The sequence below is a fragment of the Octopus sinensis genome, linkage group LG22 (assembly GCF_006345805.1).
Source record: "Octopus sinensis linkage group LG22, ASM634580v1, whole genome shotgun sequence".
NCBI lineage: Eukaryota > Metazoa > Mollusca > Cephalopoda > Octopoda > Octopodidae > Octopus > Octopus sinensis.
The window spans coordinates 11,647,993-11,766,157 of NC_043018.1; the positions used below are offsets into that span (position 1 = coordinate 11,647,993).

At 38.2% G+C, this 118,165-nt stretch overlaps 5 protein-coding genes across 11 annotated transcripts in view; 3 read left to right on the top strand and 2 right to left on the bottom strand.

The window, feature by feature from the left end:
• The window catches only part of LOC115223201 (transmembrane protein 39A-A), a 53,833-nt gene extending 29,575 nt beyond the window's left edge, over window positions 1–24,258 (top strand). Inside the window, exons 6-9 of one of the 2 annotated variants that reach the window (XM_029793659.2) lie at window positions 5,603–5,632; window positions 21,405–21,589; window positions 22,446–22,566; window positions 23,648–24,258. In XM_029793659.2, the coding sequence (XP_029649519.1) occupies window positions 5,603–5,632; window positions 21,405–21,589; window positions 22,446–22,566; window positions 23,648–23,878 (567 nt within the window). In that variant the 3' untranslated portion in view covers window positions 23,879–24,258. The remainder of the gene's footprint in view (window positions 1–5,602; window positions 5,633–21,404; window positions 21,590–22,445; window positions 22,567–23,647) is intronic. The other variant, XM_029793660.2, reaches the window with a different exon arrangement.
• Window positions 24,259–33,178: 8,920 nt separating this feature from the next.
• On the top strand, window positions 33,179–74,266 carry LOC115223099 (aquaporin-7-like). Of its 4 annotated transcripts, XM_036512319.1 has the most exons (8): window positions 39,391–39,672; window positions 40,964–41,090; window positions 44,667–44,804; window positions 46,673–46,791; window positions 48,061–48,278; window positions 51,441–51,619; window positions 52,720–52,797; window positions 73,536–74,266. In XM_036512319.1, the coding sequence occupies exons 1-7, from the start codon at window positions 39,595–39,597 to the stop codon at window positions 52,776–52,778; spliced, it is 918 nt and encodes a 305-aa protein (XP_036368212.1). In that variant the 5' UTR covers window positions 39,391–39,594; the 3' UTR covers window positions 52,779–52,797; window positions 73,536–74,266. The 4 variants fall into 4 exon arrangements, with proteins under 4 accessions (XP_036368211.1, XP_036368213.1, XP_036368212.1 ...); XM_036512318.1 differs by lacking the exons at window positions 39,391–39,672; window positions 73,536–74,266 and adding an exon at window positions 33,179–33,750 and having other exon boundaries at window positions 52,720–53,222; XM_036512320.1 differs by lacking the exons at window positions 39,391–39,672; window positions 73,536–74,266 and adding an exon at window positions 34,086–34,146 and having other exon boundaries at window positions 52,720–53,222.
• Window positions 74,267–76,546: 2,280 nt separating this feature from the next.
• LOC115223100 lies at window positions 76,547–88,913 on the bottom strand. 3 transcript variants are annotated; one of them, XM_036512291.1, is made up of 5 exons: window positions 88,789–88,913; window positions 83,872–83,911; window positions 79,235–79,744; window positions 78,608–78,752; window positions 76,547–76,734 (listed from the first exon to the last, which is right to left on the bottom strand). In XM_036512291.1, exons 3-5 carry the CDS (start codon window positions 79,704–79,706, stop codon window positions 76,578–76,580), a joined length of 774 nt encoding a protein of 257 aa, XP_036368184.1. In that variant the 5' UTR covers window positions 79,707–79,744; window positions 83,872–83,911; window positions 88,789–88,913; the 3' UTR covers window positions 76,547–76,577. The 3 variants fall into 3 exon arrangements, with proteins under 3 accessions (XP_036368184.1, XP_029649374.1, XP_036368185.1); XM_029793514.2 differs by having other exon boundaries at window positions 88,707–88,790; XM_036512292.1 differs by lacking the exon at window positions 88,789–88,913 and adding an exon at window positions 84,029–84,083.
• A 4,607-nt stretch (window positions 88,914–93,520) lies between these two features.
• Window positions 93,521–116,193, top strand: LOC115223187 (nuclear migration protein nudC). Its single transcript, XM_029793631.2, has 10 exons — window positions 93,521–93,677; window positions 96,205–96,276; window positions 98,924–99,139; window positions 103,118–103,165; window positions 104,295–104,411; window positions 106,315–106,383; window positions 107,261–107,386; window positions 108,060–108,143; window positions 112,891–113,009; window positions 115,432–116,193. The coding sequence occupies exons 1-10, from the start codon at window positions 93,522–93,524 to the stop codon at window positions 115,481–115,483; spliced, it is 1,059 nt and encodes a 352-aa protein (XP_029649491.2). The 5' UTR covers window position 93,521; the 3' UTR covers window positions 115,484–116,193.
• Window positions 116,194–116,832: 639 nt separating this feature from the next.
• LOC115223186 (sorting nexin-8) overlaps window positions 116,833–118,165 on the bottom strand; it is a 59,252-nt gene continuing 57,919 nt past the window's right edge. The window contains exon 14 of the mRNA XM_029793630.2: window positions 116,833–117,366. Coding sequence (XP_029649490.1) covers window positions 117,241–117,366 — 126 coding nt within the window. The 3' untranslated portion in view covers window positions 116,833–117,240. The remainder of the gene's footprint in view (window positions 117,367–118,165) is intronic.

The following is a 118,165-nucleotide window of genomic DNA, read 5'->3' on the forward strand; positions in this document are numbered from 1 at the left end:
TGCGTGATCTCTTGGCATAGTTGGAAAACTAGGAGAATGGCTCCATGACTTTCTGAAGAATAGAAGTCAGGTGGTAGCAGCCAATGGGGCCACTTCCATTAGCACGCAAATAGTGAGCGGTGTTCCGCAGGGCACTGTTTTGGGACCACTACTGTTCATAATGGCCCTCTCAGACATGCCCTCAGCCACGCAGAGAGCCACGATCACAAGTTATGCAGATGATACAAAAGTTCACAGGCAATACAGAACCCTGAGGACACTAAGCACTGCAATGTGAGCTGGACGAAATATACAAGTGAGCTGAAAAGAATAGCATGCAGTTCAATGCTGAAAGTTTCAAGCTTATACTATCAGCATGCAAAACTGAATGCAATACCCAATGAATAGACTGGACCGGGAGGATTGCAATCCCAGAGGCACAATCAGTGCGTGACCTGGGTATTCACATGAGTGAGGACGCGACCTTTCATGTACATGTTGCTAAACTGACAATGAAATGTAGACGGCTGGCTGGCTGGATTCTTAGAACCTTTAGAACAAGAGAACAAGAAACCATGATGGTCCTCTGGAAGACACTTGTCCTAAGCCACTTTGACTATTGCTCTCAGCTATGGTCACCATCCAGTGTCAAGTTGATCACTGAACTTGAGGTGATCCAACGAAGCTACACGAAGAAGATAGCCTCTATGCAGAATGTAAGCTACTGGGAAAGACTCAAGAGATTAAAGCTCTATTCCCTGGAGCGTAGACGAGAAAGATATGCCATAATATATATCTGGAAGATCCTGGAAGGTCTTGTCCCAGACTTTGGCATCGAGAGTCACACAAATGCCAGAACCGGACGCCACTGCGTAGTACCAAGGACTCCAAATTTGCCATCAAGATGTAAGACAAGATATCCTGATAGTCTGGGCTTCAGAGGCCCACGGCTCTTCAATATCCTCCCGAAGAACCTGAGGGACCTGCATGGTGTAGATGCGGATGTCTTTAAAGTAGGACTGGATCTCTTCCTGTCAGGTGTCCCGGATGAACCAACTTCACGGAGGAGGTGCAGATGAGGGCAGCTGCATCGAACTCTCTCATGCATCGATGGCGTTTGCTAAAAAGCATCCGTGAGGTAAAACCGTGTAGCAAACAAATGGCGGTGCCCCAGCATGGCCACAGCTCATTAGCTGAAACTGGAAAAATCAAAATCAAATCAAATCATATATGTATATATATATGTATATGTATATATATATATTATATATATATATATATATATGTATATATATATATGTATATATATATTATATATGTATATATATATATATGTATATGTATATATATATATATATATATGTATATATGTATATGATATATATATATATATATATGTATATATATATATATATATATATATGTATATATTATATATATATATATATATGTATTATATATTATATAATGTGTATTATATATATGTATATATATATATGTGTATATATATATGTATATAATTATATGTATATATATATGTATATATATATATATATATATTATATGTGTATATTGCTATATATATATATATATATGTGTATATATGATTATATATATATATATATATATATGTATATATATATATGTATATGTATATATATATATTGTATATATATATATGTATATATATGTAATATATATATGTATATATATATCTGTGTATATATATGTATATATATATATGTGTATATATATATATGTGTATATATATATCTGTATATATATGTGTATATATATGTGTTATATATATCTATGTGTATATATATATATGTGTAATATATATATGTATATATATATGTATATATATATATGTGTATATATATATATGGGTATATATATATGTGTATATATATATGTGTGTATATATAATATGTGTGTATAAATATATAATTGTGTATACATATATATGTGTATTATATATATAGTGTATATATATATGTGTATATATATATGTGTGTTATCTATATATATGTATGTGTAATATATTGTGTACACATATATGTGTATACATATATATGTGTATATATATATATGTTGTATATATATATATGTATATGTTATATATATATATGTGTATATATATATATTGTGTATACATATAATGGTATATATGTATGTATATGTATATATTATATATAGGTGTAATATATATATATATATATATATTATGTATATATATATGTATGTATATATATATGTATATATATATATATATATGTATATGTATTATATAGGTAATATATCTATTATATATATATATGTATATGTATATATATGTATATGTATATATATGTATATGTAATATATGTATATGTATATATATGTATATGATATATATGTATATGTATATGTATGTTATATATGTATATATATGTATATGTATATAATGTATATGTATATGTATATATATGTATATATATGTATATGTATATATATGTATATGTATATATATATATATGTATATATATATATGTATATATATATACAGTGGTTGGCGTTAGGAAGGGCATCCAGCTGTAGAAACACTGCCAGATCTGACTGGCCTGGTGCAGCCTTCGGGCTCCCCAGACCCCTGTTGAACCGTCCAACTCATGCTAGCATGGAAAGCGGACGTTAAATGATGATGATGATGATGATATATGATATATATATGTATATGTATATATATATATATATGTATATGTATATATGTATATATATATGTGTGTGTGTGTATATATATATAATGTGTATATATATATATGAATGTATGTATGTGTTTATATGTTTATATATGTGCTCCAGCATGACCACAATCCAGTGACTAAAACTATTATAGTGATACACACACATTCACACACAGAATGGGCTTATTTCACTTTCTGTCTACCAAATTCACCTGCAGGGATCTGTCAAACCAAGGATATAGTAGAATGCACTCACCCAAGTTGCCATGCAGTGGATCTGAACTTGAAGCCATATGTGTTATCAACTAAATTCTTAATGACACTAATAGTCAAATAGGACCTGAACAGTATAGGTCCCGATGCCAACCCTTATTTACCTTACAACTTAGAAAGTAAATTTTACCACCACATTTATGTATGTGTTGACCTGTTAGGGCTCTTGTGATTGAATTTCTTTTTAATAGTTGTAGGATCAAATTCTCTAATTATTAAGCAGATGGTGTGCAAGGCAATTTTAACCTGTCAAAAGCAACTTATGTCTTCCCTTCCACCTTTTCCCGTAGAAAGAATGAAATGGTAATTGTGCATGGCATGTACTATTTTGATTTGTTGGCATTATGACTTTCCCAAGACACAACAAAATGTTTCACCACACAAATACATATCAAGAATTTTGCAAACCAAATACAAAAACTAAGTACTATTTTGTTATTCTATATTTTTGTCAATAACAAATATGACAAGTTGAAAATAGCTATCAATTTTGGATGGAAACTGTATGTTTTCTTGAGAACTTAGAAAATACACATTTTCCATGTGTGTTTGAATATGCTATCTGTGGACTTCCTTTTCACTGTTAGTTTTACCGGCTGAAGAATGGGACCAGACTAATTATACAAATAGTATTCAAGACAGATTGAACATAGCAGTTATTTCACTAAAACAACTCTTCCCTTCTCCTTTTCACACTGCCTCTTTTCCACAGCCTGACATTAAGTGAAATGAATGAGAAAACCAAAGATACCTCAATGTAGTTACTCAGTTTGCTAGAATTAACAGCCAAATCTTCCTCAGATCACACTTGATCTTTTTTAAAAATATAAGGACTCGCTGAACAATTTTGTCCTTGATATACAAAAACATGGAATGGTCAGAATATCTTTGATTATGGATCTGCTTGAGTAAGGCTTAGTTAGGGCTAAGCAGCCACGACAAATTGATGTTGGGCTTTGTTAATAGTATCCATGAAGAGGATAAGAGCCGAAATTGTAACTATTGGGAATCAAAACTGTGCGTTGTTACCTTTGAATTTAGAAAAAAACAAATTCTACTTACAAGTGTGCATGTGTGTGCACGTTTGCACAGTCATGCATGCGCATTTCTTGTGAGTTTTTGTAATCTTTGTTCTTTTGATGGATTGTATGACCAAATTAACTATTAAGTTTTTAGTTACCATATTCCCATTGAAATATGCTGCTATTACTTCAATTAATTTTTTAAATAATGAAGAATATAGCAAAATAAGTCAGTCGTTATTAAGTTGGTGTTTCCAATATAAATTACGATGAAATTTTGATGGAAAGTTTTAATTTAGACCTCTTTAAAGCAGGAAGTTTGCAACATAGAAATAGCAGTTGCAGGTGGGTTGGTATCAGAAGGGTTAAGCAGATGGTACCCAAGACAAACTTGATCTGTCAATATTATGCTTAAATCAACTACATCCTTCTCTTTAACACTACCCTTTTCCCCCAATATTTGAAGGAAGTGTGAAGTGGTTTATGCCATAGCTTGTTATCATCATCATGGTTCCCTCAATGGTTTTTAATAAGTTGATGTAGCTACAAAAAGGAGTTTCAAGACTTAACAATACATACACTAGGTTTCTCACAGGGGCTCAAAACATCTCAGTATGAGCACAACACCAATGATGAGATTTATCTACACATTTCACCTCTCGTTCTATTATTATTGCTCAGTGCGGGACAGATTTTACAGGCCACTGCTTTCATGTTGAATAGACAGGCCATATTGGAGATTTCCACACCCTAAAAGAGATGTTTATTTGCAGATGAACGAAAGTGAGGATCTACCAAAGCTAATGGAGGACAGTGATTCCTGGTGCAGCATTGGGACACATAATCTTGCTTGTGGTCACTTGAAGAAGAAAATAGCTACAGTTGGGGAATGAGACTATAGAATACAGTGAGCTTCGAAAATGAATTTTACTTTCACTTCCACAAGTGTTTGTGAGTCATGTGTGAAGTGGGGCTTTGTTGACTTTTGTTCTTTCCACAGTGCTTGCTGTCTGTAAAGTCCAAACTATCTCCCACTCATCCCTGCCATAAACACACACACATACACACTATAATGGAAGGTAGAAATTATTGATTCCAGCCCATTAGTCTTCTATGCTTAGGCACATACTTAAGTTTTCAAAAACATAACCTTCAGCTGCTATTATCGGCAGTTTGGGAGAAGGGCAGTTAATTGAATCCTGATGAATTGTTAAATGACACTGAAAGGGGTCAATGCAGTTTTCATCCAAATGACCAAGATGGCTGTCTTGGGCCTAATTTCACAGCAAGACAAGTTACGTAACAGATATTTATTGAATTATTAGAGGATGTGCCAAAGACAAATTTAACCCATCAGTGCCATACCTAAAGGAGTGCCCTGCTCTTCTCTTTGGCACTGCTTTTCTTTCCATCATTTCAAGGAACCCCTTCCCCAAGGGAGCGACCCAGCTACTAAAGACAATAGTAATGAGAGAGTTAAGCCTATCGTCTTCGTCGTCGTCTGTTCGTCAGTGAGTTCCTATGCAGTCACTAACTTTGATTGTTTTCTTTTTTTCTTTTTTTTTTTCTTTTTCTTTTCTATTCTTTCTTGCTCCCCCCTAGCATGTGCAGAACAATTGTGACTCCTGTTGGGTAAGTCCACATACCTCTTTAACTGTTTTGCTGCCTCAACTTGCTGTAGACATTGTCTCAATTATGGTCATACTTTTTTTGGTTGGATTTGTTTTTGTTAATTTTTTTTCTTTTTTTTCTTTTTTATGTTATATTCATCAATATTTTTTTTTAATTAATTGTTTCTTTTTGTTACTGGCTCACACACATTTTAACGACTGTTGTCATATTGTCATTTGTTATTACAAAACAATATAGTGCATTTGTTTTTATTTAATAAAAAAAAGAAAGAAAGTCATGTTCAAAGAATATTAAATGTTGGAGGTCTTTCAAAATACCAGTTGTAGTTTTGAAATGATGAAAATAATTAAAATATTACTCATTTCACTTCTACCCACAAATAAAAGCATTTGTTTTAAAGATTATGAAAATTTTTATAGAATCATTCTATTCTTTTGTTTCATTTTTTTTTTTTTTTTTACTGTTTTGAATATAATATTTTGGTCACTTATTGTATAACCTACTAATAAAAATTCTGAGAAATTGGTTACACAGATTCCTTTTTTCCTTTGAAGAAATCCTGCAGCTAATTTCAACATATCTTCAGTTATGAAACTCTAATAATAAACGTTTTTTTTCTATGGTAGTTTGATATTCGTTGTAGCTGTGAAGCAAACTTGTTAACCACAAAGCCATACTTCTGTCCACTGACATCAAAATTGGTGTCAATGGTTGCAATAGATAACACCAAAGCTAATTATTATGCAGTGCATGGAAGATGGGAAAGAGGCAGCAGGAATGTAGAGGAACTGGAGTTGAGGGTTTTGCTTGATCATATCAACCCCACCACCAGTAATTATTTCAGCCTGATATTTATTTTATCAATCTCTTTGTTGAACTGCTAATTTACAGGACATTATTAAAAGATCAGATATAAGCAACAGTGATTCCTTAGACAGATGCAAGCATACAAACATGAATGCATACATTGTACACACACACACACACATATCCATTTGTGTTGGCAATTATGGCCTGCCATGCCAATGTCTGGAGATTCATGATTTTTCTTGGGAAATATCAAGCACTAGTTTTCCTGTTATCTGCTGGTTTATTCGCTGTCTATTCTCCTGCTTTCCCAAGCTTACCTTTGAACCTCAAGAATTGTTTAACCTTTAGGCAGGGGGACTGGTTCATGTGACATCAGGGCATGTCCATATTCTGGTGGACCTGTACGACATGTCTAGGGGCCATCTCTCTTCTGCTATTTGACCCATAACTGAGGTTGTTGACAAGTACTGTCATCACCTCAGAGTGGAACAGGCAGTAGTAATGATTAAGGACTAACTCCACACTCCCCAATACTCCTGAACTCCCAAGCTGGAGTCTCGCCTTGGATGCAGTTAAATATCTTGCTCAGAACTATATATGATAGACTTCTATGCAGTTCCATCTACGGAATTTCACTCACATTGTATGAGTCAACCGAAGACAATGAAAGACGTTTATTCAAGTTGCCCTGATGCTATATGGTAGTAACACAAACTTTTGAAATATGCAGCCATATCATCTGTGCCAAAGTGAATATGTAACTCAAATGAAATGTGGTGAAGGGTTAATGATATATATTTCATTTAGACTGTTTGATGATTATTAAGTAATTAACATTATCAAAACCTTAAGTTTCTAGGTTCATTGATAACCTTGGGATACGTCTATATGTATGAAAAGTAGGGCTCCTGTAGAGAATTACAAAATATACTGTTAGTGGTAGTGTATATGGACACACTATAATGAGGTTTCTCAGATATGTAACAGTTACAGTTTTATATAATACAATATAATTTATGAATGCCTAAAAAAGAAAAAGATTCGTTAATCATTTCTTCTAAATCTACCAAACTTTAGTTCCTGGGTTAGAATAGCATTCTTTATGCTTAACGATTTTCGTTGACTTCCCATCCAGCTTCCCTTTGTGCTTTGGGACGATTTAGATTTAATTACACTCGTTGTTCCATATCTGCACACTTTGTCCTCCTATGTGAGCTATGTAAATATATAATACATATTATGCACATACCTTGTATATCTGTTTAAATATTTATATATATGTGTGTGTGTGTTATATATGTACATTACATACCTGTCTCAATATGTTATATATATACCTTATAGATATGTCTAAAGATATATATCTTATATATATAACTTATATACGTCTAAATATATATACATTATATATGTGTCTAAAAATGTATGTTATACCTTATGTGTGCGTGTGTATTTATATATATATAATTTATATTCTTTTTTACTTGTTTCACTCATTTGATTGTGGCCATGCTGGAGCACTGCATTAGTTGAGCAAATCGACCCCAAGACTTATTCTTTGTAAGCCTAGTAATTATTCTATTGGTCTTTTTTGCCGAACCGGGGACATAAACGCAGACACATAAATACACACACACACATATATACAACTGGCTTCTTTCAGTTTCCGTCTACCAAATCCATTCACAAGTCTTTGGTCAGCCCGAGGCTAGAGTGGGACTGAACTCAGAACCATGTGGTTGGGAAGTAAGCTTCTTACCACACAGCCACGCGGGCACCTATATATATATATATATATATATATATATATATATATATATTATATATATATATATATATATATAATATTTATAATTCTTTACAATGCTTCAGCTTCAAAGCTGCGGTCATGCTGGAGCACCACTACTGACTGAGCTACACAATTATTTAAAACTTCCTCAGATATGTGGCATTTCATCAATGTGAGAGTTGGATGCTGCTGCCCTCATCTGTGTTTCCTGCTGTGAGGTAGACTCGTCTGGAACTCTTGACAGGAAGAGATCCAGTTTTGTTTTAGAGACACATCCACACCGTGCAGGTCTCTCAGGCATTTGGGAAGGATATTGAAGAACTGTGGGCCCTTAAAGCCCAAGCTGTTACAGTATCTGGTCCTGTATTTTGATGGCTATGCTGGAATCTTTAGCACTATGCAGTGGTGCCCTGTTCTGCAGTTTGAGTAACTTTCAATGCCAAAGTTTGGTACAAGGCCTTCTCAGATAGCTGAGGGCATGTCTAAGAGTGCTGCTATGAACAGCAGTGGCTCTGAGACAGTACCCTGTGGAACACGACTTACTATTTGTGTTTCCTTGGAGGTGGTTCCCTTGGCTACCACTGTCTGACATGCAGTTTTCTTGTTATTTATACACCCTGGTACTCTTAAAGAATGATTAACCCACTTATAATATAATATAATATTATTATAATATATATTATATATTAATATATAATATAATCTATATGTAATACAATATATATATATATAATATATATATATATTATGTTATATTAATATATATATAAACGGCAAAATGTCTGTGTGTGTGTCCTTTATACAAATCCACAATCTTTCAGTTAGAGGGGTCGCACTTTCTATGGTCATTTAAAACTGTCCAAGGGTGGTTGTGCATGTCTTTACATTTCCCCAGTCTCCCTGCAAAGCCATTAAAAAATCAATAGAAGTGACTTTTTTGTGAATTTTCTATCCAAAACCGAATCAAAATGCCAGAAACTTGATACGCCAATCGAATACCAGCTAGCTGTGTGTGATTGGTTCGAGATTTGGACAGTACTCGCGTGTATGTGCGCACGCACACAGCTGTATATGCATGCACTTGTACTATGACCCGGCAACGCCAGGTCATAGTGCTAGTATATATATATATATATATGTATATATAAATGTGTGTGTGTGAATATCTATATTCTTTTACTTGTTTCAGTCATTTGACTGCTGCAATGCTGGAGCACTGCCTGTAGTCAAAGAAATTAATCCCAGAACTAATTCTTTGTAAGCCTACTACTTATTCTATCGGTCGCTTTTGACGGGGACCAGCGTGATTTGTGAAGCAATGGTGGGGGTCACACACACACATACATATACAACAGGCTTCTTCCAGTAACCATCTACCAAATCCAATCACCTACTCACAAACTTTTGGTCGGCCTGAGGTTATATTAGAAGGCACTTGCTCATGGTGCCACACAGCGGGACTGAAACTAGATTCATGTAGTTGGTAAGGAAGGTAGTTACCACACTGCCACCCCTGTGCCTATAATTTATATATATTTACATGTGAATATATATATATATATATAAATTGTATATATAGAAAAATATATATATAATTTTTATATATATATATATAATTTTTATATATATATATATATATATATGCACACACAAATTTTATACAGGTATATATAATTTTCATATATGCATATAAATGAAAGGTTAGTTGAGTTAGGGGTTAAAATAACCATCTAAGGGATAGAAGTATCCATTACACTACTGGTATATGTTACTGATGTCAGTCAATTGTTGTTCATCAGTACTTCTTCATTTTGAATTTTTTTAAATATATGTATATATAATTTTTACATAGATATATATGCATCTCCTTGTTTCTTTTTCTGTTCCTTTCTGTGGAAAAGTGTAGGCTCGAAACATTAAAGACTTTTTCACTTCCCGACCGTTAAACTAAAACATCTTTTGTGGTCTACACCACCTGTCTTTGTCTTTTGTTTTTTTGAGAATTCTCCCTATAATTTTTATATATACTGTAAAAACCCATGTAATTTGTACAACTGTGTAATTTACACTGGTGATTTTTGAGGATAAAAATTTTTATAAAAGGCTTCTACTCGTGTAAGATTTGCACCCAAGTTTTCAGAATTGCTGATATGGCCGAGGGGAAAAGGTTTTCAGTTTAGTAGTATTTAGCATAATTTCACTTACTGATGATTAGATTTTATTAAATTTTCATCAAATACAAAAATTTAGTTTAACAGGTATCACATTGAAAGCTATTGAATTATAAAGTATTTGTGCCGTTTACAATAAACTTTATATTACATTTCTTACCCACAAGAGATTATGTCCCATCTTTGGCATACTTCTGTATGTCTTCTCAAATCATGATCACAGTAAAAAGTTGTTGATAATTCTTTCAAACAAAGCTGATAAATATGCTCAAGTATTGCAAAATAAGCTTCATTACCAATAAACATCAGCTTGGATGACACTATACTCAACCAGCATAGGAAGGTGACCGATCAAATTGATTGTGTAAACAGAATTCTCATTGGTCGAAAGTGTCTTCTTGTCTCAAGCTCTGATTTTCTGCCTATTCTTGTCGGAACCTTTGATATGGAGCATCGAAATTTTCACACATATTAAATGTCAAGCAAACTTAAAATCTGTCATTACCGTTTTAGCTGGGTGACCAAGCTGAGAGTTTGGTAACCCGCTAAAATAAACATTAAAAACATTAAAAATCGAAAGGAGAAAATAAACGGCTTTGCACATTTAGCTCTGTGTTTATTGTTCAAGAGAGGTGCAAATTTTAAGAAGCAACTTGTCAGAATATACACGTCTGTGTGAAGACATATGCAAGTATAGCGATATATCCATATATATCATCATCACCATATATATATGTATATATATATATATCCATATATATACACCTGTATATATATATATATGTGTGTGTGTGTGTGTGTGTATGTATATATGTGTGTGTGTGTATGTATATATGTGTGTGTGTGTATGTATATATGTGTGTGTGTGTATATGTGTGTGTGTGTGTGTATATATATGTGTATATAAATATGTGTGTGTATATATATGTATATATCCATATCATCATCGTTTAACATCTGCTTTCCATGGTGGCATGGGTTGGATGATTTGACTGAGGACTGGCGAACCGGATGGCTGCACCAAGCTCCAGTCTGATCTAGCAGAGTTTCTACTGCTGGATGCCCTTCCTAATGCCAACCACTTTGAGAGTGTAGTGGGTGCTTTTATGTGCCATTGTTACGAGGGCCAGCTGGTGGTACTGGCAACGGCCACACTCATGGTGTTTTTTTACGTGCAACCTGCACAGGAGCCAGTCCTACGAAACTGGCAACGACCTCGCTCAAATATTTTTCATGTGCCAGTAAGGCAACGCTGATAACAATCACATTCAGTTTCTTTTTATGTGCCACCAGCATGGAAGCCATTCAGCTGCTCTTGCAATGATCACACTCGGATGGTGCTCTTAGCGCTATACTAGCATGGATACCAGTCATCAAATTTGATTTTGATTTCAATTTCACTTCCCTCAACAGGTTTTCGCAAGCAGAATTTAATGACCAATGAAGGAAAAGTACGCATAATTGGGCTGGTTACACCCCTGGTAGAGGCCACGGGTTATGGTCTCACTTGGCTTGCCGGCTCTTCTCAAGCCCAGCGTATTTTCAAAGGTCTCGGTCACTAGTCATTGCCTCAGTGAGGCCTAATGTTCAAAGGTCATACTTCACCAATCATCCCGGGTCTTTCTGGGTCTACCGCTTCCACAGGTTCCCTCAGTCGCTACGGTGTGGCGCTTTTTCACACAGCTATCCACATGACCATACCAGCACAGTCGTCTCTCTTGTACACTACATCTGATGCTTCTTAGGTCCAACTTTTCTCTCCAGGTACTTACACTTTGTCGAGTATGCACACTGACATTACACATCCATCAGAGCATACTGGCTTCATTCCTTGCAAGCTTACGCATGGCTCATGTTTCACTGCCATGTAGCATGGCTGTTCATACACATGCGTCATACAGTCTAACTTTTACTCTGAGCGAGAGGCCCTATTCTTATTCTAGGAGCTACACTTTAAGTACACCCGCCCCCGCTACTGACTTGGTCACCTAGGTAACGGAAGCTATCAGCTACTTTTAGTTTTTCTCCCTGGAATGTGGCAGAAGTTGTTCTCTGCACATTTTCAGTGTTTATTGCTCCTGAGCATCTGCCATATACAAAAACTATCCTCCCAGTTAGCCTTCCTTTGATATTGCTGCACCTCTTATGTGTCCATAGCTTACAATTGGTGCATCTTATAGAGTTTCTACCTACACCTTTTCTACAGATCGAGCAGGGCCATCTACCTGAAGGGATTTGTGATTTGCCTGCCTTCCTACATATTAGGACTTTGGTATTAGCTAGGTTGATTTTAAGGCCCTTCGATTCTAATCCTTGTCTCCACACTTGAAACTTTGCCTCTAGTTCTGATAGTGACTCAGCAATTAGAGCAAGGTCATCAGCATATAGGAGCTCCCAGGGGCATCCTGTTTTGAATTCCTCCATTATTGCCTGGAGGACTATGATAAATAGGAGGGGGCTGAGGACTGAACCTTGGTGGACCCCTACCTCTACTCTGAATTCTTTAGTGTACTCATTGGCAACCCTCACCTTACTGACAGCATCTCTGTACATGGCTTGCACAGCTCTCACTAACCATTCATCTATCCCTTGTTTCCTCATTGACCACCAGATAAGGGATCGGGGGACCTTGTCAAAGGCTTTCTCCATGTCAACGAAAGCCAGGTACATGGGCTTATCTTTGGCTTGGTATTTCTCCTGTAGCTGTCTCACCAGAAATATGGCATCAGTGGTGCTTTTCCTTGGCACAAAACCAAACTGCGTCTCATCCAAGCTGACTCTCTCCCTAATCAGTTGGGCTATGACCCTCTCCGTAACCTTCATTACCTGATCCAACAGCTTGATACCTCTGTAGTTATTTGTATCTAGGGCGTCACCTTTACCTTTGTAGCAGTTGACTATTATGCTGCTACACCAGTCATTGGGTATGACTCCTTCATGTATCACCAGGTTAACTATATGGGTGACTAGGCTATAGCCGACACTTTTGAGCATCTCTGCAGTGATTCCTGATGGGCCTGGGGCTTTCCCTGTCTTCATGCTTCTGATTGCCTTAACTACTAAGGAACTGTCTACTCGGATAGCTCCTTAACTACTAAGGAACTGTCTACTCGGATAGCTCCTTAACTACTAAGGAACTGTCTACTCAGATAGCTCCTTAACTACTAAGGAACTGTCTACTCGGATAGCTCCTTAACTACTAAGGAACTGTCTACTCGGATAGCTCCTTAACTACTAAGGAACTGTCTACTCAGATAGCTCCTTAACTACTAAGGAACTGTCTACTCGGATAGCTCCTTAACTACTAAGGAACTGTCTACTCGGATAGCTCCTTAACTACTAAGGAACTGTCTACTCGGATAGCTCCTTAACTACTAAGGAACTGTCTACTCGGATAGCTCCTTAACTACTAAGGAACTGTCTACTCGGATAGCTCCTTAACTACTAAGGAACTGGCAAAGGAAAGACGGAAGACAGAATATACAAGAATTTATTAGTAATCATGAGAATTGTTCTGACACGTCTAGCATCGATCCCTTATGGTTGGGACACTCAACAACTGGTTCAAGAACATTTGGTGGTGCAGATGTATCTAGTCGGGCGATAAATAACTACAACTCTTTAAAATAACAGTTCCACAGTGTGACTTCTCATTTTTTAGAAAGAAACGCAGCTAGATGTAGGGAATATCTTCATTGATATAGAAGATCAAAACTAAAATCCTAGATGGCAAAAGGAGAAATAACACACAATCCAGCGAGAAAAGTTTAAAAAGGACCGTTCAGAAATCATCATCATCATCATCATCGTTTAGCATCCGTTTTCCATGCTAGCATGGGTTGGACGGTTCTACTGGGGTCTGTGAAGCCAGAAGGCTTCATCAGGCCCAGTCAAATCTGGCAGTGTTTCTACGGCTGGATGCCCTTCCTAACGCCAACCACTCCGTGAGTGTAGTGGGTGCTTTTTACGTGCCACCCGCACTGGTGCCAGACAGAGCTGGCAAACGGCCACGAACGGATGGTGCTTTTTATGTGCCAGGCGAGGCTGGCAACGGACTCGAAACGGGGTGGTGCTGGCAACGGTCGCGAAACGGAAAGTTCTCTTACATGCCAATGGATGTATAAATGCCCTCAGGCAAGCTGCATTGCACATGTACACTTGCTCATGCAACCATCTGCAAAAATGTGAGCATATGCACATGCAAGGTTTGGTGCACTCATGATCACAAAGCCAGTTGGTTATTTACTTGATGTTTAGAAGAACTGGGAGGTTAAAAGTAAACCTAAGTTATCCATACCTTAAAGTAAATTAAATTATGTTAACATTTACTCAAAATTCATTCCCACTGCATTGTGCAAAAGTACATTTATATGTGTGTTGGCATCTCGAGAGTCGTTCAGAAATTCTATTAAGTATCTTCTCATTAGTCTACAGAATAGACGGATTCCTCAGAGTAGGGACAGCATCTCCTGGAAATTGTATTGTATGATTTTGTGTACCTTACAATGGACCAAGTTATGTTGTACTTCATTTGATCCTCCTTCAGTCGCCAAACAAAATCTGCCAAAGGTGTTGATTAAAGTTGGCAACATATTTACAATAACGATTCTTAAATGAATCAGCCGTCTGCCCAATGTAAACATATGGTCCTCCCCTTGTGGGCAAAGTACATTTATATACAAGATTTGTACTCATACAGCTTCATCAAAGGACATTTTGATTTTTCTCTGCACAAGCATTTATTGTAGTTATTTGTATATAAGGTAGTCCAGCCTCCATTTACCAGCATTGTTGACGTGTTAGCTGTATCATAAGTATTTCTACTACAAGAAATTGGTCGTAATTGGTGTTTATCATTGCGGTTTACATATCTTTGGTTGTTATTTAGATGCAAATGTTCACTAGATCCAGTATGTGGGTTATTAAACCTTTGTCGCATTTTGCTATTGTTTATATATATCATATATATATATATATATATATATATATATATATATATATATATATATATATATATATATATGATAAATGAGTAAGAATAGATTCAACTTTTCAATTCTGTTGCATCCGTTTCCATGACAACGGTTATGTATTCGTGTTTAACATGTATTACACAATATAACAAAATAACCAGGTCACTCTCTCAGTCATATTTGAATTATGAAAATAGAATTTGATCTGTGAGAAATTTATCTCAACATTCCAAGAATATATTTATTAAACAGTGTTGTTTACAAACACATTAAGTGAAGTGATGGGATTGATTTAGTACAGCTCCCAAAATTACTGCAGAGCTTAATGACCACCTTGAGAACCCAGTTTCCACAAAAACTGTCCGCCAGCTGCTGCATAAAGCCGGATTTCACGGGAGGGCTGCAATTAGAAAAGCATCACTTTCAAAAAGAAATGTTGCAAAGCGTTTAGAGCAGAGTAAAAACCTACAGAATTGATCCCTAGAGCAGTGGGAGAATGTTATTTTCTTAGATGAGTCATCCTTTACCTTATTTCCACCCACCAGCCCTAGTATGTGTGGAGACAGCCAAAAGAAGCATTTGACTCAGGCTGCCTTCTTCCAACTATAAATATGGAGGAGGATGTGTGATGAGCTTGGAGGGGGGGCTATATCTTGGAAATCAGCTGGCCCAATGGTTTCCCTTCATGGCAGAATTAATAGTCAAGACTATTTAAGCATTTTATCTAATCAAATTCATCCTATTGTTGCGGAACTGTCTCCAGAGGGAAACACAATCTTTCAGGATGATGATGCACTAATTCACACAGTTAAAGTTGTTACTGAATGGCACGAGGAACATTCTAGTGAAGTTGAACATCTTATCTGGCCACCACAGTCCTCAGATTTCAATATTATTGAACATTTATGGTGCATTTTAGAAGAACAAGCAAGGAGTCGATATCCTCCACCATCGCTACAAGAACTGGAGACTGTTTTAGCTGAAGAATGGACAAAAATTCCTTTGGAAACAATTCAAACTTTGTATGAGTCTCTAGCTTGTAGAATTCAAGCTGTAATTACTGCCAAAGGTGGTCCTACCCCATATTAAAATAAATTTTAAGGTGTTTCCATTATTTTGTCCAACCCCTGTATTTTCATATATTGACATGTTTGTGTTTGAACCTACTGAAAAAATATTTATAAGTATGTGTAGCCTTATATTTTTTTGTTTTTGGAAGTATGTCCAAATAATTAATTTCTTAAAAAACATATTGCTTTGTATGTAATTAGATGTGTGTGTGTGTATCTGTATGTTTATGTGTACATATGTTAATGTGTGTGCATGTATGTGTGTTTGTATACATGTATGTATTAAAACAAAAGCTGGAAAATTTAGTATATTTTTTAATTCCACATTACGTATATTTCACTACAGTATTAGAAATGCATTGTGAATATTAGTAATAATAATAATAATAATAATATTATAAATAAATTCATAATAGGTATGGAATCTCCAATCCATAATTCTGCAAATAGGATTTACCAGAACTTTCAGTTAGTATGTATGCGTTATTAAAATAGAACATCAATCCACACACTTTTGATTACTGCAATGTGTAGGTGTGGTTTATAACTACTTGAATATACTATATACATACACATATATATATACACATACATATACATATATATATATATATACACACACACACATACATGAGGTCGTATCAATAAGTATTTGGGCTGTTGCCATAGTAACGAAGCTAACGCTCAGAGTGAAGCTGCTTGGCCAAAATTGACCTTGAATACTACTGTGCTCACTTCTGCTGTTTACAACAGTGCTTCAAAGGAAAGTATGTAGCGTGTGATCATCACATTGACCATGACAGAGAAAGTTGTCATGGCGATACCTGCTCAGAGGCCTATCCAAAGTGGATGGAGAGGAGTGAATGAGCTGCATGCAAGTGTACGAGTGGTTCAGCCGTTTCCAAGGTGGCTGAGAATATGTCAATATTGAGAATGTTTTGGGAGACCTGCAACCAGCAGAACTGAGGAAAACATTGCAGATGTGTGTGCAGCTGTGATGGGAAATCATCGAATCACCATCTGTGAATTATCAGAGGATGTGCAGATTAGTTATGAGACTCGTGTCTGCCAAGTTTGTGCCAAAACTGCTTCCAGCTGACCAAAAAGACACTTGGGTTTCAGTGGCACAAGATCTCCTTGATTGTGTGCCAAGATAGATGAAAACTTTTTGAAAACCTTGCATAGATTAGCTAAATATTAAATTAATCCCATCCCTTCAACTAATGTTTATTAGTGCCATCTTTAATTAACATTTTCTTGGAATGTTGCTCTATGCAGATTGTATTTTGATAATTCAAACATGTCTGACAAAATGGTCTGAATATTTTGTTCTGTTGTGTAATATATTAATAAGCAAATACATAGCCATTCTCATGGAAACACATGTAACATAGTTAAAAAGTCAACACCATCCTTATTCATTTGTTATATTTTTACTCTGCAATAAATGTGCAGCATTTTATTAAATTCACTGGAGGCTTAATAATATGAATTAACTGATTAATATTGCATTATTTGTTCTATTGATTGGTTGATGGATATAGAGTATTGTTGGTATTCCTCTGTGAACCAAATACTCGCACAAAGTGCTACTAAGTTAATTGCCTTAGATTGTACAGATCCCTAAAACTTGAATATATTATATGTATGTATTATGCATATATATGAGGTAACATTAATTTAAAAGCCATGTTGAGGAAGAATCCATTTGAAAATGATTTCATGTGAATCTGTGATTTATTCTACCTATTACAAGACTGTTTATTATTATTTTCTTTGTCACTGTTTTTAATTCTAATTTCATTTTGTAGCCATTTCAGTTTGCAACGATCTTGCCTCCCATCTGTTTCTTGTAGTTCTCTTCATTTCCCCCCCTCCACCAGTCTTGTAGACACTTGTTGCTTAAATCTGTATCCAAGTCTGATCCTGCATTTATTTTTTATTTTATTCTGTTTTAGTATTTCCTGCTTTCCCTTTTATATTTTTACATTATTGTTTGCTATTATTTATTGCCTAGTTATGAATATTTTGTTTGATTTCTTGCATTTAAAAATTCTTTTTTTTTTTTTTTTTTACAAGTTTAAGATCTGATCAAAATATATTTTTTCACAGGGTTAAACTGCATGCTTAATCATTGAAAAAAAAAATTAATTCTGTTTTTTTTTTTTTTATTTCAAATAAATGTTCATAACCATGACAACCGTGGTGCAATTCCTGACAAACTTATATAAGAAAAATTGCAGAACAAATTCGAACTTATACCATCTTTAGAACAACATATGCAAAATTTCAATCAGATTGTCATCATGTCTCTTATTTCTGGATGTATACATAGTCTCAAATTAGATTCAAACTGGAAGTATTTAATTTAAACTATGGTGAATCATGTTCTTACCCACATGGCCATGTATATGGTTCATGCATTACCAGGTTCTTAGTTCAATGCAGAGACTATGCTCACATTCAGGAATGAAACATCTGACAATGTTTGGACATCCAAAAACTCTAAATGTAATGTAGATATGTAATTTAAGGCAAGGTTGATATTCTGTGAATTAATATAATTTTGTTAAAAACTCATTTTAGCAATTTAATTATCCATACATTTCAACTAATAGCAGGAAATACAATTTTTTACTGTATGTCACTATTTCAAATTGTTCTATGCTCTGTCACAACATGGTACAAAATATTGGCTACAAACACATTTTACCAGATCCTACACCATTTAGTTGTTAATGTACAGCTGAAGATTTTGTTTTTGTGTAAAATGTCTTATAAGTCATCCTATTGAGGCCCTTTCTTCCTCGAGCTATTTTCATTTGATAAGCACATCTTGGCAATTGACTGTGTAGTGTCCCTGTCATTAACATCGATCGCCTGTACTTTGTAGGGTACTTGATTATAGTATCCTTCTCAGTAATGTGGTGCAGTACTAATGACTAGATACAAACCTTCAGCTTTGCAGATTTCGGTGTCTGTGTAGTCACACAGGCACACACACCCCTCCACACACACACACACTTGTATACACATCACTGTCAACTTGATTAAATTGTAGAACAATTATCACATTCTTTGTTATTTAAAAAAATATATATTCAGAAGAAATGGTTTAAAATTTGAATGGTGGATCCTGCAGGTCCTTTTGGCTCCTTTATTGCCTGTCTTTTTTTTTTTATATCCAAAAAAATTCAGAAATTGGAATGACCAAATCTATATAGTCATTTGGAGTTTTGTATCTCATCTTGTACTTTGTTGTTGTTGTTATTGTTATAACAAGCTGGCAGAATTGTTAACATGCCAGACATAGGGGTACTTCATCCATTTTTATGTTTTGAGTTCAAATTCTACTGAGGTCAACTTTGCCTTTCAGGGTCGATAAAATAAGTAACGGCTGAGTGCTGGGGTCGATGTAATCAACTTGCCCCCACTCCCAAAATTGCTGGCTTTGTGCCCATAGTAGAAAGGGTTATTATTATTATTATTATTTAAGGCAGTAAGCTGGCAAAATTATTAGCACAGTGAACAAAATGCATAGTGGCATTTCATCTGTCTTTAAGTTATGAGTTCAAATTCCACCAAAACTACTTTTGCCTTTCTTCATTTAGGAGTTGATAAAATAAGTACCAGTTGAACACTGGGGTCAATATAATCAACCAGATCCATCCCCTATAATTTCAGGCCTTGTGCCTATAGGACAAAGGATTGTTATTTTTTATTTAAGGTGATGAATTGGCAGAATTGTAAACATGCCAGAGAGAATGATTAGTGACATTTCTTGCAGGTCGATGCATTCTGAGTCCCAGTGCCACTAAGGCTGACTTTGCCTTCCATCCTTTTGGGATTGATAAAATAAGGATCAGTCAAGTACTGGGATTGATGTAATCGACTAGCTGCCTCCCCCCCCCCCATAGATTTTGGGCCTTGTGCCTAATGTAGAAAGGATTATCATTATTTTTAGTCATTACTCGTTGCTAGGTAATGACCTAGTCAAGATGAAAGAGATTCTTCAGCAGAATCCTACTAAAATGATCTACTAATTGATACGAGCAACAACAACCGGTTTCTTTTTTTCTCTTGAAACAAATTTAAATTCTATCTTTCACACACACACACACTCGCTCTCTCTCTCTCTCTCTCTCTCAACAATGAGTCTGTATTGTCTTTATGTTGAAAGACATACAGAAGCACACGCACTACCCCCAAAATAACTATATATATTATATATATATATAAATAATTATTTTGTTGAAGTCTGTGTTTTGTCGACATCCTAGCACTTGAAGTTCTTGTGTTTTAATCAAACCTTTTCAGTTACTTTGGTGACAACACTACCTATCTGTCACACACACACTCTCTCTCTCTCTCTCTCTCTCTCTCTCTCTCTGTATTAGTCACTCAATAACAACTTTTTCTCCTCCCTTTCTTCTAAATATATGTTGTGACAGGGCCTATCTCCCCTTCTCATTCCTTCCCCTCTTCCTTCTCTCTACATAAATGTTGTTACAGACAGATAGATGGAAATAGCTTCTCTTTTATAACATAAGATTATTATTATTATTTAATATTACTAGTATTATTAAATTCAGTATTATTTTTGAGAGCATTTGCTCATAAAACTTGAAACCAAAAGAAACAACCAAATTGACTGATTAGACAGTATCAAATATTGACAGTTCTGGTGCCATACCACTTTCAAGTAAGAGAAAAACCATAGTCTCAAGAATAACATTAAAAAAAAATATCTTAATTGTAGGTCAGATGTTACAACTCTATATTTATAGATATTTAATATGGCCAAATATCATCTGGTTCTTTGACAAGCTGTGATGTCTCTTAATACTAATTAACTAATCCTTTTTATTTTTTTAACAAGCTTTTATTATTTCATTTGTTGCAACAAAATCAATGAGATATTAATTTTATGACACATACTATATCTTTTTATCATTCCAGAATACTTTGTATTATGATACGTATTGGGTGGGCCAACATGTCTGCTTGGCTTGGTTGTGTGCATTTCTTCTGCTTATTGTCCATTTCCTTCCTCCGCAATACCTTGATCTCCTACACAAATGTGCCCTCCATTTGGGACGTTGGCAAAAAGTTGAAGGACGTCATGCCCATGTACCATACAACCCGTACGTATATTTAAATAAAATCTCGATTGATAAGCACCAAACAGTTTCAGGGAAAATTTAATAGTAAAAGAAATTAAGCTGAAAAAAGGAGGGAAAGAAAAAGCTGCAAAAAGTAATATAATTTGATTCAAGATGCTGATGATGATGTGTGGTTAAGAAGTTTGGTTCCCAACTACATGGCTTTAGGTTTATCCTCATTGTGTGACACTGGAGGCAAATACCTTCTACCGTAGCCAAGGGACTACTAAAGCCTTGTGAGTGGATTTGGTAGATGGAAACTAATATCCATTGCATATATGTTTGTTTACATGTGTGTGTGTATATATAAAGCTATCAATAATAGTATGTAAATGCTCGGTGTAAATGTATGTATGATGAGTTCAGGTGAAAAAGAAACAAAAGAAAACCTCAGAAAATGATTGCAATAAAAATGTTCAGTTTTATCATAAACCAGAAAAGAGGTAAAAAATAAATGCATATAATCATCATCATCATCACCACCATTAACATCTGTTCTCCATGCTTTGGTTGGAGATGGTTCAACAGGATCTGACAAGACAGAGGGTTCTGTTAGGCTCCACTGTCTGTTTTGATAGGGTTTCCTAAAACCAGCCAATTTAAAGAGTATAATGAGTACTTTTTTCATGGCACCAACAGTGGTAGAGATTGCTTCTTCTCAAAACTTGCAAGACTAAAGAGTCTAAAGGGGTTCCAAGAGGCTCCTTTAAAATAGGAAAGAGAGAGAGGGGGGGTGATGATTGAATATATTGAAAAATTAAGTTTAAAGTAATTATATTTTTGTTGTCTTATGAAATGTTAGTTTTATTTTTTGTTTTTTTTATATTTTTTCCCCCAGTTGGTCTGAATTGCAAGTGTGGCCTCCCGGGGTATTAGTTAAACATGTCAGAGGTTTGTTCCGAGCTGAAGGAATTAATATTACTGCTGAACCTGGTAATAGTATGCACAGTCGGTTTTATGTAAGTAGTCATTGTATTCTACACATTTACCCTTTTTATGTATGTATAAACTGTTTTGCTAATGTATAACTACAGAGCATAGAGATGGTATAACTATAGAGCATACAGATGGTTGATTCAGCAAGCACTGGGCTCACTAGCTGATAGGTTAGTGGCTCACGTCTCGTCACCTGCCCTACTTTTAGTTCAGTGTACAGGTAGGAACACTGATTGATTTGAACAGTGGTAGCCAGGTAATATTGGTTTCAAATTTTGGCACAAGGCCAGCAGTTTTGGCACAGGGGGTAAGTTGATTACATCGACCCCAGTGTTCAGCTGGTGCTTATTTTATCAACCCCTGAAAAGATGGAAGGCAGTCGATTCTGGTAAAATTTGAACTGAGAATGTAAAGAGAGGCAAAATACTTCTAAGCATTTTTGTCTAGCATGGTAATGATTCTGCCAGCTTGCTGCCTTGTAACCAGGTAATATTAACTAGTGTTAGGTTTGTATGGATGTGGCTAAAACCCATGTGCCAAGTAGGTCTCTAATTAGCCACTTCATAATCTAAAAATGTAAATCAAAATTTCTGTTGACAAGGTGTCTTAGCATCACTCAGTAAGACTGTTGTCAGCTGCTCACCAACCTAAATATTCTATCTATTTCTGTTCAGATTGACTGGGTTGGCTTCCCACACCTACCCTATTATATCATTCTAAACTTAAATAAACACATCATCAAAATCTTGAAGTTACAAGATAATTCAAAACAATGTGAATGAATAAGCATTACATTTGACAGAGCAATCTGAAGGAGCTAAAGGGTTAAAGCTACACGCACATCCACACTTAGTTTACATCTGACGTCTGGACCCCCATCTTGTTCAGGATATTGATCTAATATTATATGTCCAATCATATAGAGTGGAACACAATCAACGGCTTCAGTTGCTAATGTTAACTCACAAAAAACAGTATATATACATATATATACAAAAACACTTAGCATATTATATTATATTGATCATTTAACTGTATAATTGGTTCACATCAGTCTAGAAAAAATAAACTTATGTCTTTCTTTCCTGTTCTTTCATTTTTCAGTTTCTTTTCCACTGGCCGTTAAGAATTACCAATTATTTGCTGTTTCTGTCTTTCACTTTGGTGATTTACCAATTTGTACGGCTCCTCCTCTGTACAGAATGGAACCACATTGTATCACTAGCATTGATGCTTTTCTGCTGCGATTATACGTTATTCAAACTCTTCCGCGACCGAGTCATATTGACTAGCACATATAAAGATGAGGAAGAGAAGGGCGATAATTCTCACTAATCAACCCACAATTTGAAAGTGATCTAATCTGAAATCTACAAAGTCCACTTGAAACATTGGCCAGTCATAAAGAAAATCCTTCTCTGTCTCAGTTTTCTTTTTCCCACCTGGTCATGAAAAAAGCTGTTTGAGGAAGAAAATAATTCCAGCAGCTGAATTGATTACCAATTTTTTTTCTTTCTTTTCAAACTTTAAAATATCTCTTTCCAAGAGAATTCAATCCAGTTTCAAACAAAAGGTTTTGAAAGAGCTTCTGAGGAAATCAATACTTTTAACCTTTTAACAGATTGTTGTGAAATGTGAAACAGTATCTTTTCCTTTCTTCCTGCTCTGCTAAATAAAAGAAAAACCTAAATAATATGTGATATAGGGACCAAAAATATTTATATTTTTTAATACTTCTTTTATGAAGAAATCAATAAAAGCATTCAGTCAACAAGTTTGTTTTTCTTTTCCTCCTTTTTGATTTTTGCTTTGTCTTCAGTATTCTACCTCATCGTCATCATATCTGCTTTTTCCATGGAGGTATGCATTAAAGGAAATTTCTGGAAGCAAATGTTAACAGGCAGGTGCCTTCCTGTCATCAACCCTTACCTATTTTCACTTGTCTCCACAAAAAAAGAAATTCTTTGAATTACCACACCCCTCCCCCTTGGACAATATAGTCCAGAAGAATACAAAGGTTGAATGCCTTGCTTTAACTTCAGCCTTTACCTCTTTGAGTCCTAGAGGATATTATCATAACATACAGTATATCAAACATTTTTAGATTTGGCACAGCCCGTCCCTCTCCTGGTTTGACCATTGCTGATTTCTTCCAGATGGAGAGAAGGAGATAGAAAGAAAGAATAAGAGAAAGGAAAAGAATCAGCTCTAGTACGCGACTGGTACATTTTGTCAACCCTGATAGAATGAAAGGCAAAATTGACCTCATGGCATTTGAACTCACTGCATAGAAAGCTGTAATAAATCAATTAATTCAACTGATGCTTGAACAACTCTGATTCTCAGCCAAAATTAAGCACATCAAAAAAGGTCCTCAAGAAGACCCGTTACAGTAGCTTGTACAGCAGAGTACCATGTCTTGGTGACACTCACTTGCTTCTAAAGACTGGATAGTCTTAGCCGAAATAACTTTGGTCCTAACTCAACTCAATCAGAAAAGACCAGGAACTTAACAAAATCTACTACCATTGCTACTTACTTACTTACTTACTTACTACTACTACTACTACTACTCCTCTCATAGGCCGAAAGTGATGTTGGTTTGTTTTTTTTCTGAATGTAATTTTACCAAATTACATTCCCTTCACCATTGGTTGTTGGCTCATCCTTTCTCTTTCATGTCTTGCTTTGCACTCATCCCCAAACGTGACGTCTGTTTTTCAGTGCAGCCTCCATCTATTCTATTTCTCATATATTGTCAGACAATTGTATTTTGAAAATTGTTTAGCCCATGGTCAGCCCTGATCTAGAAAATCCATGATCAGACATTATGCTTATGTTTAATTTGTCCACCCCACCATTATAAATAGTGTGCCTAGAACTGGATAATCCAATGCATCATTTTTTTTTTTATTGAAGGAATGTGATTTGAGGGAGATGTAATTGTTATTTTAACAGATTGAGTAACCAAGTAGAAGCGTCTTGGCTCTTGTCAAAAATGTTACAGTGTGCTCAACAAGTATTTTAATACCATTTTGTCCTCTCCTCTACATCTCCCTACACATTGTGCTCATTACCTCCACCATCTTTCATTATGTCTTCCTGTTCCTCTTCTGCTTCATTCCACATTCATTTTCATCACTCCTCTCACCCAGTCATTTCCATCCTTCCTCATTTCTCTTCACAATATCCATTCACTGACTCAATTTCTATCATTCTCAAAAATTCATTAATATATCTTTTTGCGATGCTCTTTTACAATCAGATGCTCTTTCTGCCACTATTTCTCCTCTCCCAATAATATTCCATTCATCAATCAAACCATTCTCATTTCCTTTCTTACTCTCCTCCATGTTCATTCCCCCATGTCTCACTTCTATGAATTTCTTCTGCATGCAACTTCACCTTTTTCAGCTGCAACACTTTCTTTCCCATTAGTACACTTCTCCATTCTAAGAACTTTCATGTATATCTCACTCTAACCATTGCCACCAAATTTATTCCAGTTTCCAATATATGTAAGCATTTACAAACTTCTTGTTCACTACCTATGATGCAAAATCTACCTTGTGGAATAGATATTTTCAGCAATATTATTATAAATTATGCTGTATCCAACTTCTTACAGTGATGAATTGCACCATTCCTTGCTACCCATTTACTGGTAAATAGACATTACCTCATTTCTTTTCAATAAGAATTGGAGGATCAGTTCTCATGGTCTTTGCTGGCTTTACAGATCATTGTGAGTTAAATGCAGCTCAGATATAACGGTACTGTTAAGAACTTTGTTTCAAAGCTGAGGGGCTGCACCAGATTCCAATCTGATTTGGCGTGGTTTCCATGGCTGGATGCCCTTCCTAATGCCAACCAGTATACGAGTGTAATGGATGCTTTTAGGTGCCACTGACACAGGAGTCAGTTGTGTGGCACCAGTATCTGCCACAACTGTGATTTCACTTGGCTTGATGGGTTTTCTTCTCATGCTCAGCATATTGCCAAAGGTCTCAGTCATTTGTCATTGCCTCCATGGGGCCCAATGCTCTAAAGGTGCTTTTACATGCCACTGGTATGGGTACTAGTTATGGGACACTGGCATCGGCCACTCTGCCTCCATGAGGCCCAATGCTCGAAAGGTGCTTTTTATATGCCACCAGCACAGGTGATAGTTACATGACACCAGCATCAGCCACAACTACGATTTCACTGAAAACAGTTGTGCTATCTTTGTGGAAATGGAGTCTCCTGGTCACCCATCTGTGCAACCTGTCTTAGCCATCTTCCTGAGTTTTTATAGGGGATCAGAAGCCAAATTATAGAGTTTTCAAAGAAACCCTGTCCATGCCATCACTTCATGTTGATTGTTCGGTTAATAGACCAATCACATGACTTGTTTGTGATGTCAGACTGAGTATCCAGGGATTTGGTTTCAAATCACAGCTAGAGTTCTTTGAACTTTCTCCTGCCAGTTCTTATTCTAGAAACTAAATTTTCAGCACACCCCACACCATTGCTAATTAGATCACTGAGGTAATTAGAAATTATCTACTACCTCTTTGTGTTTTTTTGCACCTATGCACCTGCCATATTGCCTTTTATGTGAAAAGAAATATTCAGGAGGAGGATGGTGGTGATGATGATGATGATGATGGTGGTGGTGGTGAGGAGAAGAACAAAAAGAAGAGTATAATTGATAATATCGACTGCTGTACATATTTTATAGTCAAAATTAATCCTGTCAGGATTTGCACTCAGAATGTGAAGCAAAGTATTATGTCTGCCACTCCCCATAGCAGTTTAAGGATGAATGGCAAAAACTTGCAAAATAGAGAAACTGCAACTTCTTAATGGTGTAGTATACAAAAAAAAAAAAAATTTAAGAAAAGGTATTAATTGCCAGTTAGTGATTATAGTGACAAGAAAATTAACAGATACATCATTTGAGACAAAAGAATAGAAATTGTATCATGAGATTAAGCAATAACAATTCAAATAAATGCAGTGGACAACTTCTAAAAAAGCTTTTATGTCTGGAGTATTTTGTCATTGTACAATGATTTACATTACTTTGCTATGAAGGTTAAAAGCCGAAAGAATTAAATATGATCTTAGCCTGTTGTGTCCCTTGTGTCTCATTGAAACATAACCCACACCTTGATTCTCATCCAAAGAGAAACCAACACCTTGATCAATAAGCATTGATTGTCAATTAATCTTGATTACTGTCTTTATTAGCAAAATATGTTTGTAGTCAAAGTAAAGCCATTTTTTATTCATCTGATGGAAACATATTTCTTTCAAATGGTGCAATGAACACATTAAAAATATTAATTCAATCCATTGCTCAGCAAAACACCATGACCTCTGGCCTAAGAGCTGTGAGCTGAATCTATGACTCTGAACAAGTCCCACATCTGAGCAGTCTCAGCAGCCTCAGAGTCCCTGAAAGGAGTTACAGGAGATACCCTTCCTCGTCCGAGTTAACAGCCATGAAAAATCATACATTATAAAAGAAAAGTGAATTTCTGTCTGTCTGTCACAACATCTATTAACGGGACAGAAAGAAGGGGAGGGATCAAAATATCCCTAAGTATTTTTAGAAGGGGAGGAGAAAGGTTGTTGTAGAGAACAATATAGGAGAAAGAGAGAGTGTGTGTAGATAGATAGATATACAGATAGTATTGTCACTATCATAATAATTAAAAAGTTTTGATTAAAAACATGGGAATTTTAAGTACAAATCTGTCCACACAGTTTCAAAGAAAAAAATATTTTCATAATATAACAATATAGATAGTTATTTTTTTGGTTGTTTGTGTGTTTCTGTTTGTCTGTCAATGCAACACATACTTTAAAAAAAGACTTTCACTATAACGACAGGTTGTTGTTGTTGTTGAGAGAGAATGTGTGTGTGTGTGTGTGTAAAAGATAGATAAGAAGATTGTTGTCATCATAGTAACTAATTAGACTTTCACTATGTAACTGTCTACTATTACAAGAGGGTATACTCTTTTACTCTTTTACTTGTTTCAGTCATTTGACTGCGGCCATGCTGGAGCACCGCCTTTAGTCGAGCAAATCGACCCCGGGACTTATTCTTTGTAAGCCCAGTACTTATTCTATCGGTCTCTTTTGCCAAACCACTAAGTTACAGGGACGTAAACACACCAGCATCGGTTGTCAAGCAATGCTAGGGGAACAAACACACACACCACACACACACACACACACACACACACACACACAACCTCAACTAAAGATAATTCTTTAGCATTCATATTTCTCTGCCAAATGTAATGCTTATTTATTCACATTGTTTTGAATTAATCATGCATTTACCTGGTAGCTTTGAGATTTTGAAGACATGTTCATTTCTTCTTTAGATGACATTGTAAGGTGTGTGTGTGTGTGTGTGTGTGTGCGAGGCTGGATCTGGCCAGTTTGAACATAAAGCCAGCAGGATATTTGGACCTGATTTGGCTTGGTTTAAATACTAAAGGGTTAAGAAAGTGATTTAAATACAAACCAGTAGAAAGAGTGTCAGAAATAACTCTTCAACATTGCAATCAGTTAAAAAGAAAATTGCAGTAAAGCTGCAGAGTGGTGGGTGTCAGATGTGGAATGCAGACTATCATAAAAATGGTTTTATTTTGACATGCACATTATGTTTTTATTCTTCCTTCCATTTTAGGTCATGAATAGAGAATATTATGTATACTTCTTGTATTCAACTTTGATTACACTGTAAAATTATTGCAGTTTTCTTCTTTCTTTTTTCTCACTATATTTTCAAAACTCTTGTCATTTGTGGCTTTGGCCTAAATACAAAATTGACATTTCTTATCTCAGCTGTAAATACTCTCTCTCTCTCTATATATATATATATATATATATATATATATACATGTGTGTGTGTATGTGTGTGTATATATATATATATATACATATATATACAGAGAGAGAGAAGAGGTGGTGGTGATGGTTGTAGTTGTAGCAGCAGCAGCAGCAGTAGTATAATGCAAGGTGATTCTACAATTAAGACTAAAGATTACCTCGCTTATAATAAGCAAATTCAGTGTTGCATCCTGGAGTCACTGAGTTGTACAGGTCTTTTCTGTTTGGCTGCCACTTTTCAATTTCTTCAATTTCTGTTCCAATCGATTTCATATTTGGTGTAATGGTATAGTTTTGTATGCTACTCATTGACATGAAATTCATTTTTGCCATATATCAATAAAGAGTTAATAGCTTTTAAAGTTTGCATATTTTGGGTAATTTTAGCTATTCGTAAGCCACAAACACATTCATACCTGTTTCCATAGTAACAAGCACATGTGTTGACAAATATATTCTACGTGAAACCATGTATAGACGATGAACTTTACGAATCTTGTAAAGAGATATCCCAGTGATTTGCTGGATGTGACTAAAGCAGTGGTCCAGAAAATGCTAGAGGTTGCACCCCAGAGAGAAAAAGAGGGAGAAACTGCCAAAATTAGTGCAGCCTCTCCCTAAAACGTAAAAATGTAAGTTTATTTTGCTGTTTTAAATTCTTCCATGGAGATTAAAGTAAGGTGTATAAATGCACGTGGCTTGGGGTCGAGATGGAAACAAATCTGTCTCCTGAACGACCTCAGGTCACTAGATTTGGATATATGTTTGGTAACTGAGTCCAAGTTGAATGAGCCACATACATTCTCACCTCTTCTAAGTAGCTACTAGAAATGTATTTCTCCTAGTCACCAGGGAGGCGCTGGCATGGTAGTTTTATTCAGAAAAAGCTTGGACATACAGGGAAGTACAGTCTTTCTGAACCCAGAAGCTAGGCTGGTCATCCTAGATGCGACACATGTCAGTAAGCAGTCTTTCAGGTTGGCCAGCTGTTTACGTGACACGGAGAATTTCTTAGTAACATCTAAGACACTAGTTTTAACAGGAGACTTTAACACTATACTTGATGCACTGGTGGATAGTGTTGGCTCGGCAAATAGAAGGGGGAATCCTGGTCTCAAAAGGCTACTAACAAGCTTAGTAGATCATTATAGGCTGGATGAACTGCTCGTTCCACAGTGGACGTGATCTAATCTCGACAGGTCTTATCTCGATCGAATATTCATTAGAAATAGAGATAAGGGTAGTGTTAGTTGTCCATGTTCCTTTCGCATCCCTTACATGGATCACAAATTTGTGATGTGTAAGGTGTACTTAGTTAAGTGCTATAGACAGGGACTAGGGTACTGGAAGCTAAACAAGTCTATTTTGACTTGTAAAGCCTTCCGTGCCAGGGTTAAGGAATTAGTTCAGAGGGCATTATGTGGCGCCATCATCAATAATAGATGGTGGTGCACCCTCAAATGAGCCATTTGTTCAGAGTCTGTTAGATTTAGTAAACAGCTAAGTTTAGAAAAGACTAGAATAGAAGGGAAACTAGTTAAGGAATTAGAAGAGGCCATAGAATCTGGCTCTGCATCTAGAGTGACAGCAGCGAGGACGATATTGTTCCACCACCTCAAAGCCAAACACAAATGGTGTAGAGTCAGGGCTCAGTTATGTGCAGAGGGGAGAGAGGGCATTAACGTTGCCGGATGGGCTCGTTGTGTGGAGAGTTGTAGGGGCGGCAGGGAAGCCTCTATAAAGTCTTTAATTGATGAGTAGAGTCATACGATTGAAGGACAAGAGGAGATGTGGAAGGCTTTTCATCAGCATTTTGCCCGGTTGCTCAGGGAGAGCGATGCACCGGACAGTGGGGAGCCCCTAAGGGACTTCCTCGCCGGTAGGCCGCAACTCTTGACAAGGGAAGTGAGGTGCTGTGAAGGGCCGATCACAGCTGAGGAGGTCAAAGAGGTGGTAGCTGAATATGCCGGGGCTGGATGGTCTGCCCTACGAATTTTATCAAAGTATGCCGGACTTGTTCGGACACTTGCTAGCTTGTGTCTACACAAACAGGAAGCAGATTGGGAGGATTCCCAGCTCTGTTTATCGGAGAGTGGTGATGTTGATCAGAAAAGACCCGAACAATGGGGTGATATTAGCAATTTCAGGCCCATAACTCTACTTAATGTAGAGTTAAAGATTTTGGCTTATGTTTAAACACTGCTTGGCACTAAAATTTCAATATATATATTCTTTATTTGTGTATTAGGGCTTAGTACACAAATAAAGAATTTATCCACCAATGCAGTGTTGAACACTCATTCTCATTGTTTGATACTTACTTACTTACTTACTTACTTACTTACTTACTTACTTACTTACTTACTTACTTACTTACTTACATACATACATACATACATACATACATACATACATACATAAATGAAAAATGTATAGTAAATAAACAAACAGGCATAACGTATACTGAATATAGAAATGAACGGGAGACAAACAGAAGGTTCATAATTCTTCATCAGTTATCAATGTCACTAAAGTGACGGAGGGTACTAAGTGGTACTAGCATTGCTGGAAATAAGAGTCAAAACAACTCAATAGCCACAAACACAGTATCTTAATTACTGATAAGTAATTAAGATAGTGTATTTGTGGCTATTAAGTTGTTTTTACTCTTATTTCTAGCAATGCTGGTACCACTTAGTATCCTCTGTCACTTTAGTGATGTCTATAAATTTGCCCTTAGGTTGTTAAATTGCTAATAAGCCACCTATAATATTTATAGTATACACACACACACACACACACACACACACACACACACACACACACCTGGGACGTAGTCAGTCCACCTGTGCATACCTTCCTTCTTGTGACACTTGTGAAGACCTGTTGAGGCAAGTGAGAATCGAATCAAATCAAATCAAATCGAACCAAATCAAAATAGATGAACATCAATGGAATTTGTATCCTTGTGGTACCAGTGCCGGTGGCACATAAGAAAACCATCCGAACGTGATCGTAGCCAGTACCGCAACGACTGGCCTCCGTGCTGAGGGCACGTAACAAACACCATCCGAGCGTGGCCGTCCGCCAGCCCCGTCTGGCACCTGTGTCGGTGACACATAAGAAAACACCATCCGAGCGTGGCCGTCAGCCAGCCTCGTCTGGCACCTGTGTCGGTGGCACATAAAAAACACCATCCGAGCGTGGCCGTCTGCCAGCCTCGTCTGGCACCTGTGTCGGTGGCACATAAAATCACCCACTACACTCTCGGAGTGGTTGGCGTTAGGAAGGGCATCCAGCTGTAGAAACACTGCCAGATCTGACTGGCCTGGTGCAGCCTTCGGGCTTGCCAGACCCCAGTTGAACCGTCCAACCCATGCTAGCATGGAAAGCGGACGTTAAACGATGATGATGATGATGATGATGATATATATATATATAAATTCAGTACAGGTATAAATACTGAAGTTTGCTTTACAAAAGCTTGTCTACAGGTATTCACCAAATTCATTCACAAGGCTTTAGTCAGAGTGGGGCTATATAGAAGACACAAGCCAAAGGTACTACACAGTGGGACTGAACCCAGAACCATGTGGTTGGGAAGCAATTATCTTACCATACAGCCACGCCTGCATACATATATGATTATATATTATATTACATACATTATAAACGTGTGTATGTGTGTGTGTGTGTGTGAGAGAGAGAGAGAGAGAGAGAGAGAGAGAGGGCGCATTAGAGTGCGTGTATAGAATAGAAGTGGGAGAAGAAAATCTAGTAAATGAATTTGAAGAGAGAGAAAGAGGAGTGTAAAAGCATTAACATAACCAGAGAATAAAGAACGGCAATATAAGAACTTGATACTCGAAGAATATAGCAACAGTGTACAGAAACACAGAACTTAGTAATTCTAAAAGTGGCGGTAAAAATACTAAAAAAAAAAAAACTGGGAGAAGTTCCAGCACTTCGATGAAATTATTGACTCTTCGATTTCAAGACAATTAAATGAACAAATTGCTTCATTTAATTTTCGGAATTAATTTATTATACAACAAAATAATTTTTTATTTGTTGATATAATCGGGAGGTGGGTTTCAAATCGCCAAACTACAGAGTGTTGTGAGAAGCAGATCAGTTTCAGGAACGACCTCAGAAGTGAGAGACAATCAGAAACCAGAATCGTCTTAGAATATAGAACTTTCTTCTATTCTTTGTGGGGAAGTGAAATCAAAATAATGCCAAAAAGCATTCGTATTACGAACAAACTAGTTCGGTGTTTTCTAGCCGAGTTTCTGGGTACTTTCATACTCTTGGTAAGTAATTATTTTCTTCTTGTTTAGCCCCACCGATTCCTGATAGCGCAAACTTATGATTAAAAGCGTTCCACTCCTGACTATTCAACAGTGAATCTAAGAGTATAATTATGTTATCCATTAAAATATATAAAAAAAAAGTTTGATACTGAGGAGATTTGGCTGCTAATTTTAGCCGTTTCAACGACCACACAGAGGATGGTTTTTGTGAGCTGGTAACTCGTTTGCGCGTATGTGGGTGTATGTATGTGTGTGTGCATGTGTTTGTGAATGTGTGTGTGTGTGCATGTGTGCTTATGCCTGTGTGTGTAAAGGTTTCTTCCAACCAATATCCAATGCCAGGTACAGTTTTATAAAATTCAAGTTTAACTTTCTCAGAGTCGGAGACACTCAACGGTACAACAGAACAAAGTTTATCCGTGATTATTATTTGAATATAAATCTGTGGATCAGATTTTCGGATCAACGATTCCCTCAAAAGTTCTCAGTTTCGACGGAGACTTTTCCAATTTATTTCTCATTACAGCCTCCAAAATAATAGGGACTCGGGGAGCATCTTTTTATGAAAAAAAATTTCGGAAAATTTATGATTTTAACCAATTTTGTTTTGCCCAATTCACTTAAAAACAAAGGAAGATGCCTTTTCGGCAAAAACTATAGATTTTCAGACGAAAACGTAATTTAAGGATGATTTGGCTGTTGTTTCTAACATACCCCATGACCACCTTCTTTCTTTCTTCCTCACTCACATGTTTTGATGGTTTTCAATATTTTTCTACATTTGAACATATTTAAGCTATTAAAAAAAAAAATTGAAAATTTATGATTTTTTTCCCTCTCTACATTTTCTGTTTATAATTTTATAAAATAGTGAAAAGTCTGAGAAAGTAATTGAGATTTATCCAAGGATTTTGGAAAGTGGTGTGAAAAAAGTTAATTTATTTTAATAGCATAACTTTCTGTTAGCAAATATTTTCCTGCACACACACACACAACACACACAGAACACACGCAACACACACACACACAACATACACACAACACACACACACGCAACACACACAACACACACACAACACAACACACACACAACACACACACAACATACACACACACACACACACGCAAGACACACACAACACACACACACACGCAACACACACACAACACACACACACACACCACACACACGCAACACACACGCAACACACACACACACACGCAACACACACAACACACACACAACATACACACACGCAACACACACGCAACACACACACAACACACACACACACGCAACACACACACAACACACACACACACACACACACACACACACACACACACACGCAACACACACGCAACACACACACACACACACGCAACACACAACACACACACACACGCAGAGCCTCGCTTGTTCGGGGGTGGGGGTGGGGGGTGGAGCTATTAATTTAAATTGCAATTTTTTTGTTGTTGCTTGTTTCCCAAGAAAATATTGAAAACCATCAATAGAGGTGAGAGTGACAAAGAAAGGAGTAAGGGCGTCGAGGGATGTGCTTGAAACAACAGCCAAATTCCTTTAAATCCCCTGAAAATAATATTTACAAAAATTTTTTTTTTATCAAAATGGTTTCGGTAATCTTTCGGTATTGGTTTCAGAACTGTTAAATGTTTACAGCTGTTCGTTCGTTAGTTTCCGTAGAAAATTATTATTATTATTTTTTTTTACTTTTGGTTTCATGACGCATCGAAGACAATATTTGCTTTGAAGTTGGAAAGTGAAAGAGGAGGAGGGAGACGGGTGCGTGTATGTACGGGTACACACGTACGTACACCCATTATCTTTCTTAGACACACGTACGTACACCCATCTTTCTTAGACACACGTACGTACACACATTATCTTTCTTAGACACACGTACGTACACCCATCTTTCTTAGACACACGTACGTACACCCATTATCTTTCTTAGACACACGTACGTACACCCATCTTTCTTAGACACACGTACGTACACCCATTATCTTTCATAAACACATGTACGTACACCCATCTTTCATAGACACACGTACGTACACCCATTATCTTTCATAGACACACGTACGTACACCCATCTTTCTTAGACACACGTACGTACACACATTATCTTTCATAGACACACGTACGTACACCCATCTTTCATAGACACACGTACGTACACCCATTATCTTTCATAGACACACGTACGTACACCCATCTTTCTTAGACACACGTACGTACACCCATTATCTTTCTTAGATACACGTACGTACACCCATCTTTCTTAGACACACGTACGTACACCCATCTTTCTTAGACACACGTACGTACACCCATTATCTTTCTTAGATACACGTACGTACACCCATCTTTCTTAGACACACGTACGTACACCCATTATCTTTCTTAGATACACGTACGTACACTCATCTTTCTTAGACACACGTACGTACACCCATCTTTCTTAGACACACGTACGTACACCCATTATCTTTCTTAGATACACGTACGTACACCCATCTTTCTTAGACACACGTACGTACACCCATTATCTTTCTTAGATACACGTACGTACACCCATCTTTCTTAGACACACGTACGTACACCCATTATCTTTCTTAGATACACGTACGTACACCCATCTTTCATAGACACACGTACGTACACCCATTATCTTTCATAGACACACGTACGTACACCCATCTTTCATAGACACACGTACGTACACCCATTATCTTTCATAGACACACGTACGTACACCCATTATCTTTCTTAGACACACGTACGTACACCCATTATCTTTCATAGACACACGTACGTACACCCATCTTTCTTAGACACACGTACGTACACCCATTATCTTTCATAGACATACGTACGTACACCCATCTTTCATAGACACACGTACGTACACCCATTATCTTTCATAGACACACGTACGTACACCCATCTTTCTTAGACACACGTACGTACACCCATTATCTTTCTTAGACACACGTACGTACACCCATCTTTCTTAGACACACGTACGTACACCCATTATCTTTCATAGACACACGTACGTACACCCATCTTTCATAGACACACGTACGTACACCCATTATCTTTCATAGACACACGTACGTACACCCATCTTTCATAGACACACGTACGTACACCCATTATCTTTCATAGACACACGTATGTACACCCATTATCTTTCATAGATACATGTACGTACACCCATTATCTTTCATAGACACACGTACGTACACCCATTATCTTTCATAGACACACGTACGTACACCCATTATCTTTCATAGATACATGTACGTACACCCATTATCTTTCATAGACACACGTACGTACACCCATTATCTTTCATAGACACACGTACGTACACCCATTATCTTTCATAGATACATGTACGTACACCCATTATCTTTCATAGACACACGTACGTACACCCATTATCTTTCATAGACACATGTACGTACACCCATCTTTCATAGACACACGTACGTACACCCATCTTTCATAGACACACGTACGTACACCCATTATCTTTCATAGACACACGTACGTACACCCATTATCTTTCATAGACACACGTACGTACACCCATTATCTTTCATAGACACACGTACGTACACCCATCTTTCATAGACACACGTACGTACACCCATTATCTTTCTTAGACACGAACATGCATGCGTGTGCGAGCGCATGTCTCTTTCCCCTTTAACTTCCAACTTCAAAGCAAATGTTACCAAAAGTAAATAAATAAAAAATTTTCAAGGAATTTAACAAACGAAGCTGACAGTTCTGAGACCAATATCAAGTGATTGTTAAGGTTCCCCACCATGGTTTTTAAGTGCACTGTGCCATTAAAACTGGCTGAAATCGGTCCGGAGTGAGGTAGGGAGAGGTGATGGGGTGAAATAAATCACAAATTTTCCAAAATTTTTTCATAAAAAGATGTCCTCCCCCCCCACTATCATTTTCATGGTGAAAAAAATCACAAGTCCCTTCTAGGAGATGGCCCTGCTTGATATGTAAGAAGGGTGTTGATAGAAATTCCATAGAAATCCTACATTTCGGATTCAATCCTTCATCAGGGGGCAGAGAAAAAAGTCAAACAAAGTTTACATCCTCTCAGCTTGAAAAACAGGCTGCAGCTGAATAATGGATGCAGAATAACATGAACTGCTAACGGGAAACAGAAAGGAGAAGGAAAAAGATGATGGAGAGAGTAAATACCACCTCCCCTGCTCTTCCTCTCTTCTCAAACACATTAAATCTGCAATACCTTTCTCTTAATTTCTTCGCTTTCAACGACTTTGCAGCATTGGTTCGGATTTTGAATCCCATTGCAAAACGATGTGACAGTTTTTTTCTAAATCACTTGTCGACCTGGCACTCCACCGAGCGCAAGCCATCAACCGCACTGCAGCTCTCCTACCATCTTCACGCACTTCCACCGACTGTATTCCACTCTCTCTCATCTACCACCCGTACATTCTCCCTCCAGCATGGCCACAGTCACACAACCAAAACAAATAAAACAATTAAAAAAACTATGCCATTTTAATCCCAAGCAATACCAGGTATCTCTGCTAGTATATATTTATTTGTCTCCCACTACACCACCACTACTTGACAACTGGCATTGGTTTGTTTACATCCCTGTAACTTAGCAGTTTGGGAAAAGATTGATAGAATAAGTACCAGTCTTAAAAATAAGTACTGGGATCAATTTGTTGGACTAAACACTTCAAGTGGTGCTCCAGCATAGCCATAGTCTAATGACTGGAATAAGTAAAAAGTTAACGATATAGCTTCAATATCCTCCTTGAATCTTTCCTGCACCCGTTTTGAGAACCACTGAAGGCCTTAATAAACAACTGATTGTAATTTAGGTGCAAAGCCAGCATTTTAGAGGAAAGGGGTTAGAAGCCTGCATTTTATTTGATTGACCCCAAAAGAACAAGAGGTAAAGTTGACCTTGATGGTACTTGAACACAGAACATAAAGGGTTGTAAGAAATATTGGTTTCAAATTTCAGCACAATGCCAGCAAGTTTGGGTTAGCAGGTAAGTCAATTACAGTTCTCAACTGGTGTTTGTTTTATGACCAAGAAAGAATGTAAGAATGAAAGGTGAACTCAACCATGGCGAAAGTTGAACTCAGAACGTAAAGATGAATGAAACACCGCTGAGCCTTTTGCCTGGTGCAGTATCGATTCTGCCAGCTCGCCACCCTTCGGCTGGAAGAAATATTGCAAGGCCAATCCACTGGCCTTTAAGTTTAATGAACAACACACACACACACACACACACACACACACAGATTCCTATACATTTACATATGTTGTGTGTGCGTACGTTTACTGCCCAGTGTTCAAATTTGAGGTGAAAAATGAGATAAAAGGAGAGTGGGGACACAAACAACTGAAATGCTAATATGAGTAGTGGTGGGAGGTTGAATTTGAAAGGAAACAGAAGACTATGAGAAATGACAACTGGCAAAGAGAGGCCTGAAGAGAAGAATGCACAAAGATAATAGGTTAAGATCAAAGTACAAGTGTTGACGAGGGGAAGGAAGGGAGGGAGAGAGAAAAGGAAGAGTGTGAGAGAAGAGAGAAGGAAGAGGGGAAAGCAAAAGAAGAGAAAAACTACAAGTGGGAGAAGAAAAACAACCGAAAGGCATTCAAAGTGACATAGATCAGCCCTTATTTTAAGCTTGAATGAACAAAATTTAATGGTGACATAAAACAACGACCAGAATCATTTGAAGTTTATTTTACTTAATTTATATTCATCCCGTGTTTGTTTGTTGAAACTATGCTGAAATTTAAGCCTATTAGAAACAAACTAGCTCGATGTTTTCTTGCGGAGTTTCTGGGTACTTTCATACTCTTGGTAAGTAATCAATTAAATTGCTATTAGATTGTTTCAAACCCCAGATCATCCTTTCCCCTTGATAAGTATATGCAAGGCTATATCATATTCAATGTAATATGAAGGAGTTTTAACTGCTATTTCTATTTTTTTTGTCTTGCAAGTTCTTAGAGATGCTGTCAGTGCAGGTGCCACTTAAAAACACCCAGTCCATGCTGTAAAGTGGCTGGCATTTGGAAGGACATCCAGCTGTAAAAAACTTGCCAAAACTGACCTCACCTGTGCTTGTGCCATGTAAAAAGCACTAAGTCCACTCTGTAGGGTGGTTGGTGTTAGGAAGGGCATCCAACTGTAAAAAGTTCTGCCAAAACAGTTACAGAAGTCTGGCACATATTTCTACCTGGCTGGCTCCTGTGAAACTGTCCCACCCATGCCAGCATGGAAGGCATACGTTAAATGATGATGATGAAGATGATGAAAGAACTGTCGGGAATCGACAGTGTTGATTGTGCACATTAGATTACTGTGTCAGTTTCATATCGTACCTACGTTTGGCATAGTATAGAGCATGTTCTACATGAACATATTAATTCTGCGAAAGGTTATTCTAGATAACCATATCCAAATATTTGGGTGATACTATTCTACATCCTTGTGCACACCCCGATGTCGTTATAACATTGTTGGCAACAAGATATTCGAACCCCCATAGAATTCCTCTCAACACATGGCTTATGATGCTCCCCCACTACATCTGCTCGTGATCAGAGATGTATATATCACCAACCACTAAGGGACATGCTCAACTAGTTAAGGTCAAACAACCGACAAGCAAATCCGTGGTATTGAGCAGAATATTTACGGTAACCCATCCTTTTATAACAAGACAAAACATGTACATGATAACATTTCCAATCGGTTAAGATCAGAAACCATGAGAACCACTGCCTGGTATTACATCGGGGCGGTGGCGTCGTCATCATCATCATCATTATCATCAACACCACCACCACCATCATCATCATCATCATTACTATCACTACTATTATTATTATTATAATTATTATTATTATTATTATTATTATTGTGGTAAGCTGACAGAATTGTTAGTGGAATGGACAAAATGTTGAACAGCTTTTCTTTTGGTTTTACGTCCTGTGTTCAAATGCCGCTTAGTTTTTCATCCTTTTGGGGTTGATTAAATAAGTACAAGGTGAACACTGGGGTCAATGTAATTGGTTTTCCCCTCCCCTCAAAAACTGCCGGCCCTGTGCCAAAATTTGAAATGACTATTATTACTATTAATTTTCAGTTGGTTGGAATTGCTGGTGTAGCACAGGTTGTCCTCAGTGAGAAGGCTGATGGAGATTTTTTCAGTATTAATGCATGCTGGGGTATGGCAGTGACACTTGGAGTCTATGCATCTGCAGAGGTATCAGGTAAGTGCAATGAATGTTTTCATTTCCTTCTGGTCTTTTTTTTCTTTTTTTTCCACAGATTTCACAGATTTCCTTGACTCTCTGTTGCCAACCAATTCTGCTATTATGAATTTGAATTGGGAGCCTGAGTCTTTCATTAGCTGGTTATACAACAATGGACAGCACCCCTATGGATGCATTGCTGTTACTCTCTTGAGAGAGCTTGGTGATCCTAACCATGGATTTTCTATGATTCCTCTGCTCAGCATCAATGTAAGAAGCACATTTGGCTCAGCTGAGCTCTTACGCTGCCTCTTCACAATCCCCCACCCCCTGCTGCAGTCCCATGACTTTGCTGGATCCCTGGCAGGGTAGCTGAATGGGTGCCATACCTTGCCAAAGGGCAACTCATAACTATGCAAGGAATGGTGGTCACTTTGTGAGGTATTTTCAAAATACTTGCAAACCCTTCTGTGAACACTTTGATAAAATAGACATTTTTCTGGACATTCTAATGAATGAAAATGAGACATTTACAGCCAATCTCTACTGCAAGGACACAGACACACACTAATATTCAGATTTTAGATCTTGCCGCCCTTCCCATACAAAAGGGAACACACCGTTCAAATGGTAAGGTGTATATGGTCAATAGTTACAGACACAAAAGATACCTGGTAGAACTAAATGTGTTCCTTCAAAAACAGAAATACCCCAAAAAGCTAATGAATCATGCCATAACCAAAGCAAAAGAAGTCTCGATCTCTGCCTTATGGAGAAACACTGACACTGAGGGGAAAATAAACATACAAATGTAAATATTCCATTTGTAGTCACTCTTGCACTTCCCTCAGGTTGTATTTCCTTTGCAGCCGTGCACCTGTTTCTGTCTTCATTCCAAAGCTATGACACAAGGAGATATTGATAAATTGGGTTTGGCTGATCCTGTATGGGAAAATGGAGACCACCTCCCCCTGTAGGATGAAGTTAAGATTATAAACAGATGATACCACTGGAAAATACGAAAGTAGCACATATGCTAGGATACAACAACCTCCTAAGCAGACCAAGTGCAGATACGAGTAGCAGATAGGAACCGGTATTAAGGAAGGATAGCAAAATATTATATTTATACGCTCTAAAATTCACTCCGTAATTGCCCACGGGCATATGGCATAGTGGTTAAGAGCGTGAGCTACTACCCCCAAGATTCCAAGTTCGATTCCAAGCAGTCACCTGAATAATAATAATAATAATAACATCAAAAAATACCTTAGGAATGAGAACCCAGGTTCGAAATTTCCCCAAGACACCTGATGAAGGCTGGAGGGTATATCAGCTGAAACATTGTGTTAACAACAAACAATATGAGGACAAATATCCATCAAATGTAAATAATGTAAACAATGTATGTAAAGCCTAATTTAAAGATTATCCCTGTTTTGTTCCTAGAATACAAATTTGACCTGTTCAGTTTTATCTTTATTACATAATAATAATAAATACCTACTTTATTTTTTCCTAGTAACCACAAGAAGACATGGGAATTTAATCAATATCGTTTTAATTCAATAGTTGATCTACTTGAATAATTCGATACTTGGTTTTTTTTATGGCCTTTTAACTCTTTTGATACTCACCTGCCTGAGACTTGGTTTTATGAGATAAATGTCTTGTTTTTAAGTGAGCTAAATTCAAACCTTCCATCAAACTTTCAGATTACTTTATGCTTCAAATACTATCTTAATAATGTGAAAACTATTTTGTTAAATACTTCATTATTTTCAAACTCAACTGAAATAAAGCCAGTTTACGTCAGCAGAAATGTAGTAACAAAAGGGTTAAGTGACACAAGTTGTTAGGGAAAGGAGAGTAATTATGTATGTTATTGTGAAAAAAAGGAGAGTGGTGCGAGTTATTTTAACCCTTTTGTTACCATATTTTTGTTGAAATAAACTGCTTTTGTGTTAATTTTAAAATAGCAAAGAAACTAGTAAAATAACTGTCATTATTAAGCTGTTTGTGAAGGTGCATGGCTTAGTGGTTAGAGCGTCGAGCTTATGATCATGATGTTGTGAGTTCGAATCCCGGACTGGGCTGCGTGTTGTGTTCTTGAGCAAGACACTTTATTTCACGTTGCTCCAATTCACTCAGCTGTAGAAATGAGTTGCGACGTCACAGGTGCCAAGCTGTATCAGCCTTTGCCTTTCCCTTGGATGACACTGGTGGTGTGGAGAGGAGAGGCCGGCATGCATGGGCGACTGCTGGTCTTCCATAAACAAACTTGCCCGGACTTGTACCTGGGAGGATAACTTTCTAGGTGCAATCCTACGGTCAGTCATGACCAAAGGGGGTCTCAGCATTAAGCTGTTTGGAACATAAATTAACAGGAAATTTTGGTGGTAGCTTTTAATTTTGATCAACTTAACCCTTTAACAGTTAAACCAGCCATGTCCAGCCAAAATATTCTACCTGTTTTATGTTCAAACTGGTGAGATCTGGTCTCTCATGGCAACCCCTCAATATCATTCTAAAACTTAACAGTTTCCTCAAAATTGCAAAACTACACGAAAATGCATGATTAATTTAAAATCAATGTGAATAAATAAGCATTACTTTTGACAAAATAATGTGAATACCAAAGAGTTAAACAAGGAAATTTGTATCCTAGTAGCAAAGGCAGTCTCAAGTGATGAACTTTCTGTGTGCTTCTGTTGTGTATTTATTGATTGTGGTGAATGCCAGATATAGTAAAGTTTCAGATAAAATTCTGTAAATGTCAACTCTGTTTTATACTTACATCAAAGACTGGGGTTGACTAAATAGTCCTTCAACTTTATTGTGTTCTATCATCCATGTCAGAAATCAACCATCTTGCAACCCCCAAGCTGTATCAGTCAGTGTGATGATAGGCGGGGGGGAAGAATGTGGCCAAAGATAATGAATGCAATGGAGTGGTAGGGTTTTACTGTATAAGGGGGTGAGAAGACAAAGTAGAGTGATGGGAAGATAAGACACTATGTTTGAATATGAATAGGTCGATCAGATCTGTAGAGAGTACGAAACTAGATTTGAACTAGGGATCTGTTTTTTAAACTAGGGGTAACAATACCTTTATCGTTTAGATCACTAAATGTACATGGTAAAGAAACATGTTGAAGGCGGGGAGCTGGCAGAAACGTTAGCACGCTGGGCGAAATGCTTAACGGTATTTCATCTGCCATTACGTTCTGAGTTCAAATTCCGCCAAGGTCGACTTTGCCTTTCATCCTTTCAGGGTCGATAAATTAAGTACCAGTTACGCACTGGGGGCAATGTAATCGACTTAATCCCTTTGTCTATCCTTGTTTGTCTGCTCTGTGTTTAGCCCCTTGTGGGTAGTAAAGAAATAGGTAAAGAAACATGATTACCTTTGATTGAGAAATAAAGGTTTCTGTTTCAAATTCGGCCAAGGACTATGTACATGACCACAGACAAGATATAAATAACAGAAAAGAAAAAATATATCATCTTGAAAGGTAAGGATAATAGTATGAAAAACTAATAATATTTTTTTTTCTTTATTCTATCTTGATCTGACATTTTCTTTGTTCACAGGAGCTCATCTGAATCCTGCAGTCACTGTAGCACTTGCTATCTTCAGAAAGTTCTCTTGGAATCATGTTCCAGTGTATTTTGTAGCTCAGTACCTTGCGAGTTTTGCTGGGGCTGCTGTTGTGTACTTTGTTTACAAAGGTATGTCAAAGAATCCTTTTCTTCTTGCTTATCACTTCAGAATTCATTTCCAAAGAAGTGAATTCCATTTGAACATTGTTGATACACTACTGGATGAAGACCTCAGCATCATACCATTGCTAATTTATTTCTGCAGGTTATAGGTCCATTGGATGGGGTGCTCTTGTAGTAGGGTGATCAACCTGGGTCATTGGCACCTAGATGGAATTTGAACTCAAAATAAAGAGGGCTGAAACAGATAACACTAATTATTTTGTCCAAGACTTTAACAATCCTGCCAGTTCCTTCCCCTCAACTCAGCCTTGTAGAGTGGACCATGAAATGAAGTGTTTGTCTCAAAAAATATATACTATTCAGTCCAGGAATTGAAGACATGACCTTACGATTGTGAACTTAACATCTTAACCACTAAAGAAGTTTATTTCTTTGATTCTCAACCATGTGGCTTTGAGTTTTGTCCAACCAGCTGCCTCAGGGTCAGCAAAAGTCTTTTAAGAGGATTTGGTAGATAGAAATTGGAAGAAGCTTATCCCATGTGTGTTCAGGCTCACAATCATGAGGTATTGAGTTCAATTCCCAGACCAAGCTGTGTGCTGTGTTCTTGAGCAAGACACTTTATTTCATGTGGCTGTAGAAATGACTCATGATGTCACTGGTGCCAAACTGTATCGGCCCCTTTGCCTTTCCCTTGGATAATATCAGTGGTGCGGAAAGGGGAGGCTGGTGTGCACGGGTGACTGCTGGTCTTCCATAAACAACCTGGCCCAGACTTGTGCTTTAAAGATCTTGCCTGGTGTTTTGGAGGGGAACTTCCCTGTAGTCATTCATGACTGAAGGGGTTCTTTATGGCAGGAGACTCACCTGTCACAACCTGATCAGATGATTTGTTTATAGAGATCAAATGTTTGTGCTGTGCATCATCATCTTACTCCTTCCATCAAATTGGCATTGCCTAGACGAGTGCATCGTGTTCCACACATCAAATGTGAAAGCGATTGCAGAACAACACGAAATGAAGTGATTTACTCTAGGGCCTAGGAATTGAAACTACAGTCTTATGATCATGAGTGCAACAACCTAACCACTGGGTCACAAATATATCATCATTTTAACGTTCACTTTTCCATGCTTACATAGCTCAGACAAAATTCATGAGGCAAATTTTGTATGGCCAGATGCCCTTTACCTATTTCCAAGCATGGTAATATTTCTTCATAGTCAGACATGTTTTCACAGAATACTGGAAATTACTGACATTTATTTACAACTGAGATGAGGAAACTTTTTAATGTGGTGGGCAAAAATTTCCCCCCACCCCTGATTTACCACAATGATACAATATCAAGACAAGGAGACACAAATACATATACACTCATACACACAGTTATGATGGGCTTCTTTCAGTTTCTGTCTTGGAAATCTAATCACAAGGCTTTGTTTTCAGTACAACATTGACCTGTCTGTTTTTACAGTCAATTTGGCAAGTGATTTAAAGCTGCTTTCATAAAAAGTTAGCAGCTCACTATTAATACCATTCTTTAAACTAATAACTCTCAATCTGGTAACAAATTACCTAATGGTAAATTGTTTTGGTCTTTTTGAAACCACCCTCCTGTGACAGCTCCTGGTTTATGACAGAAACTACGTGTTTTAAAGTAATCCCAGTTAAAATTTCCATCAAAATTCCATGATGATTTATGGTAACACCAGATTAATAATGACAAAGTTATTTTACTAAATTCTTTGTTATTTTCAAAATTAATTGAAACCAAAGTAATGTACTTCAGGAGAAATGGTAACGAAAAGGATTTATGTTTGAAAATGTTGTGCATGCAGTCACTCCAAATGTGCACTTCTGCTTCTTCTAGATGGCCTTGACAATTTTGATGGTGGAATAAGGCAGGTGACCGGGCAGAATGCTTCAGCTGGTATCTTTGCTACATATCCTAAAAGCTTTGTCTCTACAGGCAGGTGCTTTGCAGATCAGGTAGGGACCCAAACATTGAATGATTTATTTATGAATTTGTATTAACATGTAGTAGTAGTAGTACAGTTTCTTGGTTTCCATGGCATATAAAGTCACCACCTGGACACGGCGTGGGTCTGTCGCAGAATTACTACTCATTTTTGCCAGTTGAGTGGACTGGAACAGCATGAAACGAAGCGTTTTGCTCCAGAACACAATGCATTGCCTGGTCTAGGAATTGAAACCACAATCTTACAATCATGTGTCCAACACCTTAACCACTAAGCCATGCACCTCCACTAGTAGTAGTAGTAGTAGTAGTAGTAGTAGTAGTAGTAGTAGTTGTTGTTGTTGCTGAATTATTCAGATCAACTTCCACTCAAGTAGCTCTATATCTCAGAAAATAGCTGAATGGCTTGGCATGAGCCACAGTCCTGTCATGTGTTGGGATTTGGTCTGATCCTCACCACTTTATATCATTTATATATAATATAGTGTTTTGATGTGTTTCTTTCTTAACTGGTTGAGGGGTGACCCACCTCCAGGATAAAGTGTCATAAACTGCAGGCAATTTTAGAAGCAACAAACAGACAGACTATTAGTTCTGCAAAAGTAAAGAAATAATTTTAAAATTCTAGTAAATCATATCTGCTATGAAAACTTAACTGCAAATTTTTATCGACCATATTCCAGTATCATTTTGAGCTAGAAGGACTTGTAGAAATTCCACCGTGTAAGTCATTATATTAGAAAACATTATTTTATATAAAACACAAGAAAAGAATTTCCCAAAATCCTTTTGAAATCCTATCATTTAATCAAAACTGTACTTTCAAGTATAATCAAAATGAACTTAGAAGGTATTGCTTAATTTCATTCTTTTAATGTTTGACAGACATGGTGTGCTTTATAGTTTAAGGAAATAAAAGATTAATTAAAAGGATAAAATAAGAGGGCAGCAGTGTCGAATTCCTTCCTTCACTAAAAGCTAATCAAATAAGATTGGCCATTGAAAAGGTGATTACAGTGACGGAGCCCCAGCATGGCCACAGCCTTTGGGCTGAAACATATAATAGAATATATATATATGTATATATATATAATCATCATCATCATTCTTTAACGTCCATTTTCCATGCTGGTATGGGTTGGATGGTTTGAGCAGAGCAAGACTTGATGATTTTGTAATAAATTCAGAAAGCAATTTGTAATGTATTTTCAAGATGCAAATGCATGTTTCATTTTATTCTTATTTCTGTGAAAGTTTCGTTTTTCTCTCTCTTTCTTTAGATCGTTGGCACTGGGTTGCTGACTTTATGCATCGCTGCAATAACAGATGGCAAAAATATGAAACCTCAAAAAGGCCTCCTACCATTTTCTATAGGAAGTATTGTGTTTATGATTGGTGTAACTTTTGGTTTCAATTGTGGCTATGCAATCAACCCTGCAAGGGACTTGTCACCTCGCCTATTTACCCTGATGGCTGGCTGGGGCACTGAAGTTTTTAGGTGTGTGTTCCATAAGTCTTGAAATTATGTTGAGATAATATTGTAGGAGTTACCACTCTGTTTATCATAAGAGATTTGTACAAATACAATGGAAAGCACAAAGTTGATGGACTCTCTGCTGGTGACTGTGTCCAAGAGATATGTGAATGTGTATCAGCTTGAATCATCATCACCATCATCATCATCGTTTAACATCTGCTTTCCATGCTGGCATGAGTTGGACGATTTGACTGAGGTGTGGCAAACCAGACGGCTGCACCAGACTCCAATCTGATCTGGCAGAGTTTCTACAGCTGGATGCCCTTCCTAATGCCAACCACTCCAAGAGTGTAGTGGGTGCTTTTACATGCCACCAACACGAGAGCCAGTCAAGTGGTACTGGCAATGGTCATGCTCAAATGGTGCTTTTTATGTGCCATCTGCACAGCAGCCAGTCCAGCGGCACTGGCAACAACCTCACTCAAATATTTTTTTCACGTGCCACCAGCACAAGTGCTAGTAAGGTGACACAGGTAACAATCACACGCGAATGGTGTTCTTTAATGTGCCATCGGCAACGATCTCACTCGGATGGTACTCTTAGCGCTCCACTAGCACGGATGTCAGTCATCGAATTTGATTTCGATTTGAATGTGATTGATTTTATGGTTGACAAAATGTCTTTATCTCTGAAGAAAAGAAAGAGAGAGAGAGAAAGTTATTGTATACATTTGTCAGAAAAGGTGACTTATGGTAGTGTCTGAGGAGAGTATCAGAGTATCGTTCATAGAATGTAAGCTCCTGAAGTTTTGTGATTGTCTGGTTGCAAGCAAACTGACAAAATGAGTCTGACCAATTGATGCGATAGAAAATTTATTTTCTTTTACATGACTTGAATCAGACAAAACAAGCAGAAAAGTGTTAGAGACAGAGAAAGCAGTTATGGCTGTACAGTTAAGAAATTTGCTTCACAACTATGCGGTTTGATCCCATTGCACAGTACCAAAGTGTCTTCTATTATAACTTCAGACTAACCAAAACCTTGTGAGTGTAATTTGGTAGGTGGAAACAATGTGGAAGATCATTGGATGAACCTTTTCTGTTCTTGGTGGGTAGACTTAATTTTTCACATAAACTAACACCATCACTGGCTTTTGGATGTCTTTAGCAGTGTCCAGTTTGTTATAAACATTCAGGGTAGGTCCCTGGTTTGAGAATAACTTCCACCAATCACAGAAGCCCTGAAAAGGATCATGAGTACTGCTTTGCTTCTCTAAGTTATTGAAAAAAGAGATTTGGGTTGATGTATTTTGTAAAATTTAAGTACATCAACCTGAATTTTAACAATCCCATTGTATAAGAGATGCTGGATTTTGGGTGTGTATAGGTTTTTCCAATTGGACTCAGGCTGGTATAGTGAAAAAAATTAATATTAAATTGATGATGAGGAGGAGGAGGAGGAAGTAGATTGAATGAAATGATGATGATTTTGGTAAGTGTTTTCAATTTAGAAACATTATTATTTTTTACTTTTAATCTGCATGTTTGTTACAATCACTTGCCAAGATACACCCAGCATCCTAGGGCGAGTGAAGGATAAGAGATGTTACAGTATGACAGAAAGCTTGGGGAGGGGAAGTGGCAGGGGCAGTAGTGAAATATCCTCATGTAATACAACACAGACATTTAAACGGATAGGATTTTTCTAAAGATGTGGGCAGCACAATGTTTTGCATTTCTCTGAGACATGGTTCTCCTGGGATATTATCTAGATGTTTCTGACATCCCATTTTTATCATACCTAGGGCACCCACAATAACAGGAACAGGAACAGTTCTCGCTTTAAGATGCCACATCTTTTGTATTTCAATTTCCAGGTCCTTATATTTACTTAATTTGTCAAATTCCTTTACAGATATATTTTTAACTATGAGAACACTTACATCTATTAATCTGCAAGTATTTTCTTCCCTGTCTTTAATAATTATGTCTGGTCGATTAGCCTGGATTGTTCTGTCAGTGTTGACTGGAAAATCTCGATTGGCTCAGGGTGATGTTCATACCAGTAAGTAGGATTGCTAATTTTGTCGTGCTTACATATTTTCCAATGTAAATACTCTCCTACCCTATTGTGGTGATTTTTGTATTTGTTTGGTGTTAGCACAGGACATCCTGAGACGAGATGATTCGTCAAATGTGTTGCAGAATCTGCATTTAGGGTCAGAACCGTTTTGAAAAACATTAACCTAGTAGTCTTTTGTAAGCAAGCTTTGATCTTGTGCTACCAATATGAAAGCTTCCTTCTCTGCTTTTGGTCCTAAACTTCTCAGCCACTGACGGGTTGTTGCTTGGTCTACATAAACATTTTGACTTCAAAGTAGATACTGTCCATGCAGAGCTTTCTGGTCCCACCCCTCCTCAATTTGTTTCTGCCCGTTCTTTTTTGCAATCTGCTTGAACTGTTTCGCTTGTTTCGTGGCAGGGGTTTCAGGTTCTTCATCTAATTCAGGATTCATGCCAAGTGCCATTGTGAATTTCCAAGCTTCCTTCACAATAGAATGTGATTTTTTACTGCTTTCATATTTGCACACAAGCTGCAGCATCCAGTTCTCTGGACTAGATAAGTACCTCACAGTTCTATCTGCATCATTCCTCTTCCTTCATTGCATCTAGCTAAGTACAGACATTCATCGTCTGCTTTTGGGTGGTGCATGTTCTTAGATGTTAGTAGTTTTCTTGTCTTCCTGTCCAGGCGTTGGAGTTCTGTAAGATTCCAGTTAATGATGTTGAAACTATATTAAACTACTGGAAGTGCCAAGGTGTTAATGGCTTCAATACAATTTTTCGAGTTGAGTTCAGTTTTTAGTGTGAGTTTTAGCCTCCTGTAATACTCCTTTCTTATTTTTCCCTTTATAGTAGCATGCTGTATACCATTTCCTTCATTTATCCCCAGGTATTTATAACTTTCTTGTGGGTCAAGCTCCTTGATGGCAGCATCGGTATCTAATTTAATGGAAGCTATTTGCCTGAGCTTTCCTCTTACAAAATCCATTCTGATGTCATTGCTGAACACTTCAACAGTTGTTAGCAGTCCTATTATTATTATTATTATTATTATTATTATTGATATTATTGTTGTTGTTGCTGGTAGTGTTATTATTGTTTTTCTTTTATTTTTCTCAGTTTCAGAGACTACAACTGGTTTTGGGTTCCAATTATAGGGCCCCACATTGGTGCAATTTTAGGAATATTGCTCTATGACGTCACTGTTGGTCTTCACTGGGAAAGTTCTGAACCAGAGATTGATCACGAAGCTAAAAATCTTAAGGATGGTGCATTTGCTTCTATGACTTTAGAAAAAGGTATGTACATGATCCAGTTTTCAACTGCAAAGTTCAATCAAAACTATTCTATTAAATCTATTCATTTGTTTACAATGAGATTATCTTATCTTCAACAGCTGCTCTGAAATATTTACTATATGACTTCTTTCTCAGCCACATGGTTTTGGGTTCAAGTCCACTCTGTGGTATCTTGGGCAAATGTCTTGCATTTTAAAGTGATCTAAATTAAAACCTTTCACCAAAATTTCATGGTATTTATGAATCAAACACCAACTTGATAATGACGAAGTTATCTTACAAGATTTTTCAACAATTGAAATGAAACTGCACATATCAGCAGAAATGTGGCAATAGAATTTCACTATATACGCAGAGGAGTGGCTGTGTGGTAAGAAGCTTGCTTACGAACCACATGGTTCTGGGTTCAGTCCCACTGCGTGGCACCTTGGGCAAGTGTCTTCTACTATATAGCCTTGAGCTGACCAAAGCCTTGTGAGTGGATTTGGTAGACGGAAACTGAAAGAAGCCTGTCATATGTATATATGTATGTATGTGTTTGTCCCCCCCCCCCCCGCCCACCATCGCTTGACGACTGATGTTGGTGTGCTTATGTCTCCGTAACTTAGCAGTTCAGCAAACTACCAAAATATCACTTAAATGTTGACAGGTTTCTTAGAAGTGGTCTTCATTGAATTAATTTTTTCTTTTTTTTTTTTTTGATCTTTTCATTCTTGGGAATATTAGAATCTCAGTTAGAAGGAGGATGTAACACATAAGATTCTTGCCAAACTTGATCTGACTTTTTGAATTAAAAATGATGCTTGCAATTGAATTGAGGGATTGCTCAAGATTTTGGTGATTTGGTTCTTTCAGAATTGCCTGACGAATTTGACTTCCAGACAGACTGTGGCTCAAATTGGATATTCTTTTTTCTTAACCTTTTTGTTACCTGATGATTTCAGTAATTAATGTAGGACAAAAAATGCTACTTTTCATTTTATTTCACTGAAAATCTAATATTAAATGGTTTGTGGACAGAGACAAACAAATCTCTAACTTTTCCTTAATTTTTTAGTTATTAACAATAATGAGAAAACATTTCTGAAATTTATTTTCAGTTGCTGCCACAACATCAAGCCAGCGTCTTATGGAATCGAATCTTACCGACACAAATTGAAGAATATTGTCTGTAAATGGTTAGCATCAAGAGAATTCCTATAAATAATTCTGAAAGTTTGGAAACATCGCATGGAAAATGAAGATATATATATATATATATTTTTTTTCAGTTTATTTACATATAAGTCTTTCCTCTTACGTAATGTTTATTTTCTTAACGATTCCTTTATCCTCTGAAGCATGTTTCAGAGCATATTTGGCATAGTTTTTTATCGTATTACCTGTTTTGGTCATGTGAATGCGGCCATGCTGGAGCACCACCTTTAGTCAAAGAAATCTACCCCATGATTTATTCTTTGTAAGCCGAGTACTTATTCTATCGGTTTGTTTTGCCAACTGTTAGGTTAAGGGGATATAAATACAGGAACATCAGTTCTCAAGCAATGGTGTGGGTAGGAACACAGACACAGACACACACACAATACATATATATATATATATATATATATATATATATATATATACTTTATTTTAAGCAGCAGAAAATTCAACAAAATCTGTTGCTTAAAATAAAGCTTAAAATAAAGCATATTACTCTACCACTGGTATTTGAGTACTCTTTTTTCCACCTTGTTTCACATTTATGTGTTTACTCCGGTATATATATATATATATATATACAGAATAAGGAGACTATGACATCTCTGACAGGTGTTTCAATTCAGTAATCTTTAGATAATTAATTTATAAAATTAAGATTATTCTAAGCTGAATCTCTTCAGAGGTAGTAAAGATATACAGATTAGAAATACATGTTGACATAATGGCTATAAACCGTTAATTGATAGCAAATATATACAAAAAGATCCAGTTGAAGGGGGGAGGGGGAGTAGTGTATATTTTGTATCTTAATGAAAGGAAAGAAGAGATTATTATAATATCATAGGGTATTGAGAAGGAGAAAAAGAAAAGCAAGAAGAGAAATGCATGTATATATAAATATATAATATCAAACTTATCTATAATAATACAATACAAAAAAATTGAAGTTATAAAATTTAAGTGAAGTAGAAGCAAATAGTAGCAATTATGAATTAACTGAAGTTAAATAGTAAAGGGATAAATAATTTCTAAATATAATAATGATAATTTAATTTTTCTGTGTTTATAATAATAATGAAATAAAATTTAGTTTAAATAAATAGCATGTCCAGAATAATATGGAAAGAGAAAAAATATCGAAATACATAATATATCCTTTCATCCGTTAAGAAAATTTATTTCAAGCCTTTAAGGTAAAAGAACAATAATAATAGACTATTGGATAGGAAAAAATATTTTAATTTCAAACATACAGCATTCCATGAGAGAAACCGGCAGAAAATGATGTTCTGAAACATGCTTCAGAGGATAAAGGAATTGTTAAGAAAATAAACATTATGTAAGAGGAAAGACTTCTGTAGAAATAAATTGAAAATAAAATCAAATAAATGACAATGAATTATGTAAAATGCCTTCATGTATAACAGGGATGTAGTGAAAATATTTATATATAAAGATAGCAAAGCCAGAACAAATTAAACAGGGGCTTATCTGAAAATGTAATCAGAGATAATGATAATATATTTGTGGATTTAAGTAGTGAATAGCTCAATATCCACCGAAACAGCTCAATATGCTATTAATTTGGTACATTGTAGTATTAAATAAAATATAAAATAAATAAATAAAAATGAAAACAATCTAGGATAGATTAAGAAGTTATCTCAGTTATAAATACTAATTGCATTTATTCTATATAAATAGAGGGGATGATTGTAGCAGGAATGTAAGTATCTGTTATACTATTAACCCCATTATAGATAACCCTAGTGCAAATATTAATTACAGAGCAATAAATCTACTTATAATGTGGTCCATTTACCTAATATCCCTAAAGTCAATGATATCCCTAATAGCTGAGATTGAAGAATTAAGACATAAAAGCGTAGTATATCAATGTACAGTAAGGGCACAGGGAATGCAGAGTTGTTATATAGGTTCAACATGGGATGAAATTAAGAAACGTTTGGCCTCTCACATCTATTCTTTCAGAAATAGACATAGAACTGGTTCCACTGGTCTGCGTAAATTTATTTGGGAGTTAAAAGATAAGAATACACAGTACAATTTAAAATGGGAAATACTAACCTCCACATGCTCTTATCAAACAAATATGAGTCAAAGTCACTTCTGCTGAAATGAAAAATTCTTTATCCTCTAGGCAAAATACCCTATTCTTAACCCCTGGGATGAATGCAATGTCTCTGGTATTCATAGGACCAAATTTGTATTTGCAAAATACTGATATAATATTACTTAATTTTTTACTTATTGTATTCCTTGCATTTGCATTCCTAACTCATTTGACTGCATATTTAACCTTTCTTCCCTTTATTACATTAAGCTCCTCTTTAAAAATCAACATATTTTTTAACCCCTACTTTGTGTATGGATATATATTTTGCTCTTACATTAATATTCATATATATCTTACATATTAAGTTATTTATCCCCTTCCCATAAACTATATTAAATTTAAAATAAATTTTATGATCAACACATTTTATCTAACTTTTACCGGGTGTTTATGTATGTATGTATGTATATATATACATACACACACACACACATATAAAACTATTTCAGGATTTGTTTGTTTTTTAACAGTAAATCATTATCATTTTAAAACAATATATATATATAAATATATATATTGGTGTTTTGCTGAAATGAAGTTGTTGATCTGAAATGATCTTTTTGAAATATTTCTGTCAGATTAGATTTCAATCTAATCCGAAGATGGAAACTGTGTCCATTTCAAGAGAATTAATTAGTTGCATAAGTGAAGTGAAACAGAGTCAACTGGAATTTGGACATGAGTTGCAGTGTTTGTCAGTAACATCTTGTAATTCTCACCAATAATTGTGAGGTACTTTAAGCATTCTGATACCAAAACTGTTTGAGATCAACCCCTGGCTCTATACAAACTTCCTATTTTAAAGTGATCTGAATTTAAACCTTCTATCAGAATTTCATATTATTTCAAACATAAAAATTTCAAAATTAACCAAACTGAAAGAAGTGTTTCAGCAGAGATATGGGGAAAAAAGGGGTTAAATCTCTTACCAGTATGTAGCATTTACTTAGTGATATTCTGTGCTTTGGAAGGGGTTTTTTTCAAAATTAATGGTTAGCAATAAACCAGATCAGTAGTTTGTACGATGTATTTAAGCAATGATGTCATGAAATGTTTCATTAAATTTCATTTGCTCATAATCATTTCCTGTGCTTTTTTTCATGCCATTCTGATAAATATGTGTTAGTTCAATGATAGTACGATTACTGATAATTCTGCAACATGGTAACATTTTATAACAAGATTGATTGCTTAAATGTTCCATTTCCAAGTATATTATTCAGCAGCTTTTGTAAAGAACTCTAACTGAAAAGAAGCATGACAGTTAAGAAACAGGAATTATGGTTTTGATATATTTTATTGCATCACTGTTCCAGTTTCTTGTATAATTCTACCAAACTTGATTTTACTTTTCAGTATTGTTGTAATAAACATTGTAAATATACCAGACTTAATTGAATCTATTATAATCTTAATGGAATCTATTTTATGATATATTAGACTTAATTGATGCTATTATACAATTGGTAATCCTTTGTTTAAAATGTTTGGATCCAGAAGTGTTTTGAAATTTTTCCTGATTTTTGATATTTATCATCATTTTACTGTTTATTTTTCCATGGTTGCATAGGCCAGATAGAATTTTTTGAGACAGACTTTCTACAGCCAGGTACCCTTCCTGTTTCCCAGCAAGGTAACTCCTCACGGCCAAACAGGTTTTCACGGAAGATTGGAAACAATGACATTGCTTGGACGACAGTAACACCCATTTACAACTATAAAGCAATATCAAAACACAAGCACCCCTACTTTATGTATGTATGTGTTTCCTTTCATCTTCCATCACCAAAATCCACTCACAAGGCTTTCATCAGCCAGGGGCTAAAATAGATGACATTTACTCAAGATGCCACACAGTAGAATGGGACAGCTTGGAGATGGGATTCAAGTCTAAACATGTTATCCATTTACATTTCAAGACGCAATGACAAGTGACCGAGACCTTTGGCGATATGCTACGCTTGAGAAGACCCATCAAGCCAAGTGAAATTGTAGTCATGGTCAATGCTGGTGTCATGTGCCAGTGGCACGTAAAAAGCACCTTTTGAACACTGAGCCTCATGGAGGCAATGACAAGTGACCAAGACCTTTGGCGATATGCCACGCTTGAGAAGACCCATCAAGCCAAGTGAAATTGTAGTCATGGTCAATGCTGGTGTCATGTGCCAGTGGCACGTAAAAAGCACCTTTTGAACACTGGGCCTCATGGAGGCAATGACAAGTGACCAAGACCTTTGGCGATATGCCACGCTTGAGAAGACCCATCAAGCCAAGTGAAATTGTAGTCATGGTCAATGCTGGTGTCATGTGCCAGTGGCACGTAAAAAGCACCTTTTGAACACTGGGCCTCATGGAGGCAATGACAAGTGACCAAGACCTTTGGCGATATGCCACGCTTGAGAAGACCCATCAAGCCAAGTGAAATTGTAGTCATGGTCAATGCTGGTGTCATGTGCCAGTGGCACGTAAAAAGCACCTTTTGAACACTGGGCCTCATGGAGGCAATGACAAGTGACCAAGACCTTTGGCGATATGCCACGCTTGAGAAGACCCATCAAGCCAAGTGAAATTGTAGTCATGGTCAATGCTGGTGTCATGTGCCAGTGGCACGTAAAAAGCACCTTTTGAACACTGGCCTCATGGAGGCAATGACAAGTGACCAAGACCTTTGGCGATATGCCACGCTTGAGAAGACCCATCAAGCCAAGTGAAATTGTAGTCATGGTCAATGCTGGTGTCATGTGCCAGTGGCACGTAAAAAGCACCTTTTGAACACTGGGCCTCATGGAGGCAATGACAAGTGACCAAGACCTTTGGCGATATGCCACGCTTGAGAAGACCCATCAAGCCAAGTGAAATTGTAGTCATGGTCAATGCTGGTGTCATGTGCCAGTGGCACGTAAAAAGCACCTTTTGAACACTGGGCCTCATGGAGGCAATGACAAGTGACCAAGACCTTTGGCGATATGCCACGCTTGAGAAGACCCATCAAGCCAAGTGAAATTGTAGTCATGGTCAATGCTGGTGTCATGTGCCAGTGGCACGTAAAAAGCACCTTTTGAACACTGGGCCTCATGGAGGCAATGACAAGTGACCAAGACCTTTGGCGATATGCCACGCTTGAGAAGACCCATCAAGCCAAGTGAAATTGTAGTCATGGTCAATGCTGGTGTCATGTGCCAGTGGCACGTAAAAAGCACCTTTTGAACACTGGGCCTCATGGAGGCAATGACAAGTGACCAGACCTTGGCGATATGCCACGCTTGAGAAGACCCATCAAGCCAAGTGAAATTGTAGTCATGGTCAATGCTGGTGTCATGTGCCAGTGGCACGTAAAAAGCACCTTTTGAACACTGGGCCTCATGGAGGCAATGACAAGTGACCAAGACCTTTGGCGATATGCCACGCTTGAGAAGACCCATCAAGCCAAGTGAAATTGTAGTCATGGTCAATGCTGGTGTCATGTGCCAGTGGCACGTAAAAAGCACCTTTTGAACACTGGGCCTCATGGAGGCAATGACAAGTGACCAAGACCTTTGGCGATATGCCACGCTTGAGAAGACCCATCAAGCCAAGTGAAATTGTAGTCATGGTCAATGCTGGTGTCATGTGCCAGTGGCACGTAAAAAGCACCTTTTGAACACTGGGCCTCATGGAGGCAATGACAAGTGACCAAGACCTTTGGCGATATGCCACGCTTGAGAAGACCCATCAAGCCAAGTGAAATTGTAGTCATGGTCAATGCTGGTGTCATGTGCCAGTGGCACGTAAAAAGCACCTTTCGAACACTGGGCCTCATGGAGGCAATGACAAGTGACCAAGACCTTTGGCGATATGCCACGCTTGAGAAGACCCATCAAGCCAAGTGAAATTGTAGTCATGGTCAATGCTGGTGTCATGTGCCAGTGGCACGTAAAAAGCACCTTTTGAACACTGGGCCTCATGGAGGCAATGACAAGTGACCAAGACCTTTGGCGATATGCCACGCTTGAGAAGACCCATCAAGCCAAGTGAAATTGTAGTCATGGTCAATGCTGGTGTCATGTGCCAGTGGCACGTAAAAAGCACCTTTCGAACACTGGGCCTCATGGAGGCAATGACAAGTGACCAAGACCTTTGGCGATATGCCACGCTTGAGAAGACCCATCAAGCCAAGTGAAATTGTAGTCATGGTCAATGCTGGTGTCATGTGCCAGTGGCACGTAAAAAGCACCTTTCGAACACTGGGCCTCATGGAGGCAATGACAAGTGACCAAGACCTTTGGCGATATGCCACGCTTGAGAAGACCCATCAAGCCAAGTGAAATTGTAGTCATGGTCAATGCTGGTGTCATGTGCCAGTGGCACGTAAAAAGCACCTTTTGAACACTGGGCCTCATGGAGGCAATGACAAGTGACCAAGACCTTTGGCGATATGCCACGCTTGAGAAGACCCATCAAGCCAAGTGAAATTGTAGTCATGGTCAATGCTGGTGTCATGTGCCAGTGGCACGTAAAAAGCACCTTTTGAACACTGGCCTCATGGAGGCAATGACAAGTGACCAAGACGTTTGGCGATATGCCACGCTTGAGAAGACCCATCAAGCCAAGTGAAATTGTAGTCATGGTCAATGCTGGTGTCATGTGCCAGTGGCACGTAAAAAGCACCTTTTGAACACTGAGCCTCATGGAGGCAATGACAAGTGACCAAGACCTTTGGCGATATGCCACGCTTGAGAAGACCCATCAAGCCAAGTGAAATTGTAGTCATGGTCAATGCTGGTGTCATGTGCCAGTGGCACGTAAAAAGCACCTTTTGAACACTGGGCCTCATGGAGGCAATGACAAGTGACCAAGACGTTTGGCGATATGCCACGCTTGAGAAGACCCATCAAGCCAAGTGAATTGTAGTCATGGTCAATGCTGGTGTCATGTGCCAGTGGCACGTAAAAAGCACCTTTTGAACACTGAGCCTCATGGAGGCAATGACAAGTGACCAAGACCTTTGGCGATATGCCACGCTTGAGAAGACCCATCAAGCCAAGTGAAATTGTAGTCATGGTCAATGCTGGTGTCATGTGCCAGTGGCACGTAAAAAGCACCTTTTGAACACTGAGCCTCATGGAGGCAATGACAAGTGACAAGACCTTTGGCGATATGCCACGCTTGAGAAGACCCATCAAGCCAAGTGAAATTGTAGTCATGGTCAATGCTGGTGTCATGTGCCAGTGGCACGTAAAAGCACCTTTTGAACACTGGGCCTCATGGAGGCAATGACAAGTGACCAAGACGTTTGGCGATATGCCACGCTTGAGAAGACCCATCAAGCCAAGTGAAATTGTAGTCATGGTCAATGCTGGTGTCATGTGCCAGTGGCACGTAAAAAGCACCTTTTGAACACTGGGCCTCATGGAGGCAATGACAAGTGACCAAGACCTTTGGCGATATGCCACGCTTGAGAAGACCCATCAAGCCAAGTGAAATTGTAGTCATGGTCAATGCTGGTGTCATGTGCCAGTGGCACGTAAAACACCTTTTGAACACTGGGCCTCATGGAGGCAATGACAAGTGACCAAGACGTTTGGCGATATGCCACGCTTGAGAAGACCCATCAAGCCAAGTGAAATTGTAGTCATGGTCAATGCTGGTGTCATGTGCCAGTGGCACGTAAAAGCACCTTTTGAACACTGAGCCTCATGGAGGCAATGACAAGTGACCAAGACCTTTGGCGATATGCCACGCTTGAGAACCCATCAAGCCAAGTGAAATTGTAGTCATGGTCAATGCTGGTGTCATGTGCCAGTGGCACGTAAAAAGCACCTTTTGAACACTGGGCCTCATGGAGGCAATGACAAGTGACCAAGACCTTTGGCGATATGCCACGCTTGAGAAGACCCATCAAGCCAAGTGAAATTGTAGTCATGGTCAATGCTGGTGTCATGTGCCAGTGGCACGTAAAAAGCACCTTTTGAACACTGGGCCTCATGGAGGCAATGACAAGTGACCAAGACGTTTGGCGATATGCCACGCTTGAGAAGACCCATCAAGCCAAGTGAAATTGTAGTCATGGTCAATGCTGGTGTCATGTGCCAGTGGCACGTAAAAAGCACCTTTTGAACACTGAGCCTCATGGAGGCAATGACAAGTGACCAGACCTTTGGCGATATGCCACGCTTGAGAAGACCCATCAAGCCAAGTGAAATTGTAGTCATGGTCAATGCTGGTGTCATGTGCCAGTGGCACGTAAAAAGCACCTTTTGAACACTGGGCCTCATGGAGGCAATGACAAGTGACCAAGACCTTTGGCGATATGCCACGCTTGAGAAGACCCATCAAGCCAAGTGAAATTGTAGTCATGGTCAATGCTGGTGTCATGTGCCAGTGGCACGTAAAAAGCACCTTTTGAACACTGGGCCTCATGGAGGCAATGACAAGTGACCAAGACCTTTGGCGATATGCCACGCTTGAGAAGACCCATCAAGCCAAGTGAAATTGTAGTCATGGTCAATGCTGGTGTCATGTGCCAGTGGCACGTAAAAAGCACCTTTTGAACACTGGGCCTCATGGAGGCAATGACAAGTGACCAAGACCTTTGGCGATATGCCACGCTTGAGAAGACCCATCAAGCCAAGTGAAATTGTAGTCATGGTCAATGCTGGTGTCATGTGCCAGTGGCACGTAAAAAGCACCTTTTGAACACTGGGCCTCATGGAGGCAATGACAAGTGACCAAGACCTTTGGCGATATGCCACGCTTGAGAAGACCCATCAAGCCAAGTGAAATTGTAGTCATGGTCAATGCTGGTGTCATGTGCCAGTGGCACGTAAAAAGCACCTTTTGAACACTGAGCCTCATGGAGGCAATGACAAGTGACCAAGACCTTTGGCGATATGCCACGCTTGAGAAGACCCATCAAGCCAAGTGAAATTGTAGTCATGGTCAATGCTGGTGTCATGTGCCAGTGGCACGTAAAAAGCACCTTTTGAACACTGGGCCTCATGGAGGCAATGACAAGTGACCAAGACCTTTGGCGATATGCCACGCTTGAGAAGACCCATCAAGCCAAGTGAAATTGTAGTCATGGTCAATGCTGGTGTCATGTGCCAGTGGCACGTAAAAGCACCTTTTGAACACTGAGCCTCATGGAGGCAATGACAAGTGACCAAGACCTTTGGCGATATGCCACGCTTGAGAAGACCCATCAAGCCAAGTGAAATTGTAGTCATGGTCAATGCTGGTGTCATGTGCCAGTGGCACGTAAAAAGCACCTTTTGAACACTGAGCCTCATGGAGGCAATGACAAGTGACCAAGACCTTTGGCGATATGCCACGCTTGAGAAGACCCATCAAGCCAAGTGAAATTGTAGTCATGGTCAATGCTGGTGTCATGTGCCAGTGGCACGTAAAAAGCACCTTTTGAACACTGAGCCTCATGGAGGCAATGACAAGTGACCAAGACCTTTGGCGATATGCCACGCTTGAGAAGACCCATCAAGCCAAGTGAAATTGTAGTCATGGTCAATGCTGGTGTCATGTGCCAGTGGCACGTAAAAAGCACCTTTTGAACACTGGGCCTCATGGAGGCAATGACAAGTGACCAAGACCTTTGGCGATATGCCACGCTTGAGAAGACCCATCAAGCCAAGTGAAATTGTAGTCATGGTCAATGCTGGTGTCATGTGCCAGTGGCACGTAAAAAGCACCTTTTGAACACTGGGCCTCATGGAGGCAATGACAAGTGACCAAGACCTTTGGCGATATGCCACGCTTGAGAAGACCCATCAAGCCAAGTGAAATTGTAGTCATGGTCAATGCTGGTGTCATGTGCCAGTGGCACGTAAAAAGCACCTTTTGAACACTGGGCCTCATGGAGGCAATGACAAGTGACCAAGACCTTTGGCGATATGCCACGCTTGAGAACCCATCAAGCCAAGTGAAATTGTAGTCATGGTCAATGCTGGTGTCATGTGCCAGTGGCACGTAAAAAGCACCTTTTGAACACTGGGCCTCATGGAGGCAATGACAAGTGACCAAGACCTTTGGCGATATGCCACGCTTGAGAAGACCCATCAAGCCAAGTGAAATTGTAGTCATGGTCAATGCTGGTTCATGTGCCAGTGGCACGTAAAAAGCACCTTTTGAACACTGAGCCTCATGGAGGCAATGACAAGTGACCAAGACCTTTGGCGATATGCCACGCTTGAGAAGACCCATCAAGCCAAGTGAAATTGTAGTCATGGTCAATGCTGGTGTCATGTGCCAGTGGCACGTAAAAAGCACCTTTTGAACACTGGGCCTCATGGAGGCAATGACAAGTGACCAAGACCTTTGGCGATATGCCACGCTTGAGAAGACCCATCAAGCCAAGTGAAATTGTAGTCATGGTCAATGCTGGTGTCATGTGCCAGTGGCACGTAAAAAGCACCTTTTGAACACTGGGCCTCATGGAGGCAATGACAAGTGACCAAGACCTTTGGCGATATGCCACGCTTGAGAAGACCCATCAAGCCAAGTGAAATTGTAGTCATGGTCAATGCTGGTGTCATGTGCCAGTGGCACGTAAAAAGCACCTTTTGAACACTGGGCCTCATGGAGGCAATGACAAGTGACCAAGACCTTTGGCGATATGCCACGCTTGAGAAGACCCATCAAGCCAAGTGAAATTGTAGTCATGGTCAATGCTGGTGTCATGTGCCAGTGGCACGTAAAAAGCACCTTTTGAACACTGGGCCTCATGGAGGCAATGACAAGTGACCAAGACCTTTGGCGATATGCCACGCTTGAGAAGACCCATCAAGCCAAGTGAAATTGTAGTCATGGTCAATGCTGGTGTCATGTGCCAGTGGCACGTAAAAAGCACCTTTTGAACACTGGGCCTCATGGAGGCAATGACAAGTGACCAAGACCTTTGGCGATATGCCACGCTTGAGAAGACCCATCAAGCCAAGTGAAATTGTAGTCATGGTCAATGCTGGTGTCATGTGCCAGTGGCACGTAAAAAGCACCTTTTGAACACTGGGCCTCATGGAGGCAATGACAAGTGACCAAGACCTTTGGCGATATGCCACGCTTGAGAAGACCCATCAAGCCAAGTGAAATTGTAGTCATGGTCAATGCTGGTGTCATGTGCCAGTGGCACGTAAAAAACCTTTTGAACACTGGGCCTCATGGAGGCAATGACAAGTGACCAAGACCTTTGGCGATATGCCACGCTTGAGAAGACCCATCAAGCCAAGTGAAATTGTAGTCATGGTCAATGCTGGTGTCATGTGCCAGTGGCACGTAAAAAGCACCTTTTGAACACTGGGCCTCATGGAGGCAATGACAAGTGACCAAGACCTTTGGCGATATGCCACGCTTGAGAAGACCCATCAAGCCAAGTGAAATTGTAGTCATGGTCAATGCTGGTGTCATGTGCCAGTGGCACGTAAAAAGCACCTTTTGAACACTGGGCCTCATGGAGGCAATGACAAGTGACCAAGACCTTTGGCGATATGCCACGCTTGAGAAGACCCATCAAGCCAAGTGAAATTGTAGTCATGGTCAATGCTGGTGTCATGTGCCAGTGGCACGTAAAAAGCACCTTTTGAACACTGGGCCTCATGGAGGCAATGACAAGTGACCGAGACCTTTGGCGATATGCCACGCTTGAGAAGACCCATCAAGCCAAGTGAAATTGTAGTCATGGTCAATGCTGGTGTCATGTGCCAGTGGCACGTAAAAAGCACCTTTTGAACACTGAGCCTCATGGAGGCAATGACAAGTGACCAAGACCTTTGGCGATATGCCACGCTTGAGAAGACCCATCAAGCCAAGTGAAATTGTAGTCATGGTCAATGCTGGTGTCATGTGCCAGTGGCACGTAAAAAGCACCTTTTGAACACTGGGCCTCATGGAGGCAATGACAAGTGACCAAGACCTTTGGCGATATGCCACGCTTGAGAAGACCCATCAAGCCAAGTGAAATTGTAGTCATGGTCAATGCTGGTGTCATGTGCCAGTGGCACGTAAAAAGCACCTTTTGAACACTGGGCCTCATGGAGGCAATGACAAGTGACCAAGACCTTTGGCGATATGCCACGCTTGAGAAGACCCATCAAGCCAAGTGAAATTGTAGTCATGGTCAATGCTGGTGTCATGTGCCAGTGGCACGTAAAAAGCACCTTTTGAACACTGGGCCTCATGGAGGCAATGACAAGTGACCAAGACCTTTGGCGATATGCCACGCTTGAGAAGACCCATCAAGCCAAGTGAAATTGTAGTCATGGTCAATGCTGGTGTCATGTGCCAGTGGCACGTAAAAAGCACCTTTTGAACACTGGGCCTCATGGAGGCAATGACAAGTGACCAAGACCTTTGGCGATATGCCACGCTTGAGAAGACCCATCAAGCCAAGTGAAATTGTAGTCATGGTCAATGCTGGTGTCATGTGCCAGTGGCACGTAAAAAGCACCTTTTGAACACTGGGCCTCATGGAGGCAATGACAAGTGACCAAGACCTTTGGCGATATGCCACGCTTGAGAAGACCCATCAAGCCAAGTGAAATTGTAGTCATGGTCAATGCTGGTGTCATGTGCCAGTGGCACGTAAAAAGCACCTTTTGAACACTGGCCTCATGGAGGCAATGACAAGTGACCAAGACCTTTGGCGATATGCCACGCTTGAGAAGACCCATCAAGCCAAGTGAAATTGTAGTCATGGTCAATGCTGGTGTCATGTGCCAGTGGCACGTAAAAAGCACCTTTTGAACACTGGGCCTCATGGAGGCAATGACAAGTGACCAAGACCTTTGGCGATATGCCACGCTTGAGAAGACCCATCAAGCCAAGTGAAATTGTAGTCATGGTCAATGCTGGTGTCATGTGCCAGTGGCACGTAAAAAGCACCTTTTGAACACTGGGCCTCATGGAGGCAATGACAAGTGACCAAGACCTTTGGCGATATGCCACGCTTGAGAAGACCCATCAAGCCAAGTGAAATTGTAGTCATGGTCAATGCTGGTGTCATGTGCCAGTGGCACGTAAAAAGCACCTTTTGAACACTGGGCCTCATGGAGGCAATGACAAATGACCAAGACCTTTGGCGATATGCCACGCTTGAGAAGACCCATCAAGCCAAGTGAAATTGTAGTCATGGTCAATGCTGGTGTCATGTGCCAGTGGCACGTAAAAAGCACCTTTTGAACACTGGGCCTCATGGAGGCAATGACAAATGACCAAGACCTTTGGCGATATGCCACGCTTGAGAAGACCCATCAAGCCAAGTGAAATTGTAGTCATGGTCAATGCTGGTGTCATGTGCCAGTGGCACGTAAAAAGCACCTTTTGAACACTGGGCCTCATGGAGGCAATGACAAGTGACCGAGACCTTTGGCGATATGCCACGCTTGAGAAGACCCATCAAGCCAAGTGAAATTGTAGTCATGGTCAATGCTGGTGTCATGTGCCAGTGACACGTAAAAAGCACCTTTTGAACACTGGGCCTCATGGAGGCAATGACAAGTGACCAAGACCTTTGGCGATATGCCACGCTTGAGAAGACCCATCAAGCCAAGTGAAATTGTAGTCATGGTCAATGCTGGTGTCATGTGCCAGTGACACGTAAAAAGCACCTTTTGAACACTGGGCCTCATGGAGGCAATGACAAGTGACCAAGACCTTTGGCGATATGCCACGCTTGAGAAGACCCATCAAGCCAAGTGAAATTGTAGTCATGGTCAATGCTGGTGTCATGTGCCAGTGACACGTAAAAAGCACCTTTTGAACACTGGGCCTCATGGAGGCAATGACAAGTGACCAAGACCTTTGGCGATATGCCACGCTTGAGAAGACCCATCAAGCCAAGAGAAATTGTAGTCATGGTCAATGCTGGTGTCATGTGCCAGTGGCACGTAAAAAGCACCTTTTGAACACTGGGCCTCATGGAGGCAATGACAAGTGACCAAGACCTTTGGCGATATGCCACGCTTGAGAAGACCCATCAAGCCAAGTGAAATTGTAGTCATGGTCAATGCTGGTGTCATGTGCCAGTGGCACGTAAAAAGCACCTTTTGAACACTGGGCCTCATGGAGGCAATGACAAGTGACCAAGACGTTTGGCGATATGCTACGCTTGAGAAGACCCATCAAGCCAAGTGAAATTGTAGTCATGGTCAATGCTGGTGTCATGTGCCAGTGGCACGTAAAAAGCACCTTTTGAACACTGGGCCTCATGGAGGCAATGACAAGTGACCAAGACCTTTGGCGATATGCCACGCTTGAGAAGACCCATCAAGCCAAGTGAAATTGTAGTCATGGTCAATGCTGGTGTCATGTGCCAGTGGCACGTAAAAAGCACCTTTTGAACACTGGGCCTCATGGAGGCAATGACAAGTGACCAAGACCTTTGGCGATATGCCACGCTTGAGAAGACCCATCAAGCCAAGTGAAATTGTAGTCATGGTCAATGCTGGTGTCATGTGCCAGTGGCACGTAAAAAGCACCTTTTGAACACTGGGCCTCATGGAGGCAATGACAAGTGACCAAGACGTTTGGCGATATGCTACGCTTGAGAAGACCCATCAAGCCAAGTGAAATTGTAGTCATGGTCAATGCTGGTGTCATGTGCCAGTGGCACGTAAAAAGCACCTTTTGAACACTGGGCCTCATGGAGGCAATGACAAGTGACCAAGACCTTTGGCGATATGCTACGCTTGAGAAGACCCATCAAGCCAAGTGAAATTGTAGTCATGGTCAATGCTGGTGTCATGTGCCAGTGGCACGTAAAAAGCACCTTTTGAACACTGGGCCTCATGGAGGCAATGACAAGTGACCAAGACCTTTGGCGATATGCCACGCTTGAGAAGACCCATCAAGCCAAGTGAAATTGTAGTCATGGTCAATGCTGGTGTCATGTGCCAGTGGCACGTAAAAAGCACCTTTTGAACACTGGGCCTCATGGAGGCAATGACAAGTGACCAAGACCTTTGGCGATATGCCACGCTTGAGAAGACCCATCAAGCCAAGTGAAATTGTAGTCATGGTCAATGCTGGTGTCATGTGCCAGTGGCACGTAAAAAGCACCTTTTGAACACTGGGCCTCATGGAGGCAATGACAAGTGACCAAGACCTTTGGCGATATGCCACGCTTGAGAAGACCCATCAAGCCAAGTGAAATTGTAGTCATGGTCAATGCTGGTGTCATGTGCCAGTGGCACGTAAAAAGCACCTTTTGAACACTGGGCCTCATGGAGGCAATGACAAGTGACCAAGACCTTTGGCGATATGCCACGCTTGAGAAGACCCATCAAGCCAAGTGAAATTGTAGTCATGGTCAATGCTGGTGTCATGTGCCAGTGGCACGTAAAAAGCACCTTTTGAACACTGGGCCTCATGGAGGCAATGACAAGTGACCAAGACCTTTGGCGATATGCCACGCTTGAGAAGACCCATCAAGCCAAGTGAAATTGTAGTCATGGTCAATGCTGGTGTCATGTGCCAGTGGCACGTAAAAAGCACCTTTTGAACACTGGGCCTCATGGAGGCAATGACAAGTGACCAAGACCTTTGGCGATATGCCACGCTTGAGAAGACCCATCAAGCCAAGTGAAATTGTAGTCATGGTCAATGCTGGTGTCATGTGCCAGTGGCACGTAAAAAGCACCTTTTGAACACTGCCTCATGGAGGCAATGACAAGTGACCAAGACCTTTGGCGATATGCCACGCTTGAGAAGACCCATCAAGCCAAGTGAAATTGTAGTCATGGTCAATGCTGGTGTCATGTGCCAGTGGCACGTAAAAAGCACCTTTTGAACACTGGGCCTCATGGAGGCAATGACAAGTGACCAAGACCTTTGGCGATATGCCACGCTTGAGAAGACCCATCAAGCCAAGTGAAATTGTAGTCATGGTCAATGCTGGTGTCATGTGCCAGTGGCACGTAAAAAGCACCTTTTGAACACTGGGCCTCATGGAGGCAATGACAAGTGACCAAGACCTTTGGCGATATGCCACGCTTGAGAAGACCCATCAAGCCAAGTGAAATTGTAGTCATGGTCAATGCTGGTGTCATGTGCCAGTGGCACGTAAAAAGCACCTTTTGAACACTGGGCCTCATGGAGGCAATGACAAGTGACCAAGACCTTTGGCGATATGCCACGCTTGAGAAGACCCATCAAGCCAAGTGAAATTGTAGTCATGGTCAATGCTGGTGTCATGTGCCAGTGGCACGTAAAAAGCACCTTTTGAACACTGGGCCTCATGGAGGCAATGACAAGTGACCAAGACCTTTGGCGATATGCCACGCTTGAGAAGACCCATCAAGCCAAGTGAAATTGTAGTCATGGTCAATGCTGGTGTCATGTGCCAGTGGCACGTAAAAAGCACCTTTTGAACACTGGGCCTCATGGAGGCAATGACAAGTGACCAAGACCTTTGGCGATATGCCACGCTTGAGAAGACCCATCAAGCCAAGTGAAATTGTAGTCATGGTCAATGCTGGTGTCATGTGCCAGTGGCACGTAAAAAGCACCTTTTGAACACTGGGCCTCATGGAGGCAATGACAAGTGACCAAGACCTTTGGCGATATGCCACGCTTGAGAAGACCCATCAAGCCAAGTGAAATTGTAGTCATGGTCAATGCTGGTGTCATGTGCCAGTGGCACGTAAAAAGCACCTTTCGAACACTGGGCCTCATGGAGGCAATGACAAGTGACCAAGACCTTTGGCGATATGCCACGCTTGAGAAGACCCATCAAGCCAAGTGAAATTGTAGTCATGGTCAATGCTGGTGTCATGTGCCAGTGGCACGTAAAAGCACCTTTTGAACACTGGGCCTCATGGAGGCAATGACAAGTGACCAAGACCTTTGGCGATATGCCACGCTTGAGAAGACCCATCAAGCCAAGTGAAATTGTAGTCATGGTCAATGCTGGTGTCATGTGCCAGTGGCACGTAAAAAGCACCTTTTGAACACTGGGCCTCATGGAGGCAATGACAAGTGACCAAGACCTTTGGCGATATGCCACGCTTGAGAAGACCCATCAAGCCAAGTGAAATTGTAGTCATGGTCAATGCTGGTGTCATGTGCCAGTGGCACGTAAAAACACCTTTTGAACACTGGGCCTCATGGAGGCAATGACAAGTGACCAAGACCTTGGCGATATGCCACGCTTGAGAAGACCATCAAGCCAAGTGAAATTGTAGTCATGGTCAATGCTGGTGTCATGTGCCAGTGGCACGTAAAAAGCACCTTTTGAACACTGGGCCTCATGGAGGCAATGACAAGTGACCAAGACCTTTGGCGATATGCCACGCTTGAGAAGACCCATCAAGCCAAGTGAAATTGTAGTCATGGTCAATGCTGGTGTCATGTGCCAGTGGCACGTAAAAAGCACCTTTTGAACACTGGGCCTCATGGAGGCAATGACAAGTGACCAAGACCTTTGGCGATATGCCACGCTTGAGAAGACCCATCAAGCCAAGTGAAATTGTAGTCATGGTCAATGCTGGTGTCATGTGCCAGTGGCACGTAAAAAGCACCTTTTGAACACTGAGCCTCATGGAGGCAATGACAAGTGACCAAGACCTTTGGCGATATGCCACGCTTGAGAAGACCCATCAAGCCAAGTGAAATTGTAGTCATGGTCAATGCTGGTGTCATGTGCCAGTGGCACGTAAAAAGCACCTTTTGAACACTGAGCCTCATGGAGGCAATGACAAGTGACCAAGACCTTTGGCGATATGCCACGCTTGAGAAGACCCATCAAGCCAAGTGAAATTGTAGTCATGGTCAATGCTGGTGTCATGTGCCAGTGGCACGTAAAAAGCACCTTTTGAACACTGGGCCTCATGGAGGCAATGACAAGTGACCAAGACCTTTGGCGATATGCCACGCTTGAGAAGACCCATCAAGCCAAGTGAAATTGTAGTCATGGTCAATGCTGGTGTCATGTGCCAGTGGCACGTAAAAAGCACCTTTTGAACACTGGGCCTCATGGAGGCAATGACAAGTGACCAAGACCTTTGGCGATATGCCACGCTTGAGAAGACCCATCAAGCCAAGTGAAATTGTAGTCATGGTCAATGCTGGTGTCATGTGCCAGTGGCACGTAAAAAGCACCTTTTGAACACTGGGCCTCATGGAGGCAATGACAAGTGACCAAGACCTTTGGCGATATGCCACGCTTGAGAAGACCCATCAAGCCAAGTGAAATTGTAGTCATGGTCAATGCTGGTGTCATGTGCCAGTGGCACGTAAAAAGCACCTTTTGAACACTGGCCTCATGGAGGCAATGACAAGTGACCAAGACCTTTGGCGATATGCCACGCTTGAGAAGACCCATCAAGCCAAGTGAAATTGTAGTCATGGTCAATGCTGGTGTCATGTGCCAGTGGCACGTAAAAAGCACCTTTTGAACACTGGGCCTCATGGAGGCAATGACAAGTGACCAAGACCTTTGGCGATATGCCACGCTTGAGAAGACCCATCAAGCCAAGTGAAATTGTAGTCATGGTCAATGCTGGTGTCATGTGCCAGTGGCACGTAAAAAGCACCTTTTGAACACTGGGCCTCATGGAGCAATGACAAGTGACCAAGACCTTTGGCGATATGCCACGCTTGAGAAGACCCATCAAGCCAAGTGAAATTGTAGTCATGGTCAATGCTGTGTCATGTGCCAGTGGCACGTAAAAAGCACCTTTTGAACACTGGGCCTCATGGAGGCAATGACAATGACCAAGACCTTTGGCGATATGCCACGCTTGAGAAGACCCATCAAGCCAAGTGAAATTGTAGTCATGGTCAATGCTGGTGTCATGTGCCAGTGGCACGTAAAAAGCACCTTTTGAACACTGGGCCTCATGGAGGCAATGACAAGTGACCAAGACCTTTGGCGATATGCCACGCTTGAGAAGACCCATCAAGCCAAGTGAAATTGTAGTCATGGTCAATGCTGGTGTCATGTGCCAGTGGCACGTAAAAAGCACCTTTTGAACACTGGGCCTCATGGAGGCAATGACAAGTGACCAAGACCTTTGGCGATATGCCACGCTTGAGAAGACCCATCAAGCCAAGTGAAATTGTAGTCGTGGCTGATACTGGTCTCATGTAACTGGCACCCATTACAGTCTTGGAGTGTTTGGCATAAGGAAGAGCATCCAGCCATCAGATTGGAACCTGGTGCAGCCCTCCAGCTGGCCAGTTTCAGTCAATCCATCTAACCCATGCCAGCATGGAAAGCAAATACCACATGTACCTTGAACACTTGATGTAAGTTCAGTTTCACTTCAGAAAGTTTCGCCTTTCACTAAAACAAATCTGTTTGTTGCATTTTTGCTTTTTATTTTTGTTGCATTTTTGCTTTTTATTTTTGTTGCATTTTTGCTTTTTATTTTTCCTTTCAGTCGAAGCACACAAAGCACTGAGGATCTCTTTTTCTTACTTGTTTCAGTCATTTTACTGTGGCCATGCTGGAGCACTGCCTTTAGTTGAGCAAATTGACCCCAGGACTTATTCTTTGTAAGCCTAGTACTTATTCTATCGGTCTCTTTTGCCGAACTGCTAAATTACGGGGATGTAAACACACCAGCATCGGTTGTCAAACGATGCTAGGGGGACAAACACAGACACACAAGCATATACACACACACATACATATATATATATATAATATATATATATATATATATATATATATATATATATATACGACGGGCTTCTTTCAGTTTCTGTCTACCAAATCCACTCACATGGCTTTGGTTGGCCTGAGGCTATAGTAGAAGACACTTGCCCAAGGTGCCACACAGTGGGACTGAATCTGGAACCATGTGGTTCATAAGCAGTATGGTTCCAGTTTTAGCGAGAGATCAAATATAACTTGGAACTGGTGATATTGGGAGGCTGTAAGTGTTTCTGAAATAGCATTTGTTACAAACAGCATTTAAAATGTTATTGTGTTTAAAAAAAAAAGAAAAAAAAATTGTAAATAATACTGGTTATAAAATATTTAATTCTAGTGTAAGAATTTTTTCCCACAAGCTGACGTGGCTGTATGGTTAAAAAGTTCCCTTCCTAAATACACAGTTCGAGGTTTGATCCCTTTGTATGGCACCTTGGGCAAGTATCTTTAGTTCAATGAGCAGACCAAAAACATTGTGAGTGGATTTAGAAGACAGACACTGAAAGAAGTCTACTATGTGTGTGTGTGTGTGTGTGTGAAAAGAACTTTTTAAGCACACAACAACTGTAGCTGCACCTATTTCTTTGCATTTTGAGTTCAAATCCTACTGAAACCCAGCTTTTGATTTTCATTCTGCAAGAGTTGGTAAAATAAATATCAGTGATGCAATGAAGTCAATTTAACTGACTGTTTTTTTAAATGTGGCCTTGTGCCAATTTTAGAATTCAAAATTATTGTATCTTGTGTGTAACAAAGACAATTATTTTGTATGTGTAACACAAATTGTTTTGTATCTGTGTGTGTGTGTGTGTGTGTGTGTGTGTGTGTGTGTGTGTGTGTGTGTGTGGTGTGTGTGTGTGTGTATGAATAAAAGGGGTGGGAGAGGTAAAAGCACATTGAGCACATCTCACATAATATCACAAATGTCTTTTCGTCAGGTACAAATGAATTATTTAATTGAAAATAGCTGCTGTAATGGAGAGGATGGTCAGCAGAAAAAACCCTTTTAAAACCAGAAGTGGAGATTGGAAGTGGTAATGAACGAATGGCATCCCCTACTCACTAATTAGGGAAATAGATGGGAATGTGGTTTCATTTTGTTATCAGCATACTCAAATTATTTTAGAAGTTGCAGTAGATTATAATCTCATTAATATATACGTGGCATCAACAAGGAAGAGTTGGTGTGCCGAAAGCTGGGATGATTATTGCTTAGGATAGAGAAATATGAGTAATAAAATTCCTATTTCCACTCTCATGTTTTTTTTATTCTTTCTACTGGCTTCGCTTTCTGTTGCATTCTCCATTGTAGCAGACTATTTCCAACTAAACATCCATTCATACTCAGTGAAAAAATATGCCAGAAGGCTACAAACATTTGTAATGTTACATCAGATGCACTCAGTCTGTATGTTGTTCTTGATTGACCTCCTCCGTCCCCTTTTATTTACAGATTTCATTATCACATTATAAGCACCATCTGTTGCTTTCAAAATGGACTTGTATAGCACCTGTTATCAGAATTTTTTGTCTAATCTCGATGTGTGATTAACGGTATTTGATGCCTTGATTAATAAATGTTATTGGTCAATTAGTGAGTCATTTGTATTTTCTGTACAAGTTATATTTATGCAAAACTAATCAACTGTGTTTCATCATGATCCCTTGACTGGTCCTACTACAATTTATATACATAGATGAGAAATCATTTTAAACACAAATTTATAGTATTTTATTCCTATGTATCTGTCACCAATGTGGTAGTTTGGAACTCTGCATTGAATGTTCCAAGTGCAGTTGAGTGCCCAGCCACAACAGATCATCAGAGAATACTTTGCAAGATTATGTTGCAGAGAACCAATGCCTAGAGCTGGGTAGATGGCAAGATATTTATAAGTATTCTGAGAGAGAAGTCGAAAGATAGCAACTGGCAGAGAAAGAGGGACTAAGAAGGAAGAAAAGAAGGAGATAGAAAAGATAGAGAATAAGTAGAAAAAAGAGAAAGAAAGGAAAAACTAAGTTGGACCACCAGAAAAGGGGCTAAACAAAAAATATATAAACAGCATAAGTGAAATCGATTTATAAATAAATATAAATTCATTTCACTTGCTTTATCATGTTGTTTGTGTATTTCTGCTTATCCCTTTTGTGGTGGTCCAACTTAGTTTTTCCTTTCTTCCTTTCCTTCTCTCTTCCTTTTTTCTCTCTATTTTCCTTTTTGTTTTATTGGTCTTTCATTTTCAAGTATTTGTTTCTGTATTAAAACCCGTCATAATTCCAGGCATTGCTGCACGGTTAGCTTCGCTACTGTCTGGTCTCAGAATCAGAATCCACTCTACAGCACCTTATACAAGGGTCTTCTATTAGTGCTCCTTGAATTTGGTAGATGGAAACCGCATGGAAGCCCTATCAGCATCATTTAACATCTGTCTGTGTCCCATACTGGCATGGGCCGAATGGTTCAACAGGATCTGATGAACCAGAGGACTGTGTTGAGGTACAATGGCTGCTTTAGCATGGTTTCTATGGCTGGATGTCATGTGTGTGTGTGTGTACGCATGCAGATCTTTGTGTTTGTTCCCCATCATCACTTGACAACTGGGGTTGATTCGCTTACACCTCCATAAGTTCAGCAAAAGAGACTGATGGAATAAGATTTTTAAAAATTAGCACTGGACTCAATTTGATCAACTAAACCCTTCGAGGCAAAGCACTAGCATGACCCCAATTCAATGATAGAAAAGAGTAAAAGAGTTCTTCCTAACTATGGTCCTGCCATCTTCTGGCATCATGTGTTACTAGAAATCATCCAAACACTACCAATAATTTAGTTAACCAAACTTCTTCAGTCTAAAATGTGTGTGATACACAAATTTGAGGTTTACTTCTATAGGTGGGTGAGAAACATAGAATTGACAATGGCTTGCAGAACTGAGGTCAAACATCCTAGGGGATGGTGCAAGGGTGAAATATTACCACAACAACAACATGAACATTATAAAGTTCAACCAAACCCTATGAGGAGCATGATTCACACATGATTACTTCCAGTCATTCCAAATTAATAAGCAGCTTGATGGATAAATTAGCTAATAGACAAAGTCTCTTGTGGTGTACTCTAAATCATCGTCCTCCTCGTAACCATTTTACTGTTCATGTTTTCATCCTTGCCGGATGCCTTTCCTGCTGCCACTCCTCACCTGTTTCTAAGCAAGGTAATAATTTCCCATGGTTGAAAGGCAGTGAGCTAGCAGAATTGTTAGCACACCTGGGCAGAATGCTTAGTGGAATTTCATCTGCCTTTACATTCTGAGTTCAAATTCTGCCAATTTTTGCTTTTCACCTTTTGGGGGTTGGTAAAATAGGTACCAGTTAAGTACTGGGATCAGTGTAATCGACTTACTTCCTCCGCCAAACTTATTGGCCTTGTGCCAAAATTTGAAACCAATATTTTCCCGTGGTTGAACATGTTTTCACGGAAGCCTGAAAATGAAAGATACTGCTAGTATGACAATTACACTCACAGCAATTATCACACCATATCGAGACAAATACACACACAAACATATATGATCGGCTTTTTTTCAGTTTCCATGAACCAAATCCAGTCACAAGGCTTTAGTAATTGCCCAAGGTGCGATGCAGTGAGACTGAACACAGAGCCACCCATACAGTTTCTGCCTACAAGTTTTACTAACAAAGCATTAGCCAGTCTAAAGCTTTGCACCTGAAATCACATGGTTGTGAAGGGATCTTCTAAACTATACAATCCTGCCTATATCTATGGTAAATTTTTTCAAGTTAATATGGGTTGAGATGGTCTTGGAATATGAGTTGAATTATATTGTACAGTTTTATATTCCATGAAAGCTTGAAGTTGGAGAGCAAGCTAGGAGATTGCTCTGAGCAGATTTATGCATCTTTGACAAGAATATAATGTAACAGTAAATGTTATTAAAAAAAATATTTAATATTTTTTCTTAATATAAACATTGTAAAAAGTGCCGTTTAGCATCTCGAGAAGCTTTCAATAATTGTTTTCGGTAATTTAGAATATCATTTAAATATTCATAATATTTTAACATGTTCTGGTTCTTCATGTGTTCTATGGTGAACTCCCTTGTTCGTAACATATACCTGCAACAAAGAAAGTGGGTTTAGAATAGAAAGTATAGTAATAAAGGTGGTGTTGGTGACAGTGGTATTAGTCATAGTGGTGGTGGTGGAAATGTGTATACATGAATATGGTAATTAAATTGTTATCTGAAAAAGAAATATACTTCCTAAAAAACAAAATAATTCCTGCTGGCAAACAGTAAATATTAGCTGCATATATATATCTATATAGTATCATCATTGAATGTCTCCTTTTCCACGTTTGCATGGGTTAGAAGGAATTTGTTGGGTAAATTTTCTACAGCCAGATACTCTTCTTGTCACTAATCCTCATTTGTTTCCAACCAAGATAATATTTCCCATTGCCAGACAATTTGGGTGATCGTTACCAACATCGCCTTACTGGCACCTTTGCTGGTGGTATGTGTAAAAAGATTCGAGCGAGGTCATTGCCAGTACTGCCTGACTGGTCCCGTGCTGGTGGCACGTAAAAAGCACCCACTACACTCTCGGAGTGGTTGGCGTTAGGAAGGGCATCCAGCTGTAGAAACTCTGCCAAATCAAGATTGGAGCCTGGTGCAGCCATCTGGTTCGCCAGCCCTCAGTCAAAATCGTCCAACCAATGCTAGCATGGAAAGTGGACGTTAAACAACGATGATGATGATACACACACAGACAATATGTGTGTGTATGTATGTGTATTACACATGAGGTTAAAAATGAAAAATATTTTCTAAGCCATGTCCAAGTCTCCATTTGCTGTCCGGCAATGTTTATTCAGACGCATTTTGTAATGTTGGGTGTGAAAATACCTTAAGCTAAGCCTGAAAGCAATGAAGTCATAAAAGAATCATCCATAACTTGCAGTAAGCAACATTTACTAAACATTATTACTGTTATTTCTTTATTTTCTGCAAACAAAATGCACAAAAAAGCTACACGTTTGCATTATGTTATATATGCAATAATAATAAAGGACGTTACCGTATACAGTTTTACAAACCAAGGACATTATATAGACCTCCTTGACTCAAGTTAGAGAAGGGGTGCATATTATACACAAGGGCGGACTATACTCGAGGATTTATGGTACTTTATTTGGGTGGAGAGACTCCAGTATCCAGAAAGGTGGAGGACTGTCAAATGCCTTCTGGTAATCAATCCAAGTCATGTTGAGGTTTGTCTTTCTCTTTTTACAGTCCCCTATAATGACTTGCTTTACCAGAAGCAACAACAATACGTCTCTTTCAGACACCTTTTTGTTCTTCTGGTAAAACGATGTTATTTTCCAGGTGTATTACGAGCCAGTTACAGATAACTGACCTGAGAGTTTTACAGGTTGTTTTGAGGTAGGTTACTGGCCTATAATTTTGTGGGTGAATGGTGTCTTTGATTTTTGTAGTTCAGAAGATTATTATTATTATTATATACAGAGAACCATAGAGATAGAGAGAGAGATACATACACATATATGGTCTGGAACTGTACATGTTTAACAAGAGATATATACAATGGAATTTACTCTGTGTGTGTGTGTATATGCATACACACACAGACAAACACACACACGTACACACACACTCACACACACACACACACACACACATTGTTGCTATTATGCAAAAGTGTCATACAAGTCCAAAATATTGCTTTTTCAGAAAACGCAAAAATAGTTCCACCATTCCATAGCAAAACCGTTGTACTACACTTTGACAATTTTTTATATCCTGGCATCTAAAGCAGCTGGAGATATGGTAGTTTGACCAAAAGAACTGGCTATTGCATGCAAAAATAAATATTAAAAAAAATGCATTTGGCCAAAATTGGACATACAAGTCATCTTACAGTATCACAAACAGTAAGTGGAAGTCTTGAAGAGAGACAGAATCCTTACCAAAATTTTCGAGGTGGTCTAGTTCTTTCCAACTCTTGTTGTCTTTTGGTTTCCAAAAGTATCTCTTCATTTAAATGCAGTTTATCAAGTCGAAGTTTAGCCATTTGCACACTAATATTGAAAAGCTGATCTTCTCTGTTTTTGGCTGCAGTAACATACAAGAACTTTATTTTAACACTGGTCACTTTTGTTTTGCACACACTTTCTTTCGCTTTCTGTATTTCTTCCCCCTCCTTCCCTCCCTCTCTCTCTACTTCATTTCAAAAATTGATGCACCTAAATGAAAAAAACATTTAGCTACAGACATATATTCTTTAACCCTTTAGCATTCGAGCCAGCCGTATTCAGCCCCAAAATTCTACTTGTTTTATGCTCAAATCAGCCAGATCCCATCTCACACCTACCCTATGATGTCATTCTAAAAATCTACAATCATATTATCAAAATCCCAAAGCTACAAGATAACGCATACCATAAATCCTCGAATATAGTCCGCATTTTTCCCCCACTAAACCTTTCAAGCTTCCAGCATGGCCACAGCCCTTTGATCAAAATAAGTTAAAGAATAAAAGAACATACTGATGACAGAGGATGGTGGAATTTTTAGAGAGGAAATTAAATACTTACAATTCAAGTTGAAAATTTCTTTATCTAAAAGTCTACGATCAGCTGATTTGCAATCAAAGAGATCTTTGCACTTCGCAGCATTTAAATATTTTACAAGACATTCTTCTGAGAACTTATGATCATTCATGTCTGCCTTACTCTTCAGATCAAAAAGGGCTCCAAGGTATCCAGGTCTGTAATGTTGATTAATCATGTAGTCATCTGGACGCATGTGATAAGGTTTGTGCAGTGGACTGAGGAACCAGTCCGCATATCCAGTGTGCCTTGAGTTACAGCATATACAGTTATCGCTCTTGTTAAGTTGTGTGTGTGATGTTGAGGAGGGCTGTAGTTGTTGTGGTGATAACGATGATGAATTTTCCATCTTTGGTGCAATGCAACTGAATTCATAAAGAATTTTGTGAAGATCTTCAGTAACTTTGCTGAGTTGACTTGATAGTCGTACGTAGTCAGAATACCGGTCTTCACACATGGCTAATACTTCTTCTATACTCCAGTCTCTTGAATTTTCTTAGAAAAAAATGTAGCAATGTACAAGTAAATATGCCCAAGTACAATTTAATTTCACTACTAAATATTTTTTTATTTGTTTAGAAGTACAAAATGAATTGGTTTCAAATTTTGGCCCAAGGCCTACACATTTAGGAGATGGAGTTAGTCAATTACATTGAGCCCCATACTTGAATGGGACTTTGTTTTATCAACTCTGGAGGGATGAAAAGCAAAGATTATTTCAGTGAAAATTGAACTTAGAACATAATGAGCTGGAATGGATGCTGCAATTTGTTTTTTTCCCAACACTCGAATGGTTCTAGCAGCCTACCACATTAATGGCGTGATTTGGGCACAAGGCCAGCAGTATTGAAGGGGAAGACATAAGTTGATATCATCAACCCCAGGATGAAGAGTGAAGTTGATCCTAGCAGAATTTGGATGTAAAATGTCAGAGGAATCACTGCAAAGCATTTTATTTGATACCCTAATGATTCTGCCAGCTTGCCACTTTTAGAAATATGAAATCAAGTGTCTTCTACTATAGCCTCGGGTCGACCAAAGCCTTGTGAGTGGATTTGGTAGACGGAAACTGAAAGAATCCCATCGTATATATGTATATATATGTGTGTGTGTATATATGTTTGTGTGTCTGTTTGTCCCCCCAACATCTCTTGACAACCGATGCTGGTGTGTTTACGTCCCCGTAACTTAGCGGTTCAACAAAAGACACCGATAGAATAAGTACTAGGCTTACAAAGAATAAGTCCTGGGGTCAATTTGCTTGACTAAAGGCGGTGCTCCAGCATGGCCACAGTCAAATGACTGAAACAAGTAAAAGAGTATATCATAAGCTCCAAATATGAGGAAAACCAGTCCATCTTTTTTGTTTGTGTGTTGTCTAATTGGTGTTTAGGGTTAGGGTTAGGGTTAGGTGATGTCCAACATCACATTACGTTGGAAACTGCAATGAACTTAACTCTGTCATAGCAGGAATGGCTTAAATGTCATCTCTGCAGGATTTCTGGTTAAGCAGTAAAGAAATAAGAGAGAAAAGGGAGCTGCACCTGACTCTGTCCATCAGTTTGCTTGCAATCATTACTCTTGAGCTGTAAATGCAACTTTCTATTTCATTGCTCAGGGGCTCATGTAGGGGGAGGGGTAAAGTTAGAGACGGAGGCCCAGGTCTGAAGGGGTTAATTCAATCATTACTAAAATAATTGCTGTTCTTTCATCCAAACAGCAACAACTGACTATGACACAGAGAATCATGCAAAGGAGTAGGAGTGGCTGTGTGGTAAGTAGCTTGCTAACCAACCACATGGTTCTGGGTTCAGTCCCACTGCATGGCATCTTGGGCAAGTGTCTTCTGCTATAGCCCCGGGCCGACCAATGCCTTGTGAGTGGATTTGGTAGACGGAAACTGAAAGAAGCCCGTCGTATATATGTATATATATATATGTATGTGTGTGTGTTTGTATGTCTGTCTTTGTCCCATTAGCATTGCTTGACAACCGATGCTGGTGTGTTTACGTCCCCGTCACTTAGCGGTTCGGCAAAAAGAGACTGATAGAATAAGTACTGGGCTTACAAAGAATAAGTCCCGGGGTCGATTTGCTCGACTAAAGGCGGTGCTCCAGCATGGTCGCAGTCAAATGACTGAAACAAGTAAGAGAGTATCCACGTGAGGAATATCATTGCAAAAGCATCTCTGAAACGAGGCACTTTGAGAACAGAGTGGAGTGAATGTGATTGTTTTAATACCAATAGCACGAGTTCTGCTGTGAAGAACATGCTTTAAGGCTTAGCAGTTGTGGAGTGGTGTCTAAGAAATTGGAAGAGAACGTGTAGGACACCTCCAACACAATGGGAAAATGACATTCAAACAATTTGGGCTGAAATGGAAGAGGAGGATACAATCAAAGGAAGACTGAAAGTGCATTGTGACTAGTGAGGTATAAAGGATATTTTATTAGTTGATAAAAGAGATTACTTATATAATACATTCAGTACTAAAAACTAGCAGTTAAATATATATATATATATATATCTGACAGTAGTTCATATATCTGAATAAGAAGCACACTCTAAAATCCCTGGTTTCACATCTGTAAAGCGCTCAGCTGTATAGGTGACACATCAGACTCAAATGACTGGAGGCACATTACCTCTCTACAACTGGAGAGAGGAAAACGACAACGTCAGTTAATTTGGAAAAACAAAAAGTTCCAGAACAAAGCTCTACACTCAAAGCTTTGGGTGAGGTGGAGTTATTGCCTATAGACCAGTATCAGTTATGTCTACAACAGGCCTTTTGAAGATGCCTGAGTCTGGCAGCATTTCCCTAGTCAGAGAGTTTTACACTTGACTTGAGGACCTTTTTAAACTTCAGAAAAGAGAGGTTTAGTCAGTACCCTCATCAGAGGAAATTTAAGTTGGAATCATGGAATTCTCCATCTACCAACCAGAGAAAGGCTGCCAGGCTCAGACATATTTGGCAGGCCCAGGGTAGACATAACTGATACCAGTCGAAGGGAGATAACTCCACCTCATCCAAGGCATTGCCAGTAGAATTTCATTCCAGAATTGTTTTTGTTTACCAAATAAACTGACCGAGATGTTTTCCTCCCTCCAGTTGTAGAGAGATTATGTGCCTCTGGCCATTTGAGTCTGATATGTAACCTATATACAGCTAAGTTCGTTATAGGTGTGAAAGACCACAATAAACAATTTAATCTAGATTGGTTGATTCTTGATACATTACGACAAAGCCAAGAATAAATTCTGCCTTCTCTCTAATACTGAACTATTTTTTATTCTTTTTTCTAAAAATCCCCTTCTAAACACGGTTATAGAGCGTGCATACCGATGTAAACATTGGCAGAAACACACCTTTAGTTCATATAAGTGATCTCTATCATTATATATAATTTAAACATTTCTTACATTTCACATTCACTAGATATATCTTTTTCCAAGACTATCAGGGTTTTTATTTAATATACATATAGTCATATACTTCTCATTTATTTAGTTTTTCTTTCCTTTATCCCTCCTCTTTCTATAGGCTACCTCTGACATTATATCCTCTAATGTTTTTTGGAAACAAAATAGCATTCACTTAATCCCTAAACAAATCCATCATTTTCTGTTAAACTGTCTTATTGATGAGTTTCATTTCTTCATTTCCAAGAAGAGAAGATTACATTGTTTTACACCATTTTATTCCTTTGGAATAATACCAGTGATATCTTTGAAACGTATCGGAAGTAAAAGAATTTGAATAACACCTGAGTTAAACTCCATTTATTTATTTATAACCCATGCTAGCATGGAAAGCGGACGTTAAATGATGATATATTATACAAAATATTTCATGTAAACCCCAAGTTTCTACCTTTAAAAACAAGGTGATACAACCTTTTTACTTGTGTGATTTTTTGCTACCCTGGTAACTATTGATATATTTTTTGCATGTTAATCGTTAACAAGGGAAAAAAACAACATATTTACTTCATCCACCAATCCGATCGTGGCCATTGCCAGCCTCGTCTGGCACCTGTGCCGGTGGCACGTAAAAAGCACCCACTACACTCATGGAGTGGTTGGCGTTAGGAAGGGCATCCAGCTGTAGAAACACTGCCAGATCAGACTGGAGCCTGGTGCAGCCTTCTGGCTTCCCAGACCCCAGTCAAACCGTCCAACCCGTGCTAGCATGGAAAGCGGACATTAAACGATGATGATGATGATGATGATATATATTTGTCAATCTATTTATCTATCAGTACACATATACATGGGTATATATATATATATGCATCTATAATTCCACAAGTAATACCTATTTCTTTACTACCTACAAGGGGCTAAACACAGAGGGGACAAACAAGAACAGACAAATGGATTAAGTCGATTACATAGACCCAGTGCATAACTGGTACGGAATTTGAACTCAGAACGTAACGACAGACAAAATACCGCAAAGCACTTCGCCCAGCGTGCTAATATTTCTGCCAGCTCATCACCCTTCCAAAGGGCTTAAGAGGCAGTGTGCAATTCCCACCTTCTGCCCATAGCATTAATTACATGAGACACAATATAATGGTAGTGGAAAACATATAATAGGAGGGAACAAATATACTCACACATCAGAGGCTGTGCTCATATCAATTTTCTGGCAGAGACCTGCAGTTATATTAAAGGCAAAATAATGAATATGGATTGTGATCGAAGACAAACCAAATACACATTCGTTAATTTTTAAAGTAAACATTACCATAAATCCATTTCATCCAATCTAACCAATTGGTTTCACACACAGTTGCCAAATCTGTGCTCATCAACATGGTGTGAATGGAAAAAATACGGCAAAAACTCTCTGCCACAGGAGGTCAGCAAGTGTCACATTTGCTTAATGGGTGCTGTGTAAAAACATGGAATGAAGAATCTGTGGGAGAAGATCAGAGGAAGATTCCACCTCAAGTTACCTGCTTTGCCCCTCAGTGGTAACTACCGGCAATTTTAAAACCTTATATTTTTTTAAATCCTGGCACTTATCCTATCAGTTTCTTATAGTTTTTTTTATATTAAAACTGAAACCAAGAGTTTATCTTGTGACTTAAGTGTCTCAGTACTGATAATCTGTCTGTCTGTCTGTCTATCTATCTGTCTGTCTATGTATGTATGTGTGTGTGTGTGTGTATATATATATATATATATATATATATATTTGTTGATATTTATTCACTTGAATGCAGATGTTCTGTTAGAACAAACTATACTGTAGTAGGTACCATGAGAGAAAATCTCATATTGGCCTTTGGTGCAAAATGCACTTTTGTTTAAATCACTAGCAAGGAATGAATCCCTGTCATTTCCAGTGCCCAGATCACCAGATCACGCGATTTTGACCTTCCTTGGTTTTGTCAATGATGGATGCATAACCAGTGGAGATTGCAGTAAACTCATCTCCTCACCACTGATATAAAGAACAAGTGCCAAAACAGACACTGGTATCACAATTAGCCAGTGAGCTTGTTCAAATATATTTACTAGCAACTGAGGTTGTATTAATACCGTGAGTTAATATTTATCCTGATTTAAATGAAGATGTTCTATTAACCTATACTCCCCATCAGAGGTAATATTTATCTGTTGATGTACAGGGGTGCTCTGCTACTGGCATCATTTCTTTGGTTGTATGTTGTATTTATAATGCATTTCAGGCAATGGTAGTTGGGGGTATATCATTAATTTGCTTTTGGTAAATTGGTAGGTTGGTGGTAAATGTATTAGTTTCATCATCATTTAGTGTCTATTTTCCATGCTGGCATGTGTTGAATGGCTTGCCTGGAGCAGGCAACACCAGACACCAAACCAGGCTCCACAGACTGTTTTGGCTGGATTTCTACTGCTCGGTGTCCTTCCTAATGCCAACAACTTTACAGAGTGTACTGGATGTTTTTTACATTTATTTTAGTTTGTTTGTACATGTTTTGTTTGTTTACTTAACTCTTCAGTATTCAGATGACTCTGTCAATAGCAATGTTTCCTTATTCACATTGGTTTGAATTAATCATGCATTATCTTATAGTTTCAAGATTTTGGTCATGTGATTGTTCATTTTTAGAACAACATTGTAGGATAGGTGTGAGAGAATGGATGTGGCTGGTTTGAGTAAAAACCAGATAGAATATTTAGGCCTGATATGGCCAGTTTCAATGCTAAATGGTTAGGGAAATTAAATGTGCATGTATGAATGTGTGGAGTAGTTCAATAGAATATTTCAAATGTATTTATTTGAAAAAAGACACTGTATATTTACCTATGGGGTAGTGTGTGTATCTGCATTTGTATGTGTGTGTGGCATTTTGTATTTCTATAAAAAAACAATGTGTGTGTGTGAATAGATGGGTGGATGCATGTGGTCAGTTGGTATGCTATATTTTAGATGGGTTGCATGCTTGGTCAGTGGTTTTATTTGTTTGTTTTTCTTTGTGTGTGCATGTTAAAAACAGTCAATGTTTCCTTCAGTGGTCGAAATTTCAGACATCCAAACATTGGGTTGTCTTTAAGACTCTCCCTTCCATTTCTAAATTCAGCAGCCCACTTTTACACTGTTAATAAAGTTGGAGTGCCATCCCTAAGGTAGCAACCCTATCAGCATGAATGCCATTGCGGACTAAACTCTTCCTCTACAGGAACTTCAGAACACGATACTAATCTCAGCTGACTGCTTTGAATGTGTTTATTCGGAAAAGTAATTAAGAATGTGTTTTATATCTAATGAATGGTGCATTTCCTTTTGATTTTGGTCAGGTGTTTATGATATTCATAATACACAGACACACATATATCATGATGTATATACACACACATATGCACATATACACATCATATATATATATATATATATATATGTGTGTGTATGTGTGGTGTGTGTATATATATATATATATAATATATATATATATATATATTTGTTGATATTTATTCACTTGAATGCAGATGTTCTGTTAGAACAAACTATACTGTAGTAGGTACCATGAGAGAAAATCTCATATTGGCCTTTGGTGCAAAATGCACTTTTGTTTAAATCACTAGCAAGGAATGAATCCCTGTCATTTCCAGTGCCCAGATCACCAGATCACGCGATTTTGACCTTCCTTGGTTTTGTCAATGATGGATGCATAACCAGTGGAGATTGCAGTAAACTCATCTCCTCACCACTGATATAAAGAACAAGTGCCAAAACAGACACTGGTATCACAATTAGCCAGTGAGCTTGTTCAAATATATTTACTAGCAACTGAGGTTGTATTAATACCGTGAGTTAATATTTATCCTGATTTAAATGAAGATGTTCTATTAAACCTATACTCCCCATCAGAGGTAATATTTATCTGTTGATGTACAGGGGTGCTCTGCTACTGGCATCATTTCTTTGGTTGTATGTTGTATTTATAATGCATTTCAGGCAATGGTAGTTGGGGGTATATCATTAATTTGCTTTTGGTAAATTGGTAGGTTGGTGGTAAATGTATTAGTTTCATCATCATTTAGTGTCTATTTTCCATGCTGGCATGTGTTGAATGGCTTGCCTGGAGCAGGCAACACCAGACACCAAACCAGGCTCCACAGACTGTTTTGGCTGGATTTCTACTGCTCGGTGTCCTTCCTAATGCCAACAACTTTACAGAGTGTACTGGATGTTTTTTACATTTATTTTAGTTTGTTTGTACATGTTTTGTTTGTTTACTTAACTCTTCAGTATTCAGATGACTCTGTCAATAGCAATGTTTCCTTATTCACATTGGTTTGAATTAATCATGCATTATCTTATAGTTTCAAGATTTTGGTCATGTGATTGTTCATTTTTAGAACAACATTGTAGGATAGGTGTGAGAGAATGGATGTGGCTGGTTTGAGTAAAAACCAGATAGAATATTTAGGCCTGATATGGCCAGTTTCAATGCTAAATGGTTAGGGAAATTAAATGTGCATGTATGAATGTGTGGAGTAGTTCAATAGAATATTTCAAATGTATTTATTTGAAAAAAGACACTGTATATTTACCTATGGGGTAGTGTGTGTATCTGCATTTGTATGTGTGTGTGGCATTTTGTATTTCTATAAAAAAACAATGTGTGTGTGTGAATAGATGGGTGGATGCATGTGGTCAGTTGGTATGCTATATTTTAGATGGGTTGCATGCTTGGTCAGTGGTTTTATTTGTTTGTTTTTCTTTGTGTGTGCATGTTAAAAACAGTCAATGTTTCCTTCAGTGGTCGAAATTTCAGACATCCAAACATTGGGTTGTCTTTAAGACTCTCCCTTCCATTTCTAAATTCAGCAGCCCACTTTTACACTGTTAATAAAGTTGGAGTGCCATCCCTAAGGTAGCAACCCTATCAGCATGAATGCCATTGCGGACTAAACTCTTCCTCTACAGGAACTTCAGAACACGATACTAATCTCAGCTGACTGCTTTGAATGTGTTTATTCGGAAAAGTAATTAAGAATGTGTTTTATATCTAATGAATGGTGCATTTCCTTTTGATTTTGGTCAGGTGTTTATGATATTCATAATACACAGACACACATATATCATGATGTATATACACACACATATGCACATATACACATCATATATATATATATATATATATATGTGTGTATGTGTGGTGTGTGTATATATATATATATATATATATATATATAACCTGTTCAGAATTATCTTTGTGAACAGCTTGTACACGTGAGACAGCAGGCATATGGGTCGGTAGTTGTTTAGATCTTCTCTATCGCCCTTCTTATACAGCATGATGGTATTTGACTCTTTCCCCTGCGAGGGAATTCTTCCCTCGTCTGGATAATGCGTAAATCGCTCAGCGAGGATTTTCCAGAGCTGCTCTCTGCTTCACTTTAGCAACTCAGATGTTATACCGTCTCTCCCTGGCGCCTTTCCGTTTTTCGTCAACCCGATGGCTCTTTCAACCTCACTGACAAGGATAGGTGGAACATTTTCTTCCTGTTGGAGTGCGAAAATCGATTAGAAAATAACGATGATTGACGACCCCTTCTGTGTTTATGATTTAAGAGAAGAGCAAAAATGGGAACTTGTCATGTCTCAGAGACATCGGTGAAGTGACAATGATCTTTAACATAATTTCTTATAGGTACAAGGTGATAACAACCTTAAAAATAATTTATATCGAACCAATTCTGATCCGGTTTCGGCGAAACAGTATCGATAGGATGATGATAATAAAAATTATTTCATTTTTATTTCTCTTCATAAAAAATAATTATAATAATGAGGACGATGGTAATAATGACAATAATGTTGAGAGTCTGGCATAATTAGATTGGTTTTCAAAACTTTCTGTAAAGATGAAAACTGCATTTTTTTCTACATCAAATAAAAATATACAAAGAAGTGTTGATAACAAATTTAAATAGTAAAATAAGTTAACTTAACCTTATACACTGATCTTTGGGATCGATGTGTGAATAGGGTAAACCGAAACAATTTACAAAGGAGTTAGTGAACGGAAAATTACCTTCTAATAGACTGAAATGGCACAGATTTATAATTTCCATTGATGACGTTATTGAAGTTGGTTGTTACGTAGAAGAGGTCCGAGTCGTTTGATCACATTTAAACTTAATTCATCTAAGATATTAGTTACTCCTGGTCAATTAAATAATCGCGAAGCCCAATTCGCTTCAGTTCTCAGTCGAAACTAATCCATCTCAAGTTTTTTTACAGCCTTTGAATAAATCGCGAACAATCTCATAATCTTATTCTCTATCAATTTGCGGTTTCATGCTTACATAAATTTTGCAATGGTGTGCCTGAATGTGCAGTTAGCTAACTACGATGTCAGTAAAAATAGAACACCAGGTCGACATTTTATAACCATAGTTAGAGGATACAGGTCGCTAAAGCAATGTATTTCAACGCTGATCATGTTGGTCGTATTTCAAATTCTATAATTTCTTTATTAAAGATTTCAGTCGTTAGAAGCATAATGGGAAGTTTTCAACAAACCAGATCTGCGCTCCATTTTCAATCCTCGCAGAACTATTTCATTTGACCCTTGTGCCTAGAGAAGTGGCCAAATATCACAGCTGGTCATTTACTCGTTCCTTTTTCCTTTTCAGTGGTAGAAACAGAAGGAACACAAGAGAATGGCATTCCCCTTTGCAATTAATGAGGCAGTTTATAGTCTAACTCCCACCCTCCACCATATCCCTGGCCTTGTGGATTTTAGTGGACCTCTAGTTTCAAAAAATCTTTTTCCATCCCTCTCCTTTTCGCATCATCAGTGCTATGCTAGTTACAATAGTCTATTATAGCTCATTACAGCATGTAACAAGAACCCTAGTTAGTAACAAGTGTGTGGCATTGGATTTGATCCCACATTCTTTCACATAGGAATCTCATGCCACAATTCAATCGTAGTTTGATCATGTGTGCAACTGAGATTTTATCCAATGAATGGCTGATCTTTGGGATGTGGCCCAACTAGAACTTTCCATGAGCAGGGCCAATAAATACAGTCAGTTTAAGTTCCAAAAGTTCAGAGTATCTTGAGTGAAGTCTGAATTACACTCTCCATGCAGCTGTTCTCGTTGCTGCGTATTCAATTGGGTATAATCAAAGAAGACATGCTACGGTGCCTGAATGTTTACTTGATATGTAAAAACCAGCCCAAGCGTTAAATTTTGGACAGACATTTTCCTCACAAGTCATATTACACTATTTCATCTTATTGTTTTCATTAATTGTATTGCATAACAATTTTTCTACTAATGTAACAAAATAAATTATGTTCAAACATAAAAAAAAGCCCCTTTGTTATCAATTTTTTTGTGGATATGGAAAAGAAAGAAAAAGCAAAACCGGTGCTCTGCCACTCTGATACTCAACATCAGATCAAGATCCTGGAGAAAATAATCTATGAACGACAACAATAAAGTAAGTTCTTTTTCATTTCCTTCATGCAACCAGAAGCTAGAACAACAAAGCTTAGACCTCTTCTGGCCTAAACCATACTCTAATTCAATATGGATTTGAACAAGACAGTAAATTCATACAGAAAAAAGTAGCAATTTACATGATTCACAAGAAACAAGACTTTAGTTAAACTTCTGTAGAATTGATGGTATGGCTCAAATATGTTATGTGACCAGAAATTATTGTTGAGAGAAAAGAAAGGAAATTGGTATCCTGACTGTATCAAGTTACAGTAAATATTTCATTCAAGTGGAATGAGTATGTAGCATTCAGTTCCACTGGCTGCATTCTACCATCTAAGGAGAGGGAGAACAAGCCTCGAGTTCTGTTTATATAGACAGTACTTTGTGGAGAGCTACTGCTCTTTCATTGACTTTAATAAACGGGTGAAAAATTGTGAACAACCAAAATTCACAAGGGTCACAAGGGTCACTGCAGTCCTTTGTTGTCTTTGTCAGATTTGGTATGAATAGTAGCATAATGGGAAGAGGGTACACTCCACTTTGGGCAATGCCTTTATGGGGGCAGCACTTTTGGATTTGTTATATAAGCCTGTATTGGCTTGTGGGTTTGGAATGTGGAGGAACAAACTCAAGGGCTGCACAGACTCTAGCTGTGCCACTGCTATTGAATGTAGATCTCCATTCTGACTATGGTCTGTATGTAATGATTTACAATGAATCCCTTGTTAAATCTCATTGTAACCAGGCAGCCACCATCACTGAATCATCTTCAATGACAATGATATCACGTAAACCCAGAAGGCCTGACATTGGGGGGGGGGACTAGTCAATTTCATTGACCCAGAAAGGATGACTGGATGAAAGGCTTTGCCATAAATTTTCTCACAATTTCCTTTTGTAACTCAAATTGCTTCCTTTTCAGCATGGTTTTCAGTTTTGGGAAGATCCAAAAGTCACACAGTGCCAAGTTGGGAGAATAGAGAGACTGTCCAGGAAAGCTTGAATTACAAGATGTGTTCAAATAGTATCCAACTTGATTTTTTTCACCAACACTCTCCACATGCACAAATCTTCTGTTAAAATGGAATGCACTGATCCTGTGCTTATTCCCACTTCATGAGTCATTTCCTGGATTCTTACACAATGATCTTTGACTCTTTACTGAACCTTCCCAACAGGTTTCTCGTTATGGTCTGTCTGAGCATGTCTCATTCATCACTAAACTGTAACCATCATCATCATCGTTTAACGTCCGTTTTCCATGCTAGCATGGGTTGGATGGTTCGACTGGGGTCTGGGAAGCCAGGAGCCTGCACCAGGCTCCAGTCTGATCTGGCAGTGTTTCTACAGCTCGATGCCCTTCTTAACACCAACCATTCGTGAGTGTAGTGGGTGCTTTTTATGTGCCACCACCACAGGTGCCGGGGGGGGGGGGGAGGCTGGCAACAGCCATGATCTGTTGGTGCTTTTTACGTGCCACTGGCATGGAAGCCAGTCGAGGTGGCGCTGGCATCGACCACGTACAGATGGTGGTTTTTACATGCCACCGGCTCTGATGTCGGGGGGCGGGGGCTGGCAACGGCCACGATTGGTTGGTGCTTTTTACATGCCACTGAAGCAATTTTATCATATGTGTTTTGCCAAAGGCATCATAACCCAAGGCCTGCTGAATCTTCAGGATGGCGTGAGCTTGAGTATTACCAGGCTTTTGGCAAAACTTGGTGCAATATCTTTGTTCAATGCATTCAGTCATCTTGCATGAAAACAAAAATGCAACGAGCACACACTATGTGTTTGTACTGTAAGCAGAACAGCCAGGAACCGTCATGACCTACAAGCATAAAAACTTTTAGGCATGCACAGGAAGGGTGGCATGACCTCCTGATGAAAGGGGTTTTACCCACATGACATTAATTGTTTGGGGGAAAAAATAAAGTTGGATACTTTTTGAACACACCCAGTATATTGTAATGACTAAAATAATAATCATATTAAATAAACGGCCATCTTAACAAGCAATGAATAATGTTCTTCACTCATTCATTGACGCGATGCAGATTAACATAATTGTTACAAACTGATGACCAACTGAGTTATTTTTGTTATGTTTTGTTTAAGAACCACCTTCTTAAAATTTCTGGCCTTTTACATAAGTTAGAAACATTGTTTTCTTTTTTGGTTTGGTTTTGAAGAAGGAGCTGTATCAATGGTCTTCGCAGACCCCCGGACTATCAATCTGATTAACATTCCTCTTGGACAAGTTGGAGGGGGGGGGGAACCCCAAAAAACATCGTGCATGTAAGAAATTTGAGAGGACTAAAGTTCTGGGTTGGAAGAACATGGTGTAGTTATTTAGTACTGAGTGTACAAAGCTGTACATGGGTGATGTGAAGAGAAATAAGTGAGCAATGGGTACTTAAACGGAGGTTGCATGAGATGAGCCAACTTTGAGGAGCAGATGTCACTATAGAAGCGACAAAAAAAAAACCCCAAAAAAAGACGGCAAGGAGGCAGCATGTCTGTTTTTGTTGGCTAAAATTAAGCATCGTTCAAAATCGTGATTTGATGCACGTATGGTCTTGAATTATTAAAACTGACTTGAGCATTACGTTATATTAACACTTCCCTATTTAAGGAAGGAGTTTTGAAATAGCTATCACTACCTCATAGGGAAGAGAAAGGAGTTTTTTTGAAAATCTCTATTTTTTCACGTCTCCTGCCCACCACCTTTTCCCCAATTCTGTATCCTATCCATGCAACGTGAGAATGGTGAGAATATTTTAAAACTGCCAAATCGAGTTCATAACATGGACTCGATTTTTGGTTACAATCTAAATGTCTTTGGACATAATTCTATGTCCTCTAAAATTCTTAAGTTTTATCTTCCCAAGGCATTTGGCAGATTCGTGATAGAGAGTGAAAATGCTTCTTAAAATATAATCCCGTGGCAATTAAAACGCTAAAAAATACAACATCCAGAATCAACATTGTTAAAATCTCAGATTTATTGTAATTTATTCGCATTTAGGATGTTTGATGAGAATATAAATTCATCTCAATACACAACTGCTATTTTTATCGTTCCGGTAATATGACAGGACCTATTTTTGTAAGCGTTTCAGAGTGTTTATATAAATTTAATTTTATTCATTTTAATATAAGTTAAAGATATAATAAATCAATAGAATCATATGTTAATTTTTGTTTCTTCAATCTAAACTAGTTCTGTCTTCCTGAAAACGTCTACAAAAGAACAAACAAGCAAGAACATTCAATTTTCGTTTTCCGTCTTGAAAGGGTTTCGGCATTTATGTGTATCATTCGAGAAAGTTCCTCTTTCCAACTCCTGACAGGAGAGCGAGAAGGAAGCAGCATTCGCCTCGGAACGATGGAACTGAAGGACCCGGAGAGATTCGATGGAATATTGCTGGGGATGGCCCAGCAGTGTGAACAAGGCGTGCCCGAGGTAAAACAAACTCTTACTAGCTTTTTACCGGCTAAATTTTAATGAAGACCCATTCCTAGAGATTTCTCAATTGAGGCCACGAAACCGTTTCTTAAAAGAAAAGAAAGAAGTTCCTTTCTCGATTTCTTTTCTTTTGTCGAATCTTAAAAATTTCTCATTGAAATTCACTTGAAATGCGTAAATAAGTTATAATGTTACCGTTAAAATGTTGGAAATTGAAACCTGAAAATAATAAAGTCAATGAGTTAAAGAAGGAGTCGAGTCGTATTTTTTCCGATCAAATCAATTTTATTCTCTCACATTTATAAACTGAAACAAGATCGATTCAACTATACATACATACATATATAAAATACATTATATATATACATACATACATATATAAAATACATTATATATATACATACATACATATATAAAATACATTATATATATACATATAAAATACATTATATATATACATATATATATATATAAAATACATTATATATATATACATATATATACATATAAAATACATTATATATATACATATATATACATATAAAATACATATATATACATATAAAATACATTATATATATACATATATATACATATAAAATACATATATATATATATATATATAAAATACATATATATATATAAAATACATTATATATAACATATATATATATAAAATACATTATATATATATATAAAATACATTATATATATAATATATATATATATAAAATACATTATATATATACATATATATACATATAAAATACATTGTGTATATAAATGTTCTCCGCTCTCCGCGACATGTTCAAACTTGTTGATGGCTGAATTTTATTTGTAGTCATAAAACAACGGGCGACTGTTTACAATATTACCTGGAAACGAAAAGAAAAAAGATAATTGTCTTTTTGTTTAATCCCTATCAACCCATCTTAAAAATAGGAAAGTATTTTAGTTCGCTTGAAGAATTGTGTATTGTTTGTAGAGACTAAAACTTTTCAATGATACAAAACAATGCTCTGTAATAGAAACACTTGTTTGTGTTATAATGCATTGTTGTACCATTCAAAACTTTTTAGTCTTTACTATCTTAACATTTTTTTTTTCACATCTAGGACTACAATTCAATGTTTCCTTCTTATTTTCTTCGGCCGAATTCCTTAGACTTTACTCGGTTGCAGCATTCAACCTACATATCCGGTTTAAGGACAGCTTTCTTTCTCTCTTCCTGCTATAAACGTCGGAAGTCCTGAAAAAAAAAACACGTGTCAGGGGCGCTCTGTATTCCCTTTAATTAAACAGGGTGAGGAAGAAGGATAAAAATATGAATACATTGAGTTGTGATTTGAGGTCGAGTTACAGAGACCACGTAGTGGGCGCCCTCGTTGTAGTAGATTACAGAAGGACGAGAGACTAGGGCAGAATTATAATTCGTGTTGTATGAAATACAGGAATATTAAATAAGGAAGAAACCAAAACAACTTATTCTTTGCTGTTTTCCTCTCCCCTCTGTTAGTAGTAGCTATTCCAAAACTCCACTGAATTTGTAACCTCATGTTTGAATCTGGTGTTTGGTTAGGGTTCCTGGAGCACCCTCTCACTGCGTTTCAGTTTCTCTTCTTTACCATTTCTGATGAAGTAGCAAAATGGACGTAGCTGTTCTTCTTTGTTTCCAGCAGCGATGTGGGTTCATCTGGTATCTTAGAAATTTGTCTTTGAAGACGTCCACATCTACACCTTGCAAATCTTGGAGGTTGTTTGGCAGAATGGAGTCTTTGGTTCTATGCAGTGCTATCCAGTTTATTGGAGGGTCAGTTTGATGGTACTAGCAACGGCCACGCCCAAATGGTGCTTTTTACGTGCCACCTGCACATATTATATATATATATATATATATTATATATATATATATATATATATATATAATATATATTGTATGTGCTGGTGGCACGTAAAAAGCACCCACTACACATGGAGTGGTTGGCATTAAGAAGGGCATCCAGCCATAGAAACATTGCCAGATCAGACTGGGTCTGGTGCAGCCTTCTGGCTTCCCAGACCCCAGTTGAACCGTCCAATCCATGCCAGCATGGAAAGCGGACGTTAAACGATGATGATATATTGTATGTGATATATATATATGCATGCACACACACACACACACACACACAGAGTTGTTTGTCTAATAAAAACACCTAGTCTGTTTTCCTGGTTCATTTAGGGAGGTATGCCAATGTAAGCTAGAGTTATCCTTGAATGAGAATTTTATTATTGCTAGTGTCATCAAGCTTGCACAGTGCTTGGTGATAGAAAAGATTCTAGGATTTGCACGCCAATGCCCCAAGTCTGTTCCCAGTAGTAAGTATTTTACTGAGATGTTTTTATGACATCAGTCTTCTAATCTGATAGCATTGTTTCCTCCAGATATAGAAAGAGATAAAGATAGATATCGAGATAGAGATATGCGTGAAAAGCATGTTTTAAAAACAAAATTAATCAAAATTTTTTTTTTCTTTCTTGACAGTTGATGGATTACTTTTTCCATTTTCTCGTCCGAAAAACAGATTTTTATAGTCAATCAGAAACTGCTGAGAAGGTTTGTATGAGATTATTTTTGGAATTCATCTGAAGTAATTATACATATTGTAGTGGTATTACTTTCACTTCCCAATGCTAAGGTCTTGGGTTTGACTTGGCCGGGCGAAGTTCAGGGAAATGTGGAGCGTTGTTATATGGGAAAATGTTCTCATTGAAGATGAAAGGAAAGGTCTGTAGGAGTTGCATGAGAGCTGCAATGCTGTATGGGAGAGAGAAATGTGTGGGGTGAAGCTGTTTGATAAGAAGAGGAGGACTGAGGACTTGATGGGGATGCTGGGGTTTGAGGAATTGATGGAACGGCTGGCAAGGGTGAATGGAGTGTGGTGGTATGGGCATGTGTTGAGGAGGGTTCTAGAGTTTGAGGCAAATGGACCATGAAAGCGAGGTAGACTGGAGGAAAATGTGGAGGGGACAGGTGGAAGAGAAGATTGAGAAGGGAAGACGCCCAAAACCGGGCGAGATGGTGTGAGGGCAGTTGCTATGGCATTGAGGTAGATCAGGTCACCCCTGTTAACTGGGACAAAACCCGGATTTAAGACACATGATGATGATGAGTACTGGAGTTGATGTAATTGATTGGATTCTTCCCTTCAAATTTCAGGTTTTATACCAATAGTAGAAAGAATTATTATTATTAAGGTGGCCAGCTGACAGAATCGTTAACATGCTGGACAAAATGCTTAGCAGCATTTCATCTGTCTTTATGTTCTGGGTTCAAATTCCGCTGAGGTTGACTTTGCTTTCATCCTTTCGGGGTTGATGAAATAAGTACCAGTTGAGCACTTGGCTCGATGTAATCAAATAGCTCTCTCCTCCAAAATTTCAGGCCTTGTGCCTATGGTAGAAAGGTTTATTATTATCTAAGTTAAAATCCAGAAAATGTAGAAGTAGCATTAATATAATTTATTAACTGCAAAAATTTAACATGTTCTCTTACAGCTGTTTCAATTTTGTCCAAAAGAATTAAATTAACAGTAATTTAAACATTTTATTGGGTAAAATCTCGTCAGGGGTAAAAAAGACATCATTAGGTTATTACGTGTTATTCTTCCAAAACATTTCAATAGACTGAATCTCATTTAATTATTAATATTGGTCTAAACCTTGGCCAGTGGGGTAATAGGTTGTATAAGGGTAATAATTGGTAAATAAATGTTTGTGAGTGACAGTAAAAATAGTGGCATATGAGTGTGAGAATAAATCAGTGATAACTTTTATAATTTGTTTTAAGAAATTGATTGAATTAATATGAAAACTAGATAAAGCACAAAATAATGATAGTCAGAAAGGACCTCGGTCTTCTGATACACAGTGCATGAAGGCGCATGGCTCAGTGGTTAGAGTGTCGAGCTTATGATTGTGAGGTTGTGAGTTCGATTCCCAGACAGGGCTGCATATTGTTTTCTTGAGCCAAACAATTTCTTTAGTTCGTGTTGCTCCAGTTCACTCAGCTGTAGAAATGAGTTGCGATGTCACTGGTGCCAAGCTGTATCGGCCCCTTTGCCTTTCCCTCGGAGAACATCAGTGGCACGGAGAGGGGAGGCTGGCATGCATGGGCAACTGCTGGTCTTCCATACAAACAACCATAGGTTGTGCGTTCGCTGGTGAGGCGACTGTCCGCTCAGACTTGTACCCCGGAGAGGAACTTCTAAGGTCCACCCATGGTCATTCGTGACTGATGGAATGGAGTTTCTATAATATATACGCATATGCATTGAAGATATACAGTGACGATATGCATATATGTAAAAATTCATACACACAAACAGTGGGTACAGATACGTATGTATAAAGTACTCCCACAAAAATTTTTTATATGTGCATATATATACCCATACGCACATACTCATTCATGTATCTACACATATACTTATGCATTAATACATAATTTAAAAAAAAAATTACATTTAACACATAGTTTTCTATATATTTATACACATACTTGTTATATGAACATATATTCATACATATATAATCGAGAATTACATGTACGAAAACAAAATATACGTATGTACATTGCAAAACAATTCTTTCACCTCTATCGAAGAATTGATATCAATCAAGTAGAGACAAAACAATTTGATTGGCTAAATATTTTAAACTAGTTAGCGTTCCTATATTATCTAATGGAAAATAAAAATGCTTTGTTTGCAAGATTGAAAAAGTTACTTATGTGTCAGTCGCTTCTAGCTTTAATAATTAAAAAAGGTAAAAACTGAGTTAATAGGTAAGGGGAAGTAAATATTATGTATGCAAGAAATTTATAATTATAGCTACATACATGCAATATACACATGTATCTACAATCTAAAAACTTATCCATGTCAGTTTATACTTATACAAGCAGAAACATATATACCCACGTTTGCATTTACATAGGTTCCTTATATATCAAAAGTACACATAAATTAGTTCATACTGTTAAATGCATATACATTAATATATACATTCACACATGCCCAACATATATATAAAAAAAAGGGTATTTATATAATTAAGGACATAAATAAATTTATATATATATAAAAATACAAAAATTATATATAGAAATTATCAATTCTATTTACTATTCCTTAGGTGGTTATTTTAACTTCTACTTAATTTATTTACTACTACTACTGCTACTACAAATTGTTTCATTGTAGATGGTGATGGAGAAATTTAATTATTACAAAACTAAGAGCACTTACTATCAAGATGAAAAGAAACAAAAGGCTGAAGAGAAGAGGAGAGCTGCTGAAGAGAAAAAGAGGGCCGCTGAAAGGAAGGCTAAGGAGGAGGCAGAAAAAGCAGCAAGGGAGTCAAAAGTGCAAGAAATCACTGATGAAGAAGCAGAACAACTACAGAAAGAAATAGACAATGTAAGTAAAATTTAATCTTTAAGCTGTTGTGTAACCACATGCTTCAAGATTTTGATTCCACTGCGTGGCACCTTGGGCAAGTGTGTTCCATTGTAATCTTATGTTGACTTTGGTACAAACCATGCATAAATCTGCCAGATGTCCTCAAGTCTGTTTTAGTCATTACAACCCTGGCCATACTGGGTCAATGTGCATGTGTGCGGAGGTATGGCTATGTGGTTACAATATTTGCTTTGCAACCACGTTTCCGAGTTCTATTCACTGTGTGTTAACTTAAGCAAGTGTCTTCTATAGTCTCCAGCTGACTGATGCCTTGTGAATAAAATTTGGTTGCTAGAAATTGTGAAGCCAATTGTGTATGTATTTAGGTATATAAATGGCTGTATAGTTAAGAAGTTTGCATCCCAACCATGTGATTTCAAGTTCAGTTTCACTGTTGGGCAAGTGACTTCTACTGTAGCCCTGGGCCAACCAAAGTTTTGGTTTTGGTAAATGAAAGTTGGAAATAATGCAGTGTGTGTGTCTCGTGTCTTATACACACGCATATGCACCTTTGTTTTGGGATCACCACTACTTTATTATCTCCCCTTCTTCCTATCTCTCCTGTATGACCCCTCTGTCTGGCATTCGCCATTATAAATCGCTAGCCACTACACATTCTTTATTTTCTCTCCTTGTTTCTTTCTGAGGAAGAGCGTAGGCTCGAAACGTTAAAGACTTTCACTTCCCGACCATTAAACTAATACATCTGTTGTCTATACCACCTGTCTTCGTCTTATTTTTTTGTGAATTCTCTCTCTCCCTCTATATATATATAAAGTGTACATATGTTTATATATATATGTGTGTGTGTGTACATTTATATATGTACATATATATATATATATATATATACATGTATATATATATATATTATATATATATATATATATAATATATATATATATACATGTATACTATATATATATATATATATATATATATATATATATATATATATATATATATATATATATATACATGCCCCAGCATGGCCACAGCTCAAGAGCTGAAACTGGAAAATATATACATATATACTATATATACATTTATAGATATATATACTTATATATATAATATATAACACATATATATATATATATATATATATATATATATATATACACATGCACATATACACAAATATATATACATATATATACATACACAAATTTATGTGCATATATCTCTATATATATAAATATACACACGAATGTGTGTGTATATATATATATATATATATATAGGCACAGGAGAGGCTGTGCAGTAAGTAGCTTGCTTACCAGCTACTTGGCTCCGGGTTTAGTTCCACTGCATGGCATCTTGGACAAGTGTCTTCTACTGTGTGTGTGTGTTTGTTAGCTTTTCATGCATATCTCTATCACTCTCTCTCTCTCTGTATCTATCTTTATTTCTTTCTATATCTTATTTGTCTAACTAGCTAACTTTCTCTCTCCCTCTCAGTATATCTCACTCACTCTCTATTGTTTTTACTGTAAGTTTTCAATCGTTATTTACAAACAACAACAGCAAATTACTGAAAGAAAGAAGTTCACAATTACTGATGAAAGTAATTTCATACAGAATTCACTGACAGAAGTAACTTCTTAAATTTCACTTCAATCCGTACACTTTGTTGAACTTGCCTACAAATTTCTCATTTACTTTTGCAACGTTTTTTTGTTGTTGATGAAATTACTGATTAAAGTAAGTTCGTAATTTATTGACAGAAGTAACTGAAAAAATTTCACTTAAATCCGTACATCATCATCATCATCGTTTAACGTCCGTTTTCCATGCTAGCATGGGTTGGACAGTTTGACCGCGGTCTGGGAATCCAGGAGGCTGCACCAGGCCCAGTCTGATCTGGCAGTGTTTCTACAGCTGGATGTCCTTCCTAACGCCAACCACTCCGTGAGTGTAGTGGGTGCTCTTTAGTTAATTTCCGTAAAAATTTCTTATTTAATTACTGCCCGTCGTTTTAAGAAATATAATTTCCGTTACCCAGTTATTTTCATTGTTTACTATCTACTGCACCTGTGTATTTCTGTATATAACCATACCTAGAAGAAAAGTGTCAAATTTGTCTACAATGTCAAGGTCAGCCAAAAGAATGTCTCTGTCCAGGGAAGGAGACACAGCTGCAGAAAAGGAAGCATCCTAAGAAATGAACAGACTGTGCACTATGAAAAGAAGAGCATCTCAAAGTGGCCGAAGGAAGAGCAGTTGCAACGGCTCAGAGAAGCAACTTCTATGAAGCAGGTTTCAGTTATGATCCAGCAGTTCATTATGCAGATGACACTAGAGTGCATACATTGGTACAATCACAACTGAGTGCATACATTGTAAAGCAAGGAAGTAGCCTCGAGAGACACCTGCACTGTGCTGCAGTGGTGGAAAGGTTAAACTCCCTGCAATCTCCCAACTTCCAGAGCCATTGAAGAAACTGTTGTCATCAACTGCCCAAGATTCCAAGCACTTTCAAAACAAAATTATACAATGTTGCACTATAGACGACCAATTTGGAGCCACAAGAGATTTAACTGAGCCAGGATTCATGCAAACTTTCAAGATCCAAGGTCAGGTTTATCATCGGATTGGCTCTCTACTACCTCTGTCAAATGAATAACCAAAATTGGCCTCTCATTGTTGATAATATGTACCTGTTTTTTGGTTATGAAATAAGCTACGCAAAATGTGTTTTTGAATTACGTATTTATATACATGATTTTATACTTGATTTTAACATTTCACTTAATCACTACGTTCCATACTGTCACGGGTCATAGAGTTTATTAATGTAGAAAGTTGGTGTCTCAGCTACTAGCAGTTGAGACCCGTGTAATCTAGATGGCATTTTAAAATTTCATTATTCTCTTTAACCTGAGCAATGCTGGGTATATCTCCTAGTATATATATATATATGGGGAGAGTTCACAAAAAAAACAAAACAAAAGACGAAGACAGGTGGTGTAGACAACAAACAGATGTATTAGTTTAACGCGTGGGAAGTTAAAACGTCTTTAACGTTTCAAGCCTACGCTCTTTCTCAGAGAGAAACAGGAAGAGAAAATACATATATATATATATATAGGTTGCTAAGGGCAAGTTAACTCCAACCATAGCAATACTCTATATTTCTCTCATCTGGCTTCTATCTGATCTGCTAAAGTTTCTACAGCTGGATGCCCTTTCTAACACCAACCACTCTGAGAGAGTAGCGGGTGCTTTTCACATGCCACCAGCATAAGGGCCAGTCAGGCGGCACTGGCAATGACCATACTCAAATGGTGCTTTTTACGTGCTACCGGCATAGGTGCCAATCAAGTGGTACTCTCATTGGCCATGACAATGACTTCACTTGACTCAACAGGTCTTAGCAAGTGCAGTGTATTGCCCAGTGATTGAAGTGTACTCTGAAATGAGCTGGTTATGCTGCACTGTCATAGGTCAAGGTTACAATCTCACTTGGTTTGCCAGGTCTTCTCAAGCACAGCATATCTCCAAAGGTCTGTCACTTGTCATCGCCTCGGTGAGGCCTATTGTTCAAACCTCATCCCAGGTCTTCCTGGGTCTGTCTCTTCTACAGGTTCCCTCTACTGCTACAGTGTGATACTTTTTCACACAGCTGTCCCCCCCCATCCATTCTCGTCACATGACCATACCAGCACAGTTGTCTCTCTTGCACACCACATCTGATGCTTCTTACGTCTAACTTTTTCCTCAGAGCATTTATACTCTGTCGCGCATGCACACTGACATTACACATCCATCGGATCGTACTAGCTTCACTCCTTGCAAGCTTGTGCATGTCCTCAGCAGTCATGGCCCATGTTTTACTCGTGTATTTCAAACTGTTCTGTGTTAATTCTTTTCTGATATTTGAGAAGATATTTAGTTTTCGTCATTCAAATTCAAATTTTTGTATTTTCTTTACAGCAAAAGAACAAAGTAACAAATGGAGACGAAAGCAAAGCTGATGAAAATGTAAGTCCTTTTTCCTTATCTCTCTTTTCATTTTCTCTTCTGTTTGCTTTCTGTACTTTGCCATTACTGAGTTAGTCCACAACATTTATCAATAAAGTACCTCTGACAGCCGAATTGATAGACTGGAGCACAAACTGATATTTAGAAGCTGAAGATGATATTTCAAAGATTTTTCAGCATTACCTGAAAAGAAAATATATTCTAGATTTAGCAATGTGTTAGCTCCAATCGATTCTTTTAAAATTCTTTCAAAGCTGAAATATTCCAAATTCAACAGATTCTTTGTCATCCGATTCTGGCCTCCTTCCCCTGTAATATATCTTTGCTAATCATAAATAAACCTCTACAATAAAATGTCTGACTTGCTGCTGGAGCAGCTGGTATAAAAGCAAAGCAACAACAATGTAAATGATAAGTACCGGTAATATCTCACGTTTTATCTTTAACTTTCAGCAGCTGTTTGCTGTTGTTTTGTTGAAATATTCCCTACTAATAAGTCTACCATGTGATGTGATATTTATATAAACACTATTTCACATCCATACCACTTTAAGCATATCTTTCCAGTTCTAGTCATCTGTCTCCATTATCACTAATGTTACTAGCAAACATCTTTTTAGCCATTCATCTGTTGATGGTTCTTTGAATGGTATTAGCTCAGAGAGCACGTGTTTTGATTATTTTCACTGTATCTTATTAGAAAAGAATCGACCCTTTAGCATTCAAACTAGCCATATCTGGCCCAAATACTCTTCCTCTTTTATGCTCAAATCAGCCAGATCCTATCTCTTATACCTACCCTACAATGTCATTTTAAAAATAAACAGTTATATCAAAATTCTTGAAGCACCAAGATAATGCATGATTAATGAAAACCAATGTGAATAAAGAAGCAATACAATTGACAGAGTGATCTCAGTGCTAAAGGATTAAAATCTAATTCCTAGCAATGTTTTAGAAAATAATTTCAGATTAAACTGTGAAGGTTCCTATGGAGAAGTTAGCATTTTATGTATGAAAAAAGTGATTAAAATAGGTGTCGTAATGGGATTTAATTTCAATTGAATTCACTTCCATAAATCTTAGAAATAAAATGCTTTTCTTATTTTTCTGTGTTTCCTGAACGCAGGATGATATGGATGGAGAAGGAGAAGATAAAGCAAAAAGTGACAAAATGAAACCGAATGTTGGCAATGGAGCCGACTTGCCAGATTACAAATGGACTCAGACCCTTGCGGATATAGAGGTGAGGAAATTTGATTTTGTCTGTAGGCTTTATAATAGTTTATTTATTTTCTTCTTTACATAATCACTTGTTTCATCCCAAATAAATATCATCTGAAATTATTTTCAAGATTTACAAGCTTAGTTTTCAATTCTTCTATATTATGTGGCTGATGGTTTTGTTAAAGAATATCCATAATTCTTACTCTTAGAATTCTCTATAGCACATGCCTTGTAGCTTTTTCATTATGTAGGCAAAGGAATGGCTGTGTGGTAAGAAGTTTGCTTCCCAACCGCATGGTTCCAGGTTCAGTCCCACTGTGTGGCACCTTGAGCAGGTGTTTTCTACTGTAATCTTGGGCCAACCAAAGCCTTGTTTTTTATTTATATATATACACACACACACACACACAGCCATGACAAGTAAATAGACAATCGCATAAAGCATCATTTTATATTTAATCTTAACTTGTAAAGCTTTATATTTTTTTTATTAATTGACATTTTCATGTTTCAGGTTTTATATGTGACTGTTTAATCTTGCCATGTGGCCTTGGAACTATTTGAATTTCGAAGAGGCCGTATTGTGGGTCATTTTGAAGGTGGACATAGCGTAAAATCGCAGAAAACCTTGGGATCCTGCTTTTTATACTTAATAGAGTGATTGTGCAATTCATCAGAGAGAAGGAGTCCATACCACCTTGCCCATATCAACCAGGGCCCTCTGACAGGACCTTTCTCTTTGCTAAGAGAAGTGTGGAGGATAATCTTCATTGCAAGGCCTCTGACATAGCTGAACAAGTTGATGTCAGTCCCAGAACAACTGTCAGGTATCTCCACAAACTTGGTTCTGATGGCAGAGCAGCAAGAAGGAAGCCACTTCTTCTTCAACCAGTCAACATCAAACAGAGAAAAGATTGGATCAGTGAGATGGTGGAGAGGCCACTAGCTTTTTGGGACACTGTCATATTCTCTGATGAGTCCAGATTTGCTATATTTCCTCACAGTGGTCAAGTGTGGATCTGGAGACTCTGTGATCAAGAATTTGATGTGAAAAGAATGCAGCCAACAATGAGAAACACAACAGCTATTCTGTGATGGTCTGGGGAGCAATTTGGAGGAATGGTTGATCAGAGCTGATGGAGTGTGAGGAATTCATAAATTCAGATAAATGTGTGTCCATATTGCAGAGAGGACTCCTTCCAATCTTTTCCAGTGGTGTAATGATTAAAGAAGACTCTCTATTTATAGAAGATGACCCAAGATTTGTTGGATGAGAATGGCATTAAAAAGCATCCATGGTCAAGCCAGTCACCAGATATGAACCCTGTTGAACACTTCTGGAACATAATGGACAGGGCACTTCATAAAAAGAACAAGAAAAGCATAAAACTTGGCAAGAAATTCCACAAGTGAATATCCATCATCTGATTAGTAACATCCCTAATAGGGTCGTTGCATTGAGAAATGCAAAGGGCAGGTCTACTAAATATTAGATATTCACATTATAACAATTAATAGTCCAACCCCTGCTAGAATGGAAAGTGGACGTTAAACGATGATGATGATGATGATGAATGTATAATTTCAGATTTAAAGAACTTTTAATGATTATAAGGGTGTCTATTTACTTCTGTCATGTCTGTGTGTGTGTGTGTGTGTGTGTGTTATTTTGTCCCCCATCACTGCTTGGCAGCCAGTGTTGGTGTGTTTTATGTCATCATAACTTGGTAGTTTGGCAAAAGAGACTGATAGAATAAGTACTAGGTTTAAGAGAGAAGTCCTGGTGTCGATTTGTTCTACTTAAACTCTTCAAGGCAATGCTCCAACATGGCCACAGTGAAATGATTGAAACAAGTAAAATAGTAAAAGAAATATATTTTATTTAATGCTTTTTAAAATTATTTTTGTTATTTTCGTTTCAGTTGAGGGTTCCTGTCAAAGTTTCATTTCCCCTCAAAGGCAAACATGTTACTTGTAAAATACAGAAAAAGGTAAGACCGGAGATTGTTAGGCTGCCGTGATTTTTATTTTGTTCAAAAGATAAGATTTGAAGTGTTCCTTGAAAATGATTCAGTGGTCGTGTCACCCTTGAGAGAACATGGGGATGTAACAGCTGCAGGATTGCTAGTCATGACTTTGTGGCTGGCCTAGTTGGACCGCATCCAGTTTTAGTGTAGTTAAAATTACACAGGCTCTTCATGTGGTTAAGCTATTCACTTTGCAACCACATGGTTTTGGGTTCAGTCCAAGTGCACAAGTGGGAACTGACCCTGTTGTGTGTGCATTACACATGTGTCTTTGTGAATGTCTACATCCTACATGTTCCACATAAAAAAAAGCATTATACTACAAGTGGTGAAGTTTTGTTAACATTTTCCTGCCAACAGTTTGTCTACTGGCTCCATGCTTTTGAAGACGTAAAATAAAGAGATCCTTTACTTTGAAATAAGGTTAGTGGCAGGGAGGATATCCAACAGCAAATACCTCAGTGATATAGATTCATTTAACTTATGCTATCATGAGAAACAACAGATGTGAAAACAAACAGTTTTGTGATATTTATTATGCAAATAGGGGTGTAACTTAAAGTTAACATAGTTGTTCCTTAAATAGGAATACTGGGTGTTCAATAGAAATAAATCCTTTCAAGGCAATGCTCCAGCTTGGCTACAGTCCAATGGCTGAAACCAGTAAAAGATCTTACTAACATTTGAGTGTGGGAGGGGCATAAAGTCACAACTGCATCCCCTCTTAAAATCAGTAGATGTGATTACTTGTGGTTGCTCTGGTCCAGTAATTTTTCTGTTATATAATTGTAGCTGTGATAATTTATAATAGTCTCTCTTGTTTTCTTCTCTCTCCCTACAGCATCTAACAGTTGGAGTCCAAGGACAGCCACCAATCATTGATGGTGCTTTGTCAAAGGAAATCAAAATCGAAGAAAGTACCTGGACAATCGAAGACAATAAGAATATTGTTGTGAGCATGGACAAAGTAAGATGTTGTTGCGTTGACATAATTTCTCTTTTTTATCATAACTATTTATTCAATAATTAATTTTTTGTATCATAAATAAAACTTCAAGATAAAGTGAGTTAATGATTAAGGCATTGGACCACCTGTCAGGGAGCCAATAACATTGCTGCCTGCGTGGATTGGACGGAATTTCTTGAACTACAGCTGGATGCTCTTGTTACCAACCCTCACCAGTTTCCAATCAAGGTAATATTTCCCTATAGTCAGACACCTTTCCTACATATTGAGCAGGGCCATTTCCCTGACAGAAGGAGAGTCTTATCTTTTTTTTTGGTAACCACAACTTTGGTCTTTGCTAGGTTCAGTTTATGGCCCTTTGATTCCAGGTTTATTTTCCAATTCTGCTACCTTTCTAGGAAACCGTGTTTCCTTATCCTTCTGACCCTTTACCATTCACATTGTGTCAAATGTAAAGCTTATTTACTCACATTGTTTTGAATTAATCATGCATTAGTTTGTAATTTTGCGAGCTTGGTGAGATAGCTGTTAATTTCTAGAATGATAATGTAGGATTAGTGTGAGAGACTGGATCTGGCCTGTTTGAACATAAAACAGCTAGAATATTTTGGCTTAAGGATTAAACTTTTAGTTGATATAATAGAATAATTTCTTCCATTTTCTGTATTTTTAGGTAAACAAGATGGAATGGTGGTCCAAACTTGTTGAAACTGACCCAGAAATTGACACTCAGAAAGTTCAACCTGAAAACTCCAAAGTAAGACATTAGAATACTTTCTCCATAAACTTCTCGATTGTTAAATGGTGCAAATTTCTGTTTTGCTTAAAATTGTGTTTTGTTAAGTTAGATCAGCTCTGATTGAGCGAGTTTCAGTTGAATTCTAAAATAATCATGAATCTAGATTAGCTTCATTAAACAACTGTAACTTTTTCACTTATCAACATATTAATGTGATATTTGGAACATAATTGAAGAAAGGCTTCTTAATCAATTCTATTGCATAACTCCTGTCTCAAAGTGACTAATTACAGGTAAATCCAGGTAAACTGAGCAAAATATAGAAATATTAAAATTTTGTTTAAACATGACTTAGAAAAAATGAGTCATCAGCTAATGTTCAATTGGGTTTGCAAGAAAATTTTAATATAGCAGAATTGTGCACATCACTAGATTATCAGTTGAATTTGATGCACAGAACAGGTGGACCATAAAGGTAAAATAAACTGAAATACTGGAATTTGTTTTTGAAGAAAATTAAATACATCAACTAATCATCACCATTTAGCTTCCGCTTTCCATGCTAGCATGGGTTGGGCGGTTCAACTGGGGTCTAGGAAGCCAGAAGGCTGCACCAGGCCCAGTCTGATCTGGCAATGTTTCTATGGCTGGATGCCCTTCCTAACGCCAACCACTCCGTGAGTGTAGTGGGTGCTTTTTACGTGCCAGGTGAGGCTGGCAAACGGCCACGATCGGATGGTGCTTTTTATGTTCCACCGGCACGGGGGCCAGGCGAGGCTGGCAACGGCCACGTTTGGATGGTGCTTTTTACATGCCACCAGCACTGGTATCACAGCTACAGTTTCCATTGATGTTGATCGATTTTGATTTTCACTTGCCTCAACAGGTCTTCACAAGTAGAGTTTTGTATCCCAAGAAGGAAAGGTATGCATAAGTGGACTGGCTACGTCCCATGTAGAGGCCACAGGTTATGGTCTCACTTGTCCTACCGGGTCTTCTCAAGCACAGCATACTTCCATAGGTCTCGGTCTCTAGTCATTTCCTTGGTGAGACCTAAAGTTCGAAGGTCGTGCTTCACCACCTCGTCCCAGGTTTTCCTGGGTCTGCCTCTTCCACAGGTTCCCTCAACTGCTAGGGTGTGGCACTTTTTCACACAACTATCTTCATCCATTCTTGTCACATGACCATACCAGCGCAAACGTCTCTCTTGCACACCACAACTGATGCTTCTTAGGTCCAGCTTTTCTCTCAAGGTACTTACACTCTGTCGAGTATGAACACTGACATTACACATCCATCGGAGCATACTGGCTTCATTTCTTGCGAGCTTACGCATATCCTCAGCAGTCACGGCCCATGTTTCACTACCATGTAGCATGGCTGTTCGTACATGTGTCATACAGTCTGCCTTTTACTCTGAGCGAGAGGCCTTTTGTCACCAGCAGAGGTAAGAGCTCTCTCAACTTTGCCCAGGCTATTCTTTAGCAGTTACACTTTCAATACACCCACCCCACTGACCTGGTCACCTAGGTAACGGAAGCTATCAACTATTTCTAGTTTTTCTCCCTGGAAAGTGGTGGAAGTTGGTCTCTGCACATTTTCAGTGTTTATTGCTCCTAAGCATCTGCCACATACAAAAACTATTTTCCTAGTTAGCCTTCCTTTGACATTGCTGCACCTCTTAAGTGTCCATAGCTTACACTTGGTGCACCTTATAGAGTTTCTACCTACGCCTTTACTACAGATTGAGCAGGGCCATCTACTTGAAGGCATTTGTGGTTTGTCTACCTTCCTACTTATTAGGACTTTTGTTTTAGCTAGGTTGACTCTAAGGCCCTTCGATTCTAATCCTTGCTTCCACACCTGAAACTTCTCCAGTTCTGATAGTGACACAGCAATTAGAACAAGGTCATCAGCATAGAGGAGCTCCCAGGGGCATCCTGTCTTGAATTCCTCTGTTATTGCCTGGAGGGGGCTGAGGACTGAACCTTGGTGGACCCCTACCTCTACCCGGAATTCTTCACTGTACTCGTTGCCAACCCTCACCTTACTAGCAGTGTCCCCGTACATGGCTCACACAGCTCTCACTAACCATTCATCTATCCCTAGTTTCCTCATTGACCACCAGATAAAGGATTGGGGGACCCAAGGCTTTCTCCATGTCATCAAAAGCCAGGTACAGGGGCTTATCTTTGGCTAGGTATTTCTCCTGCAGCTGTCTTACCAGGAATATAGCATCAGTGGTACTTTTCCCTGGCATGAACCCAAACTGCATTTTATCTAAACTAACTCTCTCTCTAATTAGTTGGGCTATGACCCTCTCTGTAACCTTCATTACCTTATCCAACGGCTTGATACCTCTGTAGTTATATGTATCTAGAGCGTCAACTTTACCTTTGTAGCAGTTGAATATTATGCTGCTACACCAGTCATTGGGTATGACTCCTTCGTGTATCACCTGGTTAACTATACAGGTGACTAGGCTATAGCTGACACTACCAGATATTTTGAGCATCTCTGCAGTAATTCCTGATGGGCCTGGGGCTTTCCCTATCTTCATGCTTCTAATTGCCTTAACTACCAAGGAACTGTCAACTCGGATAGCTGGTCCCTCTGTTGGGTCGACATTCGGCAGACTCTCTTTATCCCATTCATTTTCTTTATTCAGCAACCTTTCATAGTGGCGTCTCCAAACCTCTCTCTTTGCATCCTCATTTAGCGCAAATGAACCATCATCCATGCGAACACATTTCTCTCCTACCACATCATGATTCTCTCTCACACACTGTCTTGCAATACGAAATACCTGAAGTCTTTCATCCTCACAGAGCAGAACATTGGCAAATTTTTTCTTATTTGCTTCCCCTCTGGCTAAATACACCTGCCTCCTAGCTTCCCTTCTGGCAGTCTGATACACTTCCCTGCTACCACCGTTCTTCCAGTCCTTCCAAGCCTGTTTCTTTTGTCTAATAGCCCTGTCAACAATATTGTTCCACCACCACGTTATTTTGGGTCTTGAGGGGACTTTGCACCAACCACAGATCTGGTCAGTGGCTCTCAGCAGGTTGTCCCTTAGAGACCTGCAGTTGTCTTCTACCCCATGTGAAGCTATATCCCCTTCTATTTCGTCAAAGGCTTCAAGTAATATGTCCCTAAATCTCTGTCCATTTGCAGGATCTTTAAGCTTCCAGATCCTTCTTCTCCATGTTGGTCGTCCTCTTAGTCCTGATCCTAAAGTCACTAACTACCAGTCTATGTTGTGGGGTACATTCTTCGCCTGGGAAGGTTTTGGCATTTATAAGCAGCCATCTTTCCCTTTTTCTGGCAAGGATGTAGTCGATTTGGCTAGTATGCCGCCCCGATTGGTAGGTGACTAGGTGGCTGGTAGGTTTCCTGAAGTTAGTGTTGCAAACCATAAGATTATAACTAAATGAAATATATTCACACACATACATGAATACACATATAATAAAGATTTACAATAGAAATTACATCAAAACTTGTCACTTACCTTACAGGCAAATTAAAATTACAGGTAAATTAAAATCACAAGTAAATAAAAAGTAAAACAAAGTAAATTTGAAAAACATTTATACAATCTAATCATACATCATCATCATCAACGTTTAACGTCCGTTTTCCGCGCTAGCACGGGTTGACAATATTCACTCAATATTTCTGTGATGGAAAGTTGTAAAACATCCCACTCGACATACTGCAACCTTGCAAAGAAGTTTCAACTGTCTGTCCATTGGAGGTTTTTCTTTGTTGATGATTTAGATATTCACGGCACTGCTTTTTGCGACCCCCGGTTTTTTTCTAATTTATGGAGATCGGCTGAACTCAGAGGGACATCTCTCTGGCAGGTTTTGCTTTTCCTTCCTGCATTTATTTATTTATTTTTTTCTGGAGGAATAACCTGTCCTCAACTGCGTTGCTACATCTGCCAGGTGTGTTTAGGTCTCTGTAACTTAGTGGTTTGACAAAAGATACTAATAGAATAAGTACCAGGCATAAAAAAAAGTATTGGGGTCAATTCGTTCAACTAAAAAAATTCAAGGTGGTGCCCCAGTATGGCCACAAGTAAAAGGTAAGCTGACTCATCCTCATTATCCTTGTGACCCTTTTTACTTAATATGCTGGCATGGGTTGGATGTGATTTCTGTAAACAGTATTCCATGGGAAGGGGTCTTTATGGATGTTAACCCTTATTCCACTTGTCTATTATGTATGACAAACTGCTGAACATGACATCCACCGCTGCTCACACAGTGTCAGTAGGAAAACACACTCAGTCACTGACTCTTCATACAGTTTCCATCTATCAAATTTCACTCAGAAGGCATTGTGCAGTCTAATGCTACAATAGCAGACACTTGCCTCCTCCAAGGTGCCACAGTGAGAAATCCTAAAAGCACATGGACTTGTTACTAATGATTATTGTAAAATACATATTTGGAATAAAATGAAAAGAGTTTAAAATTTTCAGCCAATGGAATCTTGTGAATTTTTAAATTCATTTTCCTCTTCTCTTTTTGCATAGTCTCAATAATAATAATAATAATTCATCCAAATTTTGGCACAAGGCAAGTAGTTTTGGGGGGAAGAGTGAGTTGATTACCTTGATCTCAGTACTTGACTGGTACTTAGTGTAAAATGTATAGATTTATCGTATATTTTTGGTGTAGCTTTTTTTTCTTAAATGTGTAAGAAATGATTAAAGAAGGAGCCGGCAATTGATGGCTTTTTTTCTGTCTCTTTCAAGTTATCTGATTTAGATGGTGAAACTCGAGCCATGGTTGAGAAAATGATGTATGACCAGAGACAGAAAGAGATGGGTTTGCCGACATCCGAAGATCAGAAGAAACAAGAAATCCTTAAAAAGTAAGTTGTTTTTTGTAAAAAGAAATATTGAAATCATTATCATCTTTCTTTGGTTGTTGATGTTGTTGGCCTTAATCAAGCAGGCCAATAACCAAAGGTAATCCAGCCATGAACATCCTGTCTTAAGAAAATGCCTAGGCCTGCATTATCTTATGTGTGTTCTACATTTAACAAGTTGAGTACTTGTGTAGAGAATCCTTGGTGTTTTAAGCTTCAGTGAGTTGAATAAGTCCAGAAATCAACATTTATTGATGGATTTTCATTCAGATCATCTTGTCTGCAAAGCCCCATGTTCCTAGATCATGTTGTAGCTGTTTATTGTATTTTTACCACCACCACCACCTCATCACCCTTCCTCACACAACCAGCATTGATTAACTTATTCTTCATGACTGTGCAACATACCTCTTACCTGTGTCTCCTTTTCTTTTACTGTCAATACTTCTGTATCACAGCTTCTCAAAGTGGGCCGTACCATCTCCAAGGGTAAGGAGAAAATTTTATATGGTGACGAAGAAGAAAGACACATCTGTTAATTGCCCTAATTTTCAAAAACATTTTCAATTTTATTACTACATGGGAATCACCAGCTTCTGTTAAGTGATGAAGATGTTTCTGCCATTCCATTTTTATATTGATGAAATGACTTATTGGAGCAAGTAGTCTTTTAATGGGGATCAACAGGTTGGCAGCAGCAAATGTTTGTAGCATGTTTAATTCTGTTGAATTATAACAACGTGTTGAAATAGTAAAAGGGAAAGAGGGTGATAGTTAATAAAATTAGAGAAGCACTGCTCTATACTTTTCTGGCTTGCAGATTTCTACTTACTACTTGTTCCCCTTTTGTCTTCCCTTTGCTGTTTATAGTTCATCTGTTATCTTTAATTTTTTTTGTTCCATATCAGACTGCCAGAGATCCAATAGTATATTATTTTTGTGTATCCATTGTCCACTCCCCGCTTCTCTATCTCTGAAGAGCTATAGATGATCAAGTTGATAAACTGTTGATTTATCAGTTGAAATATGGCTAGTCCTTATTCTGTTGCTGATCCTCTGCTATGTCTGTAACCATGAAACTAAAATTTCTAATGGCATTATTCACTCCTCAGTGTAAGCAAACACTAGCTTCTGCAACCTCTTTTTTTGAACACTGTTAATTTCCATATTCATAGTTTTCGTTTCGCTGATTGTTCATAAACTTGCCTTCATAAAATCTTTTAGAAACAGCATATTTCTGTCTCTTGGTTTATATTTTATTATGGAACATAAACTATAAACTAACTCCTTCACACTGGAATCTGTTACCTAGTTTCCTTCTTTTGTATATAAACTTCCGCCAGAAGTTAGTCACAATGACTAATCTATATTGTGATGGATGTTTGCTTCCCAACCACATCATTTTTAGGTTTGATAGTGCTGCCATGACATCTTGTGCAAGTGTCTATTACTATTTTTTCAGCCTGGAACCATTCAACACCCTCATACATTTATATTTATTGTATAAAGGATCGTGAGTCAGGCCAAAACAATGCAAAGTAAATCACAAGAAAACAAATATGTGAATTATTGTAAACTTAACTTGTATTCAATATTCCGGGGTTATGATCCCATTAAAAAAAAACCCCAGCTAGCTCCCTGTTACTCTCATCTGTTGTTGATCTTCGGTTTCTTTTGGTGTATGAGGGTGGCTTCAGAGATTCTGAGGTTGCCCCCCCGTTTCACTGTGTTGTCTTGATGTGGCACTCTATCGATTATGACAATGAGGGTTCCAATTGATCTGATCAATAGAACAACCTGCTCGTGAAATTAACATAAATGTGGGTGAACATTGCACTTAATGTAGTTCTCAGAGAGATTCACTGTGACACAGTAACGAGGCTGGCCCTTTGAAATACATTGCACTGCTCATTTTTGCCAGCTGAGTGGATTGGAGAGAGATGAAATAAAGTATCTTGCTCAAGGAGACAATGTGTCACTGGGAATTGAACTCATGAACTGAGTGCTCTAACTAAAGCCTTATAAGTGGATTTGGTAAATGGATAACGAAACCTGCTGTATGTTTGACATTGCATGAAAGTGGTAAATGGAGCCTCACCATCATGTAAGTGGGATCATTCATTTCCAATCTTCCAGAAAAAGTTGTCTGGCCACAGGGAAATATTACATTGCTTGGAAAACAAGGCAAGAGTGATGGTAACAGGAAGGTCATCTACCTTGATGATCTCTGACCCATGCAAACCTGAAAAACGATGATGATGATGCAGGGAAGTACAATCTTTGCTAGGCTTTGTAGTGGCCTGGGAGTGATACACAAATGATTGTGGTAACAAATTGATCTAACAGTTTTGAAGTGTCATAAACATTGTAACTTCATTCACACTTTGCAATTGTTTTATTTATTTATTTTTTCTTTCTTTGATAGATTCCAACAACAACATCCTGAAATGGACTTTTCAAAATGTAAATTTTCTTAAGCTTTCATTCCATCAACTAAACTATCTTGCGGCTGCCTTACTCCAACACTGACCACAACCAGTAAGGCAAAATATTCTATATTAATTTCTAAAAAAGAAAAACACAAATCCCATAGAAATAAGCATTCTCCCTAGACCTTTATTTTCTTTTGAAATGTCCTATATTTGCTTGTTTTGAATATTTTACTGTTCAATTAAAACATACATTGAAAATATATTCAAGGACTTAATTTTTCTCTAAACTCAAATTTCTGATTTGTTTTACAAATATTTGATTATTTTCAACGTTCAGGTTGTGAAGTTATTTAACCCTAGTTTTGAATGAGCTGTCCATAGAACATCATAATGCCTCAACAGAATTTCATTTGACCCATGCAAACATAGCAAATAGAAATGCAAACGGTTTAACTACATGACTGGGTGTTGTCCACTGAGCCACCTTGCTCAGCTGAGAATCATGAAGCAGTGATGAATCCCTCAAGTTGGAGATGATGTCTCTCATCAAGGTGCAACAATTACACTTCCAGTACACTTATTGCATGTAGTCTGCACTGCTGCCAAATGTTTGGGGACCGTGGTGGGTATTGCAGCTTTTTGTGTATTTTCTTTGTATAGATTGAGTGGGAAGATGGTTTTAAAGTGCATGTGCACCCATGCACCTTGATCTTTCAAAGGTAGTTTTTCGTTTATTAAAGTGGTCTTTCATATAGTAAAGGTCTTTCATTTTTTTTTTTCTTAGTATTTTGGGGTTTCAGCACAAAACTAGCAAGGAGTTAACATATCGGTATGTTATTGGCCTCGAGAATGTAAAAGAGCTTTGAGAAATGCTCTAACGATTCTGCCAGCTCACCATCTTGTTTAATAATAGAATTCTTTTTCACAGGATCATAAATTACCAAGAGAAAAAAAAAGTCACAAATGCAAACTATTTATCAAGTCTTTAATAGAAAAATAACAAATTTTTGTATGTTTTGCATCGAACTTGAAGTGAAAACAACAGGGTTGAGGAATGGGGTCCTAAAATATAGTTTAACTTTAATACTTTTTTTTTTTCTGGGGTAATTATAGAGAGAGAAAGGAGTTTTATTCTTTTCAGCAGTTTTTATTTACAGAGTAATTAAAAAATTTTTGATTTTGATAAGATTTAGTGACAATCTAAATAAAACACACCAATTATTAAATAAAAACAATCTTCATTTCTGAAAGCTTTTTATAAATTTAAAATAAAAAAAAAATTAAGCTCTTTTTCTTTCATTAGATTATTTTGTATATTTTCTTTTCATAAAAAATAAAATAATCAACCAAGTAACAATTTTTGATTTGGAAAACAATTTTTTTTTTTTTTTTTGTCTCTCATCCATTTCAAAACCCTAGAATAATAAACTCTGCAAAAGTATAAAGAATCATGAAATTTTATGTTTCATATTTGGAAAAATTGTTCGCATCACAAGGGTGGGGGCAAATAAAACAAACAAACTAGCCTTTTCTCTGGTGTAAACTATTATTATTGTATGCCTCGTCTGACTTAAATAGTTTTAAAACTCATGATGACAGGTTGGAGGGGGGAGAATTTTCACACCTGATTGCTCGACATTCCAGTCGAACTCTTTGTACAGAACTGGAGAATTGCTAACACTGCCTGATAATTGCCATCTTCAAAAAATATTCCTCCAGTAGAATGCTTGGATATGTCTGCAACTGTGCATAGGGAGGGGTAGACAGGGGTGGAAGGAAGGTACCAGAAGAAATTCTGTCTTTCACCCACTGGTGTGATTAATGATGGGTGAGCCAATAGGAGAAGTACTTCGAGGAGAGTTTGGTAAGGAGAAGTCCTTGAATGAACTTTCTAGAAGTGGGCGAAGTCCACACCATACTTTGGATAGCTGAAATGATATGAATTGAAATATCAGAGCAATTGAAAAGCATAGAAACATTACATTCAAAATTGCATCAAATCAAAAAGAAAAAAGAAAAAAACTTCTCAAACACATGGTTCTGGGTTCAGTCCTACAATGTAGAACCATGGGCAAGTGTCTTCCATCATAGCCTCAGGCCCACCAAAGATTTGGTAGACGAACACTAAACAAGCCCGTCTCATATGTATAAACACATATATATGCACACACACACATATACATACACACACATACATACACACATACACACACATGCATACACATATACATATACATATATATATATATACACACATACATATATATACATACATGTATATACATACATATATATATATACTTACATATATATATACATACATATATATATATACTTACATATATATATACTTACATATATATATACATACATATATACATACATATATATACATATATATATATATACATACATATATATATCTATACATATATATATACCAGCCTCGTCTGGCACCTGTGTCGGTGGCACATAAAATCACCCACTACACTCTCGGAGTGGTTGGCGTTAGGAATGGCATCCAGCTGTAGAAACACTGCCAGATCTGACTGGCCTGGTGCAGCCTTCGGGCTTCCCAGACCCCAGTTGAACCGTCCAACCATGCTAGCATGGAAAGCGGAAGTTAAATGATGATGATGATATACATACATACATATACATATATATATATACATATACATATATATATATATATATACATACATATATATATATATGTACTTATAT

Bases quoted from the DNA above. Each gene is read 5' to 3' on its own strand.
- LOC115223099 (XM_036512318.1), top strand. From the start codon at position 33,673: ATGCCAAAAAGCATTCGTATTACGAACAAACTAGTTCGGTGTTTTCTA. The intron at 46,792-48,060 runs GTAGGGACCCAA...CTCTTTCTTTAG, and splicing joins GCAGGTGCTTTGCAGATCAG to ATCGTTGGCACTGGGTTGCT. The intron at 48,279-51,440 runs GTGTGTGTTCCA...TATTTTTCTCAG, and splicing joins TGGGGCACTGAAGTTTTTAG to TTTCAGAGACTACAACTGGT.
- LOC115223100 (XM_036512291.1), bottom strand. From the start codon at position 79,706: ATGTGTGAAGACCGGTATTCTGACTACGTACGACTATCAAGTCAACTC. The intron at 78,753-79,234 runs GTAAGTATTTAA...ATGTTACTGCAG, and splicing joins AGAAATTTTCAACTTGAATT to CCAAAAACAGAGAAGATCAG. The intron at 76,735-78,607 runs GTAAGGATTCTG...TCTTTGTTGCAG, and splicing joins AGACCACCTCGAAAATTTTG to GTATATGTTACGAACAAGGG.
- LOC115223187 (XM_029793631.2), top strand. From the start codon at position 93,522: ATGTGTATCATTCGAGAAAGTTCCTCTTTCCAACTCCTGACAGGAGAG. The intron at 103,166-104,294 runs GTAAGTCCTTTT...TCCTGAACGCAG, and splicing joins AAAGCAAAGCTGATGAAAAT to GATGATATGGATGGAGAAGG. The intron at 104,412-106,314 runs GTGAGGAAATTT...TTTTCGTTTCAG, and splicing joins AGACCCTTGCGGATATAGAG to TTGAGGGTTCCTGTCAAAGT.